This window comes from Aulonocara sp. 'chitande type north' Nkhata Bay, linkage group LG10, assembly GCF_057382095.1.
Source record: "Aulonocara sp. 'chitande type north' Nkhata Bay isolate Kocher_YH1m ecotype deep benthic linkage group LG10, A_spYH_male_GT1.1, whole genome shotgun sequence".
Taxonomy (NCBI): Eukaryota; Metazoa; Chordata; class Actinopteri; order Cichliformes; family Cichlidae; genus Aulonocara; species Aulonocara sp. 'chitande type north' Nkhata Bay.
The window spans coordinates 20087796-20231974 of NC_141353.1; the positions used below are offsets into that span (position 1 = coordinate 20087796).

Here is a 144179-nt window from a genome sequence, read left to right on the forward strand (position 1 = left end):
CGTAAATTGATTGCCTGATAGCAATTGGACTGTTCAGTATTACTGATTCCTCCTGTGCATTTCTAACTTCTTTTTCACCAATGTTTTTGATTTTATTAGTGAGAGAATAATAATTTTCTTATCTTATCATATTCATATAATGAATACTAATCAAAGCATCAACTTAAGGACTCAAAAATTCCAGGTGGGAAGTTGTTGAAAGTATGTATGTAATGTACAAAGAAGTAGAAAACCTTGCCTGCAAATAAAAACTGATAACAACAAACAGCAGGGACACAGAAGGGAAAACAACTCCCTATATTTAATTTGTTTCGCTCAGAGAACCAATGTTACAACATAACCACACAGCCTGTCACATTTAGTAGCTGTCTGTTCCTCTTCATTAAACCATGTGATCATAGAGTTATGAGTAGAATTTACTCAATCGGGTCACTACACAATGATTCAGTTTATTTGCCACAAAAAATAAAGTTTCTAGGTTTCTACCAGTTTAGTCAGTCCTTTACATAATATTTATATTTTGGTTGGACATTCTTTGAAACAGTAATCAAAGGTTCCTGATATCCACATAGAAGGTGGAAGAAAGAGAAGTTGGAATACTTCCTGACATATTCTCAGAGCAGACAATGTTTAAATATGTTTAAACAGTCATTAAAGTGTATTTATTTAGTTATATAGGGGCTTTAATAAATTCCCTTTAAACAAAAAACAAACAAATAAACAAGCATATGTCATGTTGCAATGCATACATCTCAGAAAGGCAACCCTTACATTTGGCTAAAGATAAATGTGATTACTTATCACTATCACCTCACAGCATCGAGGTCCCTGCTTTGAACCTAATCTTTCACCTTTCCATACATGACTTGTCATCTCCTTTTTATTTTATTTATTTTGTATATGTAATGATAAATGGTTCATAAACTGGCCATAGTTGTGAATAAGTATCTATATGTCTCTCTGTGTTGGTCCTAACAGTAACTATTACAATTGCTTAAAAAATTACAAATCACAAATCTTGCTACATGTGCTTTAAACTCAAACGCACATTCCCCCGTGAAGTGTGACATTTGTAATTTGGGTTCTGTTTGGAAGTACTTAACCATAATTCAACACAGTTTTTATTTTATAAGCATTCCTTAAATAAACAAAGGGGTAAAAATACTTATGCCAAATTTATTCTTACTTTTTAAATTTGACTTTACTAATTTTGTAGTGTGTTGTGATTCTTAAGAACCTCTTCAGAGATTCTTTGATTTCTTGTGTCTGAAGAACATATATGATAGGGTTCAGCATTGGAGGAAAGACTGATGTCAGAGACAGGTTTATGATTCTGGCATTTGGCTCTATGTTTGCGCCTAGAGTAAATGTGATTAATATTGGGAGGAAATAGATTGCCACTAATGAAAGATGAGCTGTACAGGTTTTAAAACCTTTCATTCTTTCTCGAACTGTGGCTACCTTAGCTAAAGCATAGCAGATACACAAATAACTCAACAAAACAATTGTAAGAGGAAGCCAAAGAATAAGAGCTGGCAAAATCCAAGCAGTTATATCGCTGGGTGTATAATCATTGCATGCAAGCCGGTATATCTGACCATGGTCACAAAAAAAGCTTTTAATAACAACTGATTCACAGAAAGAAAGCCTTGTAAGAAGGCCAGTTGCAATGAGTACAACAATAATGACAAACACCCAGAAAGAGGCAATTAAACAGAACATGAACTTGTGAGTCACCTTCAGTTGATAATGCAGTGGGTAAACGATCGCCATAACTCTGTCATATGAAAGTGCAACCAGATTTAGAGCTTGCATTGAAAGGAATACATAGCAGAAAAACAGGAATGTCAAGCAGTCATTATAGGAAATGTGAGGGTGATTAAACAAAAAGATATCGAGAATCTTTGGCACCATGGCAGAGTTACCTAACAGATCAACCAATGCAAGATTGAAAACTGCAATATATTTCGGTGTTCTTAGATTGTGATCCAAATATATTGCGGCCATGACAGCTGTGTTTGCCAGGACAGAAATAATATAAACAAAAAACAGAAAGGCATAATAATATTTTATATTAGGAATGCCAATAAATCCACTTATAATGAAAAATGCAGGGCGCAAAAAAGTAACATTTTTTCCAAGTGCAGAGTTGAAAAGATCCATTGGCAAAAAATCTTACAATCTTATATTGCCTAAGCTCTGATAATGCAGACAGCAGTACTGCACATTATGATTCTCTTATGCAAACTGGAGTACCCCAGATGAAGTTCTAACTATCTGCAGATCCCCTCAGTGTCTCCCTTAAGTGTATTGTACACCTATTCCAAAAAGGCCTATGCTTTTAAACCCATAACTACTAACACACATAGGTGTGTGTGTGTGTGTGTGTGTGTGTGTGTGTGTGTGTGTGTGTGTATTTTCACACACTATAGTTTCCAAATGTAAATGTTTTATTTTCTTTTCTTTGTTTGATATAGGATTTTAACTTTTCAAGCTGTAGGCTCTGTTTCTCAGTTCTACTTTTAAATACTCTAGGAACCACAAGTAAGCCACAGACTGAGAGCAAAGATCTCTAATGGGGTGATACGGCACTATAAGGTCAATAAGATAAGATGGAGTCTGATTATTCAAGACTATATGTAAGGAGCAGAATTTTAAATTTGATTTTAGATTTAACGGGGAGCCGGTGAAGAGAAACCCATATAGAATAAATATGCTCTTGGGTGCCGGTTTAGCTTTAGTGGGCTGAGCAGGTGACCATATGCCGTATGGCTAAGAGTGGCTGGCCTGGGTTCGAATAGGACCTTTGGCCCTTTGCTTCATGTCTTCCCAGCTCTCCCTCCGATTTCTTGTCAGTCTCTACTGTCCCTATCAAAAAAAGAAAAAAAAATACTAAAAAGGATAAATGTGTTCTCTCTTTCTAGAGATAAATGTGAAGTCATGCCGGCTTGTTGCCCGGATCAACAAGGTCCGTGTCAGGTGTTGAGGAACCAGGGCACCCTGATGAGAAGTGGGCTACTGGAACAAGAAGGCATTGGTAGGCAAGAGACGAAAATGGGGCGTTGTTGGAATGCTACTATGCAAGTAACCCCGGCGAAAGGCGCTACACGAATAGGATGGAATCTTCAATATACAACATCCACATTGAGCTACTAGTTGTTTCACAGTCGGAGTTTCAACATTCAGAAGAAGGGATTGTACTCACAGCTAGAGATTGACAAGGCACAACACACATGCTACAGCAAGGGTGAGCCAGGAAGACATCCGAGATTGGGTACAGGTCAGGCATCATAGCAGCTAAGATGAACAGGCACATGGGTCAATACATGACTGGGACACAGAAAGGGATTGGCAAGAATACCAGATGTGCAAAACACCAACTACTGGTAGACTAGGACCCTCAAGCTCCCACGCCTCTGGTAGAGGACCCGAGCTTGAAGCATATTAAGGGGGAGTTATCTAATTGTGTGTGTGTGTGTGTGTGTGTGTGTGTATTTCACAGTTCGGGTCAGTTCGATACTTTGGTTACATGGTTATATATTTTTTCAATACAAAAAAAAATGTTCATGCCTTTTTTCATTTGTAATTTATTAAAATTATAAATATTTCTTTTAACTCAAAATTACAGTTTTTAAATTAAATGTTGCTGAAACATCAAAATAATAAAATAAAAAAATTCTGATGGAGAGTTTATTACAGAGAAATGGCTCTTTCCAAAACAAAAGCTATACTATACGCTTCTTCTGGGGTATTCTCAGAAGCATATTAAACATATCAGGTCCCCATAAGGAGAATCATGTGCTAACGGCTGTCTAAATGACTCGGGTAAAGTTTGTAGCATGCGTGCTTGTTTTTGTCTGCTTCCACTTGTCTTTGCACTAGGATGCTGTCGGAGTAAATGTGCAGTCATATTCGTTGTGTTCCCACTAGTGCTGTCAGCGTTAATCTCGTTGAAACGGCGTTAACGCCACAATACGGCAAATCTCCGTTAATGAGCTACCGCGGTTCGCCCCGTGCATGGGGCTGGACGGCCAACATGTTAACGAGCAAACTGCGCTAACACACTAGTTCCCACCCATGTAATTGAGCATTGCATGGCACATCCAACATACTGTTTTACTTTAGTCCATGACGCGCTTACCTTCAGGGTCATACGTCACATGAAAACCAAAATAGTTCCAAACGCCAGATCTGAATGAGGGTGGGGGAGGTTCAATTTGCCATGTTGCAAGGAGAGCTTAACTTCTGTCTCGCTAGCTTGCCCTGCGCTCAGTGAATCTGCATTCGACTACTCCGCCTAGGCTGCACTGTCGAGCGCAGATCCACTGAGCGCTCAACACAGACAGCATCGTCAGAAGGAATGTTGATAAAATAAATTAAAAATTTTGTATTGTTTGATACATATGCGTACCGAACTGAAAGCACTGTATCGAACGGTTCAATATCGATACGAGTATCGTTGCACCCCTAATATATATGTATATATGTATATGTGTATATATATATATATGTATATGTGTATATTTATATATATATGTATATATATATATGTATATGTATATATATATATATATATGTATATGTATGTATATGTATATGTGTATATATGTATATGTGTATATATATATATATATATATATATATATATATATATATATATATATGTATGTGTATATATGTGTATATATATGTATATGTATATGTATATATATGTATGTGTATATATGTATATGTGTATATATATATATATGTATATGTGTATATATATATGTATATGTGTATATATATATGTATATGTGTATATATATATACAACCACGATTACCGACACTAACAAGCTGATCTACAATACGGCAGCAGTGATCAGTGAGATGCTTGGCTACAAGTTGAACAGCGACAAGGGGCAGTACCCTCCATGGAGAAGGAGGCTAGAGGACAAGATCAAAGTAGCACGGAGGGAGGTTAGCCAACTAACAGAGTTGCAGAAAGGTGCGACAAATAAGGTGCCTAAGAAATACAGCAAGCTGTCCATACCTGAGGCCTTGGAAACTGCCAAGCAAAGACTCACAGCCTTGGCCAGCCGCTTGAGGAGGTACACCAGAGAGATAGAAGGCAGGAGAATAAACCAGCTGTTCTCCACAGAACCAGCAAAGGTGTACTCTCAGTGGCAAGGGAACAATAAGAGAACAGCACCACCAAGGCTGGAGACGGAGCAATACTGGAAGAGCATATGGGAGAAGGATGCAACCCATAACGGCAATGCTCAGTGGCTAGTGGATCTGAGGGCAGACCACAGCGACCTCCCTGAACAGGGTCCAGTAACCATCACAGTGGCAGATATCCAAGAAAGGGTCTCCAGTATGAAGAGTTGGACAGCACCAGGGCCCGACATGGTTCACGCCTACTGGCTGAAGAAGCTGACTGCACTCCACGAGCATCTGGCAGCACAAATGAACCAGCTGCTAGTTAACGAGAGACACCCGGAATGGCTAACCGAAGGTCGGACGGTCCTGATCCCCAAGGACCCCAAGAAGGGACCGGTCCCCTCCAACTACCGACCAATAACCTGCCTCAGTACTACATGGAAGCTCCTGTCAGGCATCATATCGGCTAAGATGAACAGGCACATGGGTCAATACATGAGCGGGACACAGAAAGGAATTGGCAAGAATACCAGAGGCTCAAAACACCAGCTACTGGTAGACAGAACAGTCAGCCGAGACTGCAAGACCAGACTGACCAACCTGTGCACTGCCTGGATTGATTACAAGAAGGCCTATGACTCAATGCCCCACAGCTGGATACTGGAATGCCTAGAATTGTACAAGATCAATGGGACCCTAAGAGCCTTCATCAGGAACTCAATGGGGATGTGGTGTACAACACTAGAGGCCAACTCCAAGCCCATAGCACAAGTCACCATCAAGTGCAGGATCTACCAAGGAGATGCTCTGTCCCCACTGCTGTTCTGCATAGGCCTGAACCCCCTCAGTGAGATCATTAACAAGACTGGCTACGGATACCGACTACGGAACGGAGCAGTTGTCAGCCACCTCCTGTACATGGATGACATCAAGCTGTATGCCAAGAGTGAACGAGACATCGATTCACTGATCCACACTACCAGGCTATACAGCAATGACATTGGAATGTCGTTCGGACTGGAGAAGTGTAGTCGGATGGTAACAAAGAGAGGGAAGGTAGTCAGAACTGAGGGCATTGAACTACCAGAAGGCAACATTGCAGACATAGAGGACAGTTACAAGTACCTGGGGATCCCGCAGGCAAATGGGAACCATGAAGAGGCCGCTAGAAAAGCTGCAACCACCAAGTACCTGCAGAGGGTCAGGCAAGTCCTGAGGAGTCAGCTGAATGGTAAGAACAAGATCCGGGCCATCAACACGTACGCCCTGCCCGTGATCAGGTACCCTGCTGGGGTAATAGGCTGGCCAAAGGAGGAGATAGAAGCCACTGACATAAAGACAAGAAAGCTCCTTACCATGCATGGAGGATTTCACCCCAAGTCCAGCACCCTGAGGCTGTACGCTAAGCGGAAGGAAGGGGGCCGGGGACTGGTGAGTGTCAGCACCACAGTCCAGGATGAGACAACGAACATCCAAGAATACATTGGGAAGATGGCCCCAACTGACCGAGTGCTCAGTGAATACCTCAGGCAGCAGAAACCCAAGAAAGAGGAGGGAGACGAGGAACCATCATGGAAGGACAGGCCCCTGCACGGTATGTACCACAGGCAGATAGAGGAGGTGGCTGATATCCAGAAATCCTACCAGTGGCTGGACAAAGCTGGACTGAAAGACAGCACAGAGGCACTAATCATGGAAGCACAAGAACAAGCTCTGAGCACAAGATCCATAGAGGCTGGGGTCTATCACACCAGGCAAGACCCCAGGTGCAGGCTGTGTAAAGATGCCCCAGAGACAATCCAGCAAATAACAGCAGGGTGCAAGATGCTAGCAGGCAAGGCATACATGGAACGCCATAACCAAGTGACCGGCATAGTGTACAGGAACATCTGTGCCGGTCACTTGGTTATGGCGTTCCATGTATGTGTATGTGTATGTATGTATGTATATATGTATATATACGTATATATATGTATATACATATACTGTATATATGTATATACATATATATATGTACATATACAGTAACAAAAGTGTTGTTTTAAAATGTGCTAATGCAGCGGTCCCCAACCTTTTTTGCGCCATGGACCGGTTTATGCCCGACAATATTTTCATGGACCGGCCTTTAAGGTGTCGCGGATAAATACAACAAAATTAATCTAGTACCGGTACCGAAAAAAAGAAAATTTATTCATAAAACACGTGAAAAGATCAAGGAAAACCGAGTAAACGATAAAAACGATAACAAAATAACGCTGAAAACCGATAAAAACCCTGAAAACTATACATTTCACACCTGAGCCTCAACTCTCGCGGCCTGGTACCAAACGACTCAGGGACCGGTACCGATCCGAGACCCGGGGGTTGGGGACCGCTGTGCTAATGAATAAATTCGACTTGCCTTTAAATTCTGCACTGGTCCCGTTTCAAGTCAAAAGGCAATTACATTGAAGTAGCCTATTATTGAAAATCACATGTAAATTTGCCTTGTTAGGCCTAAAGATTTCAGTGGAATATGACACCCTTTTTTCTTTAACACCCATGTCATGAAATGTATTTAATTTTATGAGGCAATGTAATTCTTGTTTTCTTTCTGCGTACCTACCAACTTCCCTAATCCTTCTCCCTTGGCTGTTAAAGTGTTTACCTAACCTTTCAGGACATTACATCATCCCGCGAGAGCAGTGGCAACAAACAGCTCATTAACAGTCTCATTAAACAGAGATTTTCCAACCTAGGGAGTTAAGATTGTTGTGAAGTCAAGTTCATTCAGACTTTACTTTATTACAGTATTTCTGAGGTAAGCTGTGTGATTATATATGTATACAATCTGTATACTCAATCAAGCTATTGTTTGTAGAAACACATATCAGATTTATTATATTTGGATTCCATACACACCCCTTAATGTTTTATACCAAATTTATAATGAAAAATATGCTGGATAATACATTGCCATGTTTTTTTCAATTTAAGTATCTCTGCAATTTATGCCACAGATAAAGATGGATGTATTTAACTGAAATGTGTCCCTCGTATCTGAGCTCGGTTAGCATTTGTCAAAACAAACATATTGTTTCTGAGATCAACACCTTACATCTACGTGTGCCATAAGTGTGTGGTGAAAAGTTTATGCACTTCAGGATTCAATTAAATCTGAAGTTGATTCAGATCAAGTGTTAAATAACCAAGAAACACAACATAAAGCAACCCCAAGGTTTCAAGCTTTAACTACATGGAAAACCAGTGAAAAGTAACACTATTCTCCAGTACTTTGATGTTATACTGTAAGTGGCTGTATGCCATTTTTTTTTCAGAACCCAGCTATGAAGGGAGGTGTCATAAATCAGTGTAATCCTAGTGCTAATTCCTAGCCTAGACAAATGAGAGTTTCATCATGTAGGGGATCCTAGTGTAAAATCTTTGCTTAATAAAACGTATAGAATGACGTCAGAATGGTTTGAAGTTCAGGTCCAGCGCTGCTCGTCAACATGGTGCTGGTGGAAAGTTTGCTACTGCTGCTTCTAGCATCCACATGCATTAATACTCTGATGGATATACAGTGGTATGCAAAAGTTTGAGCACCTCTGATAATTTTCATGATTTTTCTTCATAAATCATTGGTTGTTTGGATCAGCAATTTCATTTAAATATATCATATAGTAGACAAACACAATAATATTTTAGAAGTGAAATGAAGTTTCTAGGATTTACAGAAAATGTGCAATAGTTACTTAAACTAAATTTGGGCGCCCTTATCATTTTATTGATTTAAATAGCTTTAGCACTAATTATTGGAACACAAAATTTGTTTGGTAAGCTCACTAACCCTTGACCTACATACACAGGTCAATCCAATAATGAGAAAGGGTATTTAAGGTGGCCAGTTGCAAGTTTTTCTCCTCTTTGCATCTTCTCTGAAGAGTGGCAACATGGGAGCCTCAAAACAACTCTCAAATGACCTGAAAACAAAGATTGTTCCATCATAGGGGAAGGATACCAAAAGCTATCTCAGAGATTTCAGCTGTCAGTTTCCACTGTGAGGAATGTAGTGAGGAAATGGAAGACCACAGGCACAGTTCTGTTTAAGGCCCAAAGTGGCAGGCCAGGGAAAATCTCAGACAAGCAAAGGCAAAGGATGGTGAGAACAGTCAGAGTCAACCCACATACCAGCTCCAAAGACCTACAACATCATTTTGCTGCAGATGGTGTCACTTTGCATTGTTCAAATATTCAGCGCACTTTGCACAAGGAGATGCTGTATGGGTGAGTGATGCAGAAGAAGCCCTTTCTGCGCACATGCCACAAACAGTGTCTCTTGAGATATGCTAAAGCACATTTGGACAAGCCAGCTTCATTTTGGAATAAGGTGCCGTGGACTGATGAAACTAAAATTGAGTTATTTGGACATAACAAGAGGCAGTATACATGGCAGAAACAGAACACAGCATCCCAAGAAAAACACCTGCTACCCACAGTAAAATTTGGTGGGGGTTCTATCGTGCTATGGGGCTGTGTGGCCAGTGCAGGTACTGGGAATCTTGTTAAAGTTGAGGGTCGCATGGATTCCAGTAAATATCAGCAGATTCTTGAGAACAATGTTCAAGAATCAGTCACAAAGTTGAAGTTGCGCCAGGGCTGGATATTTCAACAAGACAATGGCCCTAAACACTGCTCAAAATCTACTAAGGCATTCATGCAGAGAAACAAGTACAACGTTCTGGAGTGGCCATCTCAGTCCCCAGACCTGAATATTATTGAAAATCTATGGTGTCACTTAAAGCAGGCCATCCATGCTCGGAAACCACCAAACCTGACTGAACTGGAGATGTTTTGTAAGGAAGAGTGGTCCAAAATACCTTCAACCAGAATCCAAAGTCTCATTGGAAGCTATAGGAAACATTTAGAGGCTGTTATTTCTGCAAAAGGAGGATCTACTAAATATTGATGTAATTTTTCTGTTGGGGTGCCCAAATTTATGCACCTGCCTAATTTCATTTAGGTAACCATTGCACACTTTCTGTAAATCCTATAAACTTCATTTGACTTCTCAAATATCATTGTGTTCGAAATTGCTGATCCAAACAACCAATGATTTATGAAGAAAAATCGTGAAAATTTTCAGGGGTGCCCAAACTTCTGCATACCACTGTATCAGAGAGCAACTTGGGGTTAGTGCCTCAAGGACATTTGGCATGCAGACTGTAGCAGATGGGGATCAAAACACCAACCTTCCAATTATTAGCAGACCTGCTCTACCTCCTGAGCCAAAGCCACCCATTTGAAATTGTTGTACCAAAAGTATATGAATATTGTTGAAGAGCACAAAGAAGTCTTATATGGAACTGTGAGTTTGCAGCTGGAAATCAAAGGGATAATGTTGAAATGTGAATGTGTATGCCTCACATGCCAGAAGACAAAGAGGAATTCTGGTGTTAAGTCGATGCAGTGGTAGAGTTATCTAGGTGTGCCTTAAAATGCACTCCTAGATAGATTGATAAACCCTGGGATAAATAGGATAAGTAGTTTTGTGTTACTTGTGTTGAAGTTGTTGTTTGTGTAGCTACTAAGGCTGGTAGGTCTAAATATCCCACCTGAAAGTTCTTTCACGTACAAGGACGAGGGGAGCAAGTAAATCAGTTCTCAGGGTGCAGAGACTGAGCAGGTCTTAAATACACCATTTATTCCCAAGAATGAAGAAATTCAGAATTACAAACACAATTTTAAAAGGACCTTTATGCAATAAAAACATTTTCAGTATGCTAAAATCCCTGCCGACAGGAATAAATATACACTATGCAAAAAAAAAAAAAAAATACCACTGTCTGGCCACGCTCGGGCAAATGTTTCTTATCTTTAAAACCAGGATAGAAATTCCTCTTCTGAGGGACAGACCACGCCAGCCAGAAAACCAAGGAGGAACCTCCTGTCTCAGCCCTGTTTCTTCCTAATGGGCGCGTCGCCACACAGCCCAGCTGCACTCCACACTTGGGCTCTCGATTACTGCAAACACGGCTGCCTCAGGGCACGCCCACACTTCAACAATTGCCTGCTATTGTCCGCCCAGTCAACAGTGGATTAAAATAATATCATGCAACAACACTAAAACATGCAACATAAATATCAGGGTAAAACCATGCAAATAAAATCAGTACTGTATGCACGAATATATTACAATCAAAACAACAAAAACCCTAAAACGAACACAAATTTCCACTGTGTGACATCTGCACTGTGTTCAATGCCAGAGGAGGAGCCAGACATTTGAAACACCCGGGGCTTAGCCCTAAAGGGTAGTATGCATGTGGGATTTTTTTTTTTTTTGAGGGGGGGGGGGGGGGGGTGTATAGAAATGACTGAAAGATTAATAGGCTCTGTTTTGAGTTTTGTTCAAAAAAGAATGACTTCATATAGGGAAATATATATATCACACATGCAGGACACCTTAAACTAGTTTTTTAATTGAGCAGCAAGACAGAACGAAGTCGGGGCTGTATCAAGACACAGGGACTAAACCCCAATTCAACCAGACCCAGAACTGATCCAGAATTAAAACAGGACTACAACAGTTCAAAAGCAGGATTGCTGAGGACTTAACCAAGACATAACCACAATCAGAACTAGATGATAGTAGCACTAAAAATCATCATAGACCTGCACTACACTTATTTATTTAATTCTACCAAAGTACAATATTTAGATTGAGAAAAGTTTATATAATTATTTAGCCTTGTTGTGCAAACAAGCCTGCAGAACTTAATAAATATAGAATTTGAAAAATAGCAAACCTAAAAAGAAACACTAGGTACGAGATACATGAGTACCTATGATACAGTGATACTTTTAGTAAGCAACCATTTGACTAACATGTGTGTCTCACCTGCTCTTGTTCATCTCTGTTCTGTCCTCATTCTCCATCTCAATCTCTGCTCCTCTCTCTCCCTCTTTGTGCTGACAATCATCAAATATACAGTTGAAACCAGATATTTACAAACTCTTCAGATCAAAACACTTTTTTAATTGTAACATCAAATCAGACTAAATGTTTATTTTTTTAGATTGATAAATATAAAAACATATTTGTTAACTTTAAGAGTAAAGAGAGAAACTGTCTGTGTTTTTTAATTGCAAATGGCACCAAATTGTATTCAAATTGAGCCACACTTATGGAGCTCCACGATTCTTTTCCTGGTGTTTTGGTTGACATCTCTTGATTTTCCCATGTCAAAGAAACAGGCTCTGTGTTTTGCCTTATATGCATCCACAGCTGTGCCACCAATTTACTCACATGGACTCTACTAACCTATCAGAAGCTTCTTCAGCTCAGAATGGAATCGTCTGGAGTTTTCTTATTAATTAACAAACTTAGTGTACATGTACTCCTAAATTTAATGAAAGTGATAAAAAATAGACAGCTCTGTCTCTCTTTATTCTGACATTTAACTAATTCAAAATATATTTCAATATTTATCTAAAACAAAAGTTTACTCTAAATTGATGTTGTACAGTAAAAATGTTTTATGTTTTCTCCCTAAAGTGTATGTAAATATCTGGTTACAAATGTGAATATCCTGCTGTGTACTGAAATCCCTCTTGTTTTGCATAGAAATATACTGAACAACATAGTAAGCATAATATATAAAATAACATTTACCTGAGTTTTTTCTTTGAAAGAACCCTCTAATGTCCATTCTTATATTTCAGTACATAACTGAAACCGAATTAGTCGGGGAGGGTAAGAACTGAAAATATGAAATAAACACACGTAAGCTAAGACTCTCTAAAAAATAGCATTTGTTCGGCTTTTCATTTCGCCATTTGTTGATTCACTTGAAGAGCAAGTAAAATAATATTGGTCAAGTGATCAGTTTCATATCAATCTTTCGTGATGCACCGTCATATTTACATTATTTGTACGGTACGAATGATTTGCTTTGGTACCTGGTCAAACTTAAGCTCTCCTTAGTATGGCTGGCTCCGTCTCTCCAACAGCGCACTCACGGGCAGCAGCTCCCCCGCCCCCTCGCTCAGTCGCTTAGTGCCTGAGCTTGGATCATACCAATATCAGGGGGGGATTCACGCACAGTCGTAAATTCCCACAGTGTGCACTATGTGCTTCGAATATTGTGTGTACTTTTTGTTTTATACAGTTGTCAGCCAGGCATCTAACTATGAAAAAATTACACTCCAAAATACCCCGGGCTTCTGACAAAACAACCCGGGCTTAAGCCCCGTAAGCCACCCCCACGCTCCGCCCCTGTTCAATGCCCTGAACACAAACAAAAAGTAGGCTTTATTATAAAGCCACTCCTCCACTATTTACCTACCATATTTTTTGGACCATAAGGCGCACTGGATTATAAGGCGCACTGTTGATGAATGGGTCTGTTTATAAGGTGCATTCAGTGAAACAAAGCAGTCAGATAAGTCAAACTTATCCGCTGAATTCAAAGGCAATGTATGATGTAGTTACCTGTCAATATCTACAGGGGAGATTAAAATATTAATGAAAGTAAAGGGAGAGTTTGGCAAAACAGCTGAGTTACATGTAATAAATTGAGATATTTCCATAGATCTCAAAGTGTTGCTGAGCCTGTACCTGTTCAACTTGCCTGTTTTATGGACCATTGGTTTATATACAATGTGCATGTGCCAGAAACAAGCTGCTGCCCTTAGAACCTACAGCTCCAGTCACTTTTAATGGGGTACGACACGCTGTCAGGGGCAGAAATGACACTTTGTTATGAGACTGAAGTAAGTGCAGCTTTCAGTGGCAATATCTGACAGTGGCCACAAGGCAGCAATAATAAAAATGTTTGATGCACATATTGATTCACAGGTGAGGAGCTTTATGACAGAGCAGTGTGAGATTAAAAGAGTAAGATCATTTTAATTTGAAACCTTTTAATTTATGGCAAGGCATGAAGTGTTTGCCTTGCTTGTCCTGATGTAACTGCCACTTGTATATATGAATAGCTGATTGGGAATTAGAAAAAGAAGGGAGCCAAGACATGTGAAAACAGTCAGGACAATCAGGGGGAGAGGACATGAAAGAAAAAAAAAACCTTTAATGTAAAACAGGGAGTAATCAAAATAGACTAATAGACTAATATGAATGCTAACACTTAGGATTTAAAGATAAGGAAATGCAAATGGACCGAGGTGTAAACACCAGTGTTGGGACTAACGCGTTATTAAGTAACGCGTTACAGTAACTACGTTATTATTGTGGTAACGAGCACGGTGGCTAGTTATTATGCCAAAACCAGGAACGCGTTACTCGTTACTGGGATTTAGATAGGTTCGTTATTCGTTACTTTGTGTGGTGGCTATCGCGGAGCTTCCACAGATTCAATAACATTAGCAAGTGGTGGAAGCCAGCAGGTGGATGAAGGAAAAGGGAGGCAAGAGAAGAGACCCGAAGCGGCCGCTGGTCCGCGAGTGTCAGGTGAACTGAACTTCAGGTAAGAAGTTATGACCTGCAGTCCATCTGGGTCAGATATAAACCAAGTTTAGGTGGAGTTTATTTTCATTATGCTGACTTTTTCGTACTGCGTGCTAGCTAGCATGACGGGGTTTCTATACAGCTGGGTGGGTGCTATGTTACTGATGTTGAACTTTATTTTGTTCATAAGGTTAAATATTAGAGTTGCCAACCGTCCCATAATCGTCTCGTATTCAGAGAAAATATTACGCGTTTCGTATTGAGGTGAAAAGGAACAGTTTGTCCCGGACTTCAGCTACAATGAAAAAGACACAAAGCTGAAGTTATTCTGTGTTTACGCTGCACAGCTGCCTCTTCTTCTCTCATTCTCTCCCCCTCCCTCTCCTGTTGCTACTTCAATCATGAAACTGATCAATGATCAGCTGATCGGCTTTTCTCTCTTGTTTATTTATCACCCACTTTGCGCCAGAAAGAGGAAACCAGCGGATGTCGCGCTAAACAACAGCAGCACGTTTAAGCTTGATCAGCTGTTGTTAGAATTTATTTAATATTAATTTCTAGTATCAGCTGATGTTTGCTGGAGCCACAGCTGTAAAGCTGCTGGTCATGATACGGTTTGGATATGTGGTGAGGGGGAAACATGAAGATGAAACCAGGAGATGTCCTTACTGAATCATCAGAGCTGTGATGGAGAAACAGGTTTACCTTTTAGGTGACATGAATGAGTTGAAGGGAAGTTATGAACTGTTTCTGAGAGATAAATAACACCAGGATCCTTTTCTAAGTAGCTGACAGCTGGTAACTGTGCAGGGGCGGGTCTAGCAAAGTGTTGCCAGGGGGCAGGTAGGGCATTAACAGGGAAAGGGGGGCACAAGGAAATACTTTCTTATTCTCATTTAAAATGTCTAGCTTTTAATAAATAATTATCTGAATCTTACAACAAATGATTGATAGACTGATACATATATACCATCAGAACAGTGAACATCACTGTCACAACAGTGTTTATTTTCATTCAAAGGCTTTATGATTTTTCCTATAATGGTGGGCCGGTCTCTAATCAAATTCTCCGGGCCAATTTTCTGTCCCAGTCCAGCCCTGTATGCAGCTCATCTGCAGTCTGGTGTTACCTACATCTTCCTATTCGGAAGGCAGAATTTCCGAGTTCTGAGTACAATCGAAAGCACCACGACTGCAGTTTTTGTGTTGGATGTAAAAAGCAGGCTAGGATAGAATCAGACGTGGGATTTCTCTCGTGGAAGTGTGCACATTATTTTTTCCTTTCTATTGGTAGGTGGCACAGTGCACTTGTGGCAAGTAAGCAAGTAGAAGACTGGCAATCTTGCTGGATATCCAGTTACGAAAGCAACACATTAACAAGAGGATTCTGAGTAAAACCAAAGTTACTTTCCCTAGTAACTAGTTACTCTGAAAGTAACGAGTAACTTGAAGTAACTGAGTTACTTTTGATAGAAGTAACTAGTAATGTAACTAAGTTACTAATTTAAAGTAACTTACCCAACACTGGTAAACACAAAACAAGAGTGAAGGATCCGCAAACAGACACACAGGGATGTTGACTGCAACTCTAATGCCAATCAAAAACTATTCACTAAAATAGCCAAAAACAGAAACCAGATTCAGCAATGCTACAATGCAATCAAATCAGTCAAACCATAGAACAATGAAAAAAATTAAAACAGGAATCCAAAATTTCAAACATTAGAACAGAAAAACTAAACAGAAAACTAAAACTTGAATATATTAATTAAGATATTAAAACAGGATAGAAGGAGCACTTTGAACCTTCACAGGTGATATTAAGATATACTGATAAACTGAATTTTACTGAAATATCAGAGAACAAAGGCTACCTAAGAAGATAGAGCACAGAGAATTATAGAAGATTAACAGAGGGTTATCTAATGGAATTTTTGAACTCAGCTGTTGAGAAAAACACCACCTTTGTGCAATCTGCATATTTTATAATAAGTGGTTTCATTGGCATACCTAATATTAGATATTATTTCGTCTTTCTATGTTTTATTTACATTTTTTCAGTGGTGGGGAACACTTTAGTGATGATTGTAATAATTTTGGATCGTATGTTGAGAAGTCCTAAATATATCACAGTTTTTAATCTTGCATTTACAGACCTGTTAAGTAGCTCTGCTTTGGTGCCAAAGGTTCTTGACATTTCTCTGTTTAACCATTATTATATCTCTTACAACATCTGCTTGACTTTCATGTTTTTCTGCTTTACTTTAATTTCAATGCAGGCTTTTAATCTGGTTGTATTGTCCTTTGACAGAGTCATGGCTATCATGTACCCGCTGCACTATCAAATGAGAGTGACCCAAAAGCTCATTTTGTCTTTGATTGCTTTTGGCCATCACTCTTACACTCGTTGCAGTTGGCCTTCTCACCAGACTTTCCTTCTGTCAGTCTGTGATTATTCAGAGCTACTATTGTGATCATGGTCCTATGTATCGTCTTGGCTGCAATGATGCTACCCCTAATTATATAATTGCGTTTTTGGCAATAGTTCTTGTTCTTGGGTTTCCACTGGCATTTATCGTGGGAAGTTACTGCTGTATCGGTTATTCTTTGTCAAATATTTCTACATTTAGGGAAAGAGTGAAAGCTTTTAAAGCCTGCACAGGTCACCTTTCATTAGTGGCAATTTATTTCCTTCCTATTATATTTGTGTATGTTTTTTGGCCTGTAATACATCCAAATGCAAGGATCATAAACCTTTCTATGACCAGTGTCATGCCTCCCATGTTAAACCCAATAATCTATGTTCTTCAGACACAGGAGATCAAAGAATCATTGAGAAGATTGTTGAAAGCTAGAGCGCAGGCTAAATTGGAAGTGTTTAGACTTAAACCTTTGTAGTTCCCGATTTCTATTCTTTCATTCTATTTTTTTTTTCTTTTTAAGTTGAATATGTAGGCGAAGTATTTCATACACAGTATTGCAGTCTTTTATGCATCAAGATTTCATTTGGAACAATAAACAATATAACTACTTTATTCACCGAAAAGCAAAATGATCTAAAACGTTAGTGTGAGAATAAAAATTGACAAAAGACAACAACAGCCAAAAACTGTAATAATGGACATTTATTCTTGCAAGGAAGCAAAAGCACCAAATACAAGGTTTCATATTAGATTTTGTCAATTCCACCCTCCTTTGCCTTAAAACTCTCACAAAATAAAAATTTCTTTCTACGGGCTTCTCACAGGTACAGTTATGAGTGTGTGTACTGTAGTGAGTAGATATTGAGTAGATAATTGAGTAGTATAATGAGATCACGAGTAGACATTTTTTTGCAACTTGGGTGTACTTCCAGGCACCGAATGTACTGAGTTTATCCTTGACTATAATGTAGCTCACGCTAGTTAGAACATTGTATAACATTTGTTTTTACCCATCAGTTAAGCACAAAAATCTAAAATGTAACTAAATAAATAAATAAATAAATAAATAAAATAAAAAATTTGGGACTGTATAAAACTGATGATATAAAATGGGAAACTTCCCCTGAGTGTAAATACAAATGAAAATCCAAAAAGTTTAATGTTCTTTGGCTATATTTTTGTGGGTGTTCTATATCATATAAATGCTTCAAATTCAGTTTTCAAAGTCATAGCATTCAATTCCCTATATTTATTTATTTATTTTTTAAATAAAACATTCAAACACTCACACACACCCTCATACATCATACTTCTGACATTCAAGAAGTATGAAGTTTAATGTTGGTATCGGCACGACACAATTCTTGCTGGCTGCCTCTCAAAATGTTTGTGAAATGATTTGTTTTCTTTCTGACTTTATGGATATTGGGTATTTGTTATGGAAACAAACATGATTAAGCAAGTAAGTCTGTGTGAGAGGATTTGAGAATTATTTTCATCATACTAAAATAATTATAAAAAACATACTTGAGGATATGTCATCTTATTTACTCCTTAAAATTGTACATTTTCAAACTGGCTTACGTGTGCATACGTGTGCATATATATATATACTTGCAATTTTAAGAAAAAGGATGCTATGGCTTAATCGCATATTGTAAATATCAAATTAATAGTGAATAATATATACCGGTTTTGGAGCAAAATATGTAGCCATAAAGAAAGAATCTTTTTCAAGAGAGGCCTTGCCAAATTGAGCATTTAGCAAGATGATGCCAAATCACATTCTACCAGTATTGTAACAGCATCGCTACAGAGAACTACAAGTCCAGTTATTAAACGCTCCTTAACTAATTAAAACATTTGGTACAGTATAAAATGTAAGATATGACAAAAGAAGCCCTGAACTCAAATCCATTTTTGAAATTTCTGAAAAAATAAATAAATAAATAAATAAATAAATATATATATATATATATATATATATATATATATATATATATATATATATATATATATATATATATATATATATATATGGGAATTTCTGTTGTCTTCTTATTATTAGTAGTTATTGGTTTGAATAATCAGGTCACTGAACTGAATTTAATGTACATTTTACACACCATGCAAATATTGTGGGAAAAACAGGTTGCAGAATACACTCATGGGATCATGCCTGAAGATAAACATTGAGGGGATCTGCAAACAGTTAAAGCATGCAAGAGCTTCATCATCTGGTGTACTGCATGTGCATAACAAAACCCAGTCAGCCAGTGCTGCCACCTGTCTCATCAGCACTTGGGCAATATAAGCTTGGCAGAAATCTTACAATGGACTTTTTTAACTCTGCGGGGATGAGGGAGGCGAGACCTCCACTCCAGGAGCTACCTCTGAGGACAAGAAAAACAGGTAAGTCGTCACACGGGTTCTGGACAAAGCAATCACACTCCACTTGACTAACATGGGGATAGCAGATACTCAGACGATGAACGGTTGAGTGCGCAGGTCTTATATGCTGCCAGAATAATTGCCCACAGGTGGTCAGCCAGGGAGGAGCAACCAATCTCTGCCTAAAGGAGGAGGAGCCGCTGTTGGAGACCTGCAGGTACCTACCCAGACCATGACAAATCTGAACCCATCTTATCTTAAAGGCCTCATGGTACCATATCATAGAATGGGAGTGGGTGACCTTGACATCCACCCTTAAAAGGCCTGGGCTGCTGGGGGGTTCCTGAGATGCACTATTTCTTTTCCTCATCTTTTTTTGACTGACTGTTTATACACAACTTTGCATTTAATCATTGGTTATTATTAGTCTCTGGCTTGCTTCTACAGTCTGGTTTTGTCTATTGTTCCTCTGCTCACCTCCAGCCAGTCGCAGCAGATGGCTGACCTTCCCTTCTGTCTGAGGATTTTTTCCTGTTAAAAGGGAGTTTTTCCTTCCCACTTCCCACTAATGGTGTATCACTTCAGCCTAGTGAAAGAACTACTGCTTCGAAGATGCCTACCTGTTCATCAGAGGTTTCACGCTTGAGCTTGTTGGAGGCATTTGCTGTCTCTGCACATCTCACCGCCTGCAGAGACTGCTCCCCAACTGCAGCAATCGATACTGTCTCTCCACATTCCTCCACAAATGTGAATGAAATTGGTGTTCGCTTGCTCTGTGGTAGAGTATCACTTCCTGTTCCTGCTCAAACACAGTGGTGTTTCTGAGTAGCTTATTTGCTTAGCAATTTAATTAACAACTTTTAAATACATTCTTCTTTCATAGTATAATCTTCATGTGCTTTATCCGAAGCACACTTTCTGTGTACTCACTACCTAATTTATAGCCAAAGTATTCACTCACTGTCTCTGTACTGTTTCGCTAGCTTAGCTTAGCTCGTAGCCGTCTCATTAGCACCATGGCTACTTCACCTGTCCCTCCTGCACTTTCTTGCTCATTGTGTCAGATGTTTAGTTACTCCTCGGCCTCCTTTAGCAGTAATGATATCTGTAACAAATGTAGCATATTTGCAGCTCTAGAGGCCAGGATTACTCAATTGGATACTCGGCTTCGCACCCTTCATTCACCCGTAGCTAGCCAGGCCCCTGTAGCTGGTGCAGCCGAAGATAGCGTAGGCCCCGCTAGCTATTCCCCGGCAGACCCCAAGCAGCTGGGGAAAGAGGGCGGCTGGGTGACGGTGAGGAGGAAGCATAGTCCTAAACAGAAGCCCCAGGTACACCACCAACCCGTTCATGTGTCTAACCGTTTTTCCCCACTCGGCGAGGGTCAAACTCTGGTAATTGGTGATTCTGTTCTCAGACATGTGAAGCTAGAGACACCGGCAACCATAGTCAATTGTCTTCCAGGGGCCAGAGCAGGCGACATTGAAGGAAATTTAAAACTGCTGGCTAAGGGTAAACGTAAATTCAGTAAAATTATAATTCACGTCGGCAGTGACACCCGGTTACGCCAATCGGAGGTCACTAAAATCAATATTGAATCGGTGTACAACTTTGCTAAAACAATGTCGGACTCTGTAGTTTTCTCTGGTCCCCTCCCCAATCAGACCAGGAGTGACATGTTTAGCCGCATGTTCTCCTTAAATTGCTGGCTGTCTGAGTGGTGTCCCAGAAACGATGTGGGCTTCATAGATAATTGGCAAACCTTCTGGAGGAAACCTGGTCTTGTTAGGAGAGACAGCATCCATCCCACTTTGGATGGAGCAGCTCTCATTTCTAGAAATATGGACAAATTTATTAAACCCCCCAAAATATGACTATCCAGAGTTGGGACCAGGAAGCAGAGTTGCAGTCTTACACGCCTCTCTGCAGCTTCTCTCCTCCTGCTACCCCCCCAAAAACCCATCTCCATAGAGACTGTGTCAGCTTCCAAAAAGACAAAAAACAAACTAAAAACCAGCAACAAACAACTTAAACATAAACAATTACAAAGAAAGAACAATACAGTATCCACACCTGAACCAAAGAGTAAAACAGTGAAATTGTGGATTATTAAATATTAGGTCTCTCTCCTCCAAGTCTCTGTTGGTACATGACTTAATAATTGATCAACAAATTGATTTACTCTGCCTTACAGAAACCTGGTTGCAGCAGGATGATTATGTTAGTTTAAATGAATCAACACCCCCGAGTCATTCTAACTACCAGAAATCTCGAAGCACAGGCCGAGGGGGCGGTGTGGCAGCAATTTTTCACACCAGCCTATTAATTAATGAAAGACCAAGACAGACTTTTAATTCATTTGAAAGCCTGATGCTTAACATTGTCCACCCCAGCTGTGAAACTCAGAAACCAGTATTACTTGTTATCATCTATCGTCCACCTGGGCCTTACACAGAGTTTCTGTCTGATTTCTCAGACTTTATATCTAATTTAGTTCTGAGCTCAGATAAAATAATTATTGTGGGTGATTTTAACATCCATGTAGATGCTAAAAATGACAGCCTCAACATGGCATTTAGTCTGTTATTAGACTCAATTGGTTTCTCTCAAAATGTAAAAGAACCCACCCACCACTTTAATCACACTCTAGATCTTGTTTTAACATATGGCATAGAAACTGAACATTTAACAGTGTTTCCTGAAAATCCTCTCCTGTCTGATCATTTCCTGATAACATTTACATTTACAATAATTGATTACACAGCGGTGGAGAGTAGACTTTATCAAAGTAGATGTCTTTCTGAAAGCGCTGTAACTAAGTTTAAGAATATAATCCACCCACTGTTATCATCTTCAATGCCCTGTACCAACACAGAGCAGAGCAGCTATCTGAACGCTACCCCAACAGAGGTCGATTATCTTGTTAATAATTTCACCTCCTCACTACGTACGACTCTGGATACTGTAGCTCCAGTGAAAACTAAGGTCTCTAATCAGAAGTACCTGACTCCGTGGTATAATTCTCAAACACGTACCCTAAAGCAGATGACTCGTAATCTGGAGAGGAAATGGCGTGTTACAAATTTAGAGGATCATCATTTAGCCTGGAGAAATAGTTTGCTGCTTTATAAGAAAGCCCTCCGCAAAGCCAGAACATCTTACTATTCATCACTGATTGAAGAAAATAAGAACAACCCCAGGTTTCTCTTCAGCACTGTAGCCAGGCTGACAAAAAGTCAGAGCTCTTTTGAGCCAACCATCCCTTTAACGTTAACTAGTAATGACTTTATGAACTTCTTCACAAATAAAATTTTTATCATTAGAGAAAAAATTACCAGTAATCATCCCACAGATGTAATATTATCTACAGCTACTCTTAGTACCATTGATGTTAAGTTAGACTCTTTTTCTCCAATTTATCTTTCTGAGTTAACTTCAATAATTACTTCCTCCAAACCATCAACGTGTCTTTTAGACCCCATTCCTACAAAACTGCTCAAAGAAGTCCTGCCATTAATTAATTCTTCGATCTTAGGTTGATCATTTGATCATCATTTATCTCTAATAATCGGCTATGTACCACAGGCCTTCAAGCTAGCTGTAGTTAAACCTTTACTCAAAAAGCCATCTCTAGACCCAGCAGTCTTAGCTAATTATAGGCCAATCTCCAACCTTCCTTTCGTATCAAAAATCCTTGAAAGAGTAGTTGTCAAACAGCTAACAGATCATCTGCAGAGCAATGGTTTATTTGAAGAGTTTCAGTCAGGTTTCAGAGCTCATCACAGCACAGAAACAGCTTTAGTGAAGGTTACAAATGATCTTCTTATGGCCTCTGACAGTGGTCTCATCTCTGTGCTTGTCCTGCTAGACCTTACTGCAGCATTCGATACTGTTGACCATAATATCCTATTCATTTCATTTTTCATTCATTTCATTTATTTGTTCATTTTCAGGCACAACAAATACCTATATTGAACATAAAATGCACAAAACAAAAAACAAAAATTGCCTGAAAAAGAAGTGGGACGAAGAAAACTTATTAAATCCCACCCCTATATTCACTCATCAACAAAAAAAACAATAAACTTCCCGCAGCTACGCCCATCATTGCATACAGACCCATCAACAGCCCCGGGCACATACAAGCATCTAAACGGCAGCTCGCAAACAACAATTAGAGCCTTCATAACTGAATACAGAATATGTAAATTATAAATTGCATTACCACAGGTAACTACAAGTAACAAGCACACATACATATACATACATATATATCTACACACACATGTACATATATGTACATACATACGCACACTTTTTTTTTTTTTTTGAATCCATACCAGCAATGGTAAGAGAACAGACATTACAGAGCACACTAAAAACCATCATTGAGTATACTGTGACCAGACCAACTGTTTGTAGAGGAATTTAAATCTATGAATATTTTTGCATTGTGTCAATTGTAAACTCAGACTGTTCCAGATTTTCACACCACATACAGACACACAAAAACCTTTACGGGTTGTTCGAGTTCTGGGTAATTTGAATTCTCCAAAGCCTCTCACATTATAAACCTTTTCTCGAATTTCAAATCTAGTTTGTAAATTTGCCGGTAAAAGTTTAGTAAAAGCTTTATACAAAATTATGGATGTATTGTAATTAACCAGATCCTGGAATTTAAGTAACTTTGCCTGAAGAAAGAATTTGTGAGTATGATCTAGATAACCAGCCTTGTGAATAATACGCAGTGCTCGTTTCTGTACTGTGACTAATGGATTAGTTGTATTTTTATATGTATTTCCCCACACTTCCACACAATATGTAAGATATGGAAGAACCAGGGTACAGTACAGAGTACAAAGTGCATCTTTATCAAGGAATTGTTTCACTTTGTTCAAAACTGCGAGGCTTCTGGAAATTTTGGTTTTTATGTGTCTGACGTTATTAGAGCGATTAGAACATGCTGTAGGTATTACAGGTACTGCACTGCAGTAGTTTGTATCATATCTATCTAATAGACTCCAATTTGTGCATGTAAATGGAGAGTCCTCTTCACACACTGAGGTTAATTATGGAGTTCCACAGGGTTCAGTGCTAGGACCAATTCTGTTTACATTATACATGCTTCCCTTAGGCAGCATCATTAGAAGACATAGCATACATTTTCACTGCTATGCTGATGACACCCAGCTCTATCTGTCCATGTAGCCAGATAACACACACCAATTAGTTAAACTGCATGAATGTCTTAAAGACATAAAGACCTGGATGGCCGCTAACTTTCTGCTTCTTAATTCAGATAAAACTGAGGTTATTGTACTCGGCCCTGAAAATCTTAGAAATATGGTATCTAACCAGATTCTTACCCTGGATGGCATTACCTTGGCCTCCAGTAACGCTGTGAGGAACCTTGGAGTCATTTTTGACCAGGACATGTCCTTCAACGCACATATTAAACAAATATGTAAGACTGCTTTCTTCCATTTGCGCAACATCTCTAAAATTAGAAATATCCTGTCTCAGAGTGACGCTGAAAAACTAGTTCATGCATTTATTATTTCCAGGCTGGACTACTGTAATTCATTATTATCAGGATGTCCAAAAAACTCACTGAAAAGCCTTCAGCTAATCCAAAATGCTGCAGCAAGAGTACTGACAGGGACTAGAAAGAGAGAGCATATTTCTCCTGTTTTGGCTTCCCTTCATTGGCTTCCTGTTAAGTCCAGAATTGAATTCAAAATCCTGCTCCTCACATACAAGGTCTTAAATAATCAGGCCCCATCTTATCTTAATGACCTTGTAGTACCATATCACCCTATTAGAGCACTTCGCTCTCGCACTGCAGGCCTGCTTGTTGTTCCTAGAGTATTTAAAAGTAGAATGGGAGGGAGAGCCTTCAGTTTTCAGGCCCCTCTTCTGTGGAACCAGCTTCCAGTTTGGATTCGGGAGACAGACACTATCTCTACTTTTAAGATTAGACTTAAAACTTTCCTTTTTGCTAAAGCATATAGTTAGGGCTGGACCAGGTGACCCTGAATCCTCCCTTAGTTATGCTGCAATAGACGTAGGCTGCCGGGGGATTCCCATGATGCATTGAGTTTTTCCTTTCCAGTCACCTTTCTCACTCACTATGTATTAACAGACCTCTCTGCATTGAATCATATCTGTTATTAACCTCTGTCTCTCTTCCACAGCATGTCTTTTATCCTGTCTTCCTTCTCTCACCCCAACCGGTCGCAGCAGATGGCCGCCCCTCCCTGAGCCTGGTTCTGCCGGAGGTTTCTTCCTGTTAAAAGGGAGTTTTTCCTTCCCACTGTCGCCAAAGTGCTTGCTCATAGAGGGTCATATGATTGTTGGGTTTTTCTCTGTATCTATGAAGCGCCTTGAGGCGACTTTTGTTGTGATTTGGCGCTATATAAATACAATTGAATTGAATTGAATTGAACTTGGGCCCAACTTCAACTTTAACCCAGCTTTACTTTGTTTATTGAAAGGTTCCAGCAATAAAGATGACTTTTGAGTTTAGTTCTGCATCCAAGTCCTGCATTAGGGCCCATACACTGCCTGCCACACAGAGTCATTGTGACAAGTAGTGCAACAGCATTGCTACATAGAGCAAGAGTCCAGGTTTTAAACTGTTCTGGCAGTTCAGACCTCTCACTTTGTAACATATTGGCACAGTATAAATTTTGAATTATTGAAAAATGCTGAACATTTAAAAACCTATATCAAACAACAAAGGAAAAAAGCAACATGTGAAACTACCTCCCACCACCCACCCAGCTCACCCCCACTGATAACACACACACACACACACACACACACACACACACACACACACACACACACACACACACACACACACACACACACACACCAGCTATCAAACCAGAGTAGCTATTGGTTTGATAAATATAAACGCTGAGGGAGTCAGCTAGAACTTCATCATCTGGGGTACTCCAGTTTGCATAACAGAATCATGATGTGCAGTACTGCTGTCTGCATTATCACAGCTTAGGCAATATAAGATTGTAAGATTTTTTGCCAATGGATCTTTTCAACTCTGCACTTGGAAAAAATATCACTTTTTTGCGTCCTGCATTTTTCATTATAAGTGGATTTATTGGCATTCCTAATATAAAATATTATTATGCCTTTCTGTTTTTTGTTTATATTATTTCTGTCCTGGCAAACACAGCTGTCATGGCCACAATATATTTGGATCACAATCTAAGAACACCGAAATATATTGCAGTTTTCAATCTTGCATTGGTTGATCTATTAGGTAACTCTGCCATGGTGCCAAAGGTTCTCGATATCTTTTTGTTTAATCACCCCCACATTTCCTATAATGACTGCTTGACATTTCTGTTTTTCTGCTATATATTCCTTTCATTGCAAGCTCTAAATCTGGTTGCACTGTCATATGACAGAGTTATGGCGATCGTTTACCCACTGCATTATCAACTGAAGGTGACTCACAAGCTCATGTTCTGTTTAATTGCCTCTTTCTGGGTATCGGCCATTACCTTTATACTAATTGCAATTGGCCTTCTTACAAGGCTTTCCTTCTGTGAATCAGTTGTTATTAAAAGCTATTTCTGTGACCATGGTCAGATGTACCGACTTGCATGCAATGATTATACACCCAGCTATGTAATTGCTAAGATTTTGCCAGCTCTTATTCTTTGGCTTCCTCTTACAATTGTTTTGTTGAGTTATTTGTGTATCTGCTATGCTTTAGCTAAAGTAGCCACAGTTCGAGAAAGAACGAAGGGCTTTAAAACCTGCACAGCTCATCTTTCATTAGTGGCAATCTATTTCCTTCCAATATTAATCACATTTACTCTAGGTGCAAACATAGAGCCAAATGCCAGAATCATAAACCTGTCTCTGACCTCAGTCTTTCCTCCAATGCTGAACCCTATCATATATGTTCTTCAGACACGAGAAATCAAAGAATCTCTGAGAAAGTTGTTAAGAATCATAAAACATTACAAAATTAGAAAGGTCAAATGAAAAAAGTGTAAACTTCCTTTTTTTCATTTTAGTCTTTTGAGTTAGTGTTTTTATTATTTAAGGAATGACTATGAAATTAAAAAAGGCTCATATGTTGCAGTACTTTGAAACAGAACAGAAGTGGTACATTCAATATTCACAGTGCAAATTGTGGTTGATTTTAAAACACATCACCTAGCAAAGAGGTAGATTTTTTTTTTTTTTTGAGCATTTGGAAGGTATGTTTCTGTGCATCACATATCTCTGTCTTCAAAAATGTTGTATTTGTGTTTTGCCCTATAATAGAAGAAAATGACAATACATATGTTGCAAATAATCAGGGATACATCATATTTCCATTTTAAAAGGAGTGTTTTCAAATTCAGTTCCTGTGCATCAAGTTATGTTAATGTCTCCTGTCAGGGACAACTTGAACTCTTCTGAATTTAATGATGAGCAATTTTTTGTGTACTTGACATTATCTTTTTGAGCCTATATAGTTTTTGAATTTCGGACTTTGCTTAATATTGTGTGAACGCAATATTAGCGTGGGCCTTGAGCCAGCTGTATACCTCTAATACTTTATTAGGGCCAGCATAGAGAAACAGGCAGCTACACATCACTCATTCACAACTATGGCCAGTTTATACAGACAGTTTATACACATACACACAGTTTATACAGTGCTAGTTACTTTTAAATGTACGAAAAAAAAAAAAACCCTGGAAAGAACTCATGCACATAGAAACCCCACATTGAAAGGTCCCATCTGAGGCTCAAACCATCACCTGGTGACAGTGTCAGTGACGACTTTGGTCAAATGTAGGAGTTGCTTTTTAAAAATGTAACTGCAGTATATATTTATTGTTTGAAATATATTTATTGTTGTTCAAACAGGTATGCATAAAAGCACTTTTTTCTGTGTTACACTTTGTTGTTGTACTTTGTTCTGTCAGCTGTCCTTAAAATTGTAACTGTAAAAATACACTGCCTGTTTTATTGTCTGCTCTGAGAATGTCAGTACATTTTTGTTTCTTTGTCTTCCAGCTTGTAAATAATTATGTATGTTAATCAAAAAGTTAATAGTGATTAGAAGATTTTTGATCAATTTTATAGCCAGGATTGATCAGGTGACCCTAGGCCGTTCCTTCGTTGTGCTGCAAAAGGCCTTAGCAACTGGGGGCCTTCTCATGATGCACTGAATGTTATTCTTCACTCACCTCTCCTACTCTGTACACCACCCATATCATTTATTATGATTAATTTCTGGCTCCTCTACACAGTATGTATTTTGTAGTCTCTCTCTCCCCTCAACACTAACTGGTCGCGACAAATGGCTGCCCCTCCCTGAGCCTGGAGGTTTCTGCCCGTTAAAAAGGAGTTTTTCCTTACCACTGGTGCTGAGTGCTTGTTCACAGGGGCTCGTCTGATTCTTGGGGCTTCTCTGTCTTAATGTATAGTATACAGTATTAATAATAATAATAATAATAATAATAATAATAATAATAATAATAATAATAATAATGGATTGCATTTATATAGCACTTCTCGAGACTCTCAAAGCACTTTACAATTCCACTATCAGAATCAGAATCAGAAAGGGTTTATTGCCAAATGTTGAGCAGGTTTACAACATTAGGAAATTGCTGCAGTACTTAGTGCAAAACATACTGTCAGATAACGCTTAAATAAACATTAAAAATAAAAATTAAAAGTGCTAAGTAGATAGATATATACATGAGTGCAGGTGGTGATCAGTGCCAAACACGGAATGATGCAGTAAACACAGTGTAGGGTCATGTGTTAGTGGTGGGAACAGTCATATGGTTATTGTTCATGGGTCCAACAGCAGAGGGGAAGAAACTGTTCTTATGGCGAGAGGTTCTAGTGTGAATGGATCGGAGCCTCCTGCCTGAAGGGAGCAGGTCAAACAGACTGTGTCCAGGGTGAGAAGGGTCAGCTGTGATCCGAGCTGCACGCCCCAGTGTCCTGGAGGTGTATAGGTCCTGCAGAGATGGGAGTCTGCAGCCAATCACCTTCTCAGAAGAGCGCACAACACGCTGCAGTCTCTGTTTGTCCCTGATAGTTGCTCCAGCGTACCACACGGTGATGGAGGAGGTGAGGATGGACTCGATGATTGCAGTGTAGAATTGCATCATCGTCCGTGTTGGCAGGTTGAATTTCTTCAGCTGCCTCAGGAAGTACATCCTCTGCTGGCCTTTCTTTATGACAGAGGTGATGGTGGGCTCCCACTTCAGGTCCTGGATGATGGTGGTACCCAGGAAGCGGAATGAATCCACAGAGGTGATGAGGGTGTCAGTTAGGATGATGGGAGGGAGTGGGGCTGTGTGCTTCCTGAAGTCCACAATAATCTCCACTGTCTTCTGGGCATTCAGCACCAGGTTGTTGTGGCTGCACCAGGACACCAGACGTTCAACCTCCCTCCTGTAGGCATACTCATCCCCGTCCGAGATGAGTCCAATAACGGTGGTGTCATCTGCAAACTTGATTAGCTTGACAGACTGGTGGGTGGAGGTGCAGCAGTTAGTATACAGGGAGAAGAGCAGAGGAGAAAGAACACAGCCCTGAGGGGAGCCGGTGCTGATGGTCTGGGAGTCCGAGACCTTCTTTCCCAGCCTCACATGCTGCTTCCTGTCCGTCAGGAAGTCAGTGATCCACCGGCAGATGGGATCAGGCACATTCATCTGGGAAAGCTTGCCTTGGAGATGGTCTGGAAGGATGGTGTTGAAGGCAGAGCTGAAGTCCACAAACAGGATCCTGGCGTAGGTTCCTGGGGAGTCCAGATGCTGCAGGATGAAGTGTAGAGCCATGTTGATTGCATCGTCTACAGACCTGTTGGCTCTGTATGCAAACTGCAGGAGGTCCAGGAGGGGGGCTGTGAGGGTCTTGAGGTAGGAGAGAACCAGGCGCTCAAATGACTTCATGACCACAGATGTCAGAGCCACAGGTCTATAGTCATTTAGTCCAGTGATCCTTGGTTTCTTGGGGACAGGGATTATGGTAGAGGACTTGAAGCAGGCAGGCACATGACATGCCTGCAGTGAGGAGTTGAAAATGCCAGAAAACACTGGGGCCAGCTCGTTTGCACAGTGTCTGAGGGTGGCAGGAGACACACCGTCTAGGCCAGGAGCTTTTCGAGCATTCAGACTCTTAAACTGCTTCCTCACATCTGCTTCATGAATATGAAGGGTTGTAGTGGGAGAAGGTGGTGTGAAATCCTCTTTGGTGTGGGGTGTGGAGGGGGGTGTTGTAGGTGAAGTGTTTGATGGTGGTGATGGCTCTATGGAGGGGGGAGAGGTGGGGGAATGAGTGTCCAAAGTGTCTCTATTGTTGGGGCTGTTGGAGGTGTGAAGGCTGCTTGATGGCTTGTTAAAACGGCAGTAACAGTCGTTAAGGGTGTTGGCCAAGAGCAAGTCATCAGTGGAGTGGGGGGTTTTAGGCTTGTAGTTGGTGATATTCCTAAAACTTTTCCACACAGAGGCTGAGTCATTCTCTGAGATCTGCTGCTGCATCTTCTCAGAGTACTGATGTTTAGCAATGTCCACTTCTTTAGTGAACCTGTACTTGGCCTCTCTGTAGCAGTCCCTGTCTCCACTTCTGAACGCCTTTCTCTTTTCCAGCCACAGCTTTTTGAGTTTAGCAGTAAACCAGGGTTTGTCATTGTTATAACTCACCCTGGTGCGTGATGGCACAATGCTGTCCTCACAGAAGTGGATATAGGAGGTGACAGTGTCCGTAAACTCATCCAAGCTGTTAGAAGCATCCTTCATTGTGTCCCAGTCTGTAGACTCCAAACACGTGCGAAGCTCCTCCACAGCCTCGTTGCTCCACAGTTTTTTAGTCCTCACGACAGGTTTGGAGAGATTCAGCCTCTGTCTGTACGCGGGGATCAGGTGAATCATGACGTGGTCAGAAAGTCCGAGTGAAGCACGGGGCACTGCGCTAGGCCACGCTGATCGTGCTGTAACAGTGGTCCAATATCCTCTCCTCTCTGGTTGGGCATTTAATATACTGCTTGTATTTGGGAAGCTCATGGCTCAGATTGGCTTTGTTAAAGTCCCCAAGAGCAATAATGAGAGAGTCTGGGAATGCCCACTCTATGTGCAGTATCTGCCCCGCGAGGGCCCACTGAGCTGCCTGCACATCCGCATCTAGCGGGATGTAAACAGCGGCCAAGAGGAATGAAGCAAACTCCCGCGGAGAATAAAATGGTTTGCAGTGTATAAAAAGGTATTCCAGAGAGGAAGAGCAGTGCTGAGCAATCACTGTTACATCTGTGACACTATTAATGTAGAAGCAGACGCCTCCACCTGCGGTCTTACCAGAGAGAGAGGCCTGCCGGTCCGTGCGCAGCAGATGAAAACCCTCCAACTTGAGTGGGCAGTCTGGGATGTCCTCACAGAGCCACGACTCCGTAAAACATAAGTCACAGGAGGAGGCAAAGTTTCTGTTCATACTTCTCATCAGGGCCAGCTCATCCATCTTGTTCCAAAGTGAGCGTTGGAAAGGAAGATCCCAGGAAGAGCAGTTCGCAGTCCGCGTCTCCTCAGATGCACGAGTGCGCCGGCTCGCTTTCCTCTCCTTCGGCGTCTCACTTTCCTGATCAAGGTCTGTAGTAAATCTGCCGCAGATGCGACAAATATTGGAATTAAATCCACAGGTGTTGTAGTCCTGTAGTTAAGAAGTTCTTCTCTGGTGTAAGAATATCCAGAGGAGTACCCAGACACACAAGTTATGCACAAAAACAAAACAGAAGTAACGCACTGAAGTACCAGGGCATCCATACGCGGCGCCATCTTGGTTTCAAAGGCCTATTCATTCACTCTCACATTCACACACTGATGGAGGCAAGCTACAGTTATAGCCACAGCTGCCGTCCCAGAAGCAAGGCTTCCATATCGCACCATCGGCCCCTCTGGCTATTACCAGTAGGCGGTAGGTGAAGTGTCTTGCCAAAGGACAAAACGACCAAGACGAACAGAGCTGAGCAAACTGTCCGGCAACCTTCCGGTTACAAGATGAGCTTCCCAACCCCCTGAACCACGATTACCCCCATGGTTCAGAGAAATATAATACACTCCTTCCCGTACCACTGTGCTGGAGCATGATGTCGATATAGGGGACCACCCTCCAATCAAACAGCACGACTACGGGGTGAATCCCACTAAACATGCTCTTTTCCAGACAGGAGTTTCTTATCTGCTGGAAAATGGTCTTGTTGTTCCTAGCTCTAGTGCATGGAGTTCCCCATGACTCCTAGTGCCTAAAGCGGATAAAACCCCGCCGTTTTGTATGGATTTTCTGAAGGTGAACAGCGGGACCAAACCTGACTCCTATTCTCTTCCCAGTATGGAAGATTGTGTCGATAGGGTTGGTTCGGCAAAGTTTGTTACTAAACTGAACTTGTTGAAGGGCTATTGGCAAGCTCCTCTAACAACACGTATTGCCGACATCTCTGTTGGCCCTGATTTTGCACATCCTTTCAAATTAGAGGTAGATGCCAGTGCCAACGAAGCAGGTGCTTGGGTGCTAACAATGAAAGTCAAGGTCAAATGGTTAGCCAACCTAGGTATTCATGTCCCCCAATGCCTGGTATATTGTTATGAAGTGAAGAAAATCCATAAAAATTCCTGGATAATATAGTGTTCACTGATTTTCACATTTGGTATGACGTTGACTGTGACCCAGTTTTCATCACAATGAAATCAGCTCAAGCTTTTATTGGTATCTACCATTACACAAAATGAAATCTTGCTCCATGCTAGACTACTAACAAACAGACAGAAAAACAAATAAACGGAACCAATTAAATACTCCCTCCTTCCAGGGGAGAACTAACAACGCTGTCAATGTGCATATGACGTAAACAGCAATTTACAAGGTCCAGTCGGGGGCATTAAACTTAAGACAGAACACCTGTAGGGTGGCTGTAGCTCAGGTGGCAGAGCAGGTCAGCCACTAATCAGAAGGTCGGTGGTTCGATCCCAGGCTGCACCCTGGCTGCATGCCAAATATCCTTGGGCAAGATACTAACCCCATGTTTGCCTACTGGTGGTGGTCAGAGGGCCCGGTGGCGCCTGTGTCCGGCAGCCTCCCCTCTGTCAGTGGCTACAATGTAGCTTGCCATCGCCAGTGTGTGAATGTGTGTGTGAATGGGTGGATGACTGAATGTAGTGTAAAGCGCTTTGGGGTCCTATGGACTAGAAAAGCACTATACAAATGCAGGCCATTTACCTGGTGAACAACTGCAAGAAACATCTTACAACTGTGTTTGCCCGCAGCAAACACAGATGTTCATCCATTTTTATCATGGTTCCCTTTGGCTTGTGGGATACCCAGGGACTTGTAGCTTCCCTGTATATTTGCCTTCTGGCAACTCCACCCTTTTAGTGTGCATCACCTTCCCTCTCTTTGCAACCATTTAGCCACTCTTTTCTTGTCCAAATGACATCCCAACATTTTCTCTGTAGATCCTGGTGAGATGGATGATATCTTGCTCACTCCTGGCATACAACTCAATCTCATCCATATCCAGGAAGTGGTTGATAGTCACTGAATCTACACTCAACAAAAATATAAACGCAACACCTTTGTTACTGCTCCCATTCCCCATGGGATGGACGTAGAGACCTAAAATTCATTCCAGATACACAATATAACCATCCCTCCCAAACAGTGGTCACAAATCAGTCCAAATGTGTGGTAGTGGGCACATCTGCCATATTGAGATAATCCATCCCACCTCACAGGTGTGCCACATCAGGATGCTGATCTGACATCATGAGTAGTGCACAGGTGTACCTCAGACTGCCCACAACAAAAGGCCACCCTGGAATGTGCAGTTTTTTGCACTATTGGGGGTCTGGGGACCCAGAACCGGTCAGTATCTGGTGTGACCACCATTTGCCTCATGCAGTGCAACACATCGTCGCATGGAGTCTATCAGATTGTCAATTGTGGCCTGTGGAATGTTGGTCCACTCCACTTCAATGGCTGTGCGAGGTTGTTGGATATTCGTGGGAACTGGTACACGCTGTCGTATACACCGGTCAAGCACATCCCGAACATGCTCAATGGGTGACATGTCCGGTGAGTATGCTGGCCATGCAAGAACTGGGACATTCTCAGCTGCCATCTGCCCTGAACAATGTGAACCATGATTCATCCGTGAAGCGCACACCTCTCCAACGTGCCAGACGCCATCGAATGTGAGCATTTGCCCACACAAGTCTGTTACGGCGACGAGCTGGAGTCAGGTCAAGACCCGGATGAGGACGACGGGCATGCAGTTGAGCGTCCCTGAGACGGTTTCTGACAGTTTGTGCAGAAATTGTTTGGTTGTGCAAACCAATTGTTCCAGCAGCTGTCTGGGTGGCTGGTCTCAGACGATCTTGGAGGTGAACCTGCTGGATGTGGAGGTCCTGGGCTGGTGTGGTTACACGAGGTCTGCGGTTGTGAGGCCGGTTGGATGTGCTGCCATATTCTCTGAAACGCCTGTGGAGACGGCTTATGGTTGAGAAATGAACATTCAATGCACGGGCGACAGATCTGGTTGACATTCCTGCTGTCAGCATGCCAATTGCACGCTCCCTCATTGCTTGTGGCATCTGTGGCATTTTGCTGTGAGACAAAACTGCACATTCCAGGGTGGCCTTTTGTTGTGGGCAGTCTGAGGTACACCTGTGCACTACTCATGATGTCAGATCAGCATCCTGATGTGGCACACCTGTGAGGTGGGATGGATTATCTCAATATAGCAGATGTGCCCACTACCACACATTTGGACTGATTTTGTGACCACTGTTTGGGAGGGATGGTTATATTGTGTATCTGGAATGAATTTTAGGTCTCTACGTCCATCCCATGGGGAATGGGAGCAGTAACAAAGGTGTTGCGTTTATATTTTTGTTGAGTATATCCATAAACACCCTTAGCAATGAGCGGGCTTTGGGGTTGATGCCTAATCAGAATAGCATAGGGACATATTGCGCATGTTGGCATATTCCACATTTGATGGTGACTTGTGCAGTAGCCTTGGAGTTAGCCTCTAGTTTTGTCTTCTACAATCCCGTTTAGTTGTTGATGAATATTATCAATGCACATACTTAATCATATTTCTCCCATACTGGTTTCTCTTCATTGGCTCACATTACATCAAGAACTAAAATTCAAAATCTTTCTGATCACATATAAGATCTTTAATAATCTTGTCACGGCCCAGCGGCACGAGATAACAGAGATGGACACAAGTGCAGAAACCAAACCGGAAGTGAGACTGTAAGTGAACAGAAGGCTTATTCACCCCCCCCCCCCACAGTTAAACACCAGCAAAACAACACGACGCCACCACACTAGAGGCGCGCAGAAAAACTAAGTTAACTAAGGGTGACCTAGACAACTCTAGGGTGCAGCTGAACAACTGAGGCAGTGGAGAGGTGGAAACTGGGCTATGAAGTGGCCGGGGCACTGTAATGAGAGGAGAGCACAGTCAACGGGATCCAGCAGACAATCGGCGATCCTCCACAGTCAAACTGAGTTGCCTTACTTGGTTTCAGGTGAAGGGGACAGGTGGGGCGGAAGGCCCGGATGCGGTCGAGGCGTGGAGAGGCATTCAAGTGAGTGGCGGGCCAGTTGGCAACGTCGTACCAGCAGCAGGTGGCCCAGGTCCAGGAAGGCGGGGATGAGGAAGCGAGACCTCCACTCCAGGAGCTACCTCTGAGGACAAGAAAAACAGGTAAGTCGTCACACGGGTTCTGGACAAAGCAATCACACTCCACTTGACTAACATGGGGATAGCAGATACTCAGACGATGAACGGTTGAGTGCGCAGGTCTTATATGCTGCCAGAATAATTGCCCACAGGTGGTCAGCCAGGGAGGAGCAACCAATCTCTGCCTAAAGGAGGAGGAGACCTGCGGGTAACCACCCAGACCATGACAAATCTGAACCCATCTTATCTTAAAGGCCTCATGGTACCATATCATAGAATGGGAGTGGGTGACCTTGATATCCACCCTTAAAAGTCCTGGGCTTCTGGGGGGGTTCCTGAGATGCACTATTTCTTTTTCCTCATCTTTTTTGACTGACTGTTTATACACAACTTTGCATTTAATCATTGGTTATTATTAATCTCTGGCTTGCTTCTACAGTCTGGTTTTGTCTACTGTTCCTCTGCTCACCTCCAGCCAGTCGCAGCAGATGGCTGACCTTCCCTTCTGTCTGAGGATTTTTTCCTGTTAAAAGGGAGTTTTTCCTTCCCACTTCCCAATAATGGTGTATCACTTCAGCCTAGTGAAAGAACTACTTCTTCGAAGATGCCTACCTGTTCATCAGAGGTTTCACGCTTGAGCTTGTTGGAGGCATTTGCTGTCCCAGAATATCCAGGGTGTGGCTCACCCTGGATATTCTGTCTCTGCACATCTCACCGCCTGCAGAGACTGCTCCCCAACTGCAGCAATTGATACTGTCTCTCCACATTCCTCCACAAATGTGAGTGAAATTGACTTGGGCCCAACTTTAACCCAGCTTTACTTTGTTTTTTGAAAGGTTCCAGCAATAAAGATGACTTTTGAGTTTAGTTCTGCATCCAAGTCCTGCATTAGGGCCCATACACTGCCTGCCACACAGAGTCATTGTGACAAGTAGTGCAACAGCATTGCTACATAGAGCAAGAGTCCAGGTTTTAAACTGTTCTGGCAGTTCAGACCTCTCACTTTGTAACATATTGGCACAGTATAAATTTTGAATTATTGAAAAATGCTGAACATTTAAAAACCTATATCAAACAACAAAGGAAAAAAGCAACATGTGAAACTACCTCCCACCACACACCCACCTCACCCCCACTGATAACACACACACACACACACACACACACACACACACACACACACACCAGCTATCAAACCAGAGTAGCTATTGGTTTGATAAATATAAACACTGAGGGGACCAGCTAGAACTTCATCATCTGGGGTACTCCAGTTTGCATAACAGAATCATGATGTGCAGTACTGCTGTCTGCATTATCACAGCTTAGGCAATATAAGACTCTAAGATTTTTTGCCAATGGATCTTTTCAACTCTGCACTTGGAAAAAATATCACTTTTTTGCGTCCTGCATTTTTCATTATAAGTGGATTTATTGGCATTCCTAATATAAAATATTATTATGCCTTTCTGTTTTTTGTTTATATTATTTCTGTCCTGGCAAACACAGCTGTCATGGCCGCAATATATTTGGATCACAATCTAAGAACACCGAAATATATTGCAGTTTTCAATCTTGCATTGGTTGATCTGTTAGGTAACTCTGCCATGGTGCCAAAGGTTCTCGATATCTTTTTGTTTAATCACCCCCACATTTCCTATAATGACTGCTTGACATTTCTGTTTTTCTGCTATGTATTCCTTTCGATGCAAGCTCTAAATCTGGTTGCACTGTCATATGACAGAGTTATGGCGATCGTTTACCCACTGCATTATCAACTGAAGGTGACTCAAAAGTTCATGTTCTGTTTAATTGCCTCCTTCTGGGTGTTTGTCATTATTGTTGTACTTATTGCAACTGGCCTTCTTACAAGGCTTTCCCTCTGTGAGTCAGTCGTTATTAAAAGCTTTTTTTGTGACCATGGTCAGATATACCGGCTTGCATGCAATGATTATACACCCAGCGATATAACTGCTTGGATTTTGCCAGCTCTTATTCTTTGGATTCCTCTTTTGTTTGTTTTGTTGAGTTATCTGAGTATAAGCTATGCTTTAGCTAAGGTAGCCACAGTTCGAGAAAGAACGAAGGGCTTTAAAACCTGCACAGCTCATCTTTCATTAGTGGCAATCTATTTCCTCCCAATATTAATCACTCTACGTTTAAACATAGAGCCAAATGCCAGAATCATAAACCTGTCTCTGACATCAGTCTTTCCTCCAATGCTGAACCCTATCATATATGTTCTTCAGACACAAGAAATCAAAGAATCTCTAAAAAAGTTAAAGGGAAGAATCACAACACACTACAAAAATAGAAAAGTCAAATTTAAAAAGTAAGAATAAATTTGGCATAAATATTTTTACCCCTTTGTTTATTTAAGGAATGCATATAAAATAAAATAAAAATGTTCAAGTATGTTTAAGTACTTCCAAATAGAACCCAAATTACAAATGTCACACTTCACGGGGCAGTGTGTGATTGATTTGAAAACACATCCTGTAGCAAAGATTTGTGATTTGTAATTTCTTAAGCAACTGTAATTGTTACTGTTAAGACCAACACAGAGAGACATACAGATACTTATTCACAACTATGGTCAGTTTATGAACGTGAAAGCTTAGGAGTTTATCATAAATAAAATAAAATAAAATAAAATAAAGCCTGTTGACAAGTCATGCACAAACAGGGAAAGCATGGAAAGGTGAAAGATTAGATTCAAAGTAGGGACCTTTATGCTGTGAGGTGATAGTGATAACTAATCACATTTATCTTTAGCCAAATGTAAGGGTTGCCTTTCTGAGAAATATGCATTGCAGCATGACATATGCTTGTTTTTGTTTTTTTTTCAAAGTGAGATTCAGTAAAGCTACTATATAACTACAGAAATACATTTTAATGACTGTTTAAATAGATAATTTTCTGCTATGAGAATATGTCAGGAAGCCTTCCAACGTCTCTTCTTCCAGCTTCTATGTGGATATGGGCCGCCTTTGATTAGTGTTTCAAAGAATGTCCAACCAAAATGTAAATATAATGTAAAGGACTGACTAAACTGGTAGAAACCCAGAAATGTTATTTTTTGTGGCAAATAAACTGAATCATTGTGTAGTGACCCGATTGAGTAAATTCTACTTATAGCAATATAATCACATGGTTTGATTACAGAGGGAACACAGGGCTAATAAAAGTGAAAGACCATGTGGTTACACTTTAACATTGGTTCTCTGAGTGAAGACATTAACATGCCACCTTTTGAGCTGCTCCTCGTGGTCATGTGCTGGTGTTTTATAAGCAGGAATTCTTTGAGTCCTTAAGTTGAGACTACGAGTCGTATTCTTTATATTGATGAGAAAATTTGTATTCTCTCACTAATAAATTAAAAAACATTGGTGAAAAAAAGTTTAAAAAGCACAGGAGGAATCAGGAGTACTGAACAGGCCAATTGCTATCTGGTAATCAGATTACACAGTAGGGTTTCTGAGTGATTTGCAGTTAGTAGTAGCTATGATGTTAGTTTTCCTGCTAAAGCATAAATCCCCAGTAACAACCACCCAAAGTGTAAACTCAAAGTGTAGACTCTACATACTGGGTACTCTTCAAGGGGTGGAAAAGAAACTCTCGCCAGTCTGTACAAGAGCGAGGTCTAACCAAGTGTGTTAGCTCACATACTGTAATATGTAATTTGCTGGTAATAGAATCACAGTCAGTCTTCCAGTAACAAAGGACAAAGAAACATATGCAAAGGAAACAATAATCCTGGGAGACTACTTACAGAAAAATGCCTAAACATATCAGGTCAATGGACAGAAGGTTGTAACTCATACAAAACACTTGCACTAAGAACACTTGAGTACAACACATGCTGTACTCACTAATTGTACTCACTCTACCTGCTGAATTGAATCATGTTATATGTACTAGTGTCCTTAAAGCTGGATGTGAGTGATAGTGAGCAGGCTCAGGGTCGCTATTGCGGGGACCCAGTATTCTTGGAGTTCTTGGTAAGCTGGTGAAAGTCACCCCACTTCGGGGCTCCATTATTATACTGGGGGACTTTTCTTGGTCAATAACAGTGGGGTGATTGGGAGGAATGTCCTACACCCAGTCTGAACATGAACATACTGTCCATGACAAACAACATGGTTAAATATAAATGTGTTTATACCTGTAAGTGCACATATGCAAGGGTGCCCTAACTAAAAAATAAATAAAAATAAATAAGTAAATGGAAGCGTACAATTATTCATTTTCTGTGCTGCTGTCACTCTCACCTGGATGATACTGGTGGCATAGCGAGAAACATGTTTAAAAAAAAAAAATAATAATAATTTCAGTACCCTATATACCACCCAGCCATTTCTGCTAAGTGTCATGGTCCGACTCATGGTCCGACTCAGTGTTTTATGCTTTTGTTGTATGTATTCTGTTGTGAATTGCCATTTGTTAGGTTTCTGTTCTTTGCCTGCCTGCTCCCACTTCTCTGTGTTCCCTCCGTCTGTCCATGGTGCCACACTGTCTGCTTGTGAATCTGCCTGTTTAGTTCTGTGTCTTGTCTGGTTCTGTGTCTGTGAGTTTCCTGTTTTATTGTGAAGGTCTCCGTCTCATGTGAGTGTGTTCAGTTTACGTTTCCCCTGTCCCGTCAGCTCTGATTTCTCCTAGCTGTGTTGCCCTCCTGTCTCTCATCCCCCGATTACTGGTGTGTGTATTTAAGCCCTGTGTGTTCTCCTGCCTGTTGCCGGTTCGTCTATGTTACTCTGTGTCCCTCGGTGTCCTGCTCTTCGTCTGCCTCTCTCTGCCTCTCATCCCTTTGTCGTATGCTCCCAGGTCTGTTATTTTAGTTCTCCCACTTTAGGTGTCTTCAGTTATTTTGTCATGCCCCACTGCTCGTTTGCCACTACACCACCTTGTAAATAAACTTCACTAGCATTTTCATCCACTGCTTGCATCTTGGGTCCTCCTTCCTCCACACCACACGGCTCGCCTCCTCAGCCATGACACTAAGTGAGATTTCCAGTACAACAGTGGAATATGCCACTTGCAGAAATCTTCTGATGACAATAGTGGTTGGGCGCATTAGGGGTGGGAAGGAGTTTGAGTACAGGGATCTGGTGAGCAAGTTTGTAGAATGGTCCGAAAGAAACACTTATTTCTGAATTTCTGCAAGACAAAAGAGATGGTGGTTGACTTCTGGAGGAAAAAAAACTGTGAGTTGGCCCATCACAACATCTGCTCCACTCCAAACTTCCAAGGCAGTGCACAACATCTATCTATCTTTCCATTCCATTCCAGCCATCCATCCTCTTCTGTTTCATGAAAAAATACATTACCTTTGATGAGTCTTTTAACACATGTTAGCGTTTACCATAAAGGACATTAACTTTAACGTTCAACATTAACAAAAAAATTATTCAGAAGTTATTAAAGTTAAAATGCAATTTTAAATTTCTGCAAAGAAATAAACAGCATTCAGATTTGAACCTTGGCAGTACCCAATCATCCTTTGTGGGGGGTTTTAAAAAGCTGAAAACATAGAAAATTTCATGTAAAATAATCCAAAATATGGCAAACAAAACAATGTTTCATGTCTCATAATAATAATATAACATTTTATAATTGGTGTTGAAAAGTGAGACTATTTAAAATGTAATGTATAAAAATCCTAAAAACAATATGTGAACATGTTATTGTGAACACAATTGTGCTGGAGTAATATATTTACAAGTAGAAAGTATTTAAAATCTAATTTCCAGTGTTTAGGTCATTATATTCAGTGGTACAATGTCACAATTTATGCTATAATTTTTTGCTCTTAAAACATCACGTATACGGTTATTGTGTGTGTTTTTGTGAAAGACTGTAATGTAATAGTGTATTTGATGCTGGTCAATGAACATTACAAAGCATAATTATTAATTTTAATCATTTCTTTACATTCTCATTTGACATTCTATGTGAAAACAGATTTAAGAGATCAAATTAGTTTCCAATATGTCTAGGGATGGGAATTGCTACAAATTTACTGATTTGAATCCCATTTTCAAAGTCAATTATCAATTTGATTTCTTACGGTGTGTTCACACCGAACGCGGTAGACGCGACCAGAGTGTCAGGTTTACATGTAAAGTCAATGGAGAAGCGCGATGCCGCGCGACTGGGGGTCCCGCGAAAATTCGGAAGCAGATTTGCGTCACGAAAACGCATCAGTTGCGCGTCCAAGTAGCGCGAGTGACGCGCGAATAAAAATATGCACGTCAGTTTGTGTGGTGCATTTTGTGCATTCGCGCGTATCGCGTCAACCGCTCGAGTTGGAAAAATCTGAACTCCAGCGTCAAGTCGCGCCGCAACAACCAATCAGGAGCCTGGTGACGTGATGCTCTGACCTAGTTCAGAGGGGCAGATCCAGCCAAAGCCCTTCATTCTTCATTCAATATGGAGGAAAGGCTAATCAACGCCATAGCAAACCACCCGGAGCTGTACGACACCAGCTGCTTTCTGTACCGAGACAGGAATAAAAAGGACCGAGCTTGGTGGAAGATATGTGAAGAGATCGGGCAACCTGGTAAGTTCATTCATTTCTCTTTTGAAATTTTTGACTGACCCAGGGAAGCCGCACAAAAGCTAGCAAGCCCACCTACTGTCCTGCTATTTTCCCACTGATGTACAAATACCTTTCCGGTAACAAGATAATGTGTTTAATTAGAGGAAACCCGCAGGAGAAAGAAGAGGAGTGGGTCTGCAGCAGGATCGGGGAGGAGATGGAAGTTTTTTGCGGTCATGGGGTTTCTGGACTCCTTCCTCACCCCGCGGGAGACTAGCAGCAATATGGTGGGGACCGCGGAGAACTTCCCCCCCGAGGATCAGGGACAGCCCGAAGAGGCAGCAGGGGAGACCCAGTCAGAAGGTATGTTTACAATGAATTAATGTAGGCAGTTAATTTATGCATGTTGTCATATAGAAATATATGTTATTGTTTATTAATAAACAGTATACAGTGGTCCCACTGTTCATCCTTCACTGCCTCGCTTTTTCGCAGATTTTGTTATTGTACTGTACAACTTTCAACAATGCGTATTGCATCCTGCAGTAGGGATGGGTATCGAAAACTGGTTCTTGTTGAGAACCAGTTCCCACTGTTTCAGTTCCTTGGAATTGTTTGCCATTTTTGCAAACAATTCCCTTATCGATTCCAGTTTCCCCGAATGACGTCACCACGTTGCGGAGCGTCATTTACCTGGCAGGAAACATGGCGGCTCAAACGCTCAAAAGTTTGGTTATACTTTACCAGAACGGATGACAACAGGGCAACTTGCAATACTTGCAAAGTAGATATTTCATTTAAGGGAGGAAACACTACGAATATGCAAAAGCATTTGCTCACAAAACACACGATGACCTTAAATGAATGTCATGTTTTTAATTCCGCTCCAGACTCGTGAATCTCAACCCAGCAGCAGCGGTAACGTTTGCACGTCTTCTCCCGTTAATTCGGCAGGTAAATAATCAACTAACAGTGCATATTATGTTAGCGCGATCTGCCTTATTACAAAACCTGCCATTACTGTGCATTTAGGTGACCATGATGAGAGAGACAGACAGAGTCTGGCTGGCTCAGATGCTGCCAGTTCTCGCTGCAGTCTACTAGAGCTGGGCGATAAAACGATAACGATATGTATCGCGATATAACTTTTACTCGATAGAGAAATTAAGCTATCGCGATAGACCTCGCTGCTCTTGTCCTCTTAAAAAAAAAAAAAAAAAAAAAAAAGGTCAGCCAATCCAAATTAAGTAGCGCAGAGCCGAACCAATCACAGCCGCAGCGTCACGTCGCGTGACTTGTTACGTACAGCACAAGTGCCAAGCCGCACGTGTGTTTGTTTGGGAAGCAGCCAGCGGGTAATGGAGCCAGCGCGTAATGGAGGAAATGAGTGTGCCGACTAGAAAAATCAACCGAGCGTGACCGAAGAGAAAACAGATGATGGTTCCAATGCCGGAGAGATTGTCGAACGGAAGAGCCATAGAGGTTCCGTAGTTTGAAGGTATTTCGGCTATTTCAAGTCTGACAAAAAACAGAGTAGCGTGCACTGTAAATTGTGCCGAAAGCAATTCTGGAAATACAATAAACTGGTGCATGCGTCACACTGTGCGCCACGTTATTGTTTCGGTGAAATGAATTTCTACAATACTGTTACTGTTAATTCTACTCTCTGCAGTGTTTAAATGCTTACATATACACACAGTTACTGTCCGTCCACACACACGACTCGGTTCTGCTTCTATGCCCCAGCTTTGTTTACTTTTTCCCACGAGGCTTCTAGACTTCTGATTGGCCAACATTTCTGCACGGTTAGGAATCTAGCTCCACCTGCTGCTTTGGCATGTTCATAGCAGCGTTTTCCTTCATTTCTGCCTTTATGTGTGGACGGGATTATTTTTTAAAACGAAAACGGAAAATCTCCGTTTTCAAAAATACCCGTGTCTGTGTGGACGTAGCCTCAGTCTCTGACTGGAAGCGCTAATTCGTCATTCGGCTTTTGTCAGACTAAAGTAACTGTTAAAACTGTTTGAAAAGCTCAGCTATACAACAAGGAGAGATTGAGAATTTCCTTTTAGTTCTCAGTTTATTTGATATTGACAAAAGTTAGTCAGTTTTGTCTGTTCTTCTGTAAAACAAACTAAGATTTATTTTTAGAATTAATATTTTGTTTCTAAGTGGAATTGACAATTTAGTAGTCTGTTTCGTTTGTTCTATTTTGAAACTTAAACGCTTTAGCGGCTGCCTTTTGTGTAGTTTGCAATATTTGCCTTTATTTATCTGAAAAAGTCTCATGTTCCTTAAGTACATCTCCCCTGTTGAACTTATTATGGGAAATAAATATTTAAATAAAAACAAGCTGCTGATTATTTCACATTTTACTTGTGAGCAACGGCACATTTAAATCTTACAAATATAGTTATTTGGCTTATATCGTGATATATATCGTTATCGCCTGAAATGAAAAAAACATATCGTGATATGAAAAAATCTCATATCGCCCAGCTCTACAGTCTACCGGTAGCGTCTCCTTTCAGGCCAGGATAGACGAATGTCACCGAGCAGTCACTAAGTTTGTGGTAAAAGGCTTGCACCCATTTGCCACAGCAGATGCCCCCAATTTTCGGTAAGTGAATGTGTTTAATTGTAGGCAGGGACATTATTGGATATTCCTGTGTAATTGCTACAGAATAATTTATGTTATACTTTGTTATTGCTACAGAAGAATATTTATTTTATTATTTTACATTTACAATTTTTTTTCAGAATCAGAATCAGAAAGGGTTTTATTGCCAAATGTTGAGCAGGTTTACAACATTAGGAAATTGCTGGAAAAATTAGGAAATTTTTCCTGGGGACCCTCTGACACCCCATTGAAGAGCCGTAGGCTGGATCTCTTAAGATCTCACTGCTGGGTTTGTAAGGCCATGTTACTCCTAAATTTCTATCTTGTTCAAGGAGAACATATAAAACAAAGTTCTAAGCTAATCGACCTTAGTGTTCTCCTTTTTAAAAAAAGAATCGATAAGAGAATCGATAAAGAATCGAATCGTTAAACAGAATCGAAAATGGAATCAGGATCGTGAAAATCTTATCAATACCCATCCCTATTCTCCAGCCTGATTGACAAATCTCCTCCCTGTCGTTTCTCCTGTGCTTGCCAAATTTATCATGTTTGGTTTTGATAACCATCAAGTCCAATAGAAAAAACAGCACAAAAACACCCATAACTCATAACCCTCATTTGGAAATAGACACCTGCACTGGGAGGGGAAAAGGCGCACAAAAGTGGCACGCAGACGAAGATAAAATGCGGCGATCGTGGCTCAAGAGTTAGGAGTTTGCCTCGTAATCGGAAGGTTGCCAGTTCGAGCCCTGGTGGTGGCGCCAGTGTCTGACAGCCTCGCCTCTGTCAGTGCGCCCCAGGGTGGCTGTGGCTACAATGTAGCTTGCCATCACTGAAGGAAAAAAATGTCCATCCCGGTTTTCCCTCCAAGGCACGAGCGATAAGCAGAGTTCTGTCCTTTCCTTCTAAGATTCCTAATTATTTAAAGTAACACTCAGGTATGCCATTCAGCGTGTTAGTACGAGCTCGGGAGCAGCTTGGGAGAACAAGAAAACAGAGACTGCTTTAGGTTGCCTTCCCAATCGACTCAAAGGTTTATTTAGTACATAACAGCTTATATAGAGGAAAAAAAGGTTCGTGTGTCAGCAAGTTCTCAGTTCAAACCGGTACAGACCAAATAAGGAAACGTCTTCCTGCCTTGTGAGCAAAGAAGTATCCTGTGTGTAGTTTATCAGTTCAGCTACAATTTATGATCATCCCAGCAAAATACACTCCTAGACATAGAATACAGAGTTCTTTCATTAGTGAATTCTGAAACAAACCACCTGGCCTTTAACGAGCCTTTTTCTAAGAGATAAAGAAGGGAGGATGGGAGTAAGGAAGTGGTCTCGTCTCTGTGGTGTTTTCGACCTTGGGGTACCAGCCTGTGAGTCTTACACATCAATTCTTGGGTCAGAGAGAAAGAGAAAAACAACTATTAAATGGGCCTTATTGAGTAACTCTTTTCTGTATAATATCACAATAAAACAATATCCTGTAAATGCTACCGTGGTATCAAAATATCACAACAGTTCTCTCCTTTTATCATGAAATGATAACATAGTATAAAGACAGAATGTAATAACATAATATAAAGACAAATCATAAACATAAAACAAATCATAAATGTAACTGGTCCTTCGAGCAAGCCTAATATCAAAAATTCCGAGAGCGTATACATGGTATCACACAACAGACAATAATCAACAACAAATAATACATGCTACAACGGTTACAAAGGCTACAATTAGTTCCTTCCATCTTCCAAACGTGTCCTGTAGCCACTTATGTAGCCACTGACCGTGACCTGCATTGGCAATTAGTTCTATCTTCAATGCTTCAAGTCTATTCATAGCTTGTGTGAATGAACCGTTAGGAGCGGTATTATTGGGAATGAAAGTACAGCATACATCAACGGTTACTAGACCACAGGTACCGGTCCAATTAACAGGTAAAGCTAATCTAAGGGTATTATTGCACAACCAATAAGCATGTGGGATTGGTCTGGTCAGGCGCGTGACCATGTGTGATTTAACTAACTCCCCCCAGTCAGTATCATTTAATACACCGTCTGGGGGAACAATGATCGAGTCTCTGCTCGAACTTGAACTGTGTGTGTGTTCCTCCAGATAGGATAAAACTTCAGCCATAGAGACAGCTAGCCATGTCTCATTACAGCGTGCACCTGGGGAGTCAGAGAAGAATGTATAGTTATCCTTTGTATAATCTATGTGTGTGTCTGGGCCAGTTAACTTTAGTCTGCGCAGACATATCATACTAGTATTAAAATGGAAAGGGATCTGTCCTAAGGGCAGTGAGGGCTTTAACCTATTCTTAGGGCGTTTCATTGGGGCGCAGGTCCCTGCGGTGTCATTAGATAACTTCAATAATTCGCCTAATGGAGTCTCAGGGTTAGTTGGTGTGTGTGTGTGTCTAAGTAAGCAGTTGAGAGGGCTCAGAGTCAACTGTAAAGTGTCTTTAAGGAGAGCGTTATCTCCGCCGATTTTCTCTAGTCCCTCAGTGAGGGGGAAACCGGATATGGGGTATCCTACTATTACCTGTTCTGGATTAGCCTTTGAACAGACATAACAGTTACTGTTTCCTAAATCACGAGCGGCTGTTCTGGCATTTTCATACCAGGCGTTAGCTCCTGCTCTAGAGGGCGCATAAGATGGTTTATTAGTGGCATCTATGTTGTCATTTACTGATTTTAGGGAACGTGAGGAGTGCATTAAGTAGGTGTCTTGCAAAATGGAGCATGAGGTATCGTCAGCAAAATATGACCTGCAGAAATGTGAACATGGTTGCAGTTTACAATACAAAATAGCAAAGAGAAATCCTAAGGTTAATGCGATAGATATGATAAATAACCTAAATATATAAGAAAAACAGTTCTTCAGTCGTCTCCTGGCCTGGTCCCAGGTTCGAGAGACACAGAATAAGCGTCGTGTGATGACAATGGGCATTTCATTTTCTCCATTATCAGGATGGAATGAGTCTAGCTTTATCAGGTTAGACATCATGTGGTACTTCCGGCTTTCTGTTCCTGCTGGATGTTTGAGTACCTTGTTGTTGTTCAGGTGAAGCATCAAAGAGCTCTGAGTCTTGACTCTTTCAGGCGTTGTGTGTTAATCAGTGATTGTGTGTGTATGTGGATTGGATCCTGGCGCTGGCTCGCCGGAGATGTCGTCTACCCGTGTGTTTATTTGCTCTGGTTCCGGGCGTTGGCCCGCCGGAGATGTCATCTGCTTGATCCGACGCCTGAGATGGTCCGATTGGGCTGGTCTTAACCCTGCTGGCATGAATCCACTGAGGTTGTCCGTCCGTAAGGATGCTGGTTCTCGTCACTGCCAGTAAAGCCTGGGGGCTGGAAAATGCGCGGCCTCCCAGAGTGTCCTTGGTTTTAGTGGCTTCTCCAACACGCATCTCCTTGTCTCCACTGGTGGAACTGTGGACGGGAAAGGCTGAGAGAGACAAACTTTCTGATAGTTATTATTCAGTTTTTCTACCAGGTTGTGAACATCAGTGGACAATGCAATATACATCACCTTCTACTAGCGGTGCCCCTCTGGAAGCTGACCATGGTGTTGGAAATAATCTTATTTCAAATGGAGATAATTTGGTTACTGCAGATGGAGTCATTCTAATCTCACAGAGGACTTGAGGAAGTAATTTGACCCAGGTCATTAAAGTTTTAGCACACTTTTGAATTACTTCTAATGTGAATGAAGATCCTCTATCACTGTTAATCTGGTGAGGTATTCCGAATCTGGGTATTATTTCATTGCTCAACTTTTGACAGACTACTTCTGCAGTTTCTTTTGAGGTTGGATAAGCTTCTACCCATTTACTAAATTGATCCACTATTACCAGTAAGTACTTGATGCTTCCTTGTGCTGGCATATGTGTGAAATCAATTTGTAATGTATGAAATGGAAAATCTGGTTGTGGTAAATGCTGATGTTTCGCTTTTGGTTTTCCTACATTAGTTCGTGCACATGTTAGACAGGTTGCTAATATGCTTTTTACTGCATGTGATGTTTTCTCAATTACAAATCTTAATTTTATTGCCCCTATTACCCCTCTTTGTCCGACATGACTCACACAGTGAAAATGTCGGGCAAGGACTGGCATCAGGGAATATGGGAGGGCAATCAAACCCTTAAGATTTTTGTATAGGCCATCTCTGTCATCTAAGGTACAGTCATTATTCTCCCAATAGGTGTAATCACATGCAGAGGCTTGCTCTTGTATGAATTTTAAATCAACATTTGTTTCTAAATAGTCTGGGAGTGTAACAAGTGGCAGCTGTAGGGGCACAGATAATACTTCCTGCGGAGGTGGGAGCTGCAGCCTTGGCTGTCACGTCTGCTAAGGCATTACCTGTTGCTTCGTCTGTGTCAGCTGTACTGTGTCCTTTCGTTTTTACAACTGCAACGGCCGATGGTAGCTGTATAGCCTGAAAAAGTCTTTGAACAAAATCAGAATTTAGCAATTTATTTTCCATCAGCAGATCTAAATCCTCTCTGTCTCCACAATGTGCCAAAGTCATGCACAACGCCAAATGCATAGCGGCTGTCTGTGTAAATCGTCACATGCTTATCCACATGGAGCTCACAGGCGCGTATTAAAGCCATGAGCTCTGCTTTTTGTGCTGAGTGAAATGGTAATGAGTGAGCCTCTAGTATGATGTCAGGCACTGTTACCACTGAATAGCCACAAAGAAATGAGTTGTCACTCGGCCTTGAACAGGACCCGTCCACATAAACCGTGGCTGAGTCTGGGATAGGTGTTTGCTCTAAATCTGGACGTGGTGCTGTGGATTCCTGTATACGTGTCATGCAGTCATGATCGTCAAGCCTGTCTGAGCCATCCTGTCGGTCAGAAGAACACAGCATAGGATCAATAAATGTGCTGGCGAATCAGGTGTGCTGCTCGCTTTTATAGTGAGATTTGCATATGTTGTGTAGTTATGTTTGCTAGAATGGTCGTGACCTGGTGATTGGTGTGTAGAATAGTGTCATGTGAGAGTGTGAGCTTCTCGCAGTCCCTTATCATGATAGAGCAAGCTGCTACTGCCCTCAGGCAGGCCGGCATTCCCTGAACAATTCAGGCAGCACCTTTGAGTGGCGGAGGTCAGCACTCCCTTTAATGCATTGAAAGAGGCAGTCATTTCTGTGGATCACAGTATTCGAGGAGGCTTCTCTTTTTTTACAACAGTCACGCAGAATGTGGTCATGAAAAGAACAGTCTGGTATCCACTGTCTGCAATAGTTCACCATGCCCAGGAAGGACAACATTTCCTTCTGTGTAGTGGGCCGAGGGACAGAGGTCACAGCTTTGACCCTGTCTGCAGTCATGGAACGTTTTCCGTGAGACAGTGTGAATCCGAAATATTGAACAGAAGTCTGACAGTACTGCATTTTCTTTGCTGATGCTTTGTGGCCAGTCTTTTGGAGGTGCTGGAGAAGCATGTGTGTAGCAGTTTGACATAGTTTTTCACTTTCAGCACAGAGGAGGAGGTCATCCACATGTGGATCAGGGTGCAGCCCTGGAGGAGTGAAGCACCATTGAGAAAGCAGCAGAGCTGTCTATCATGCCTTGGGGCAAACGAGTCCAAGTGTACTGCTTATTTCTATGTGTGAATGCAAATAACGGCTGTGTGTCTTCATGCACAGGTACTGAGAAAAAGGAGCGGAGCATAAATCCACCACGGTAAAATGTATATGCAATGCATGTCAATATGCTGTGAACATCTGAAACGAGAGGTGGCAGAGGAATGTTGACTGCATTAATTTGCCTTAAGTCTTGTATGAAACGCCATACGCCAGGTTTGTTAGGCTTTGGCACAGGATTGACAGGAGTGTGGGCTTTATTACTCCTGTAGTCAATAAATCTCCTATCATGACATCTAGGGCTGCGGCTTTTTCGGCAGAAATGGGATGTTGCTTGACATATACTGGCTTGTTGTGTTTTAATAGGTGTACGTGATAAAGTGTACAGTCAATAAATCCTATATCATTCTCACTTTTTGACCATAATGTCATATTCTGGTATTCAGCTGGCAATGTAACTGCAGAAATAGTACAGTGGATAGGGTAGGTTAGATCTATGTGTCGACATGGTGTAGTTATGTCATAAACTATGTCTGAGTTATGTGACAAAATCACTGTTTGACCTTAGAGAAACAAAAGTGTGGCTCCCAGTCATGGGATTACCTGGTAGTGGCGTCTGTACACGTTTTTTTGGCACAGTGTGTGACATAGAGTACCGGACAAAAAGGATGTTGAGTTCATTCTCTGCTGAGGGTCCAGCTGACACAGAGGATGTTCCTTCTCCATCATGTCGGTACATAGGGCAGAGAAAACATAAGCTGTTATCAGTGTCAGCAAACATTTCACCCTTTATGTTAAATGAAATACACAAATTCATTTTTGCTCTGGGTGTCTGCGGCTGCTGGAAAACTGAGCTAAATTTGCACCTCTAGCTTGTCCAACAGTGCATAAAGCGTTTTATGAATACTAGGATAGATTCATCAGGCTTCTGTTTACACATAGTTACTGCATTTAAGTCAATTTTGTCTCTGGACATTGTTAGCAGGAATTTCTTTAGATTCTTAAAGAAATCGGTGATTTTGTCATTATTTACCCACAAAAACTCTGCAGTTGTGGATGCTTTATCATGCTTTGGGTCTAATTCACCTATCTCTCTTATGAGTTGTGACTCGGTTACTCCGGGAATGCATTGACACAATATGTACCTGTAATCCGGACCACCCAAATGGTGATATCTGGTACTTCTCTGTAGTGCAGAGACAAAGGCTGTAGGATTTTTAAGAGGATCGGGAAGCTCTTTAATAGTTGTCACTAATTCTGAGATTTTAGGGGGCTGAATACAACACTGATCTCCTATTATCATAAAGGGGTAAGTGTCATTGACGTCACTAGATTTTGGTTCTGTTTGTTTACTACCGCGAGTGTTGGCGTGAGGACCTTTGTCATTCCGGCTTTGTTTTTCCTTTTTTCCTTTTAGATAAGTCTTTATTAAAGTTCGGGTAACAGGTATTTCTTTAGCTACCTCTAAACCTCTAGCTACGATATCGTGGCGTTTCATGTGGGTGTCTATCGTGGACACTGCCTGATGCAAAAGTTTTTCTTCATAGTTCCTCACATTCTTCTTTCAAAAGTTTTTCTCTTTTTTTATGTTCTGCTAATTCTTCCTTGCGGCGTATATATTGTTTTTCCTGATCTTGTTCAAAGAGATGGCTAAGATCCGTTGCATATGATTCAGGTTTTTCGTCGCTTTCTTTTGAGCTGGTTGGATCAGAATGCTGACATTGTTTACGTGCAGCTGCTACAGCGACTATTAATTCGGTCTCATCGTAAGGGTGTGGGGCTGTAGGCTGAACGGCTGAACACGCAAGACTAGCTTTTCCTGCGGTAGGTTTATGTTCTTTGCTAGAGCCTGCACTAGTTTTATTTGATGTTAAAGCATCTACACCTGGTTCCGGTCCCTTTTTCCATAGTGGTAACATTTGATGCATCACGTCGCGGCATTCTATCATATATTTTCTACAGGACTTTTTAAGCAGACTACTTTTCTTATCACAAATGATATTCAACATTTCTACTGACCTGGTTTCTGGCGATAATCGTTCGGGATAAGGCTCCGAAAAGAAATTAGAATGCATTGTACTTACAGTCCGTAAGTTGTAAACAAAGTCAGTCACATAAGCACTTCCGCATGTTCTGGATACGTGATCATGGACGTCTTCACCGATTCGCGGACGTAGGTTACACGTAACCGGAAATGGGAGTTGTACTGAGCCGTTATTTGAGACTTTATTTTGTATTTTATTAATTTTTGGTTTTACAGGTACTTTAGATTTTTTTATCGGACCTGTCTGTGGTCTTTGAATAATTCTGACCCATGTTCAGTGATTTCCAGAGGGGTTTACACGCTAGGAGGATTTAGGTTAGTATTTTCGCTGCGGCACAGCTGAGGTCACTTTAAATTTATTGCTAGCAATTTTTGTTTGGGTGAGCAACTCTCACTTAACGAGCAACTTCTCGCTTAACAACAGGCAACTTCCTGTGTCACTTTTTGGTGAGCAACTTCTCACTTAACGAGCAACTTCTCGCAAAACAACAGGCAACTTCCTGTGTCTTTCTGCTTTTAATTTACTGCTTTTAACCCTTGAGACCCGTTTTTTTTTTTTTTTTTTTTTTTTTTTTTAACAAAATTAAAATATTCAAGACAACAGGCAACTTCCTGTGTCACTTTTTGGTGAGCAACTTCTCACTTAACTCTGAGTGAGCAACTTCTCACTTTTTAACGTACGTTTCAAGACAACAGGCAACTTCCTGTGTCTTTCTGAGCGGGTCCACCAACACCACACAAGGGTTAATTTACTTTATTCGGGGACTGAGGAAGTCGTCAGTGTATCTCTCTGGATCACTAAGTGAAACTTCGTCAGCATATCCCGTTTTTTTTATGGATCGATCACTGAGAGAGGTATAATACGGTCTTTATATAAATATGAAAGACGCATATTTACCTTCTGTCAGTCCATCCCACTTCTGACACCAAATTGAAGGAAAAAAATGTCCATCCCGGTTTTCCCTCCAAGGCACGAGCGATAAGCAGAGTTCTGTCCTTTCCTTCTAAGATTCCTAATTATTTAAAGTAACACTCAGGTATGCCATTCAGCGTGTTAGTACGAGCTCGGGAGCAGCTTGGGAGAACAAGAAAACAGAGACTGCTTTAGGTTGCCTTCCCAATCGACTCAAAGGTTTATTTAGTACATAACAGCTTATATAGAGGAAAAAAAGGTTCGTGTGTCAGCAAGTTCTCAGTTCAAACCGGTACAGACCAAATAAGGAAACGTCTTCCTGCCTTGTGAGCAAAGAAGTATCCTGTGTGTAGTTTATCAGTTCAGCTACAATTTATGATCATCCCAGCAAAATACACTCCTAGACATAGAATACAGAGTTCTTTCATTAGTGAATTCTGAAACAAACCACCTGGCCTTTAACGAGCCTTTTTCTAAGAGATAAAGAAGGGAGGATGGGAGTAAGGAAGTGGTCTCGTCTCTGTGGTGTTTTCGACCTTGGGGTACCAGCCTGTGAGTCTTACACATCAATTCTTGGGTCAGAGAGAAAGAGAAAAACAACTATTAAATGGGCCTTATTGAGTAACTCTTTTCTGTATAATATCACAATAAAACAATATCCTGTAAATGCTACCGTGGTATCAAAATATCACAACAATCACCAGTGTGTGAATGGGTGGATGACTGGATATGTAAAGCGCTTTGGGGTCCTTAGGGACTAGTAAAGTGCTATACAAATACAGGCCATTTACCATTTTACTTTTACATTTTGAAATCTACAAAGGTTTGTACTTTGAGAATCAACTTGTGAGAACTGTGAGTAATGTTCATGTGTGTGAAAAAAAGTATATAAAGTGAGTGGCGAGGGGCTAGTTATTCTGAGAACCCCTGCTGCAATAAATGAGGGACCACTGTATATATTTTCTCTATTTCTCTATCTATTATTTTCAACCTGTTAACATTTAATATTGTCTTGACAGAGCCAACGGATTCTGCAACAGAGCCATCCCCTGTTGCTTCTCCTGGCTCCCCAGTCCCTGGTCCCTCTGCTCCTGCTGCTGCACTCACAGGTATGTAATTGTAGCAACAGATGTACAGCACTGATAGCTTTTTACTCAGTTGGATTCCCTTTTGATTACCTTTACTAAATATCTACAACCAATCTGATTATATCCTGTTTTTTTTTTCAATGTTGAAAATGAAAATCTAGTAGCAGCCTTCTCATTTCTTTGTGTTGTTTTGTGCTTTGTTTTACAGGCCCACAGAGGAGGACAGCTCCGAGGTGGACAAGGGACGGATCCCAGGACGGTCCATCGGTGGTGGAGCTGGCCATCCTGGAGTCCCTGAAGAGGCCACGCCAGTCTCCAACAGAGTATTTCCTCCTCAACCTTGTTCCTGCTCTGGAGAGCAATGCCGCCTCAGACGAGAGTATTAGTGAAATTTCAAATTTATAAATTAGTTTTTGAAAACAGCACAGCTGTGTTAAAATTTGGAAACATTGGACCCTAGCAATCAGTAGTTTTCTGATGAGGCAGCAGGCTCTCCAGGGCAGAAACAATGTTCTTATTTTTCTCATCCTTCTCCCTGAGGCTCTTCCACTTTAATCTAGGTCCTTTTTATTCCTGTCTCTCTGTAAATAGTTATATTTTATATATTTATGTTTAATCTTTTTCTGTTTGAGAATTTTAATATTATTTCAAATAAATTTTTCTAATGACTAATGTCTCGGTTCTACTACACAGCAAATATTGGCACACAACTTGACACATGTAGAATTTATTTCATATTATACTAATGAAAAAATATACTACTATATAGGAACATAGTGAAGACCAATTATTTAAGAGAATAAAGAGAGGTTAGTTTATTTTGGAGGCAAGCTCCATTTATTAAGAAAACTTTTTAAAAGGCAGGAACGCTCTTTAGAGGTTTGTGGGTGGCTCAGAGCTGTTGTGTGTGTCTCTTTATAAGATAGACCTTCTGAATATCACTTCAAAGATTACCAACAGTGGTCCTCATACCACAGTTTGATATCAGCAAACACTGAGAAAATACATTGATATGACACCAGAGCCATTCTATCATTGCAAACACTGATAACATAGCATAAATTGAATTAAATCAGGACTTGGTGAGACCTTTTGAGTATAACTACAAATATTATAAACAGTCGTCTCCATACCACAGTATGCTATCAATAAACAGTCTCGGTCGTTGTGTCCTTGGGCAAGACACTTCACTTACAGCCAACTGGTGATGGCCAGAGGGGCCGATGGCGCGATATGGCAGCCTCGCTTCTGTCAGTCTTCCCCAGGGCAGCTGTGGCTACAACTGTAGCTTGCCTCCATCAGTGTATGAATGTGAGAGTGAATGAATAGTGGAAATGTAAAGCACTTTGAGGGCATATCAGCATATCAAAGACATTACATTCAAGTACATGCAAGTTAATTATGTGCTGCGTAGCCAAATGTTTGGGCATGTTGGAGGTCTTTCCCCTCTTTGTTGTGATCAGTGTTACTAAGGGTCATTACTCAAAAAAGTAATTATTGCAAATATTACACAGAACACTTTTCTTAAAAGCAATGAAGTACGCTACTTAATTACACCCAGAAGAAAGAGATTCATTATATTTCTTGTTACATTGCTCTCATGTTACTCTGTTAAATGATCTGAAACACACTGTCTCGTAATTACTATTTAACAATATAAACCTACAGGCTACAGCCCCACACACCAGCAAAAAATATCTATCCTAATTAGGACAGACGTGATCTTTCTCTTAGTATTCTAACATTAGGGGTGATCGTGGCTCAACAGTTGGCAGTTTGTCTTGTAATCGGAAGGTTGCCGGTTCGAGCACCGGCTCCAACAGTCTCGGTCGTTGTGTCCTTGGGCAAGACCCTTGACCCGTTGCGTACTGGTGGTGGTCAGAGGGCCCGGTGGCGCCAGTGTCCGGCAGCCTCGCCACTGTCAGTGCGCCCCAGGGTGGCTGAGGCTACAATGTAGCTTGCCATCACTAGTGTGTGAATGTGTGTGTGGATGGGTGGATGACTGGATGTGTAAAGCGCTTTGGGGTCCTTAGGGACTAGTAAAGCGCTATACAAATACAGGCCATTTACCATTTACCATTCACATATGCTCTCAAGCACCAGAGGTTTTGATCTCACCACGATTTATTGTATAGGTAAAGGAAAACAAGCCATTAACCCCGAGGAGCGTCCTCACTCTCCAGCTCCAAACAATAACAACAGCAAGAACCCCGTCCCCTTCCTGCACACAGTCACTCACTTTTTCTGCAGCACAACCACCGCAGAGTCATCAGAAAACTTCTGAAGATGGCAGGTCTCTGTGCAGTGGCTGAAGTCTGTGGTGTAGAGGGTGAAGAGGAAGGGGGAGAGGACAGTCCCCTGTGGTGCCCCTGTGTTGCTGATCACCTTGTCAGACACACACTGTGGGAGACGTACATATTGTGGTCTTCCTGTCAGGTAATCAACAATCCAGGACACCAGAGAAGCATCCACCTGCATCACTGCTAACTTATCACCCAGGAGGGTTGGCCTGATGGTGTTGAAAGCACTGGAAAAGTCAAAAAACATGACCCTCACAGTGCTTGCCGGCTGGTCCAGATGGGTGTAGACACGATTGAGCAGGTAGATGATGGCGTCCTCAGTTCCGAGACGAGGCTGATAAGCGAACTGAAGGGGATCCAGATGTGGTCTTACTATGGGTCGCAGCTGGTCCAGGATGAGCCTTTCCAGGGTCTTCATGATGTGGGAGGTCAGTGCCACGGGCCTGTAATCCTGGGGGCCACTGGGACGTGGCGTCTTTGGTACAGGGACGAGGCATGATGTCTTCCACATCACCGGGACCCTCTGCAGACTCAGACTCAGCATAAACAGTTTATGAAAGACTCCACATAGCTGGGGGGCACAGGTCTTGGTTTGGGCACCGTTTTGCATGTTTCCCTACTGTAGGGGTCTCTGCAAGCATACAGAGGGGGTACTCTGAGAGGGTCCAAGATGACAACTTTGGAATTCTAGAAACAGTCGATCATATTTGTTTGTCAAAGCTGAATTCAGGGCAAACTACGCTAAATTAGCGTTTTGAGCTAGCAGCTACAATAAGCATAAAAGTTACCTTACGGCTATCATTTGTTAACATGACGCTTGTTCTTATACATGTAATACATTTATTACCAACCTGAGAATTTATCCGCTGGTCATTCGACATGACGAATGACTTCTGAAGTCTTAATTCAGCTCAAGACGCTGTAGATTCCCGTCAGTAACACTTTCGGTCCGCTAGTAAAACGTAGTTCTATTAATCTGCGCTTGAACCGGAACCGGATGTAAGTTCCAAAAAACTGAATTTTGGAACTGAAATTGAATTGTAGAACTGAAACTGAATGGTGAGAAGTGAAACTGAAATTATTCGAGAGCTGACTTTTTAAAGGATAAAATGCCGTTTCAAAGCAAATCAATTCATTTTCAAAATATAAAATGCAATTTCAATTTAGTGATGATCATTTTCAAACCAGAAATTCAATTTCAAATTAGACTAATTCAAATTCAGTTTTCAAAAGCATTTATTCAAGTTACAATTCAGATTCAATCTGAGCAATTCAAATTCAAATTTAACTTATTCAAATTCAGTTTCTGATGGCACAGATTTCTGCCCATACCACCCACCCCCAGCCAGTGGTGAACTACACAATAGATAATGAGACACTTGTGTTGATAGCTGACACAGGGACAGCCATTTCTCCATCAACTCAATGAAACGACTGACCCACAACAGCTTCACTGAAAGTTGGATACTCAGGGGAACCACAATATCAGTATTTCACAAAACCATTTGATGTGACTTGTGGAGATCAAAATTTGAACATCAGTTTCTGTATGCACCAGATTGCCCACTCAACCTACTGGGCTGTGACCTGCTGACTAAATTGGGTCTGACTATCTACTGCAATTAACGAGGACTCTGAATTTTCTTGCAACTAAAAGAGCAACTTGTCCGCAATAATTGAGTCCTATATGTGGCACTAAAGCAGAATCAGAAGGAAATCTGACTAAAATCTTTTGGTCATGACTAGTACGCAGAACCCAACACACCACACATTCACTACCAATTCATGGCCGTGTGGCCAGCTGCAGAGATGAAAAAGTTCAGGGGGTTGAACGGGAGGCCAGTGACAAAGATGGAGCACATCAGGAGGCTCACCGGGAGGCCGACTGAGAGGCCAGTGATGAAGACGGAGCAGATCTGGAGGCTGACAATGATGGCGAAGATCCTCAGCTCACGGGACCGGAGGCTGACAATGGAGAAGACAGAGACGGAAACTATAAGGTGGCTTGGAAGATGGCCTGCACTGTTGTGGCCTGGCAGATGGCCATTGACAGAGACCCTTAGGTGGCTTTGCTGGAGGCTGACATCGATGAGGATGGAGACCCTTGATTGAGCAGGACTGGGTTTTGGCGAAGCAGGACTTGGCAGTGCATTGGCTACCGACTCGGGTGGAGCCCAGACCTCTGGGTCAGGACTAGGGATGGGTACCAGTATCCGGTGCCATTATGACATAAACGGTAGTAACTAGACCGAAAAGCAGCGCACATTTCGATTCTTTGGATTGTTTGGATTCTAGCCAATCATTTTACCTTTCCAAGGATAGTAGGCGGGCCCAGGTATGTACGTTCTTTTAGAGCAGCAAAACAGATTAAAAATGCCCAAGGCGAAGCGGTCAAAAGTCTGGCTGTACTTCACAGCAAAAGATGCAAACTCAGCAGCCTGCAACAAGTGCTTTAAGGTGATTCTGTGCAAATGAGGTAACACCTCGAATCTGATGAAACACCTGGCGATGCATAGCGTTTTTTAAAAGCCGAGAAATGCACTGCATTTGATAGCTTGCTGCAAGACCGAGCACCAGGCACATCTACTGCGGGAGTGGTGCCTGTTATCGGACCCGGAGTTAGCAACATCGCCCAAGAATCCGAAGAAGAGAGTCCTGGCCCAAGCCCTGCCAGTGTAGCAGAAATGATGACGGATGATAAAGGCAGCAGCAGACGGTCTTCTCTGGATGAGTAGCTTAATGTTGTTCGTGTGTAATTTATGTTGAGTAGGCTAACCATGTTATTAAATTAATGCATGTAAGGTGAACTAGCAAACATCGTCATAGTTACATGCGGATGTCTTCTTGTTTGATAGAGTGATACCATATGTGCCCTATAGCTGCAGAAAAGGCTAACTTTATCTTTTTACAACCCCCCCCCCCCCCCAGCTAAACATAAGAGGTTTTAGGACAAAGTTTATGTTTTCCATTCTTTAAGCACCGGTTCGAGCACCGTTTAAGCACCGGCACCATTTCAAAAGTACCGGTTTGGCACCGGTATCGGATAAAACCTAAACGATACCCATCCCTACTCAGGACCTGGTAATGCAGTGAGCACCGGGCAGAGTACAGACCTCTGGCTCTGGTGGAGCAGGACAGTATGGTGTAGAGACCTTTTGTGGAAACAGTACCAATTGTTGTGGAGACTTAGCTGGCTGGGGCAGTGCAGGGGCACAGGGGGCTGCGCGTGGCACACAGCCTCTTCCAGATGCTTCCCAGATTCGGGCAAACAGGGACCCTAGAGTTTAAATTTGTGAACAGATGATGGGTGTTCCTCAGGCTCAGGCAGATGGAAACCTGCAGGCTCAGGCGACAGTGTGGAGTCTGCAATAGGCTGGGTCGGCTCAGCTGAGCTCCCAGCTGACACAGAAGTCTGAGACGGCTCGGCTGAGCTCCCAGTAGATGCAGGAAAGGATACCTTCGGTGGTCCAGAGTAATTTAACCTGCCGCAGATGAGGGTTCTTCCAGAAGATGCCAACTGACAGTCCATGAATGCCCCGAGGTGTGGGCAATGTGCCTCACAAGACTCTAGAAGTGGACCAGATCTCTGTCCCTCCCGGGGTGATTTGAGTCCGCTGAGTTCATGTTGTGGTCGTGTCGTTCTGTCATGGATAGCTGTGTGGCAGGCAGGAGTAGGAGCCGAATGCAAGACTCAAAAATCGAAGGGATAAAGTACAAGAGGCAGCTTTATTGCTGTACAAAAAACTTGAACGCTACAAACAAGAAAACAAAACCTAAACTAGAAACATGGAATTAAGAAATGAGAACAGAGGACTAGGAGCAGCCAGGAACATGAGGAGCACAGGGAAACACACAGCAACACGGACAACAAGCAGAGCAAGACAAAGGGCTAAAATAAGCACAGGGTAATGAGAGTATGGGAAACAGGAGGGAACACAGCTGGAACTAATCAGACATAACAAGACGGGGTCGAAGCAAAGCTGAACATACTAAACAGTGGATGAGAGACTGTCAAAATAAAACAGGACGTACGATAACCATGGAGACAAAGATTAAGACATGCAGGCTTGACACTGGGACTGGGGGAGAAACAGACATGGGAACACAACTGATTGGGCCACAGAAAGGGAACACTGAATGAGAAGACGAGACTTAAACACACAAGGCTGGCAAACATGGAACGTGGAACACAGGGGAGTCATGGAAACAACCTAAAGACCAGAAAGTGCAAATATATCATAAAACAGAAAACCACAAAGAATATTACTTAAACCAGATTCAAACTGTCTGAATACATAAACACTGGGTCACGGACCCAGGACTGTGATACCATGAAAGATCTGTAAGGGAACTATATTTGCTTTATTTGCTTTGGACGGCAAACAGGAAGTTCTTTTGTTCTGCTCAGTCAGACCAAGCAGGGGGCCACACAAGGCATTTGGAATAAGCCAGTGATTTTAGGTAGAATACTATGATGTACGCTTCTATGTGCCTCCAAATGAAGATGTATTTGTATATGTTTCATGTGAATGGGTTGTCAAGCTTTATAGTTTACAATGAGTTAAAAATCATTAGGTTATTTCTTGTTCAGTTCTCACTTTGACTAAACATGGTGCAGTTTCTGGTTTCTTTTTTTCTTTGATATAGGACTGTTTGGACCATCTGAACTATGCATTTGCGAGTGGGACCTAAACAATGCACTAGAAGTTACAGTTTTTCTCAAATGCTAAAACACATTTCACAAACGTTTCCACCATGTTCCCCTATGTCTAAACACAACACCCTTTTATAAAGCTACATAAACACAACCACACCTTCCCACTGCAAAACTCAAACTTTCACACCAAAAGAGCAGCTCGAAGCTTTCAAAAATGTAAACACTATACACATCATTAAACACTACAGCAAAACAATTGAAAACACAATGCTCAATTTGTGAGAAAGTTCTTTGTTTCATAACTGTGAATGCATATTTTTAGAAACCATACAGTAACGGATCGTCGTAGATCTTTTTGTGAGTTTCATATGAAGAGTATAAATCTATAGAAAATCCTGCATGTATGTACCCAATGCAAAAACAGAATCTATTGCACACAACAGCACTCGTGAAAACATGATCAGGGTGTGAAGTTTTTTTTATTTACGTTATTCACACCACACACACACCACAATCACTGTGTGGCATCATGTCGCTGAGCTGCATCGGGCCACATCGCAGGCTATATTGTCTCTTGCCAGGCACCGCGGGAAAAACGCCCTGGAATGGCGAATCCATCCTTGGAAGGCCTCCGCTGGGATGTCAACACAGGCCAGCTCCCTTGTCCTTAGGAGGTTCTCTCTTGTGTATGGTTGTCTGTCATAAACCTTCCATCTCCACGATGAGAAGAACTCCTCTATAGGGTTCAGGAAAGGGGAGTAGGGTGGCAGACAGACGTTTAAAAAGTGGTCACTGTTGGTGGTGAACCTCTCTGATTTGGTTTGTTCTGTGGAAGCGGACATTGTCCCAAATGATCACATAAATGTGATGTGCGGGCCCAGGATGGTGTTGTTGGCAGTCCAGGAGGATGCCTTTTAGCTCCTCTAGGAAGGTAAGGAGACGTTTGATGTTGTAAGACCCAAGGACAGCATACCGGTGGACAAGCCCCTCAGAACCCATGGCCGCACAAAGGGTAATATTACCCCCCCATTGGCCAGGGACCTCAGTGATGGCTCTTTGGCCAATGATGTTATGGCCTCTTTGCCTTCGTTTCTGCAGGTTGAAGCCAGCCTCATCCAGGAAGAGGTACTCATGAGGTCTGGTCATCGCATCCAACTGTAATATCCTCTGTGAAAATGTGAAAGGGCACAGGTGTTCAGAACAACAGTCAATCAGGTAGCACAGTATTGTCCAGAAGTAATGTAGGCCACTGAGCAACACAGTATGTCCACTAACTGCACTGTGACCATGGATGTATACTTACTTGCACATACTCGTAACATAGGTCTTTGTGTCGCGCAGTGTTGCCCTTAAAGGGAACCCTATAGACCTGTTTCATCTGCGTCTTTTTGCACCGGAGAACTCGGTCTATTGTGGCCAAGCTGACATCGTCAATGCTCTCAAAGTTGACATTATCGGCAATGACTTTGTCTCTGATGTCAGGGAGTCTGATGAGGTTGTTCCCACAAACCATATCCACAATGAGGGTTTCTTGTGCTGCTGTAAATATGGCAACCCTCCCACCTCTATGTGGCATTCTTTCAACTCTAAAGAAAAAAACATGTGTTGTCAATTGACATGTGTTACAATACAGTCACAACTGATTTGAAACCAATAGACTACTTTCACAGGTTTGTAAAACTGTTTTGTGACAAAGAAAGCAATCGAGTACAATACCTGTTGTGTTGTCTGAATGCCCTGATAATGGTGGCCACGGTGAACCTACTCAGGTTTGGACGGACTCTTAGTCCTGCTTCAGCCATTGTCATGCCATGGACAATGACATGGTCAATGACTGTTGCTCGCATCTCGTCCGTAATGATGGTGCGAGGTTGTCTTGCTCTCCCTCCTGGACCTTCTCCTCTCCCATGTTGGCCTCCTCTTCCTCGTTGGCCTGCTCCTCTTCCTCCTCTCATTTGAACTCCTCTTCCTCATTGAATAGAATAGAATAGAATAGAATTCAACTTTATTGTCATTGCACATGCACAGGTACAGGGCAACGAAATGCAGTTTGCATCCATCCAGAAGTGCTTTAGTGATATAGATATTGTTGGGGGAAAACTCTGTAAAAAACCCAGGAGAAATAAAGACACAATGAGACAAGGTTACTTTTTATGCTTTAACGTGAACACGGGTGAGCTGCTGAGAACAACTCACACCATGAACAGAGGCTTGGCACTTTTTATAGGAGAGACAGTGAGAACAGGATAAGAAAATAATAAACAGATAAAATAAACAACTCCCAGCTCTCGTCAGCAGAGAGCTGGGAGAAAGCTGTGAGAGATAAAACAATCTAAAACAATATGTCCCAAAACAATATGTCTGCTGGGAAAGTCTAAAAGGATAATTCTAAACTAATCTAACCATAGACAAAGGGCATCTTTGTACATTTAAAAGAAGGTAAAGAAAGATAGAATCATTTTTCCTGTAACATATTCCCTCCTGTTTTAACTTATTTTAAATGTATACAACAATTGTCTGTAAAGGTTATTTATTAAGTATCTTTAGCAATTTTTTAATTGTCAAAATGTCAGCATAGCAGAAATGTAAATCATGTGGGCTAAAGAATGAAACAAATAAAAGAATAAAAGAATTAAGGAAAATACAGTAAAAGAAAGTATAAAAGTAATAATGAAGAAAAATAATAAAACTAAAACTACAAAAAATAAAAGAAAATAAAAGAATAAGAAAACCTTATGTTGTACCTGTATAAACTACTAATGTGTTAATCAGTGCATGATCACTTGACAAGTCATTTTTAATCACCACGTCATTTATTAGCAGCTATTACAAGTTCTCCTCTAACAGAATTGCAACGGGATGCTGTTCTTCTTGAGGCACGGCAACATAAGCAGTCATTGTAGTTGTTATCATCTTTGAAATCATTACTCTTAGACATGGCAACACACACAACACTAATATGAGCAGTGCTATCATGATGAGACCTAGAAGGACAAACTGTTTTGCTACAGCAGCCAGCCATGAACCGCCGAACAGCCAGTCCAGCCAGCCTTGTGCTGTAGCTGCTCCAGGTGTGTGGTCAGTGAGATATTGTTGCAGAACGGTCAAATTCTGCAAAGCTTCATAAATGTCTCCTCCAGCTTCGTATCCATCAGGGATAAAAGTGCAACATGTCTCCCCGATCAGCTTGCAAACTCCTCCTTGTGATGCTGTTAGCAGGTCTAGTGTCAGTCTGTTCTGCAGCACCATCGTTCTGATGGCCTTCTGTTCTCCTGCTAAGGCCGTTCCCAGGGTTTTAGTTAAGTTGATGTGTCGTAGCAGAGCATAGCGGTTGATTTCCACGTGATCCCGCACCTCGGCAACTCCAATGCCGGGGATCAAGCTCTGTAAGAATTTCACTCCTCCTCCCCAGATGCGAAACTCTCCCGGCACTCCAGTGTCCACTGTAATGCCGAAAGAATTGGGTGAGGCGATGTCCACTTCACGTCTCTGTCGGCTGCTTGGGTGATGTGCAACACTTTGCATGAAGAAGACGTGATCTGATAATTGCACCAGGGCGCACAGACCCCCCCAACCTTCAGGGAGTGACAGATAAGCCTTATTGCCACATAGGAAGTACCAGTCAGCCAAAACTCTGGTTCCTCTACTGCTGGGTGCCGTCCGTGCACATCCTGTCTGGTACTGAGTCTTTGTTTGTAGTGGCATTCGGTAGCTGTAGTCGGAGCGACAGTTGAGGCTCATCAGCGTCGTGTTACTGGCACAGGTGTCGTTGATTGAACAGGTCATACACTTCCTCTCGTTCCTTGGTGGGCAGAAAGTGTATATGTACTTACATAGGTGTGTAGGCAGCTCCCCCACTGCCCGCGATCCATTGTTCATCACACATACTGGCAGTTGTGATGCGTTCAGTTTGTTCAGTAGAATTACATCAGGCAGTGGGTCTGAGACTTGGGGCCAGGTCAGTAGGTAGGTCTGTCCGGAACAGTTCACATTTGTGGGTGATGATGACCTCCAGGTTGCTTTTGCTGGGATGCTGTAGTTGGCCTTGGACCAAAGAGTACCGTAGCCTGGATGTGTTGCCAGGCCCAACAGGCACCAACTGCGATCTTCAGGTATGCTGTATGGCCACAGGCCAGATGTCTGTGAGGATAGGGGCATATGGGTACATGCATAGCAGTCAGTTTTATTATTCAAGTGAGCTGTAGTGTTCATAAACTGCCACCAGAAGTTAGTGGCGTAGCCATGGGGAAACTTGGTGTACTTTCCTTTGTCATACAGTGTCTGCCTTTTCTTCATATAGCGTGACTTGTTGTCCCTCACGGAAGCAAAGATGAGGAGCCCGGCCAGGGTCAGGGCCGCTGCAGTTATTAGGAGCCACCACCTCATGACAACAGGACACACCCTCCTGTCGTGAGTAGACCCCCCGGCCAGAAAGGCTGTTCCCTCCACCGGGCGAGATCACAACAGTTGGGCGAGCCTGTGTCGACTGAGTTTAGATGGCTTCACTTACTCGCCTGCAGTGACTCTGATGGATCCAGGATGGTCGTTCCGCAATTTTGCAAGCGGTGGGCGTGGTGAGGAGAACCTGATGTGGTCCCTCCCACCTGGGTGCGCTCCAGTTTTTCCTTTGGAGCACCTTGATCAGAACCCAGTCACCGGGCTGTAATCTGCAAGACACTGGAGAAACATCATCAGGTTGTTGATTATGTACAATGATCTCCTTGTTTTCTAACAGCTTAGACATCCATTCTGCTAATGTGTTTTCTCTGATTGATTTGTCTATTGGTTGACTGGTGCTGGGCAGTGGGAACGGCCTACCATGAATAATTTCAAATGGAGTTAGTTTATGGGAGCCTTGCGTTAAGCGCATCCACATTTTCACTAAACCCAAACATTCAGGCCACGGCCTTCCTGTTTCTGCGATGCATTTCCTGAGCCTTTGTTTTATAGTGCCGTTAGTTCTCTCTACAAGGCCTGCGCTCTGAGGGTGATATGCACAATGGTGTTTTATGCTGAAACCGAGTGCTTCAGAGACCTTAGTGATGACATCATTTACAAAATGAGTGCCGTTGTCTGATCGTATCAAAGCTGGGATGCCATATGTGGGTATGAAGTGATTGCACAGGCACTTTGCTACTGAAATTGCATCTGCCTTTTTCACTGGGTAAATTTCTGGCCACTTTGAGAACACGTCTATGACCACTAGGGCATATTTCGACCCTTGACATTCGCTTAGCTCAATAAAATCCATATGAATTGTGTGAAAAGGGTGAGGTGGAGTGGGAAAGCGGCCTCTTTTTACTCGCAGGTTACCCTGAGCATTATATTTTTGACACGTCATGCATGTTCTGACAAATTGTTTTGCTGAAGTTTCAAAATTTACAGTGTAGAAATGAGAGTTGACAATACAGGTCATTCCCCCCGATGACAAATGCGTACAGCCATGAGTCACTAACGCCGCCATTTTGTGGAGAGATTTTGGCAACACTGGCTTGCCATAACACATCATTAAGTCGTTTGTCAGAACTGCACCGTGTTTTAGCCAGTTTGTAAAGAAACATAGAATCATTTTTCCTGTAACAGATATATTACAATATATATTAGCAATAATATAGATATGTAAGTATATTACAGAAATGGGTCTATTATGGTATGTTATAATGTACATGGTATGAAGTATGTTGTGAATATTCTATAACTATACGTATGTACAGGCTGTAGTGAGTACAAGCTATGCACAGGATATGAACAGGATATAAATATGAAAAACTATACAGAATATGAAATAAATAACTTTACAGAAATCTGAGATATACAGTTATACAGAAATGGGAACTATGCAAGTTGTAAACAGTTGTAGGGTGTTAGAGTTTGTATTGTTGATTGTTATTTATGCTTAGAAATATTTAACCATAGATGCTTAGAGGTGTATAATCAATTGTGTAGTGATAAGTTGTGTGATCTTTAACAGGCTACAGAGGCTTGGTGTGTATTCCATAAATAGAATGCACACCTACATCCTGGGAGCATGGGAAGAGGTTGCATCTTGTCTTAATTGTTTTATGGTAGGATTAACGTAGCTACGTCTGTTCTAGTCTAAGTGCTTTTCTGTTTAGATGAACTGCTGGACTTCCTCACCGGGGGGGGGGGTCTAGTCTACCCTCTTCCTGACCAAGGATGTTTGACCCTTTGATCAGCAACACACACACACACACACACACCCACCACACACACACACACACACCCACCACACACACACACACCCACCACACACACAAACACATCCACCACACACACACACAGGCAAGGTACTCTTTGTTTGTATGTAGATGTCATATGTTAATGAACCTATGCATATTCATGTAACCTCAATAAAAGGACAGTGGTACGGGAGGACGGACGAGAGCAACTGGGGTCAGACGAAGGAACGGCGTTTGTCCGGTTCTCTCCCGTGCACGAGTAACATGAAGAACTTTGCCTACTTGTGTCTTGCTTTGCAGTGTAATTGTATTGTCTTTAACGTTCCAGCGGATAGGTACAAGCTACAAACCTATCATAGGGTTAAAAATTATCGTATGTACAGAATGATTATTTACACAGAGCTATACAGTAGTGCAGTTAAGATAAGTGAGGGTGTGGATAATTTCTACAGAGGCTATATAAAGTGCTAGTGGTTGTGAGTGGTGGTTCAGTCCATGTTATTATTGTGTGTTTGAGGGTACAGTTGTCCATTGTGGGTGTGTGTATGTTCAGTCCATGAGTTTAACGTGGGTCAGATGTCAGGAGGCAGAGTTCAGGAGTCTGACAGCTGTGGGGAAGAAGCTGTTCCAGTACCTGGTGGTCTTAGTCCGGTGGCTCCTGTAGCGCCTCCCAGAGGGCAGGAGGGTGAAGAGTCCATGTGATGGGTGACTGGGGTCTCTGATGATTTTCCCAGCCCTTTTCAGACACCGCTTCCTGTAGATGTCTTTTGTGGCAGGAAGTGGTGCTCCGGCGATGCGCTGGGCAGTTTTCACGACCCTCTGTAACGCCTTCCGGTCCGAGGCAGAGCAGTTCCCGTACCAGACTGTTATACAGTTGGTCAGGATGCTCTCGATGGTGCAGCGATAGAAGTTCACCAGGATGTCTGAGGACAGGTGATTCTTCCTCAGAGTCCTCAAGAAGAAGAGGCGCTGGTGAGCCTTCTTGACCAGCTTGGAGCAGTTGGTCGTCCAGGTGAGATCCTCGGAGATGTGGACTCCCAGGAACTTGAAGCTGCTCACATGCGCCACAGCCGTCCCCTTAATGTGGATGGGTGGATGTGGGTCAGCATTCCTCCTGTAGTCCACAATAAGCTCATTGGTCTTCTCGGTGTTAAGCAGCAGGTTGTTTGTGTCGCACCACTCAGCCAGACGATCCACCTCCTCCCTGTAGGCGGCCTCATCGTTGTCACTGATGAGGCCAATCACCGTGGTGTCATCTGCAAACTTAATGATGGTGTTGGAACCATCAGCAGGTCTGCAGTCGTGGGTGAAGAGGGAGTAGAGGAAAGGGCTCATCACACAGCCTTGTGGTACACCGGTGTTCATTGTGATGGTAGATGAGCAGTGGTTATCCAGCCGGACATGTTGGGGGCGGTTGGTCAGGAAGTCCAGTAACCATTTGCAGATGAGGGAACTGATGCCCAGGTCTGTCAGTTTCCTGATCAGTTGTGAGGGGTGGATTGTATTGAACGCTGAACTGAAGTCTATAAACAGCATTCTGGCGTAGGTATTGTTGTTGTCCAGGTGTGAGAGGACAGAGTGCCGTGCGATGGAGACTGCATCCTCTGTGCTCCTGTTCTGGCGGTATGCGAATTGGTGGGGGTCCAGGGTGGGGGGGAGACAGGATTTGAAGTGTGCTAGGACCAGCTGCTCTAAGCACTTAGTGATGATGGGAGTGAGTGCTACTGGCCTGCTTCTCTTCCTACTCTCATTTGAACTCCTCTTCCTCGTTGGCCTGCTCCTCTTCTTCCAGGACCAGCTCTTCTCCCTCCTCTGCATCGAATTCCTCTTCCCCTGACTCTACCTACATCCATTGTGTTTGTCTGGAATCTTCAGCATACTGTGCACTCTGAACTTGCTTTTATACATGTGGTCACAGCATTAGCAACAGGTGTCTTCAATTTTGAGTCGTTGTGTGTAATGAATGACGCCAGGTGTGTTCATTGTGTTCAAATATTGCTGTAACACGTACGTAATCCAATTCCACAACACAGTGTGATGGGAAAATCAGCTGTGTTTTTCTGCCCATTTTATTTCGAATCTGGCGCGAATCGGTGAACCAGTCCCTGAATCAGTCACGTGGTACGGACTGCCCGCGAGGCCTCGAACGTCACTGCATACGTAATCAAAGCAAGCCTCGATACGCGCTTCACAAAAACGCCCCCGAGATTACCCGACACACGGGTCGTGTCCAAATTCATGGGCTGCATCCTCCTGAGGACCCAGCCTTCGTGGTCTACGTGGGCCGGGTCCTCAGAAGGTCGGGTACGGCGGGAGTAAACGGCTGTGAAATTGGACGGTCTAGTCTTCTGATTAGCGTCACCGCTGTCTCGGTGGAGTTTAATAAACTCAGCCGTCTGCTCCTTGCTATCTAAAATATAACAGGACACTGGCGTAAATTCTCGACCGTCTCATACTTCTGTTTAATCAGTTTTCTGTTTGATGTTTATTCAGCTGTGTAAAAACCAAGGAGGAACCCACCCGGGGGATTAATAAACTTTTATTTTATCTAATCTAATCTAATAACTTTAATCTCAGCCAAACCGATTTACTCACGAACAAATAAAACACTGAAAAAAGCCAAACAATAACATTTTTAGGTTGTCTAAGTGACTTATATATTATGTTTAACCCGAGTAGCGAAAGTCCGTGGTGATCTGAAAATGATGTACCGGGAGTTGTGCCGTTCTCGGCGGCCTCAGTGACCCTCGAGCTCCCGACTAGCTATCGAGCTGGTTGGTAGCAGACGTCTCCGAAAACGTCGAAGCACTTTTGCAAATATGCGATATCTTGATAAACCGAGCAGATATTTGATGTTTACACAGGTACTTTCTCGCCTGAAAATATGTTAAAGGTTTATTTTGTGACCCAGAAAGATTAGTAAGAGTAATTTTAAAACTTAGTAGCGGCCGCCATTGTTGGAAACTGGAGTTTGGCTGGGCCGCGCTATGAATTCTGGGATATGGTAGGCCACGAAGGACACACCCGACCCATCCTTCAAATTCGGGGAAAAGGAGGACGCATTTGTCAGCTGCATTCGGAGGAGTCTACGAATTTGGACAGCCTTCGGCGCGTCGCTGTGACGTAATCGGTCTACAAATGCGACCTCAGGAGGATGCAGCCCATGAATTTGGACACGACCAATATTCGATGTTTCGACACACAGGACACATCACTAAAGGAAAGATGTGTTTAGATTTATGACAACGGAGGATTGTGTTCTGTGAATTGTGTCTTCATGTGACATGTGTTTATGATATTGGTAAATGATGGCTAGATTTACTAAATGTGTTTAGACAACTGGTCATTTGGTTTAGAGGATTGGCTTTTGTGTTTTAGCATTTGAGAAAAACTGTAATATTGTGTTTTTAATCATAACTGTTGTGGACTTTTTAGCAGTTATATATGAGTTTTTTTTCTGTAAGGAAATTGAGAAACTTTCTGCTATAGTCAGACAAGCTTGACCCTTATTAAGTTACCCCTATTGCCTAGCCTTTCTGTATTCAGCCTTAATCACCCTGTTACTTCCACAAGGGAACAGATAGCTGCTATAAGGAACAAAACACAAAGCTGTTCTCCTTCTATTCAGAGGCAGGCTTCACTAAAGAAAGCTTGGCTGAATTGGAAAAAAAAGAAGACGACAAAAACGTCTTGAAATGGATTTTTTAAACTCAGCTGCTGAGAAAAACACCACTTTTGTGCAACCAGCAAATTTTATAATAAGTGGATTTGTTGGCATACCTAATATTAGGTATTACTTTGTCTTTCTGTGTTTCATTTACATTTTTTCAGTGGTGGGAAACACAGCTGTGATGCTTATAATCATTTTTGACCATACATTAAGAAGTCCTAAATATATTGCAGTTTTTAATCTTGCATTTACAGACCTGTTAAGTAACTCTGCTTTGGTGCCAAAGGTTCTTGACATTTCTCTGTTTAACCATCATTATATTTCTTACAACAACTGCTTGACATTCATGTTTTTCTGCTTCACTTTAATTTCAATGCAAGCTTTTAATCTGGTCGTTCTGTCCTTTGACAGAATCATGGCTATCATGTACCCGTTGCACTATCAAATGAGAGCGAGCCACAAAATCATTCTGTCTTTGATTGCTTTTTTCTGGCTTCTTGCTATTGCTCTAACAGGAACTGCAGTTGGCCTTCTCACAAGACTATATTTTTGTGAATCTGTGGTTATTAATAGCTATTATTGTGACCATGGCCCTATATATCGGCTTAGCTGCAATGATGTTACCCCTAACAAAACAATTTCTGCTTGGTCAAGAGCTTTTGTTCTATGGCTTCCTCTGATATTTATCCTGGGAAGTTACTGCTGTATAGGTTATTCTTTGTCAAGAATTTCTACATGTAAGGAAAGAGTGAAGGCTTTGAAAACCTGTACAGGTCACCTTTCATTAGTGGCAATATATTTCATTCCTATTTTAGTTGTTTATAGTTTTGGGAGTACAATGCATCCAAATGCAAGGATTGTAAACCTATCTTTAGCCAGTGTCACGCCTCCCATGTTAAACCCAATAATCTATGTCTTTCAAACTGCAGAAATAAAAAAATCTTTGAAAAAGTTGTTAAAAGCTAAAATACAAATATCACACAGAGTGCTGTAGTTTAATGAAACGCATGTAGCAAAACATTTATAATTCAGTGTGTAATTTGTAAAATGTAACATATAACCATGACACTAAAAAGGACAACCATTTGAAAATTAAAGTGGGAAATCCTAAAATAAGTAAATTAATATTTTATTTGAATGTTTCTTAATTGAATTCTGCAGGGGTAATTCCTTCCCTTAACATGTAGAAATTATTGCAACTGTATCCAATGAAAAAAGTAGCAGCAGGACTAACCTTTCTTCATTATACCTTTCCACAATCAAAAGCTAGCTGCTGTGCATATGAAGTTTGTTTGGGGTTTTTTTTAATGTTTTTCATTAAAGAAATTAAAAGGGAAAAATGAATTTTGTTTTTCTAGAAAGAATACTAAAGGCTTGATATTTGGGGCATCTTTCTAATATCAATGCATTATACGTACATCAGGAAAAATTATTAGAGTTTTATGTTGTGATTTATGAACTTTTTGTAATAATCTTGGGTTAAATGTAAGTGTCGCCATTTTAGAACATAATGAACCATTATTTAAAGCAGACCTTCCCAAAGTGTGGGGCCCACCCCCTAGGAGGGGGGGGGGGGGGGCGCAGAGCCATTGCGGGGGGGGGACAAAACGGTTGGACACTGCTAGCACGGGGCGCCCACAGAAACGCAAAGCAGGAGATGAAGCATAGCTGAATATGTTTCCAAACCAACTTCATTCTAAGCCAAAGACTAGAAAATATGGTGAAGCATATCTTCTTTTTGGTTTCACCTGCACAAGTGCCGAGGTAGGTCTCCCCTGCAGAATTGGTTTTCCTTGTGTCGGGAGCACGCGCTGGGCTGTTCAAATCACAGACAAACAGTATCCTACAGTTGTTTATGTTTTTAAACCCATTTTGCACAGAGAGGCGTTTTTTGAAAAATGAATTAATAGCAATGTTGAATATTATTACACATGAAAAAAACCAACTACAGTAAAATAATCACACCGTGACGCCTCTGCCTTTCTAAATGGAGGGACAGTAACTGCGTGTGTATATGTAAGCGTGTAAAACCAGAAGATAGTAAGATTAACAGTAACAGTATTTTGTCTTTATCTCCCATTCTGCAATTTATCTCATGTAAACGTGGCGCACACCGTGACGTGAAAAAAGGCACATACCTTTGACGTTGCGTGACACTCTGTATTCCTCGTCCACACATAAACGGAAAAAAATGAGTTTTAAAAAATCTCCATTTTCGGTGTGGGGCCTAGCAAAAAAAGTTTGGGAACCACTGGTTTAAAGTATACTTTTTTGAAACAGGTATGTAGAGAAACATATTTTCTCTTCTATACTTTGTTTTATCGGAGTTCACACTGAAACTAAAAGTAACTTGCTAAAGACATTTATTTATTGTTTGATCTAAGAATATTTCAGCATGTACTCCTGCCTTTGTCTGTCATGAAAATGTATATATATTACTGCAAATACCATTTTAACAAAAGTCTGACCGATTTTTTAATAAAATGTGAAGATCTGACCAAACTGAAAGAAAGCTAGAAATGTCAAGCAAGCTCAGCCATTACTTAGTGACCACTAGGGGTGGGTTCTTATAATCGATTTATCGATTAAAATCGATTCTGGCTTGGATAACGTAAAATCGATTCATTAAAATCCTGAATCCATCCATCCATCCATCCATTCACTTCCGCTTATCCTTTTCAGGGTCGCGGGGGGCGCTGGAGCCTATCCCAGCTGTCATAGGGCGAGAGGCAGGGTACACCCTGGACAGGTCGCCAGTCTGTCGCAAGGCTAACACACAGGGACAAACAACCATTCACACTCACATTCATTTGGACATTTACACCTAGTGACAATTTGGGTAAAATCCTGAATCGATTTTTTAATATAAATTTATTTTGCCCGAAATGCCAGAATCTCTGGTGAAATCTCACAAACTTTCAACAACCACCAAACAGCTAAGACAGTAAATGAGAGCAGGAACACGGATTCTGCACAAAGACTTAGACACACAGCGCAACCCGCGGATCAGAATCAGTTAGATGTCGCATTTCTCACAGTCGGGGCTGAAAGCCGACAGTTCGCTGATTCTGATCTGTCGGCAGGTCCGCGCTTTGTGTTCACGCCCTTTACGCGCTGATTCTAAAGCTGTTAGTTTGATGTCTCTCCAAAACAATATTGACCGAACCAGCAGCAAAAGAAGATCCAAACTACGCTTCACATAAACATCGTCATGAATTCACTCTGACTTTTACTGTTTTGCTCTCTCTCTCTCTCTCTCTCTCTCTCTCCCTCCCACCCCTTTCTCTCTCTCTGTACTTCATTATTCACTTGCTTGTTAGGCACAAGTCTACCGTTGTTTACAGCGCTGTCGGCCTACGTTTTTTTTCGTTTTATATACTTCCGAAAAGAAAACCTAATTTCTGCTGTTCAATACTGAACAAATGTAAACTTTTTAAAATTATGCAAAATGCAAAACGCCGTGTCTCTAATAAAACCCCTGTAACTTCAGAGGTAATGTTCATATGCTGATTAATGGTTTTCTTTCGTTTTTGATGTACTGCAGAATATTTTTATAAAATCCCAGGCCAGGAAAATCGCCTTCATGTTTTTCTGTGTTTTATCCTCAGCTACTTTGACACAAAGGCATCTGCTGTGACGCTTACACCTTTGATAAAGTCTTGCGTGTGTCAGCTTCCTTTTTATAGATACAAAAATATGTAAATGTACTGATCTGAATTATAATATTTCTGACTGTCAAAATTTCCCAGATTCAAATCGAATCGAATCGAATCGAATTAAATCGAATCGTGGATCGAATCGATTCGGGACCTTGTGAATCGGAATTGAATCGATTCTAGAAATCAGTGACGATACCCAGCCCTAGTGACCACTATTCACTAAATTCTCTGCATAAAGCTTAGATTACCTGATTTGAAGATGCCGGGGAACAGGCAGCTGCTGTAAGTGACAGAACAGTGTTGCATCTATGTGGATCCAGTCTTCACTAAACAAAGCTTGCCTGAACAAAGAATACAGGGCTTTGATTTTATAGAAGATTAACACAAAAAAAGTTTTTATGTTTTCTTTTTTTTAAACTCAGCTGTTCAGAAAAATATATCCTTTGTGCATCTTACATAGTTTAAGTACTGGCCATTCTTTCTTAATAATTTATACATATAGAGAAGAATGAAGGCTTTAAAACCTGCACAGGTCATCTTTAATTAAAATAAATCGATTTCCTCCTTAGTATATGTATATTTATTTATATATAGTACCTTCAAATGCTAGGATTATAAATACCTCTTTAACCTCTGTTATGTTGTATGAGCGTCATTGGGACTGGAGAAGCATGGTTGGATGGTAACAAACCATAACCATGGGGCCATTGGGACAACGGTCGCTAAATTGCACAACCAGAAGGCAACATTGGAGACATCGAGAATAGTTATGAGTGTCTTGGAATCCCACAGGCAAATGGGAACCGAAACAAGATCACCAGGAAAGCTGCAACTGGCAAATACCTGCATAGTGACGGGCAAGTCCTGAAGAGTCAGCTGAATGAGAAGAGCAAGAATGGGACAATCAACATCTATGCCCTGCCAGTTAATAGATACCCTGCTGGGATAATAAGCTAGCCAGAAGAGGAAATGGAATCCACTGACATCAAGAAAAGAAATCTCCTTGCGACAAATGGAGGGTTTCACGCCAGGTCCAGCACCATGAGATTGCACGCTAAGTGGAAGGAAGGAGGCCGAGGACTAATGAATGTCAGAACCACTATCCAGCTATCTTTGTTATTTGAAACAACAAAGATTCAACTGACTATGTGCTTAGTGAATATCTCAGGCAGCAGAAACCTGAGAAAGAAAAGGAGATCCTAGGAGGAGATCCATCCAATTGCAACATGAAATATAAAAAATGCATTGACGGTTCTGTGTATAATAACCGTATGACTGTTCCCACCACTAACACATGACCCTACGCTGTGTTCACTGCATCATTCCATGTTTGGCACTGATCACCACCTGCACTCATGTATATATCTATCTACTTAGCACTTTTAATTCTTATTCTTATTTTTATTTTCATGTCTAAGCGTAATTTATGACAGTATGTTTGCACTGAAGCACCGCAGCAATTTCCTAATGTTGTAAACCTGCTCAACATTTGTCAATAAAACCCTTTCTGATTCTGATTCTGATTCTGAAATGACATCTGAGATCTCTGTCCAGAAGAATACAGTCCTAGGGACAGCAAAGACCCTCAACCTCCAAGGCCTCTGGTAGAGAACCTGAGATTGAAGGCTAAAAGTCTGCCCACATGGGCGAGTGGGGAAATTAAAAAAAAAAAAATATTAGTGTTCATCACAATATTTCTATCAAAACTTCAAAGTCGTAGTTGTGCCACGTTATAGACTGATGTGATAATAAAGTGTATCTTTTCACACTTTCCTGACTGCTGTTTATTTCTTACACTAATTGCTCATATAAAAACAGTAAACTAGTTGAAACATCATCCATCCAATTGCAACATGAAATATAAAAAATGCATTGACGGTTCTGTGTATATTTTTAACATGATTGCATTCAGATGTACTGAAATAAACTTCACATTTAATGATTTAAATGCATTTAAACACATTATTTACCAGATATCCAGAAGAAGACAGCTTCTCTTTAGCATCCTCTTTGAAAACAGGTAAACATAAACAGAGCTCTTCCCCCTGAGAGTAAGGTGCTTTCCTCCATCTACATAAGAGTATAGAGTCATGATACTAGCGCAAAGGAGAGGCATCTGTGTGGACACCACTGTGCTGTAGGCATCTTTGCAATGGAGTTATCCAACTCAGCTCTTGGAAAAAATATAACTTTTGTACATCCTGCATTTTTCATTATAGGTGGTTTAACTGGAATCCCAAACATAACATTATATTATGTCTTTCTATTTTTTGTTTATATTGTTTCTGTGGTGGGAAACACAGTTGTGATGGCTGTAATATACTTGGATCATAATCTGAGAACTCCAAAGTATATTGCAGTTTTTAACCTTGCATTTGTGGACCTGTTTGGTAACACTGCCCTGGTGCCAAAGGTTCTTGACATCTTTCTGTTTGGGCACTACTATATCCCCTACAACGATTGTTTAACATTCCTGTTTTTTTGCTACACTTGTCTGTCACTGCAGTCATTTAATCTGGTGGCACTCTCGTATGACAGAATGGTGGCCATCATCTTTCCACTCCACTATCAAGTAAAGGTGACCCACAGGTTCATGTTTTCTTTGATTGCCTCACTTTGGGTTTTTACTATTATTGCTGTATTAATTTCAGTTGGACTACTTACAAGACTTTCTTTCTGTAAATCTGTGGTTATTAATAGTTATTTTTGTGACCATGGTCAGATATACCGACTCGCTTGCAATGACCATTTCCCCAGCTATGTCATTGCTTGCTTGTACCCAGTGATTATATTTTGGCTTCCTCTAGCTTTTATCCTGTTAAGTTACCTTTATATTGGCTATACGCTGGTTAAAGTGGCCACACTTCAAGAAGGACTCAAGGCTTTTAAAACATGCATTGGCCATCTTTCATTAGTGGCAATCTATTTTATTCCACTGTTAACTACGTTTACTTTGATGGAAAAAATACAACCAAATGCTAGGATCATAAACCTGTCTTTGACTTCGGTCTTCCCTCCCATGTTGAACCCAATAATTTATGTTCTGCAAACACAAGAAATAAAAGAATCTTTAAAAAGGTTATTAAAAAGGCGAGGAAAATCCAAAATAACAATTTAATACTAGCAGTGATGTGAGCATTTGTTTGCACTATATATTGTGTATGTTTGTGTTTCTTTGAAATCTGTCCTTTGAAATAGAATTTAAAGTAGAATTGTCTAATGTCATTATGAGTTAAGACTGTTTGCAATAAAAGAACAAGTAATTTCATAGGAATGGAGATTATTTCTTAAACAAAATGTAATCAACGATAACACAAAAAGTCTGTTAGGATGCACGTATTATTTGTGATCAAGGTGATTATGGGGTGTTTAAAAAGCAATAGTATCTAAAAAATCATTGAATGTCTCACCTATTTTTTTGTCTCTGTGTTGATAATCATTTCAAAACAGAATGCAATTATTTTATCTTGGTCTAATTTTCTTCTAGGAGGTTTTTTTTTAGTGAAGAAAGCAAAACATATATGCTTTTTTTTTTTACTTTTTCATATCCACGATTTCTAATAAATTCGCTGTGCCAGCTTGTCTCTCTGTGAGGCAGCACAAAGGCAAACACTGCTTTGACTGAAAGCCAAATATCAGCATGTAAAATGCTTGCAATGGTAGTGCTGGTGTTTATAAGGTGGAAAGTTAAGTGATGTGATTACTTTTGTAGAATCAAAACATTGGAGAAGAGTTGAAATTTTTACTTGATAGTGACATTAGAACCCTCTACTGCATAGCGTTGCCCTGAGGCAACAAACCACATTTTCATGCCTTACAGTGGCCCTTCAAAAAAAAACAACTTTTTTTTTTCCAAACAAAAACTTTTTATGCAAGGAAACCAAGGGAATGTGCACTTTCTGTCCTCAGAAAGTGAGGACAGTGAGCTTTCAGGGAGTAACAGTGAAGTAGAGGAGTGGATCCCTGAATGAGGTTTGAGAGACACTTAGGAGCTCAGGGGTCAGTTGGTAAAGTAACTGTGTCTGTGTGTGTGTTAGTGCCCACATAGCAAGCAGGTCTGGCCAGGATCTGGTATCAAACCGGCACTTTGAGTAATCTGGGAGAGTAGAAAAGCGCTACATAAAAATCAGTCCATTCACTGTCTGAACAGAGTTTCGGCATGTTACTTTTGCACTGTTTTGCATGTTCTGGCACAGGCTGTTATTGCATGGCTTGATTAAGGTACACATTATGCTGACATCTAGGGCCAGAGCTGAAACCGTTCTGGGCCAGCACAGGGCCAGCAGTGTGTCTACAACTGGCCCGTGGCTGCACACCACCTACAGATGGCCCACATACCGCAATGAATAATGGCCCTTTGGTGGCCCAGATCAGGTTTGCCAGAGGTAATCCACACATGGGCCAGCACAGGACGACCAGGGTGTCTGAAACTGGCCTTGTGCTGGTCAATGCGTGGGCCACCTCTGGCAAACAAGGTCTAGGCCACCAAAGGGCCGTTATTCATTGCAGTATATGGGCCATGTGTAAGCACATTGTGTGGGCCAGATCCCTGCCATACCAATATTGCTGTGTGGGTATCAGTGTGTGTGGTCATGTATTACTTATTGTTGTGGGGACACAAATTTGTTTACATACTCATATTGTGAGGTCTCGCCTACTTTATGACAAATTGCAAGGTAAATCATTCAATTTTAGGGTGAAGGCTTGAGTCAGGGTTAGGGTAAGGTTCAGGCAGGGACTTGTGATGGGTAGAGTTAGGATAAGTCTCCAGGAAATTAATGTAAGTTAATGTAATGTCCCCAAAAGTGATGGGAACACAACGCGCGTGTGTGTGTGCATGTGTGTGTGTGTGTGCGCACGTGCATGGGGTTAGGGTCAAATGTTGGATGTATTTTGGTGTTTTATTGTTTTGTGAAATGTTTACATTGTTTATTTGTTGTTTATTTATTTGTTCATCCTTGTTGTACTAATACAACTTATTATAGAATAACTTGGCATTTTACTACCCTTGTTGCACAGTGTTGCCTTGAAGCAACAAACCAATATCTGGCAGGGTGTCAAATTTTATGATTGATATATTATTAGGGACCCTAAAGCTCCCCCAAAATAGGGAGAAATATTTTTTTTCCCCAAAATTAAAAAGTCATGCAGTAGAGGGTTAGATCAGGGGATTATTTTTTATTTTTTTGTTGTTCAGTTTGGATCTTTAGCCATCAGAATTGTTGTCTTAAGGCCAAGAAAGATGCCAAGCGGATTTATTTTACCAAGTGGATCATCATAGCCTTGCCATATTGGTCCATTTGATTGACCTTTATTATAATTACAGTGGGGCAAAAAAGTATTTAGTCAGCCACTGATTGTGCAAGTTCCCCCACCTAAAATGATGACAGAGGTCAGTAATTTGCACCAGAGGTACACTTCAACTGTGAGAGACAGAATGTGAAAAAAAAATCCATGAATCCACATGTGTCAGCCGGTGATCGGCTGTGATCAGCTGATCACGGGGCCGGGGTTAAAAGAGAGACGCCACCCACCTGTTCGCCGCTCAGACATCAGTATCTTCTTGTCAGGAGCTCCGAAACTCTGCCGACGTCAGTCTCCGCCTGATTCAGCAATTGTGAGTGACAATCCCTTTCAATCCTTTTTCTCTTCCCGGCTCCGCTCGCTCTCTGTCTGTAACGACAGTTCCGAAGCCACGCTTCGTGCACTGGTCATTACTAGAATAACTACGTGTCTGCTCCAAACCCACCGCTAGCCTTCGCCGCGCTTGGGTCTAGCCAGCACGCCACACGGGCACGCCGAATTACTGTGTGTGATCCGCCCGGCCGTGACAACATGGTAGGATTTGTAAAGAATTTATTCGTAAATCAGGGTGGAAAATAAGTATTTGGTCAATAACAAAAATACAACTCAATACTTTGTAACATAACCTTTGTTGGCAATAACAGAGGTCAAACGTTTACTATAGGTCTTTACCAGGTTTGCACACACAATACTTTTTTGCCCCACTGTATGTACTTATTTTATTTTATTTTTGGTTGCTACAAACGGGACAGACATGACTGGGGGATAGGACAGGGAGAAAGAATGAAAGAAAGAGAGGGAGAGAAATAAAAACAGAGGGGAGAAGAGACGGTGAGAAAGTGGGGAAGAAAGAAAGAAAAACAAACAAAGCACCTGGATCACCTGTATGGAGAAAAAAAAACAGAAGAGAAAGCAAACAAAAAAAGAGCAACATAATAAATACAGCACCATCACAATAAACTAGCTAACAGTAGATACGAAATATTAAACGCTATTGTGCAGCACGCAAGATAGACAGCGCACAATGTGCTTTGAGGCAGCAGCCAAGAAAGGTGTAGTCCGCGTCTGTGAACACCCGTGTGTACACCTGTGTGCACACCTGTGTGGATCAGCATGCTTGTATTCCAAAGGTTTCTCCATGTAACGATCTGCTAGGGAGTGTGGGGAGCCATAGCCCCGTCCCCCAGGGTATGAAGCAGGTATGGAGGAGATCCAGGCCCCAGACATCCAGAGGCCCCAGAGTACGAGGACTCGAGGAGGACCACCAAAGGGGGGGAACCGTGCCACCCTCCTGGGAAGAGCTGAGTAGAGCTCCAAACGAGAGGTCACCCAGCAGCTACGGAGCAGAGGCCAGAGGGGGTTTCAGTGGCGTGCCCACGGGCTCTGCCGGCAGCCAGCTGTGCCAGAGAGGACCGAGCTTCAGGCCCAGAGGCCTGAGGGCACCCCACCCCCCAGAAGGGGCCCAACCGGGCCACAGGCGCCCGGCCCTGCCAATCGGCCACCAGGAGTGAGCCGGTACATACATGAGCGCCCAGCCCCAGTCGACAAGAACCACCAACACACCAACGTCTGAGGGCATCAGCCACCGGCAGGGAGTGTGGTGAGGGGAGATAGGCCTCCGTACTTTGGAGGGCCTGAGATGTACCCAGAGAGGTGGAGTCTAAGACCCAACCTGACATATAGACACAGACGAACAGGCGCACGCGGACACAAACGTGCATTCCCACCCCCATATACACAACCAAATACTCGGCACTCACCCAACGTGTAGACAGACACAAATAGACACTGCACAGACAGTCACACTCCCCAAACATACTCTATAACCTAGGTCCAGGTACCCCCGCCCCCAGAGGGCCAAGCCGCACCTAGACCCAGGAGATGTAACCCTTCTCTCTGGGATGGAGGCAAGCGGACCACCTCCTTCTCTGCAGTAGCAGGGAGGCCCCGCATCCCAAAACCCAATCTGACGGCCAGCACCTCCTCCCAGCCCCCCAGCCCTGACGGCTAACAGAACCAGGGTGAGTGAAGACCCCAAACCTCCCTCCGCCCACTCATATGTAGTGTTGCTGTGTGCTGTTCTAAAGTGCATTTAAAACACAGGAGAGCGTGGTTCCTGCTTCCTATCAGAGAGCAGCACGGCTCCTCCCGAAAACCCTCAGTGTCTATATGCATTTAAAATTGAGGGTAGGGCACCAGCGCCAGAGGTGGGTTGGAATACACCGACCATCCTCTGGATGCTGTAAAACATGCCCACCTCCAAGGCCCTATATGTATGTGTTATGTGAGAGTGTGCGTAATGTGGATGTCTAAGTTGCAGAATAAAATTGAGGCAAGAGGTCAAAAATGAATCAGCGACAAAACTAATTTTGAGAGCTTCACTTTTACACTCAGCTCCCTCTTCACCACACCAGACCGGTGCAACATCTGCATCACTGCAGCCGCAGCACCAATCCGTCTGTCAATCTTCCACTACCTTCTCCCATCACTCGCGAACAGGACCCTGGGGCTACGTCCACACTAGATAGATAGTGATAGATTTGAAATCAGTTACAAAGGGCAGCATTGTCATTGTTCATTCGTGCACAATGTCCCCAGTCTCCCTTGGAATGCTGTTGAAGCTCTGCTGGAGGTGTGCATTAAAGATCTCACGGACTGGGGCCTCTGCTAGGCATTCCCAGCTAGGGCTGCCACGATTAGTCGACTAGTCACGATTAGGGCTGGGACAACGCGTCGACGTAATCGATTACGTCGACGCGTAAAATACGTCGACGTAAAACAATTTACGTCGATGCGTCGTCACTTTCAAAAAAATACATGGCGGCAGTGAGTAGCGGTAACATGAGTGAGGTAGTCGCAGTCGACTTAAACCACTGCACCCGAACACGCAGTTCTACAGTATGGGGATATTTTAACCGAAAAGGAAGTGATTCAGTCGTTTGCCGGCTTTGTAAGGTGGAAATGGCCTATCATAAAAGCACGACGGCTATGCACCAGCACCTCAAACGACGACATCCAGGAGCAGCTTCTGAAAAGGACAAACCACCGTAAGTTTTCAACTTTTTTACTAACGCTGGTTTTTACCCGTTAATTCATCCGACCCCCCCCCCCCCCCTCCCCTAGACATACACTCACTCATAGACAGAGATAAACACCCAACCTCCATAAATACAAAACTAATTTAAGCTGCTTAGCAGTAACATATAGCAGCTGCTGTTTAGTTGTTTTTTTAATTTGTGGCCCATGCTGGCAAAATGAGTCGGAATGCGCGCAGGCTGATTATCAGAATCGGCGAAAGATGAAAATGTGAGACATAGAATTGGCCGCAGGAGAAATGTTAACAAGGATAATTCACCACCACCTAAACGTAGCCGTCGTGGACAATGTTACAACATCGTTAAAGTGCTTGCAAAAGCAAAATGACAACGAACTCTTGATTTGTCAAGTTTAATGTCTTTCATCCTATTTGAATGCTGTTTTTATACATAATGCTTCTTCAGCTTGATCTTATAGGTCAAAGTTATGCCATCTAATGGCTAGAAAGCAGTGCACCAGTAAATGTGCCATCAGCTATGGCTGTTTAAACGCTATTTTTTGCAGTTATTTTTTGCAGCCATATCATATGTTCAACATTGGTGATTATCATTAATCTCTTACTGTTATGCTATGAAAGCACATGGCATAACAGTATTAGATTATTCTGTTATTATATGTTACCTTATATATGTAATCAAAGTAGTTGAATTAGAATACTGCTGTAGATCATATTATACCCTTTAATATAGAGTGTGTGAGCTGTATGTAGTTTAGTTCTCATTATACTTTTGAGTTAAAAGAACATATTCACTTATTAGTTTATTAGATAAGTGTGCATCACTCTGTATCCTTGATCTGCTGGGAATGTGTTACACTGTTTTCTTGACATGTTCTATTGTTGAATCATAAAGAGAAGGTTGTAAGCAGGAGACTCTGTGTCTAAGACAGGGGAGATAGACAGACCACATTCCACACCCCCACCTTACAGAAAGCAGAGAAACAACTGCCGAGGTCATAACTGAGGCGCCGTAAGAGAGAAAGAATGTTAATGTTTGGTCTTTTACGACTAGGTGGGGGCCACTAGAGACTATAAAAAGCTGAGCAACCCGTCACCATTTTGAGACTTGCTGTGACCCTCTGCAGGCAGGTCTCCCCATCATGATGGTCCTTATGCTCTTAAGTGTTGAATTGTATGGAAATAAATGATTGTTGATTGAGCATAAATACACCGAGTATTGTCCTTCCTTCAGCCCAAAGATTCAAAGAATTGGGAGATTTCAACAACAGTAAGGCACATACATGGTTTATATTTATTTATTATAACAACCAGATCCTTATCTAATTATTTTGATATTATGCTTTCCATATAATTATTTTGTAATTATTCGAATTCATCTGTGTGCTGTGTGTGATTTATGATTTCAGGAACAAACAGAAAAGTCTGGAGAACTACTGTCAGAGAAGAAGTACACCATGCACCCCCCAGGAGGCGGCTGTACTTACCGAGAGCGTCTTAACTATGATTTTAAAAGACATGAGACCACTTGCTGTGGTTGAGGGTGAGGGATTCAAAGAAATGCTGACCACTTTCCAACCGGGATACACTCTGCCGTCTAGGCGTCATTTTACAAGCATGATGGAGAGAAAGTATGAAACTTCAGTTGAGAAACTAAGGAATGAACTAAAAAAGGCCACATCCAAAATCTCCCTTACCACTGATGCTTGGACAAGTCTGGTCACAGAGTCCTACTTAGGGGTAACTTGTCATTTCATTAATGACAATTGGCATATTCTCTCCTTCAATTTAGCAACACTGCCAGTTGAAGAGCGCCACACTGCAGAAAACCTTGCCTCCTGGGTGGAGAAGGTGGCAGAGAAATTCCACATTTCCTTGCATAATGTCCTTGCCGTTGTGCATGATAATGCAAGTAACATAGTTGCAGCTCTCCACATCCTGAAAGAGAAGTTTGGAGTGGTGTCCTATCGGTGTGCCGGGCATACACTGCAACTGGTTGTAAACCATGCACTGAAAGACCCCAAGATTGATAAGGCACTATCAGCTGCACGGGGCCTTGTAAAGCACATCAGGAAAAGTGAGCCAGCTTGCACCAAACTTAAGCAGAAGCAAAAGCAGATGGGTACAGCTGAGCATAAACTAATCCAGGATGTCGCTGTCAGATGGAACAGTTCATACTACATGATTGAACGTCTGTTGGAACAGAGATGGCCAGTGGTTGCGACGCTTTCAGATCCAAAAGTCACACAGCGTGGGAAACAGTACCTAGATCTGAAAAGTGATCAGTGGATTCTTCTGGATGAATTGAAGGAGGTGCTCAAGCCTTATGAGCAAGCCACTAATGTTCTTAGTGGACAGTCTTATGTCACAGTCTCTGTTCTTCCCCCCCTGCTGAAAGGTCTCCTGAAATCCACCAAAAACAAATCATTTGATTCTGCTGCAGTGAACTCTTTCCAGAACTGTACAGAAGAGGAAATCTTGTATAGGTGGCAGCCAGAGGTATCTGCATTTCAAGCAGATGGAAAAAATGTGTCACTCATTGCTGCTGCCCTTGATCCACGTTTTCGTAAACTGAAATTCCTTTCTCCAGAAGATGCTCTGAAACTGCAAGTAACAGTACAGAGGGAGGCACTTGATCTCAAAAGGGAGCAGAGATCACAGTTACAGCAGGAACATGTGGGACAGGAAGCCTCAGCAAGTCCCCCAACAAAGAAGAGGTCTGTGTTGGACACTTTGTTGGGTGGGGATGGAGAAAATGAGGCGGTGAGGAAAGAAGCACTGCTGTATTTTGGGGAAGCCCCTATTCCAAGGGATAATGACCCCCTTACATGGTGGAAGAATAATGCAACAAGATTCCCCACACTGGCTAATTTAGCCAAATCATATTTGGCTGTACCTGCCACATCAACACCATCTGAAAGGCTTTTTTCAGTTGCTGGAAACATTGTCACCAAAAAAAGGGCAAGCCTGACTGCTGAGCATGTAGAAATGCTAACATTTCTCCACTCCAATGCATAACTACTTCATGTGATGAACATGATTGAACACACACACACACAAACACACACACAAATAGGAGAGAAGGCAGCAAAATGGATATTTTGTTAACAAAGAGCACTTTTTTTGCAGAGAGCAAAGTGAATGTTACGTTGTATTTGTTCAAAGATGCCATTGCTGCTGTTTATATTTTATTAATTTTTTGCTATGATTTCCTTTGTTCATATTTGTTCTGCACAACATTTAATTTTTTGTTAAAAACAGAAGATTGTACTACAATGTTATTGTGGATTTTGTTTTGTGAATGAAGAGCACTTTTTGGGAGAAAGCAAAGTGAATGTTACATTTTGTTTGTTTAAAGACACCATTGTTGCTATTTATTTGAAATGTTTTGTTAACTTTTCCTTAATTTTATATGTTTGCACATTTCATTTCTTGTTAAATGCTATTGATTGTATGACCTCTACAATTTTATTTTGCAATTTTTTTTATTAAAAGGTCTTCAAATGAAGAAATTTGTGTTTTTCATTGATATACATAAATTAGTAAATGTGAAATTGCTATACAAGTCAAAAAATATGGAAATAATCGATAATCGAATCAAATCAAAATCGAATCGGATTGAAAAATTAATCATTAGATTAATCGATGCATCGAAAAATTAATCGCTAGATTCATCGATTAGGAAAATAATCGTTTTGCCCAGCCCTAGTCACGATTACGTCGACTATTAAAATTGTCGACAACTAATTTAATAGTTGACGTGTCGTTTGAAGCTTTGTAAGATCCCAAAAGACGCAGGAATAAGTAGTAGGATTTAAGAGTGTAATAACGGACTGAAACAGAAGATGGCAGCACTGCATGTACAAGGATGCCAGCTGCCATTAAACCCCGAAGAAGAAGAAGCTGTGTCCCAGAATTCGTAGCGCAGCCCAGCGCAGTAGTCAATAATGGTGGCAGCTAGTTAGTGTTAATATTACTCTTATTATTCTTTTTGGGTCACAAAATAAACGTTTAACATATTTTCAGGTGAACATATGTTAAAATATGATAAAAATGTGTCAGCTGTGTAAACTTCAAATATCTGCTAGGGTTTATCAAGACACCACATATTTTCAAAAGCGCTCCGACGTTTTGCGCTCCGACGTGGGTAACAGACGTCTCACCAGCTCGATAGCGAGTGGGGGTTCAAGGCTCACTAGAGCCAGTGAGAACACCGGACTCCTGGCTAATCCTTTTCAAACCCACCGCTGTCTTTCGCTACTCAGGTTAAACATGATATATAAGTCCCTTTGATAACTTAAAAATGTTGTTTGGCTTTTTCAGTGTTTTATTTGTTCGTGGGTCAATCGGTTTGGCTGAGATTAAAGTTATTAGATTAGATTAAATTAAATGTAACTTTTTTAATCCCTTGGGTGGGTTCCTTCGGGGTTTTCACACAAACAGAAAACTGATTAAACAGAAGTGTGAGACGGTCGAGAGTTTACGTCAGCGCCCGGTTATATTTTAGATAGCAAGGAGCAGACGGCAGCATTTCACTCCAAGGAGGGAGCTCGTGCCGTACTACCCGGCTTTCTTTAGACCGCGAAGGCCGGGTCCTCAGGTGGAAGCAGCCTCTGAATTTGAATGTAGACAATCCGAATGTTATAGTTTCTTTCCACTGTGTTCCTGTTAATGATAAACTACAAATTTACCCTAAATTACTAAAATATCGATATTTTAATGTAAGAATTGATTCTAGAACATAAATGATTGGTATCAGAGGAATCGATATTTCAGGATTGATCCACACATCACTAGCAGGTGCTGTTTTTCTCTCATTTGCACTGAGGAGCAACTGTGAAGGTGAAGAGCCTGAGATGATTGAGTAGCCATTCACACACACTGTGGTTATGTCCTTACAGCAGAGACTCAAGAAGTGATTTTAGAAGACCTCAAGCAAGTTGTGCAGCAAACATAGTAGTCAGCTGGAGGACGGACTGCACATGGTTGTGTCACAGTTTTAGAGTAGAGCCGCCTTTTAAAACTGATGTTTTTTTAAATTCTGGGTTTGTTTTTTATCTCTACTGGTCTGGTGTAATATTAGTCGGGCAATGTGCACACTGGGTGCTCTTTAAGGGGTGGAAAAGAAAATCTCCCCAGTCTCCACAAGAGCAAGTGTGTTAGCTGACATACTGTAATATGTAATTTGCTGGTAATAGAATCATAGTCAGTCTTCCAGTAACAAACGACAAGGAAACAAAAGCAAAGTAAATAACAATCCAGCCATTTCTGCTAAGTGAGAAGCTTCTCGGGATGGATATCACAACTTCTACTGTCTCCTGATTTGCTGACTATCTGTCAGAGAGGCCTCAGTTTGTAACTCTGGGGGGCACCCTTTCTGATGTGCTGGTTAGTAATATTGGGGCACCACATGACACGGTCTACATCTCCATTCCTCTTTACCTTGTACACTTCTGATGACACTGCAGTGGTTGGGTGCATTAAGGGGGGGCAGGAGTCTGAGTACAGGGATCTGGTGAGGGCAACTGTAGAATGGTCCGAAAGAAACACCTCTTTCTGAATGTCAGCAAGACAAAATAGATGGTGAGTTGGCCCATCACAACATCATGGGTGAAGACCAATTACACCTGCTTTAACACAACATTACCTACGAGCTTATTGACACAGGTAACAGTGCCCAACAGCAAGCTTGGCAGGACAGCAAAGCCGGTATTTGGTAAGCTTAGATTAATAAAAGAGATGGTGGTTGACTTCTGGAGGAAAAAAAACTGTGTTGGCCCATCACAACATCTGCTCCACTCCAAACTTCCAAGGCAGTGCACAACATCTATCTATCTTTCCATTCCATTCCATTCCAGCCATCCATCCTCTTCTGTTTCATGAAAAAATACATTACCTTTGATGAGTCTTAACACATGTTAGCGTTTACCATTATTGACTGACTTCTATTAACTAAATTTGCTACTTACGAGCTTATTGACACAAAATAACAGTGCCCAACAGCAAGCTTGGCAGGACAGCAAAGCCGGTATTTGATAATCTTAGATTAATATCAGGAGTAGAAAAAGGGCACACATTTTCACAAAGTACCCTTTCCAGCTTTTTAATTAATCCAAAACAACATGATTTTGAGTTGTATTGTCAGTCTGAGGTTGACCAGCATTCGGAAAAAAATTCGGGATAGTAAGATGGCAGTCAGAAAATATTAACCATTATGTAATATTCCTATTAGTTAAATTGTCTGCACAAAGCTGTAACCATATGGTTTGATGTCATAGGGGAATGCAAAGTGACTATAAGGGACAGAACACAAACGTGCTCTGCTTCCATTTGGAGCCAGTCTTAACTAAAGAAGGTTTGCTGAAACATAAAATAAAGGACATTAACTTTAACCTTCAACATTAAAAAAAAAATTATTCAAATGGAATTTTTTAATTCAGCTGTTGGGAAAAACATCACATTTGTGAAACCTGCATATTTCATAATAAGTGCATTTAATGGCATAGCTAATATTAGGTATTACTTTGTCTTTCTGTGCTTTATCTACATTTTTTCAGTGGTGGGAAACACACTACTGATGATTGGCATAATTTTGGATCATACATTGAGAGGTCCAAAACATATTGGAGTTGTGAACTTTGCATTTACAGACCTGTTAAGTAGCTCTGCTTTGATGCCAAAGCTTGTTGACATTTTTCTGTTTAACCATCACCATATCTCCTACAATGACTGCTTGGCATTCATGTTTTTCTGCTTGACCTTTTTTGCAGCTCAGGCTTTTAATCTGGTTGTGTTGTCCTTTGACAGAGTCATGGCTATCATGTACCCGCTGCACTACCAAATGAGAATCAGCCACAAACTCATTTTATCTTTGATCGCTTTTTTCTGGCTTCTTGCAATTACTATCATACTCACTGCAGTTGGTCTTCTCACAAGACTTTCTTTCTGTGACTCTGTGGTTATTCAGAGCTATTTCTGTGATCATGGACCTGTGTATCGGCTTGGCTGCAATGATCTTACTCCAAATCGTGTAATTGCTCATTTGGCACCAGTTCTTGTTCTTTGGGTTCCACTGGCATTTATCGTGGGAAGTTACTGCTGTATTGGTTATTCTTTGTCAAAAACTGCTACATGTAGGGAAAGACTAAAGGCTTTAAAAACCTGCACAAGTCACCTTTCATTAGTGGCAATTTATTTCCTCCCTGCACTATTTATCTTTACCTTTGGGAGTACAATACTTCCAAATGCAAGGACTGTAAGTCTGTCTTTGGCCACTGTCATGCCTTTGACTTTAAATCCAATAATCTATGGTCTTCAGACACAGGAAATCAAAGAATCGTTGAAGAAGTTATTAAAAGTTAAAATGCAATTTAAAATTTCTGCAAACAAATAAAAAGCATTCAGATTTGAACCTTAGCAGTACCCAATCATCCTTTGCGGAGGGGTTTAAAAAGCTGAAAACATAGAAAATTTCATATAAAATAATCCAAAATATGGCAAACAAAACAATGTTTCATGTCTCATAATAACAATATAACATTTTATAATTGTTATTGAAAATTGAGACTATTTTAAATGTAAAAGAGTCTGTGAAAGAGTCTAATGTAATAGTGTATTTGATGCTGGTCAATGAACATTACAAAGTGTAAATATGCATTTGACTTTAAACCTCAAGGCAGTTAATAAAAGCCCTACTGTGACTTTCAAGATATCTAGACTTGTTAGTGGAAGTTTCTGTTTTGTGTATGGTCTTGGTCTCTAAGTTTTGTGTAGTTATTTAATTGTCACTTTTTATGGTGGAAACTTATGTCCAGAGTATGATTTAGCTGTGACACCTTAGCATTAAATGCACTTTAAACCAGTTTAAGGTAAATCATTTTAAAAGTAAAATAAAAACTGTAAATCTAATTTCGGCCTTTCTCATTGGAAAACACAACTGTATGATATATTACAGTTATTTTATTGCAAAAATCTCCTTTCTTGGTACTTTAGTGTAGTACTACTGGTACCTGTGCTCACCAGAACATTCCAGTTCAACACATAAGAAATTATACTTGACTGGCATTTACAATCATCCACTGCTTATGGTTAATTAAAAAGGTAATAGCAGATGAAGTCTACTCCAAACAAAGACACACTCTTAACTTTAAAAAGCTTGTGACATTTACACATTCTATGTGAAAACAGATTTAGGAGGTCAAATTAGCTTTTCAGTGTGTGTAGGGATAGGAATTGCTACGAATGTAGTGATTTCAATCCCATGTTCAAAGTCAATTATCAATTTAATTTCTTATAGATTCTCTTCATGGGGTTTCAACACAATCTCCAAGTAGGATATCACCGACATTACAGTCATGCAAATTGCTTGACATTCATGTTTTTCTGCTCTACTTTAATTTCAATCCAGGCGCCATCTCGTAAAGGTCACAGTATGACACACTGGAGCCACTGTTTACCAATAATAGACAAAATAAAACCTTCCCATTGCCCAAACATAGATATCATGCATTCCTCCAATGGGTTGTGTATTCTTCATTGTTCATGTATTGTTTTGGATAATGTTCTGAGGCCTTCCAGGCTCTGGTTACAGAACTGTCTGGAGCAGTGTTCTTGGGGATGAAAGTGCAACACATATCTCTAAACATTGCACATACACCCCCTTAGGACCTTAGGACATTGTAATGTATATAATTAATGCGATCTATGCGATTAATGTGACTCCCCTAGGGACCCCTATGGTGTCCATATATGTTAGAAACCCCACAAATAAGTCAAACAAGTAAGTGGACCTTTAGAACAGCACCTGGCATCTACGCTGGGCTGTGAGCTGCCCTGCCCTGTTTCCTGAGACCCTTACCCCCTTTTCACCCAGCATAATAGTACAAAGCCGCTCTTGCCCATGGGCCAATTTATGTCATGTTTTCCCTGGAGGCATTCCCTTGGGCTGGATACACCACCGTACACCAGTCCACTGGGATCTCTCCTGCATCATACATCTGACTTCCCTAGTTGCTCACTGTAAAATCAAAACAGGTATAGTTAGCTTTTCTTGGGGTAAAATGTCCTAGATTAGTTTTATTGTCAATTGGTGGAAACAGGCTGGAGAGAGTTTAGCAGTTTCCTATATAAACAGCACTTCTTGTTATTTTAAGCATACAACCAAATCCCCACGTGTCATTTGAATAGAAAGGGCCAGGTTCAGTGAAGAGGTGTGGGCAAGTGTAGGGATGGGTACCGGTATCCGGGTTCTGACATAAACGGTAGTAACCAGACCGAAAAGCAGCGCACATTTCGGTGCTTTATTTCGGTGCTTTTTTTCCTAAGCTGTGATACACTTTAGATTCTAGCCAATCATTTTACGTTTCCGAGGATAGTAGGCCGGTCTAGGTACGTACGTTCTTTTATGCAGAGCTACAGATTAAAATGCCCAAGGCGAAGCGGTCAAAAGTCTGGCTGTACTTCACAGCAAAAGATGCAAACTCAGCGGCCTGCAACAAGTGCTTTAAGGTGATATTGTCAAAGGAGGTAACACCTCAAATCCGATGAAACACCTGGTGACGCATAGCGTTTTTTTTAAAAGCCAAGAAATGCGCCGTATTTGATAGCTTGCTGCAAGACCTCACACCGTGAACATCTACTGCGGGTGGGTTGCCAGTTATCGGACCCAGAGCAACATCCCCCAAAAACCCGAAGAATAGAGTCCTGGCCCCTAGCCCTGCCAGTGTAGCAGAAATGATGACGGATGATAATGGCAGCAACAGCCGTTCTTCTCTGCGTGAGTAGCTTAATGTTGTTCGTGTGTAATTTACGTTGAGTAGGCTAACCACGTTATTACATTAATGCATGTAAGGTGAACTAGCAAACATCATCATAGCTACATGCAGCTGTCTTCTTGTTTGATGGCAGATACTCCCTTCACCCTGGCCAAAAAGGCTAAAATGACCAAAGAAAAAGTGGAAAACAGCTAAACATGAGAGGTTTTTGGACAAAGTTTGTGTTTTTTCCATTGATTAAGCACTGCTTCCAGCCAAGAGTGACACCATATATGCCCCATAGCTGCAGAAAAGGCTAACATTGTTATCTTTTTACAAAAAAACAGCTGAACATGAGAGGTTTTTGGACCAATTTTGTGTTCTCCATTCTTTAAGCACTGGTTTGAGCACCGTTTAAGCACCGGCACTGTTTCAAAAGTACCGGTTTGGCACCGGTATCGGATAAAACCTAAACGATACCCATCCCTAGGCAAGTGGCTACGCCCGCCGCACAGTCTGACACCTTTTGTTCCTTTATATTTTGAATTAGCCAATCTAACCCCAGGTTGCTATTTCTATACCCATTACATGTCAGTTCTCTTAGTTGCCGCGCTTTTTTCCCTCTCTGGACAGTCTGTCCCCCTTTAACGAGTGGACCAGATGTGGGATGACCACTGTGTTCGGGCAATTAACATAACATAAAAATCACACAGACTATTAGTAAAGCTAATACTCTCAGACCTCCCATTACTTTCCAGCTTCTACTTTTTTTTCTACTACCCTGAGGTCTTTTCCACAGACCGGGGGATTATTCTGCCCCCTTTTGTTGAGGTCTGCGTGTTTCTCTTACTCAACTGACTCAGCGTGCTGGTCCTTCTTGGTCTGGTCCTTCTGGATTTCCGCCAACCCCCTCGTGGTTATTGCTGCACCCCAAATGACACGACCCTTGACCTCAATCACTGATTGTGCCGTCTGCTATGCCTGGAATGATTTGTGATTCTCGCTGGTTCTCTAGGAAAAAATCCGGAGTTGTGGGAACTCATGGTTCATTATAATCTTACGTTTTATCTGTACCTGAATTGGTAATCACACAAATCACCATAAAATCATAGAAAAATGATCATAGAAACCATTGTTTGCAGCATTCTGGACTAACTGCAGCCTTGCCAGGCAGGTCTGGCTAACTCCAGCATATAAGGAGTTACAATAGTCCAGCTGGGATATAATAAAAGCATGAATCACCCGTTGAATGTTTTTAAAAGATAAAAATGATCTCACCTTAGATAAAAGCCCCAGTTTGAAGAAAGACTGCTGTACGACTGAGCTCATCTGTTTTTCAAAGATGAAATTGCTGTCAAATATTAACCCCTAAATTTTTGGCATGCGATTTGACAAAAGACTCAAGACTGTGCAGGTTAAAATTAGAGGTGCTGGGATTGCCACTTGGTCCAAAAATTATCACTTCGGTTTTGTTCTCATTGAAGTTAAGGAAGTTAGAGGCCATCCAAGATTTAACTTCACCGATACACTGCCTCCAGTTCTGCCTCTAGTGAGGCAGAACTATTTCCCTTCAGTTGAAGATAGATCTGAGTATCATCAGCATATGAATGAAAACAAATGTTATATTTTGTAAAAATTAGACCTAGAGCTATTAAATTAGACCTATAAATGGAGAATCCAGAAGCAGAAGCACAGCTGAGTCACCTGAGTCAGTGGCTAATAAAAGATCATTAAGAACTCTTAAACGTGCAGTTTCTATACTATGAAGAGTTTTAAAACCAGACTGAAACCTCTCAAGAACATTGCGTCCATTTACAAAAGATTGCAGCTGATCATAGATCAGCGATCATAGATTGAAGACGTTTTATCTTATTGATAAAAAACTGCAGGAACCTTTCACAGGTGTCTGAGGAACCTGTTGTCGTAAGCCCGACAACAGGTGTCAGGGTGAAGTATTTTTCAAAATCGTGTCCAGGTAGCCTTCATTCTCACCAATAAGCCACTGCGTTTCCCACGACGCCCTCTAGGTTGAGGTAGCACCGGAACACAGCGGAGGCAAGCTGGAACTCCTGACAGGAGCGGTGGGGAGAAGGTTCCCTGATATCCACAATTGCAATAAAGAGTTTTTTAACTGAGAGGATCTTATAGCCAGCACCATTTGGCAATCATATACAAGCAGAGAGTTAGCATGTTTTAAAACAAAGTAAAAATAAAACACTAGTACAAACAGAGTCCGACGGCAGGCCGTAAACACTGGCGCCATCTTGACCAATGATGGGTCTAAGTGCACTGTTACATATAAAATATTAGACCTATTTCAGAACCCGTCCAAAATGAACTGTTTTCTCTTAAAAAGGGAAAACAAACCAGAAAAGCTCTTGCTCCCAATAAAACAATATGATGTAGGCATTAGAACTTCCGGTAACACGAGATTCAGTGCTGTCGTCACTGCTTCTAGCTTTAATTAAATGCTGATGCTTATCTGGTCTGAACTCAGACTTAAGTGTCACCCCCTCTGTTCATTTTCCCTACATCATATTTGCCGGTTGCCCACAAGTGCTCCACAATTCTGGAGAGTCTGGGATCAACTGGCATAGTTCCACCTGCTAAATACACAGAGAATTTTGTTAGCAACTGCAAAATTCACACAACACTAATGTTCTCCATTAACCACTTCCTAAACACTTCATGCCAATGTTTCATCACTAGATTGTAAATTTCTTCTCCAGGTCTGCACTGCTGCACTCATTTTAGTCACAGACCCAATCACTTTACTCAATTATATTGTAACATGCTGTCATGTATTTTACAAAGCAAGTTTATTTTCATATAGTCAGAGGTGTATATCAACCTCACCCATGCATCAGAAACAGGAAACTCGGTTTTTTTAGTCTCTACTCTAACAGACTCTGCTACATCCTGTTAACTTGTGAGATCAAACCATCTATTCCTAATCTAACAATGATCACCTAATTTTCATATCAGTTCATAACCCACATAACCCACTGTCCTGTCAACCCAAGTTGACAGGACAACAGAAATGCATATTTGAAATATTACCACAAAAAAGAATCTCCTTCATACAGTAAATCACTTGTATTGCTCAATCAGCAGAAGACATCTCACAATTTACTATTTTAAAACTACATTTATTGTCTCATCACTGGTTGGTCATACCAGTCTATTTTCCTTTTCACAGAAGTCAACCTGTTGTCCTGCAGCTTGGAGAGTTATTTCTCAGCGATGGATAACCTCAGCATTTGATAGCAAGTGTCTGTTAAATCTACACTATTTTGGCAATCAGAGGACCAATGAGCTGTTTCTTCTTATCTGTTCATTCTTTTCTTTTCGGTCTCTTCTTTTGCTGCTTAACTCCCAGCATGGCAAATGCAAAACAGATGGTCCTCTCAAGTCCATTCACACACAAGGATGTCACTGGTGAACTTCCCAGCTTGTGATTAAGAGCGCATGCTTCCATCCACGATAGTATTTGTACATGCTGCTGAACCTTTCAGAGTTTTAAGTCAGTGCTGCTGTCTGTTCACCAGCTGTTGATTCTTGAAGTTGACGCTGTTGGTCTGGAGCTGCCTTTTATCTTCAGGAAGAGATTGACCATCCTTAAAGCTTCTTTCCAGGATAAGATGTACATCGAGATGAAGCTGTGAAATTTCAGCCAAAACCTGGCCTGGGTATCATGCCAATTATGTTAATCTATCATTTTGACCCGGCCGCTGTGCTCGTGAAGGAAGTTGATCCAGGTCCGTGGGCACCTGTACTAACAAACTAAGACATTTATTTAATATCCTTCTCATCACTACTTATTGACACTTTCATTCTGTGATTCTTCTATCCACATTTTAAAATGTCTCTTTCTCGTCATTCGTTGCACTCACATCAGCCAATTTCCTTCAGACTGCATGCAGACACTTTCACTTCCTGTCACATACACACACACTCTCCACGTTACTGCATTTCCTCAGTTTCTACACCCTTTTTTCTTCGCAGTAGCCCAATTGACACAATTCTTTAGCAGAATTTAACACAATCCTTTAGCACAATTAGCACACTTCTTTAGCCAAGCAGCAATATACAAGCATTATCTCAAAATTACTTGTTGTCGACCATGTTTTCCTGCTCAACTCCAATTCTCTGTCCTAGGCAAAGTAGTGGACTCTAACCACTACCATTAAATATTTTCATCGCAGCGAAACAGTCTGTCAGAATGTTCGCCACCTCACATAGAAGCCACGTATTTACAATTTTAACAACAAGAATCACACAATTCCTATACACTCGTTGAATTCAACTATATTTCCGGCCGTGCGCCCAGCGCTTCTTTTTAAGATTATAAGCACCAAAGCTCAGTTCTGCTGTCCAAAAAAGGCAAAAAGGGGGTGGACTCTAACCACTCCCAGTGGTCTCTTAACCACTAGCGTTTAACGGGGTCCCAAGTCCCTGAGGTACGCCAACCTGGATCTCCGGTCCAACCGGTCACGCTAGGCGTCCGTAGTCAGGTGGGGATACCAATCCCTGAACTTTGCATTTATAGGGAGCCCGGCTTCCAAAATACTTTAAATTCTGTGTTTTTTAAAAGCGTCCAACGCTTCTCGGAACATTTATACGTCAACCTGTAGATCTTTGCAAAAGTCTCTTGCTCTAGTGTCCATACTCGACTTGCCCTGAAACACTTAGACATCAACCTGTAGTTCTTAAGAAACGTCTCTTGGTCTAATGTTTCAGCATTACTGAGCCAATTTAACAGTGAAGATCGTTAACTCAGCGAACAGATAATTTAGAATTCATCCAACTTTGGTTTAACAGATGGTGCTTACCTTTAAATTCTATTGGACCGGTCCTCTGTTCGCCTCATTTCATGATCCACCTTACTATTGCAGAATCAAAACATTGGAGATGTTAGATTTATGTTGGCACAAGCATATGTGAGTATATGTTTCTAAGCTTAAATGTACGGTGGCTGGGAAGTGCAAATCACATTTACAACATCAACAACAAAATAACATTTCCGAAAACACTTTTACATTAAAAAAACAAAAACAAATAAAAAAATTGACAACAAAATAACATTTAAGAAAACACTTTAACAAGTCCGCAACAAATTAACAAGTGGCTCTTGACGGAAAGGGATTGTCTGAAATGCCGGAAGTGACTCAACGATAGGGCTTTGGAGTTGACGTAACGCTGCAATGTATTGTGGGAGACCATTGTCAATCAATCTAGTGCCGTGTCTCCTGTACAGCAACGGTCCCCAACAGGACCGGTACCGGTCCGTGAGTCGTTTGGTACCAGGCCGCGAGAGTTGAGGCTCAGGTGTGAAGTGTATGGTTTTCAGGGTTTTTAATCATTAAGTCGGTTTCCCTGGGTCTTTTCCCGTTTTGTAGTTGTGTGTCTTATTTTGAAAGCATTATTTACGCGTTACCATAGCGACCAGAGAGCATTAAGGGGCAGAGAGGAGGATGTTATTCTCAATGTTGTTGGCGCATTTCAGGAGTATACTGCTAATAAAGTTACACAATTACACAGCTGAATTCGCGTTTATTATTATATTTACAAAATACCACAGTTTTTGTCTTTGTCTGTATCATTTTATTTTGTTGTATTCATCCGCAACACCTTAAAGGCCGGTCCGTGAAAATATTGTCTGACATTAAACTGGACCGTGGTGCACAAAAGGTTGGGGACCGCTGCTGTGCAGTATATAGTGCGTTTAGCTTGTCAAATTTACATAAATCTTTGATCGCCAGTTGTGTGACTCTGAAGTGATGTACTGTATGTTTGTAAGTTTTCTCCTCAACAAACACAACAATGCCAACGAAACGTTTTGCACGGTTTCATTCCATGTCCCAATTGGTAGTTTTGGTAGTCAGGGATCAGTCCCCCAGGGCCTCCATTCCTGGCCACTGCCCGGCACATAATGCACCCGACCCCTACGATGCCTCCTGCAGGTGGTCTCTTTTTCGGGCTAAGGCCTGGCCACCAGATACTCCCTCTCGGGCACCCTCCCCAGGCCTGGCTCCAGGGCAGGGCCCTGGTAACCCTATCCCGTGCAGGGTGAACTGTTCCCAAGGGGTTCTTCTCATAGGGGTCATCTGAATCACCCTTTGTCTGGTCCCTCACCCAGGACCAGTTTGCTATGGGAGAGCCTACCAGGGGGCAGAAGCCCCCGGACAACATAGCCCCTGGGATTCCTGGGACACACAAACCCTTCCACTTCACAGGAAAGGTAGCCATATGGTAGAGATTTGCAGAGGGGAGTAGCGAGTTCCAATGCATTTATTTTATTAAGGATGCAAAAGCATACACAGTGAACATCTATGCAATTTCTTGTTTAGGGTATTCCTGTGAGTTTTATTCATACACGTTTTCCAGCTTTATCCTTGGAACAGATGAGACTGGCAAAGGAAGAACGTCAGACAGAGTAGTCAGACCCTGTTCATCGAGTGCTGGTTCAGAAAGGCTAGCAGCCGGCTCTCTGTCCTCAGTTAGAACAGATCCAAGAACATGTCTGTGAAGGTTCTCAGTCATCCAGGTCATCGTAGTCAAAGGAGCTGTACAGTGCAGCGAGGAATGCCCAGACCTCTACATTGGAGAGACCAAACAGCCACTTCACAAGCGCATGGCACAACACAGAAGAGCCACCTCCACAGGACAAGACTCAGCAGTCCATCTGCAGCTTAAGGATAAAGGACACTCTTTCGAGGATGCCAATGTTCACATTTTGGACAGAGAGAACAGATGGTTTGAAAGAGGAGTGAAAGAAGCCATCTATGTCCACTGTGAGCGACCATCTTTGAACAGAGGCGGGGGTTTACGACACCAACTCTCTGCCATCTATAATCCAGTTTTGAGTTCCCTTCCCAGACGCCTTGACGCCCACTCACATCCTGGGCCATCTGACCTCAGGAATTCGCATGATAAGGTGGGGCCAGGTTTCACAATGAACATACCCGAAACTCTGGCTGATTGGGACCCACACCCAGTTTCACACCTTGGCTCAGGCGATTAGAGGATCATCAGGGGGTCCTTTTGTCCCTCTGTGGGGGGTTACTCCCACTAGGTTTATATCTGGGACTCTCCACCATTTGACCTTAGAACTGAAGAAGCTTCTCGGATGAGAGGTGAAACGTCTTCAAGCAACTTAAAGAAGTCCAGACGCTTTTCTTTGCAAGATCCAAGAACAGTCTCACTCAAGTTCACTTCCTCCAGCTTATGAGCTTGCAACCTGGTAAGAACACTGACAGAAAACACATCAGGGTGGGATTTCAACAGCTCATCCTCTCCTAGGATACAGCTGGGCTTATCCACCACTTCAGGAACAGGGAGTACCTTGACCCCAGCAATATCATTTCCCATTATAAACTCAACACCCTGAATAGGAAATAAGTTTCTCACTGCAACCTTGAAAAAACCAGAGGCTAACCTCAACTGTTTATGTTTAAGAGCCAAACACTCAGAAACTATATGCCCCACTTTGTGACAGTAAAAACATTGTCTATCAGACTTGGAACCCGAGGAACCCCTAGGTTGTTGAGGGTGCGGCTTTGTGTCCTCTTTCATTTGTTCATGATAGGGTGATTCAGATTTACAAACACGCTTTTGTGCGTCAAAGCAAATTCTTCTGCCAGGACAGCTGCCTCTTGCAAAGTGGCAACTTTTTGTTCATTCAGGTACAGCACCGTATGCTCAGGAACACAGTTTTTGAATTCCTCCAACAATAACAGTTCACGCAGTGCGTTAAACTCTGAAACTTTGCTTGCTTGACACCACCTATCAAATAGAAGCCTGTAAGCTTCAGGGACCAACTCATAGGCTGAGTATAGCACTTTTGACATTGTCATACACAAGACTGTCCTCAATAGTGAGAGCTGCGCATACTTCCTGTGCTTTACCAATTAATTTGCACTGAAGCAAAAGGGACCAAACCTCCTTGGGCCAATGTAAAGCAATGCGCTCAAACACATTAAAATAGGCCTCCACCTCAGTCTCCCTGAATGGTGGAACCAGGGCAATGTTTTTGCCTACATCAAATGTTGGAGGTGCAGGAGCAGGGGGAGAATTATCTGAGGGATTACTAACGTTATCTTCATACTTCACTGAAGGTGGAGCAGAAGGCTCAGGAGACAATTTGTTAGCTTGCAACTCCAGCTGGCGCAACCTAATAGATGTCTCAGCTTCTAGCTGCCGACACTTTAGCTTGAATTCAAGCTCATCCTTACGTTCCCTTTCTTTGGTTCAAGTTCAAGACGAGCCAAACGTACCTTTAAGCGTGCACCAACACTGGGATTACTGGATTCAACAGAGAAGGGCTCAAACCGTGGAAGAGAGGCTGGGGGTTTTCCCCCACCTGGTTTGACCACAGTAGGTGTCACTGTCCCATCCCCAGTACAAACCTCAGGCTGATCAGAGGTTTCAAAGACCGACGCTGCATCCTAGTGTCCGCGTCTAAAGGGAACACACCTTTCCCAACCAACCCACTGACCACAAGAGACTTTAACTCGTTCTTCTTCATGGTCTTAGCCACAGTGTGTGTGTGTATATATATATATATATATATATATATATATATATATATATATATATATATATATATATATATATATATATATATATCTCCACTCAGTCTCCAGTGTCAGCTGCTCACTCGCTCTCCACTCAATCTCCAGCGCCTCCGGTGTCACTTTCAGCTCAGTCTCCAGTGCCACCTGTAGTTCAGTCTCCTGTGTCACCTGTAGTTCAGTCTCCTGTGTCACCTGTAGTTCAGTCTCCTGTGTCACCCGTAGCTCAGGCTCCGGTATTACCAGTTTCACTCATTCACTCTATGCAGGGAGAAAGTCTTGTTTCTACTCAGGGTGCTTTTCATGGTTTAGCCGCCATTGGCACAGTTTGCCACTCCAGGGCTTCCCCAGAGGCTAGGTCTCAGTCCCCAGCTGATTCTGGACCCCTGAAGTTTAGTGAGAACTGCACCATGTCAGCGTTGCCTGGGCAGAGCCAGTGCTCAGTGCAGTGCCAGTTGCCTTTATGTCAGCTAGTGGACTCCATGCCTGCTGGGTTTGTGATGGCTTCTGCTGGAGGGTCCGAGGGACCACTCCGGCCTTTGTCTCGTGTCTCCGCTGGAGGGTCCGAGGAACCGCTCCGGCCTTTTTCTCCTGTCTCCGCTGGAGGGTCCGAGGGACCGCTCCGGCCTTCGTCTTCTGTCATCGCAGGAGGATCCAAGGGATCCGCCCAGCCTGCAGCGCCACCGTCTCCGGCTTCCACGCCGCCGCCGGCAGCGCCACCGGCAGCGCCACTGTCTTCCACGCCGCCGCCGGCAGCGCCACCGTCTCCGGCTTCCACGCCGACGCCTGCAGCGCCATTCTCAGCTGGTCTAGCCTCAGTGCTTTCAGCCTCGCCTGCAGCAGCGGCTTCGTCCATGCCTTCGCCTGGCCCAGCTTCAGTTTCGACTTCGCCTGGTCCAGCTTCAGCGTCGCCTGGCCCTGCCTCCGTGTCTTCGCCTTCAGCGTCGCCTGGTCCTGCCTCCGTGTCTTTGCCTTCAGCATCGTCTGGTCCTGCCTCGTCTGGGTCTGTGGTTAATCGGCCACCTTCCAGGCTACTGGTCGTGGGCGGCCCCCAGACCCCCTTCGCCTGAGTCGCCGCCGTTGCCTTCCGCACGGCCAGCCTCCGGAACAGTGCTGTCGTCGCCGCCGCCGTTGCCTTCCTCGCGGCCAGTCTCCGGACCAGTGCCGTCGTCACCGCCATTGCCTTCCGCACGGCCGGCCCCCGGACCAGTGCCGTCGTCGCCGCCGTTGCCGTCCGCAAGGTCAGCCTCCTGAACGGTTCAGGCTCCTGTGTTGTCGGCTCCCGGGCCGGCCCCCTGAACTGTTCTGTTTTGGACTTTGTTTTCTTGAGCTCCGGTGTGTTTCTTTTTTTGTCTTCTTTTGGTTTTGGACTCGTGTTTTGTTTTATGGCCTTCTAGTGCTCTTGTTTTTCTTTAGCTCTGCCCAGTTTAGGTTCCAGTTTCATGTTCCCCCGCCATTGCTGTTTGTATCCACTCCTGTTAATAAATGCTCACCTGCACCAGAGCTGCTGCATTTTGGGTCCTTTCTACTAACTCCACACGTCTGCCACAACGGACGTGACAGAAAAGCTTTTTCTGTGATCATGGACCTGTGTTTTATCTGGCATGCAATGATACATCTTTAAACCGCATAATGGCATATGTTTCCTTAGTTAGTTTAATCTGTATTCCTCTAATATTAATAGCGTTTACTTATGTTTGCATTTCCATAGCACTGAGCAGAATTGCGTCGGGAGAGGAATGACTCAAAGCACTGGAGACACATAGGAAACACACCCGAAGTAAATCGGGAATATTGAGGAATAACAAGACAAGGGAAGTAAACTCTACACAAGACACACAAGACAAAAGACTTTCACAATAAAACAGGAAAGAAGAAGCAGAATATAAACAGAGACTGCAAAGGATAAAATTAATTATAAAGGAAACTATAGTATATTATTTATACACGAGAAGAGTCAAACAGCATAAGAGATTCTCAATAAACAAGGAATCACAAAACCCAAAAGAACTGTAAATACAAAACCCTGGGTCTAAAAACCCAGGGATCCTAACAAATAATTTTAATGAATTTGTTGGCACTAGTCTACTTTTACTGGGGCACATACGCTTATGTTGCTAAGGATGTTTCTAACAGTTAGATTCATAGCGACACATTTTACTTTGCGATTGATTACATTTTTTTTTTCAATGAAAACTGTGTCAAAGCTTTGATTGAAACTATAGAGCCAGGTATAAAATATGCATATTAATTAACTATATTTTTCAAAGAACAATGGTAATTGAATTTATTATGTAAAGAAAACAGACTACTAAATGAAAGATGTAGGTTTTAACCTGTTTAACTTGAACATCTTCAAGTATGCCTTACCTTGCCTTCCTTTGTCATGACTTAGATTCTAGTTTCTTGGCGCTATTCCTTGGATGCATGAAATATCAGTATAAATGCAAAAATTAAAGAGAGCGCATTAACATATTTAATGCAAAATAACATGAAAAATCTGTTAGTACAGTTGTTAAATTTACGATTTAATGTGATTTAAAGCTAAAACATCTGTATTTTAATTTATCATGCTGATCTAAAATAATCTTCCCAATGTTACCTCCTGAAAAGCTAAGTATTTTTATGTGATGTTAAATTTATATAATTTTATTATATTACACTGAAACCTGAGCTGCTGGAATTTTACCTTCTTTTTTTTTTGCCACCCAGTGAGTAGAAAATAAGATGGCCATGTGACAAAGTTACTTGCTTCTGCTGCATCACAGTCTTAGAGGTAAAATACAAATACCAGGTTGGTCATGAGACGCCTCACTGTAGTGCACTGCTTATGTAGTTTGGGCAAAATTTTATTACAGCAACTTTGGATCAGATGCTTCACTTTGTGTTATATGCTTTTATCTGTGATTTTTATGACTAAGGAAACCTATTTGTAATGGACTCAGAAGAAAAAGCCACTACTAAGTCTAATTCCACATTTGTTCGCCCTGCAATATTTTATCTCAGTGGATTTTCCAACATCCCTCATGTTAAATATTTCTATGTTTTCCTGTGTTTTGTCTACATCATGACTGTTTTGGGGAATGGCTTTCTTCTCTCACTTATTTGGCTGGTGAAGACACTTCATACTCCTAAATACATGATTGTGTTCAACATGGCTTTGACAGATTTGTGTGGGAGCACAGCTCTCATCCCAAAACTATTAGACACATTTCTGTTTGACAGGAGATACATTGTTTATGAGGCCTGTTTAAGTTATATGTTCTTTGTTTTTTTTTTTGGAGGTGTGCAGTCATGGACGCTTGTCACGATGGCATATGACAGACTTATAGCAATTTGTTTCCCTTTAAGGTATCATAGCATTGTGACTAAAACATCTATTACATCAATGTTGCTGTTTATATGGCTTGTTATGTTGAGTCTAACAACATTAGTTGTTGGGCTTATTAATCGTCTTTCCTTCTGTGACTCTGTTGTAGTGAAAAGCTTTTTCTGTGATCATGGACCAATATATCGTCTGGCATGTAATGATCCATCTTTAAATATCATTATGGCAAATGTTGTTGTAAGTATAGGAGTCTTTATTCCGCTAATATTCATATCCTGCACTTATGTTTGCATTTCCATAGCGCTGAGCAAAATTGCATCAGGAGAGGAACGACTTAAAGCACTGAAAACTTGTACTTCTCATCTGATCCTTGTTGCTATTTTGTTCCTACCATTTGTAGGTACAAACATTGCTGTATGGACCTCCTACATTCATCCTAATGCCAGAATTATAAACTCAACTTTGACACACACCCTACCAGCTTTGATCAATCCTATTGTATATGCTTTAAAGACAGAAGAAGTAATGAATGCAGTCAAGAAGCTTTGGAAAATAAATAATATTAGAAGTCCAGTCACAAAATGGTGAACCAAATGTTTCTATTATATTGACCCATTTGGGACTATTACAGTATACTTAAAAAAAAAGAAAAAACAAGTTCTAGCTATTTGTGCTATAATATTACATTTAGAAATAGTGTATTATGTTATGTTCTTCACTGTATATCATGTTTACATAAAATGTTTTGAATACTGTATATTGTATGGAAAATAATTTTAACACCCACAACCCTTGAAAAAAAGTTTTAAAAAAGCAATGAATGAATGAAAGTTGAATTTATGTACCTGATTTTTTTAAAGTTATATATTTAAATATAAAAACCAGGAGGACAGTTGGAACTGTGCATTCACCTTTATTTGATCAGGAAGTAAAAAAAAAAATTTCTTTAGTAATAATGTCCCTAAACATATGAATATGTGACTATGGGTTCTTCTATATGACATATGTAAAATCTGAAAGAAAGCCTACATATAAACACAATGAACAAAACTTATCATTCAGACCTCAGGCAATGAATTCCACTAAGAAAATATGAACCATTTCCTATTTGAAAAGAAGTAAGAGGAAGTGAGTGCTTATCATATTTCATCAAATGTATTTGTTCTTGTATATGCACATATATACACTATCTATATATCTATAGATAATTTATCTATTTATATTAACTCATTCACTGCCAGCCATTTTCAAACGTATGCTTTCAATTGACGTCTATAGACGTCAATGGCAGTGAATGAGTTAATATAAAGATGCCCATATATTGATGTATAATTATGTAATTATGCCAATCCAAAATATTCCTTTATCTATTCCTACTTCTTGGTTCATTTTGAATCGCAAATTAAGTTTAAAGCAGCCAGCCCTGTTACGTTTGTGGACAGTGTTAGAGCAGCATACACAGGGCTGTACTGCGCATGTGATGAAAAAAAAAACTGTCTGTGCGATAAATTATTTTGCATAAGTAGCACTTGTGGCCTCTCTTCCCTGTGCCATGGCTTCTAACCTCTCCTCTTTGAGGAGAAATTGAGAAATAAAGGGTAGAATGCTGCAACCCGGGCTGCTCATCACTGTCTTTGTTACCTGTTGACGGTGTTGGACTGAATGATGTGCTGGGGTCAACATTCTGATTTCTTAGCTAGCTTTGCATTAAGTTGCTGTCTGTGCAGATTCTTGAATAGAGTAGAAGTTGTTTTAGCATCATAATACAGTTGTTTTTGTCCCGGAAGTGGTCACCATTTTGATCATCACACTCTTGTGCTATCTTGATATAATAAAAGTCAATTTGTCTTTTAAGGTATCATAGTATTGTTACTGAAACATCAATTGCTGCTATTCTGCTGTTTGTATGGATTTTTTTGGTGAGTGCAATTGCAACCATGGTTGGGCTTCTTAATCGTCTTTCATTCTGTAGATCTTTAGTAATAAACAGCTTTTATTGTGATCATGGACCAATTTATCATCTAGTTTGTAATGATACATCTTTAAATTTCAAGTTAGCATTTTCCCTAGTCATTATAATTCTCATCATTCCCCTAGCATTCATAGTAGTCACATATATCTGTATTTCCATAGCACTGAGGAGGACTACTTCAAGAGAGGAACGAGTCAGAGCGTTAAAAACTTGTACTTCTCACCTGATCCTTGTGGTCATTTTCTTCTTGCCATCACTAACATAGTAGCAATGGCCTTCTACATTGATCCTAATGCTAGAATGATAAATTACACGTTGACACACACCATACCACCTTTGCTCAATCCTATTGTATATGCTTTAAAGACAGAAGCGGATATTCCCGGACTCTCTCATCATTGCTCTTGGGGACTTTAACAAAGCCAATCTGAGCCATGAGCTTCCCAAATACAAGCAGTATATTAAATGCCCAACCAGAGAGGTGAGGACATTAGACCACTGTTACAGCACGATCAGCGGGGCCTATCGTGCGGTGCCCCCCGCTTCACTCGGACTTTCTGACCACGTCATGATTCACCTGATCCCCGCGTACAGACAGAGGCTGAAGCTCTCCAAACCTGTCGTGAGGACCAAAAAACTGTGGAGCAACGAGTCTGTGGAGGAGCTTCGCACGTGTTTGGAGTCTACAGACTGGGACACAATGAAGGCTGCTTCTAACAGCTTGGACGAGTTTACGGACACTGTCACCTCCTATATCCACTTCTGTGAGGACAGCATTGTGCCATCACGCACCAGGGTGAGTTATAACAATGACAAACCCTGGTTTACTCCTAAACTCAAAAAGCTGTGGCTGGAAAAGAGAAAGGCGTTCAGAAGCAGAGACAGGGACTGCTACAGAGAGGCCAAGTACAAGTTCACTAAAGAAGTGGACATTGCTAAACATCAGCACTCTGAGAAGATGCAGCAGCAGATCTCAGAGAATGACTCGGCCTCTGTGTGGAAAGGTTTTAGGAATATCACCAACTACAAGCCTAAAACCCCCCACTCCACTGATGACTCGCTCTTGGCCAACACCCTTAACGACTTTTACTGCCGTTTTGACGAGCCATCAGGCAGCCTTCACACCTCCAACGGCCCCAACAATAGAGACACTTTGGACACTCATTCCCCCACCTCTCCCCCCTCCATAGAGCCATCACCACCTTCAAACACTTCACCTACAACACCCCCCTCCTCACCCCGCACAAAAGAGGATTTCACACCACCTCCTCCCACCACAACTCTTCATATTCATGAAGCAGATGTGAGGAAGCAGTTTAAGAGTCTGAATGCTCAGAAAGCTCCCGGCCCAGACGGTGTGTCTCCTGCCACCCTCAGACACTGTGCAAACGAGCTGGCCCCAGTGTTTTCTGGCATTTTCAACTCCTCACTGCAGGCATGTCATGTGCCTGCCTGCTTCAAGTCCTCTACCATAATCCCTGTCCCCAAGAAACCTAGGATCACTGGACTAAATGACTACAGACCCGTGGCTCTGACATCTGTGGTCATGAAGTCATTTGAGCGCCTGGTTCTCCCCTATCTCCAGACCCTCACGGCCCCCCTCCTGGACCCCCTGCAGTTTGCATACAGAGCCAACAGGTCTGTAGATGACGCCATCAACATGGCCCTACACTTCATCCTGCAGCATCTGGACTCCCCAGGAACCTACGCCAGGATCCTGTTTGTGGACTTCAGCTCTGCCTTCAACACCATCCTTCCAGACCATCTCCAAGGCAAGCTTTCCCAGATGAATGTGCCTGATCCCATCTGCCGGTGGATCACTGACTTCCTGACGGACAGGAAGCAGCACGTGAGGCTGGGAAAGAATGTCTCGGACTCCCGGACCATCAGCACCGGCTCCCCTCAGGGCTGTGTTCTTTCTCCTCTGCTCTTCTCCCTGTACACCAACTGCTGCACCTCCACCCACCAGTCTGTCAAGCTAATCAAGTTTGCAGATGACACCACCGTTATTGGACTCATCTCGGACGGGGATGAGTCTGCCTACAGGAGGGAGGTTGAACGTCTGGTGTCCTGGTGCAGCCACAACAACCTGGTGCTGAATGCCCAGAAGACAGTGGAGATTATTGTGGACTTCAGGAAGCACACAGCCCCACTCCCCCCCATCATCCTGACTGACACCCCCATCACCTCTGTGGACTCATTCCGCTTCCTGGGTACCACCATCACCCAGGACCTGAAGTGGGAGCCCACCATCACCTCCGTCATTAAGAAAGCCCAGCAGAGGATGTACTTCCTGAGGCAGCTGAAGAAATTCAACCTGCCAACACGGACGATGATGCAATTCTACACTGCAATCATCGAGTCCATCCTCACCTCCTCCATCACCGTGTGGTACGCTGGAGCAACTATCAGGGACAAACAGAGACTGCAGCGTGTTGTGCGCTCTGCTGAGAAGGTGATTGGCTGCAGACTCCCATCTCTGCAGGACCTGTACACCTCCAGGACACTGGGGCGTGCAGCTCGGATCTCAGCTGACCCTTCTCACCCTGGACACAGTCTGTTTGACCTGCTCCCCTCAGGCAGGAGGCTCCGGTCCATTCGCACCAGAACCTCTCGCCATAAGAACAGTTTCTTCCCCTCTGCTGTCGGACACATGAACAATAACTATAAGACTGTTCCCACCACTAACACATGACCCTACACTGTGTTCACTGCATCATTCAATGTTTGGCATTGATCACCACCTGCACTCATGTATATATCCATCTACTTAGCACTTTTAATTCCTATTCTTATTTTTATTTTAATGTCTATTTTAGTGTAATTTATGAAAGTATGTTTGCACTGAAGCACCGCAGCAATTTCCTAATGTTGTAAACCTGCTCAACATTTGGCAATAAAACCCTTTCTGATTCTGATGAAGTGAAAAATGCAATAAAACAGCTTTGTAAAAGAAATAATGTTAACAATACAGTCACAAAATGGTGAATCATATGCCTCTACTTAGACTATTACAGTAGACTTTCTTTTAGCAAATAAACAACTATTGACCTGCTCACTTTAATGTGCTATAATATTTAGAAATAATAATAATGTGTTATGTGTTCATTACTGTATATCATGTTTACATAAAATGTTGAATATCATATAAAATAATAGTATATTTTAGATAAATTATTTTACAAGCTTAACACATATAATTTAAACAAAACAAAACAAATTACGTGTGTATGTACTTTATGTTTTCGTCATGCACACACATGCATTCCTCTCATCTTAGGCCCTCAAAAAGAAAATAAATGTGTGCAAACTGAGCTGCTTTTCACAAAATGTCTGAAAACTAATTTGTACAAAATTAAACTGAAAGTGTTTTTTTTATTACAATTAATCCCCAATCAGTTATAAAAAAAATTGTAGTGATGCTTTTACTACAGTACATTTATTATAGTCTAATTTAATGGTTACATGAGAAAATATTAATATATTTAATGAATAAAAACTTAGGTCCCGATTCTCTTTTTTAAAAGACATTCAGTTGTGAAAATCTTTTTAAACTTGTGCATGTCAGTATGTTTTGCTAACCAAGAAGTTGCATGGCTGGCACCATGTATTCACTTTCATTTCAGCAAGAAATAAAACCATGTAAAGAATTTCATTTGCAAGAATGTCCTTACACGTATGAGTCACCATACATCACCATGGGTTGTTGTTTAACAGGTTCTTTTAACAGGTGTAGTCCTATTGTGAAACTTTTTTAATACATGTTGTTTACATGAGAGAGTTCTTTCTTCTCTACATATAAATCATGTGTGAGTGTATCTTGATTCCTCTGCCTTTTCAGAAAAAGATATTATTGTTTTTTATTTCTTGATTACTTAAGTTTTGTCTTTTTGTTTCCACAGTGCAGTACCATCCAGCAGTACTGCATTTTCTCAAAGAAAGGATGTTTGGTGACTTCATTTTCTTGTGTTCTGAGTGAACACTATTTCAGCATTTGTCCACTGTTTTAGAAAATGTTTAATTTAAGAAATTTTTCATCACTCATCTAAGTGACTGAAAACAGACTGAAAAAAGTATGCTATTGTTTAGTAAACAATTAAGCAAATACAAGTAATCTGTAGGTAGTAAGAAAATAAACTAAAATAAACGGCGTTTGGAATCACCGTAAACAGAGATTTTTTAAAACTCCTTCTTTGGGTTTATGTGTGGACGAGGAATACAGAGTTCGTCACGCAACGTTAAAGGTATGTGCCTTTTTCCACATCACGCTGTGCGCCACGTTATTGTTTACAGGAGATGAATTGCAGAATGGCAGATAGTCAGATTAACGGTATTTTGTCTCTATCTTCAGGTTTTACACGCTTACATACACACGCAGTTACTGTCCCTCTATTTAGAAAGGCAGAGGTGTCATGGTGTGATTATTTTACATGTAGTTCTTTTTTTACCTGTGTAATAATATTCAACATTGCTATCAATACATTTTTCAAAAAATGCCTCTCTGTGCAAAATGGGTTTAAAAACATAAACAACTGTGGGATACTGTTTGTCCATGATTTAGACAGGGGGAACAAATCGTGGCAGGATCAGCCTGATATTATTTGTATCCCACTGTAACTTTACTGTATAAAGAGCTAATATCTCCAAAATGTCAGGAGTAGTTATTTATTACAAGTGTTTGTGAACTAAAAATCAAGAATGTGGGATACTGTTTGTCCGTGATTTGAAGAGCCCAGCGCGTGCTCTCGACGCAGGGAAAACCAATTCTGCTGACGAGACCTACCTTGGCACTTGTGCAGGTGAAACCAAAATATGCTTCACCATATTTTCTAGTCTTTGGCTTAGAATGAAGTTGGTTTGGAAACGTATTCAGCGATGCTTCATCTCCTGCCTTGCGTTTGTGTGGGCGCCCCGTGCTAGCAGTGTCCAAGCATTGTTTTGTTTTTTCCCTTTTCATGCCGCGCCCCCCCTGCAATGGCTCTGCGATCCCACACTTTGGGAAGGTCTGCTTTAATTAATTTATCATCAACAAAAATATAAAATTATGCACAAAATGAATTACTAATGTAAAAAAAAAACCCATGTTTTTTATTTATATATGTTTATATATAAATATGCTTTTATTTATCCCTTTAATGACATCTATTCCAATGTGGAAGTGTTATGAGCAGTTGATCAGATCGGCAAAGCCTGTTTCTGGAGTATTATGTTTTTGTTGCTGCAAATGCTTTTTACGAAATTTTTGCAAGGCCATATGTGGAAGGAAACTGCGACTTAGGACATCCTGATGGCATAAAATGTAAGTACAACTCCTCCGGTTTCATATGAAAATTTTTTTATTGCGCTACCTTATGTGTTCTACAGGGATTTAAAAATAGTTATGCAAAATGGAGCATGCCGCTCCGACCAGTTACTCCACAAATATGTAAAAAATAAATTATAAAATACAAAAAGCAAGTATTTACATTTCAACTTTTAACTATCTAAATGTTCAGCGTTGTCCTTTTAAACAAATTTAAAGTGAAACAACACAAAACACTGCAAACCAGAACACAATGAAATATAAATTAAACTATGCAAAACAAAAAGAAAATGCACATTCTTTGTCATATAGGCCTGGGATGATTTTTTGGGAGAGTGTTTTCCTGCTTGGAATTGCATACACAGGATTCACTGCATGAATAAACTTTTCTGAATCCTTTATCATTCGCAACTGAAAATAGTTGTGGATGATTACTATACCTTTCTAATGTGACGATGTTGTCTGTTGTTGCTGCCCCTGGCTCTCTTTCTTTCTCTCTTGTGCTCTGTTCCTGTGCTATTGGGAGTGTAACTACCGCCCCTCCCCCCTCAGCACAAACACAAGGGTCACGTGCTGCGTGAAGCGGAAAAAAAGTGAGAGAGAGAGAGGGTGAGAGAACGAAAAAAAAAATGTCTCTCCCTTCGTACACTTCAAAGAGCCGACTGTTAAGCTACGTTCACACTGCAGGCAAAAGCGCATCAAATCTGACTTTTTTGACCCTATGCGACCCATATCCGATCATGGTATGTGTTAGGGAAAATATTCTAAAACACTTCTTCAGTAAAGACTCAGAGAAGAGAAACACACAGAGTTCTTGCTAGCAAGGGCAGCTCCCTACTGAGAGACTCGCACTAAGAAACTGCCCCGGTCTTTATTTATACTTCAGTGTGTGTGTGTGTGTGTGTGTGTGTGTGTGTGTGTGTTACTGCTGATCAAAGGGTCAAACATCCTTGGTCAGGAAGAGGGTAGCCTCCCCCTCACCCTAGATGGTTCACCCTAGATAACACGGTGAGGAAGTCCTGCAGTTCATCTAAACAAAGAGCACTTAGACTAAAACAAACGTAACTACGTTAATCCTGCCATAAAACAATAAAACCAGGTACAAGCTCTCTCGTGCTCCCAGGACGTGGGGGTGCATTCCTGGGGTGCACCCCAAGCCTGCAGCCTGTTAGTGATCACACACAATTAATTATATGCCTCTAAGTATACATGGTTTAATATTTCCTAATACAAATAACTACATGCAGTATTCTACCATATGCAAACTTATATCACTAAAAGATTATACTGACTACTAAATACAATTTTCCATTGACATTCCCTCCTGTTGTCAGTAAAACTTAAAGTGAGATACCAGTTTGTAACATCTTGTTGTACATTTTCTGTCACATCGTCATTAATCACACAAAGTCTTCGTGTTCCAACAGGTCGGGGTCATTATCATCATCATCACTTGTCATGGCTATTTATGCAGCAACAGTAGAAAATATTATGCGGTTAATCATGAGTTTTATACATGGCAATATACACGTTACAAAGACACAAAATAAAAGTAAAAATATCCCAACTCCGATGAGTAGTCTTTTTAGCACCTGTAACCAGGAGCCAGTGTAAAGCCAAGAAAACCAGTCACTTGTATCACTTACATAGTCCTGATTTTGGGCCTGCTGGATCTGTCTTAAAACATTCAGGGCGTCAGTCATGTTTGATGAATGTGCGTCTTCTTTATGTAAACGCAGAATGTGTTGTTGAAGAGGACACAAAGTCCCCTTTCTCTGCTAGTATCATAGAGTAGTTCTTCCCTGAGAGTTAGTCCAGGAACATATATATTGTGGGGTATGTTGCCGTGCTGGGTAGATGGGAACAGACATAACAGTCTGTATTTGCCGATTCTGCTTTTGTTCTTTCGTGGATATAACGGTACCTGGCATTGTTCATCCACGGATGAATGTGGTCTTGCGTCATATCCCTTAGGTGAGAGTTGTCGTGTGTCCATCTTCTCTGCCTTCCTCCTGGTTCAGCTGTTTCCGGCACCAGCTGGGGTCCTGTAAAAGTGAGCGTCGTAGTCAAGGTAACCAAGAGGGTCCACCTTCCCATGGTTGCACACAGGTCCGTCACGCCTCGCACTTGGTTGGCCTAGAGTTGATCAGAGGCTGGAGGTTGAAGTGCGAGTTTACCCTACGGGGGCTCAATCAGCACTCCCCCCTCACCACTGAAACAACCAAGTGTGAGATTTCTCTATTGTGCTGTCTTGAGGGTGCCGGGGTTTCTTGGGACCTCGACCTCTTTGCAGTGGCTCTGATAAATCCAGGAGGATCTCTCCGCTATTTTGCAGGCAGTTGAAAAGGTCAGAAGCACTTGAATTGGCCTCTATCAACCCCCATCACCTCACTTCAGGCCTTCATCCTGCGGTAGGAATACTTATGACTCTTCTACTGTCCATCCTCTGCAGAAAAACACCTCTGTGGAAAGGGTGCTGGGTTCAGTTATCTTACTGCTGTTGTGATCCCAGCAGTCTTCAGTGTGCCATCGTATGCACAGTATAGTGGCACAGCATTAGGTGTTGTTCATAGGAAACTGCTGTCATCACCACCATGGCTTCTGGTTCCTGGGCTTTCACAGAATCATGATGCCATCCTTAGATTCCCTCTGCGCTGTCGATGGAGCTTGGCACGCTCTCTCCATCCCTCAAGTTTTCATATTCCAACGCTGTGTGGGAAGTCTCCTCTTGATCTCCCGGAAGCTCAGTAGCACAGCTCTCTGTGTGATGTCCGCTGTGCTGAAGATGATCTCTGATCCTCCTGAAGCCTCTCTCCTGGCCTCAGCTCCCATCTTGTGGACGATCCTCTCAGCCACTCCTTCTCGTCATGCATAGTCCTGATTTCTCAGGAGATTACTGCTGCACCTGTATTTCCTTGCTAGGAAGACAAACTATTTGGAGAGTATGTCAACAATCATCAAACCACATTCTTTAGTTCAGTGAACTTCACTTATAGGCCATCAAAGCCTCATCTGAACATGGGTGCACCACTTGCATAGGTTTAATATTTGTAAATAAAACGGCTAATCACACAAATCGCTGCAAAAATTATATAAAACAAAATTTAATGTTAATTCCAAAATTTAATGTTAATTCATTGTTTCATATTAGTCCTGGATCCCTTCTCTTGACACATGGACACTCCCATGAGTCAACTCATCAAAATCAGATTCCTGTCTTAAAGAAAAAGATTAGCTAGATCATATCCCAGGCAACATCAGGGCATCTCCTCCCCTGGAGCAGCACCACCCTGGACCTATAATCCTGCAATAAAAATATTAGTGTGTTTTGCATAACACCTGGCTCTGCCAGGAGCCTGCATACACACCATCATGGCCTGGAAAGCAAAATCTGGAAGTGAAATCAAACTTCACACCTATAAACACCTATAAAGTAATAAAGCATTCAGCACTAGCAGGACAAGTGTCATGTGCAGGTTTTCTCAAATCAGTAAACTACAATTATTACCATAATTTGCCTCAGACATGGATCATCCCATGTACTCAGTCAACAGTAATGTAATCAGTGACTTCTCGTAAGCAAAGTCACTCCACTCATATATTATTTATGGGCTCAAGAGTGGCCAGCAAATGAGCCCATATTAACTATTCCATAACACCGCATCTCTTATTTGTTTGTCTCATGTCACTTGTCCGCTTCTGCCGAATCTTTTACATGTAGTCTCAAAAAACAAACATTAGCAACACACATTGATCATCCTGGTGGGCAGGCGCCAGCCATCCACATTCCAGAGGTGCCATAAAAACACCATAAAGTTAGCCATCCCTAGCTGTAGAAAGAATGTCAGTCACATATAAACCCAGAAATCCTATAGTAAAAAAAAACATTAACTAATCCTCTTATAAATCACATGATCAAACACATGAAAAACTGCAATGCTGTAGAAAAGAAAATGCAAATGTTAGCGCTGCGCAGGCATATGCATACTTTGTCACCGTTACCTCTGTAAGCAACACAAGGTAGTGAATAACACCCCTGGTAGATGCACAGACACAGAAAATGGCATTTCAAAGGTTAAACCATCATGCAACCTCGAATGTTGCTGTCATCTTTCTGCTCCTGTAACAAAAACACATAAATTCATCCACCCTTGTGTCCTGTCTAGGTGGGGGTTAACCTTGAGTCGTGGTCAAGTCCTGTCAGCTTTTACCAGTCAGTCAGTTTGTTTTTTATTTCCATTCATTCATTCTTTCTTTGCTGATAGTGGAAACCATCGTCGCATTTAGTTTCCACTTTCAGCAAAATGACGTCATTTCAAAAGAAAAAGAAAAAGAAGAACTTCTAGATCGGATTACCTCGCTGAATCCTTTTTAGGCAGGGACGCTCATCTAATATTGTCCCAAATAAGTAGCTTTCTCCAGAGCCCATTTTAATGTGGAGAAAACTCACTTGTAACGGCTTTCTCGACAGGTCGTATAGCACTTTCAATTCCCGACGTGCAGATCTGCTTAAAGAAAAGAAATAGACAAACAAAATCAGTGCCTGTTCAAAAGATAAAAATGAAAAATAACCGAGGTTATCAAACCAAACTTTCAGTGCACTGTGAAAGTATCAAAATAAAAAGGCCTTGTTATAGTCATGACACAAGCTCCTCATCTCAGGAGGGTAAATCACCATTAGCATGGTTCATCATACCATCATACTAATTGGCAGGCTCAACTTCACAACAAAAGAAAAATCATCAGCTAGATTAACTCCAAACCAACCATCAGCTGCACAACACACACATAAGCCTAATGTCTTATTAGCTATGAGTTTAAACACCAGGTCTGTGCTCTTCACTCATTTAAACCACAGATCTATTTTATTCAATTTTTCCTTTTTCCCTTCATCATAAAACATGTGACATGCTGTCATGCACTTCACAAAAGAAGTTTGTTCTGACATATTCAGAGTTGTGTATCTAAATACAGGATTCACTCGCACATCAAAACAGGAAACTCAGTGTTTTAGAGTCTCCACTCAACACACAACAAACATCCCATTCACTCGTGCTAGAATTCAATCACCTTTCATTAATCTAAAACCGATCAACTAATTTGCATATCAGCTATTAACCCACTAAGTTGACAGGACGACAGAAAAGCATGTTCAAAATAGTATCACAAAAGACAATTTCCCTCATACAGTAAATTACTTGCGCTGCATCAATCAAGCAGGAAGCTTCTCCCAATTTACTATATTAACAACAAAATTTATTGTCTGATCACTGGTTGGTCAAACCAGGATCTTTTTTCCCACAAAAGTTAAACTGTTGTCCTGCAACCTAGAGAGTCAATTTTTTGCATTGGATAAATTCAGTATTTGATAACGAGTGTCTGCTAAATTGACACTATTTTAACACTGATGAAAGATAACAAGCTAATTTTCATTGCATGGGTGTTTGTGTTATTAGGCAGGTCTAATGCATGTCTGTGGAGCTGCATATCCAGCAGAGCATGTTCTTAAAAGCTGCCTTTTCTACACACTTCTCTGCTATTATTTAATCATTTCTTAACTAATGTGCTATGAGTCTTCATGAGTCATTTTGTGTTTGGAATTGTTAGTAGGGTTAATTCATGTTCTGCTTGTTTGTGTGATTTTGTATGTTTCTATTTTCACAATGTTTCAGACTCCTTCACAATTTTCCAACTTAAGCAGTCAGTTTTCTTTTCCCCAGGTTTACTAACCCAAATTTTGATTTCCCACATTAAATAACAGCATTCCTCTGTGTTCTCACCTAGTCTTCTCACTCTGTGTTCCTCTCCCACTTTCAACAGTCCAACAGCCGGCAGTTCTCCTTCAGCTTTGTCCTGTGTTCCACTGTCTCTTCTTGGCATTTTACTCCACAGGTGGCAAATGTCAAACTCCAACAGTTCAGTTCTCCTCAAACGTTTTCTTCACATGCACAGTGAAGTTTCAGCTTGTTGTAGACACAGTGCCATTCATCTGATCAGTCAGGATGATGGGTTTGCTCTTTTTCTCTGATGCTGTTTGTCCACATTGCTGCTGCTTTGCTGGGACTCTTTGCTCAGGACTTGCTGCTGTCTTTATCTGCCATGTTATTGCTCTTTGGAGCTGCATTCTTCAGGGAGGAGTGAGCACTTGCTTGTGAGGTTGAGAGACACATGGCGCTTTAAATAAGTCAGCCAGAAACTTGGCCTGCATGTTTCCAATGATGTTAAACTATAACTTTCTTTCGACCGCTGCATGTGGAAAATTGATTCAGGTCTGCTTTTCACCTGAAAGTAACAAACTAAGACATGTTCATTATTATCATCGCTGCTTAATCAACACACATCTCTCTCTCTCTCTCTCTCTCTCTGTGTTTTTGTGAACAGTCCTTTCTTAAAAGCAGAAAATAAGATTGTAGTTGTTCTTGGCTGATCAACACAAAACCTTTTTCCTATAATTATTTTTCATCTACAATGTAAATTTTGTCTCTTTTTCACTCTTTTTTTTATATATATATATTTTTTTTAAATAGCTGGTGACCTGCAGAATCACCGCTCTCACAATCAAAGGCAATTACTTTTACACAGCGCACAAAAACACTGTGACGTCAGACACATTCACACTCACTTTTTCATCTGCGTAAATAAATCACATGGCTGATGATATGTGCCATGGTGATCCATAAATATGATCACCAGTTTATTTAACTATTTTTCAACCCAACAAAACAAATAAACAAAAACATGATGCTGATGTTATGAACACTCTACACACAAGTCAAGATGCAGGAAAACTGCTCACGGAAACGCTGCACACTCCAGTTATCACAGTTATCACAGTTCTGTTTGTGTGAATTATCTGCTTTCATTATTAATACCAGTTTATAGGTTGTTATCCTTTTTATTATTAGTTTGAATGCATTAAAATTAAGTTGTAATTTAGCTTTTTGTTTATTTTACTTTATTCCTCTTGCATTTATATCTATTCAGTCAGGTCTGTTTCCAACCCTTTTTTAAACTACTTCAAACTACTGTGATCTCTAATTTTTGCTGGGTGAGGGATTATTATGTTCTTCCTAGTCTGAACTGCTCTCTTTACCTGAGCTGCTATCCTATTCTGAGTTACTGTCTTCTTTGTTTCTTACAGTCACGTACAAAATGTCCCTCTTTTCCACACCTCCAGCATGTAGTGTTAAAGCCACTGTTTGGTGTGTGTGTGTAGCCTCTACCTCTTGCTCTTCCACTATGCATTCCTCTCTCTTTCTTTTGCATTAGTCCTGCTCCGGCTTGCTGTTTTTCTAGACATTTCTCATCAGGTGTTAATTTTTCTTGTTTATCACCCATTTTCAAAGATTTTGCTGGGCCGTCGCTGGCACGCTTGACTTCAGAGTGGTTTACTGATACGGCCTTCGACTTCACCCTAACGGTGAAGCGGTATCAGTTTTATGAGATGAAACTCAACCGTTCTCCTGTCACCAGCACGTGAGCCTCAGCAAAGAAAACAAAAATGGAAGTAGTTCAGCAGCATATTGTGCTGTAAAATCAACTTACTTCCAGACACATACACACACATAGACAGTTGCGCGCTAATTTGTCACGAGATAATTTCAGCTACCTCTAAAACTGGTCGAAACACAGTTCCTTTTGGCGAACTTAGACCTTTTTTTACCACATTTCTTTAAACTTTTGCGGCCGTCTTATATACCAAAATAGTGTTTCTCACCCCTGACGTCCCACTGGTGATTCAGATCATTGGACTGAATCCCACCGCCGTGGACCAGATTATAACACCGGCCCAGACCCGAATTTAACGTCCTGGGGCTCTCTCCTCGTCCAAGAGGGCTGTGCACAGGCTTCGGTGCTGGCTCCCCACGGCGTCAGGAATCAGTGCTGGATCCTGGAACAGAGTCACAGATAACAATTCTGATATTTTCTGCTCCGGCTACGAAGGACCAAATAATGTTAGGGAAAATATTCTAAAACACTTCTTCAGTAAAGACTCAGAGAAGAGAAACACACAGAGTTCTTGCTAGCAAGGGCAGCTCCCTACTGAGAGACTCGCACTAAGAAACTGCCCCGGTCTTTATTTATACTTCAGTGTGTGTGTGTGTGTGTGTATGTGTGTGTGTTACTGCTGATCAAAGGGTCAAACATCCTTGGTCAGGAAGAGGGTAGCCTCCCCCTCACCCTAGATGGTTCACCCTAGATAACACGGTGAGGAAGTCCTGCAGTTCATCTAAACAAAGAGCACTTAGACTAAAACAAACGTAACTACGTTAATCCTGCCATAAAACAATAAAACCAGGTACAAGCTCTCTCGTGCTCCCAGGACGTGGGGGTGCATTCCTGGGGTGCACCCCAAGCCTGCAGCCTGTTAGTGATCACACACAATTAATTATATGCCTCTAAGTATACATGGTTTAATATTTCCTAATACAAATAACTACATGCAGTATTCTACCATATGCAAACTTATATCACTAAAAGATTATACTGACTACTAAATACAATTTTCCATTGACAGTATGACAGTGTGAACGGCACAAAACCGATATTTTCAAATCGATCTGGGTCACTTTCATATGTGGTACTGAATCCGATACATATCTGATGTTTTAGAAAGCGACTGCTGTTTGAATGGTCTTGTCGCATTAAATCTGTCTTTTACGTCACTGACACAAGACAGACGCCAATTATCAGCGCCGGAGAAGCGCCCGAGAAAACATCGTGAACGCTTCCTGGCCATCCGGTGAAACTGCTGGGAAGACAACGTTGGAGAAACGTGAACATTTTATTTATACTGTATAATCTGCAGATTCTGACAGAAATCTGCAACTATCCTTTGAAGCACCGCTCCTCTCTAAAACAGCATTAAGGATAATTATTAGGCCATTTGTAAATAACAAAATAACTTTATAACTTAAAGCAAAATTGGGAAACGTAAAGTCCGAAACAAGTCTTTATATTAACGGCCATCAGTCAAACAATGCTGTTTGCTCTGGGTCTAAACAGAGCGCGTTGTGTGTGACGTCTTCTTTTGCACATGCGGGCCGCTTTGAGAGTTCACACTAGAGTGCGTTTGCTGTCACATTTTATTTGTAGTGTGAACAAGCAGACAAAAAAATCGGATTTGATCAAAAAATCGGAATTGAGCATTAAGACCTGCAGTGTGAACCGTGAGCCGTTTTGTTCACGACCGACACATCACTAGTGAAGAGGCCTCTCCATTTACATGAACAAATTGGAGCCTATTAGACAGATATGATTTTAACCACTGCAGCGCAGTACCCTTAATACCTATGGCATGTTCTCATCTCTTTAGTAAAATATTGTGGTCAACGGTATTGAATGCTGTACTCAGGACAAGCACCTAGATGCATCCACTGTCAGAGTTCATAAGAAGATCATTTGTAACCTTCACTAAAACTGTTTCTGTACAGTGATGAGCTCTAAAACCTGACTGCAATTTTTCAAATGAACCTTTCCTCTGTAGATGATCAGTTAGCTGTTTTACAACTTTTATCAAAAAATTGTTTCAAGATTTTTTAGATAAAAGGATGGGCTGAAATTGGCCTATAATCACCTCAGACAGCTGTGTCAAGTGATGGGTTTTTTAAGGGTTTAACTATTGCCAGCTTAAAGGCCTGTGCTACATAGCTGATTATTAGAGATAGGTTGATCATATTTAAGTTTGAAACATTAATTAATGGAAGGACTCCCTTGATGAGTCTTGTAGGAATGGAGTCTAAAAGACGCATTGATGGTTTGAAGAAAGTGATTACTGAAATTAACTCAGAAAGATCAATTGGAGAAAAACAGTCTAAATAAATTAGAGATGGACCGATCCGATATTACGTATCGGTATGGGTGGAATACTGATCTAAATTACTGGATCGGATATCGGAGAGAAATAAAAACTGTAATCCGATCCATTAAATATCACGAAAGCTCCTCACAAAACTTGCGACACGCCGTAACTCGCCTCATAACGTTAGCACGTTGGAGCAGTATGCGTCACGTGATAGAGCGGCTGTGGCGTGCGAGAACTGTCTGCGGTCTGGTTGAGTATTTGGAGCCTTGCTAACAACCCGGCATTTCATCTCTGACAAAGTTATCCCAGAGAAGTAAAGCAAGTGTGTAAGCTCATCTCTGAATGTTTGTAAAGCATTCCAGCTTTAAGCTTAACAACCGATATATTGAGCGACTGCCTCTCTCTCTCCCTCTCGCTCTCCTGTTGCTACTTCAATCGTGAAACTGATCAATGATCAGCTGATCGGCTTTTCTCCCTAGTTTGTTTTTGGCCCACTTCGCACCAGAAAGAGGAAACCAGCGGCTGAACAACAGCAGCACGTTTAACTTTGATAATCTGTTGTTAGAATTTATTTAATATTACTTTCTACACCAGGATCCTTTTCTACGCAGCTGATGGCTGGTAACTGTGCAGGGGCGGCTCTAGCAAAGTTTAGCCAGGGGGCACAAAGACGTACTTTTCTTTCTTATTCTCATTTAAAATGTCTAGCTTTTAATAAATAATTATCCGAATCTTACACCCAAAGTTTTAATCTGATGTAAAATGTATAGAAGTCCATTACTGTATATAGTAACTATTAAGTCTAATATACCCTAGTAAGCTATAGTACTTTTTCCTTTGGGAAGGTACGATCTGTGCAGTCTGCAATTCTGTTGAAGAAAGATGTTGAATCTATTTAATTATTCTTGAAAAATAATTTATTTCTGTGCATTTTTTTTCCACACTGCATCAAATTAAGATTGATTATGTCGATTAAGCATCATGAGGTGGAGCGTGAGGAATGGTTCCCTATTTTTTATTTTTTTTTATTTTTGTTGCTGGGAGTTGGAACCCTATTAGTTAGGTTGCTTACTCTTTAAAATACCAGAATAGGGAGGATGGTGTAGGTTTAAGTTTATTAGATTGATCAGTATTGCGAAACTGAACAATTTTTTTTGCATACAGGTATAACAGAATAGCTTTATTGTTGATGTTGTTTTTTAAACTTGAGTATGAACTTATACAAAATGCAGCAAGATATAAAAAAAACTGTTTTATTGATTAAAAACACTATCGGATTCATATCGGTATCAGCAGATATCCAAATTTATGATATCGGTATCGGACATAAAAAAGTGGTATCGTGCCATCTCTAAAATAAATATCAATGGTACTGAAATTACCATTGTACTGCCATATTTTAAGTCTACTCCCTTATCGCCCGGCCAAGATCGCCATTACATGGCTCCCACGCACTGGCAAACGAAAGCAAGGCCGACCAAAGATCACATGGCGTCGATCATTTATGGATGATCTGAGAACCGTCGACATTGCCTGGGACGAAGCGTAAGCCGCTCGTTAGCTGCCTGAATGGCGTAGGAGGACCTAAGTGCTAAATGCTAAAGTATTAATCAGTATTAGTGTGAATAGCTCTTACAGGTTACTCTAGCCCTTTAAAACTAACAGACCCCTGGGGCCTACTGTTCAGGCCACTAAACTGTATGCAATTATATTCCAAGTGCACCTATCTAGAGGGGATCTGCAGTAACAGGTATAGTGTAGCAGATTTCAAACGGTTGAATGCGTTGTGTCACACAGCAACAGCAGGCCTCTCCTCATCCCAGAGTCCATACAGCAATCCCCACTAAGATGGATCAGTTACAAAATATTCAAACAAATGTAACTTTTCCCAACATGGCTGAAAATACTATTCAATGTGCAGACTCAGATCATTATACTCATTATACACATAAAACAAAACCTGTACATTTACACATACCTAAAAGACAAAGTGGTTCAGCAAAATCAGTGTCACACAGCAACAGCAGGCCTCTCCTCATCCCTGTTTAGCACAAGTGAGGAACACATAAACGGATGGTGTAACAGATAAAAGGCAGTTCCAATTACTATTTTCCTCGTTCAAAGTGATCAAAAACACTTTGGGGGCCTTTAGCCATAAGAACTAATACTTAGTAAAGAAAAATACACCAAATTTAAACGTATAATTTAGTACAGGCAGAGGAGCTACAGAAAGTGTGCCTTACCAGTGTGGAGTCCATGCAGCTCTGGCTGGGAACCCCCACACATGCAGCATGTTTACAAGTGGTGTCATACTGATTAATGCCCCACTTCAACAGTGACATGTGGAACCTTAGTTTTACAAAAATTAAATTTATACAACAAAAAATAAACTATATACAATACAGTTTTGAGAATGTTCACACTCAGTATATTATATCTTAGCTACAATAGTTTATAGGTACCAGGCCCAGCAGCAAGGCTGCTAAGGCTCATGTTCAAGATGGGCTTTACGTCTACCAACAACTGCTCACACTGCCAAACCAATTCACCGGACAATTATATCCACGTTCTTTGGTTCTGTCCACCAGTTCAGAAGTTTTGGCGCGCGATATGTGAAGACTTATCAAAGTGTCTGAAATGTAACATTCCAACTTCCCCCTCTGTCCCCTCCTGGCTGCCTCTGCCTCAATTTTATCCCACAACTTAGACATTCACATTACTCACACTCTCATTACACATACATATAGGATCTTGGGGGTGGGCACGCTACACGGATTCCAAAAGACCATCAGGGTGTACACCTCACCCCTGTTGCCCACCTCTCAATTTTAAATACACGTAGACATTGAGGGCTAGCAGGAGGGACTATGCGCTTACCTGCTGCTCTCTGGCAGGTAGCTCCATGCCCTCCTGGGTTTTAAATGCACCTTAGAACACACATGCATCAACACTACAATGAGCGGGTGGAGGGAGGTTTGGAGTCTTCTCTCACCCCCGTTCTCTGCGGCCTGCTGGAGCGGGGGGGCTAGAAGGTGGAGTCGGCCGTCCGACTGCGGTCTGGAGTGTGGGGCCTCCCTGCTGCTGCGGAGTCGGGGCAGTCTGCCTCTCTCCCCACCGCAGGGAAAAGGGTAACACCACCTGGGTCTGGGTGCAGTTCCCCCCTCCAGGGGCAAGGCTGGGATGGTCAATTTGGTAAAGTAAATCCGTTGGGCATCTTTCTTTGCCTTTAGACAATAATTCTGATGGCAAAAGAGCCAAACGGGACAGGCGCAAGAAAAAAAAAAAAAGGCTGCTAAGGCCCCCAGCTTTTAGTAGTACAGGCAAGGTAGACACCTGGGAGAGAGAGGTAGTTAGAACTGGGCAAGTTCCCTCACCCATCAGCTCCATCTGAACTCTGAATTGCCTGCTGGAGATTACGAGAGATGTTTAAACAGAGAGCTAATATACACTTCCTGTATTGGGGTGCTTGTCCCCAAGACACAGGCCCTTTCTCAATTCTAAAGTACACGAGTACGTACTCGCCGAGAACGCACGGGAGTACGGACTCGCCGAGAACGCGAGCACGGACTCGCGATTTGTACAATTGGAACACCAGCGTACTAGATGATGTCACAGGTCAGGCTAACATCACCAGGCTGGATCGGCTGCTCCACTATCAATAAAGAATGAAATAAAATTACATATAAACGTTACTCTGTGTGTTTTCATTGAAAAAATAATACATGAAAAATATTTTCATTAACTACTTTACCTGCACTATAGCAAGATGTGCGGCTATATAAAGAGCCACCGGTGGGAAATAATCACGGGAATAGTTTGTGGTATCAGTGGTTGATCTGGTCAGTAAAAAGATAAGGAAAGGAAAAGAGAAAAAAGGAAAAATGGATCGGGTGGTTGTCGCAGTTGCTGCCGGCGTTCTGTACCTTCAGGCTGAAACCGAAGCAGCGCAACTGAGAAGACGGATCCGGGAGAGAAGAGCCAGGACGAAGATGAGGGAGAGGAGACGTGCCTTGATGGCGTGCCTTCTTGACTCGGTACATTTAAAAAAAAAAAATTAATAGCCTGGTTTTTCTATGCATGTACTCCCAAATCTAGAGAAAAGGTCACATTTGCTGTGTATAATATCATATGGTGGTAGATCAATACTAGATAAAGCTTATACAGTTTAACAAAGATATCACTGTGGAGTACTGAAACAAGCTCTCCAAAGACAAGTGAATTCTCAAGTAACTTAACAACATAAATAGGACATTTGTATGTCATGCAAATGGTCAGAAATACACACTTAAGAAAGCCATCGAAGTTCATATTGTGTTTTAATCACAAATTTAAGTAAACATGACATAACGTATACTAAAAATAACAATAAATATTTCAGTAACTGTTCAATAAATATATAAAAAACCTGAATCATATCTGTTTAAATACTGTAAGTATCTTTTTTTCTTTTTTAAAACAGGGGAAAAGCCCAGCAAAAAATATATACACAAAGTAATAACAGTATCCCCATCCTTTCAATCTTCTTTACTGGAGCTGACCTAAAACCAGCCTTCAGACTGTCAAGAGCAAGCATTAACATGCTGTTTCAAATGCTCCCCCGGGAAAAACAACACGGATGGAACCACGAAATTGAGGTGCTCGTGACCATTTACTGGCTGGCCTGTGGAGCCTCATACCAAGTGACAACAGACATCTTTAGCATGCCGGTGGCAACAGTGTGCAGGATTGTCCACAATGTCATAGAGGAAATGATGAAAATTCTGCATCGCGTCATTCATTTCCCAAAGGCAGAAGAAATGGAAGAGGTTGGGGCAGGCTTTGCACGCCTTGCTGGCAATGAGGCATTCCGTTGCACAGCTGGTGCAATTGATGGATGCCACATCTGCATTCTTCCACCTGGGGAACCACATAAGACAGGGCTCTAGACTAACTTTTTGCCATGGGCGTACCGGTACGCCTAACTTTAAAAAGTTAGGCGTACCGGTACGCCGGTACCGGTACCAGTACGCCTAACTTTAAAAAGTTAGGCGTACTGGCACAAAAGTTAGGCGCACACAAATTTTATAATAATTTATATAATATAATGTGTTTTTCTGGATACACTGTACTTTTTCAGCATTCAAAGATTGATGACACCGTGTCAGAGCACTGGCTATGAATTTCAGAAGGATCAGGCATTAACTTAACAGAAAAGTTAGCAATAGTTTTTTTCCTATTACAGCTACATCCACTTCTGTCATGCCTAGGCTGCTCACTAGGGCTGGGTATCATCACTGATTTCTATAATCCATTCGATTCCGGTTTTCAAAGTCCCGATTCGATTCAACTTAGCCTCAGACAGTCAGAAATATTATAATTCTGATCATTTATCAGTACTGACTTCATCAGAATTGTGAACATCACAGCAGATGCCTTTGTGTGAAAGTAACTGAGAATAAAACACAGAAAAACATGAAGGAGATTTTCCTGGTCTGGCTTTTTATAGTAGATAACCTTAAAAATATTCTACAATGTTCTGCATATAAAGTTAAAATTTCTTCAGTATTGAACAACAGAAAAAACAGGCTTTCTTGTCCGAGGTCATTTAAGTGAAAAAAAGAAAAGAAAAAGACAGCAGTCGACAGCGCTGTAACCAACGGTAGACTGGTGGGTAATAAGCGAATTAATAATACAGAAAACAGAGATTGGAGACGGGAAACTGTTCTTGAAGTACAGAGAGAGATAGAGAGAGAGCTAGCTGTGCATGAAGTGTGATTTTAATAGTCGTGGAAGCAAAACAGCAAAATTCATGACGACATTGATCAAATGTGAAGCGCAGTTTGCTGCTTCTTTTGCTGCTGGCTCGGTGAATTTTGGTTGGAGAGAGACAAAACCTGCAGCTCAGAATCAGCGCAAAAAGACGTAATCACAGCGCGTACCGGACGCAACAGAATCGCTAAGCTCCGACAGCGTGTCCGTCTACGGGCCGTCGGGTGAGAAAGCCGAGAAAGACAAAGTTGGTTCTGATGCGTCGGTCCGCTCTGTGTTTACGTCTTTGTGGGGAATCCGTGTACCTGCTCTCATTTGCTGTTTGGTTGTTGTTGAAATGGTTTTGTGAGCTTTAATCTGAGAATCTGGCGTTTCTGGCAAAACACAGTTATATTTAAAAGTCGATTCAGGATTTAATGAATTGATATCGCTTTATTCAAGCTACTCACCTCCCACTTCCACCTGGACTTTCAACTGGACCACGGCCAATCAGAGAGGTCCCGCCCCTTACTATCTCTGATTGGTTTAGTCCACGATAGGGGCAAAATGTGTGTCTACTGTTGACCACAGGGAAGGTTGCAGATTTTTTTTTTTTTTTTTTTTGCTACCCGAACATTTGGTCGCACAGGTGCAACCAAATGTTTTTTTTTTAGTCGCACCACTAAAAAATTTGGTCGCATTTGCGACCAAATTGGTCGCACTCTAGAGCCCTGTAAGAGGTCATACATCAATAGGAAACTGTTTCCCTCTATCGTGATGCAGGGCATCTGTGACTCCAGAAGTGCGTTCCTAGATGTGTACATTGGTAATTGCGGATCTGTGCATGATGCACTAGTATTACGAAGATCCCCAATGTACAAACAGGCCCTGTATCCACCAGCAGGCTACTTCCTCTTGGGAGATGGAGGATACCCTTGCCTTAAGCACCCAGTGGCAATAATGACCCCATATCGCCAGCCTGTGTCAAGTAAGAAAATAATTCCCCTTTTCTTTACACCTACAAACACGTGTAGTGCTACATCTGTTACTGTGAAGCATGCAGAGCTTTAAGAAAAGAAATGCAATATTATAATTCTACCTATTACACTAATTGAAAGTTTACTAAGCACTGAATAATAGTGTGTACTGTCTTTCTTTTAAAGCTCAAGTTGAAGAAAGGTTCAATCGGCACCACACCAAGGCCAGAAACATCATAGAGCGTACCTTTGGCATCCTCAAAACACGCTGGCGCTCCATTTTCTTGCGAGCCCTTGAGATCCGGCCTCTGTTTGCTCCCAAAGTTGCGGGAGCTTGCTGCATCCTCCACAACATCTGTGTGGCAACAGATGACGTCTGCCAAGAAGAAGGAGATGAGGAGGAGGCGGCACAAGCAGGACCAGAAGCCGAAACAGATTGCACGGGCGTGGACAGGGAGTTTTCTGGAGCTTGTATCCGAGCCAGGCTTGCTGCACGACTGTTTGCTCCTGAACAGCTGCCTGCATGTCTGTTTGAACATGACTACATCTAGGTAAAGGTTTCATTTGTAAGATGTAGTCATGCTCACACAAGATATGTAGGCAGCTAAGGCCAAAAGAAAAAGCCTGTTTTAAACTGTTGGTTAAAAAAAAAAGTAAATTCAAATCATTTTTTTTCCAAATTAGTGTTAGTTAGTTAAGTTAATTAGTTAAAATACATCTTTATTTGTTCAGCTTGTAAATAGTGTACATTAGTGTTCGTTTTTGTATATTTGCTTGTGCGCTCACGGTTGTATAGGTTGAATTCAATGTTAAAGGTTATTGTAACTGTTACACTTGTTGAAATGATGTTTTACTTTGACTAAAGAAATTCTCTGTTGCACATGCAGCAGAAACCTCACTTCATTATTGAGATTTAAATTGCTTTTTTTTTTTTTTTTTAAATGACATCAGAAACAGCAGTATGCGACATTACGTGATGGCAGAGCTTCAGTTCATCCTTTGTCATTTTTTTTTTTTTTTTTTTTTTAATAAATAGGACAGGGGGAATGAATGAGAGAAAGAGGGGGAGAGAAAGAAAGAAAACCAAAGGGGAGAAGAGACGGTGAGAAGGGGGGGGAAGAGAGAGAGAAAAAAAAAAAAGAACTCCTGGGTCACCTGTATGGAGAAAAAAAAAAAAAACAAACAAAAAAAACAAACAGAGGAGACAGCAAACAACAAAGAGCAACATAATAATAGAGAAAACAAAGCACCATCACAATAAACTAGCTAGTCATAGATATCAATATTTACTAAATAATAAACAATATTGTGCAGCACGCAAGATAGACAGCGCACAGTGTGCTTTGAGCGCATGCATGTCTTAAAGCCAAGAAAGCTTTAGTCCGCGTCTGTGAATACCCATGTGTGCATACCTGTGTGGATCAGCATGCTTGCATTCCAAATTGCTTTATTTAAAATTTTTCGACAAGTTTTTCAAACAGTGATAGATATCGGTCTGCCCTTTCAGTAGCTGCCCTCTCCCTCTCTTCCTCCCTAGTCAGCGCCTGTCTCTCTCTCTCTTCCTCTCTTTCCACCTGGTCTTTTAGAAACTGAAGTACAGCCTGGCTGTCCCTGGGCCTCTTCCTCTGGCTCTTCCTCAACACTTCGGTAGAAGGGGACGAGGCTGGAGTGTGTACAGCAGGTTTGGGCAATTCCAGGCCTCAAAGGCCGGTGTCCTGAAGGTTTTAGATATCACCCTGGGTCAACAAACCTGAATCAAATGATTAGTTCATTACCAGGCCTCTGGAGAACGAAGCATAGCCTAGAACAGGGGCACTAGTCAACTTTTCCTTAAGTAATTCAAAAGCTTGTAAGCACTGTGACATCCAGGCTGAAGCAAAAAGCTGTTTAGCCCTGCCATGACTGGTCTTCTTAACGCAGACATTCACTACATCATGGAGTGGCCCTGCAGTTTGGAAAAAGCCCTCAATAAATCTCTTATACTAACTGCAAAATTCCAAAAAACTTAGCTCTATCACAGTACTGCGGTTGGGCCATTTTGCCACAGCGCTTATCTTGTCAGGATCAGTGCTTATCCCCTGAGCCAACACTTCATGACCGAGAAACTTGAACTTGAGCCGGAGGAAATGGCATTTTTCAACCTTTACCTTGAGAAGAGACTCTCACAAGGTGATCCTGGAATATTGTTGAAAACACGAATAGATCATCCAAGTAGATCAACACAATCTGAAAGACCAAATCACTCATTGTGGCCTGCCTCAGACATTGAAACGTGGGGTCATTACATGACCTTGACTTTGAGGTCAAGGTCACTGAGATTCAAACTTATCTGAGATTTTAGTAGATGCACCTATGGTACGAATTATTGCATTTACAAACTTGAGTGTCCCCATCAGCCTTCCACACACAAACAAAGAGCATTAAAAGCTCTTAGTGGCTTCAATTCAAATTTTGCTTGTTTAAAAAAACTCAGACACAATTTAGTTTAACCTTCCTGCCTTCTTGGGACCTTTTTGTGCCACTGCTATGTGTTAAATGGCTGCCATTTCCACTGTGTTCAGTGGAATATAACCAAACTTGCCACAGGATAGTTTTTACCTGTCAATGTTAATATTCCAGTGTGAATTCCTTAAATCAGCCTAAAATGGCTGAGCAGCAGAAATCCCCACACCCATCACCCTGGGGACCATTTTCTGCCCATTGACTTCCATTATAAACGCTATTTTTCAACCCCAAATTATCATCATATGATTTTATTTTTTCTTCTTTTCTTGGATGTCAATGAAGACTCAAGGCCTTGAAGTTTTAATTTTTAAATTGCAAAAAAAATGCAAAAAAAATAATGGCAGGTCAAAATGTATGTTGGTGCCAATCTTTGGTCCATCTAAAGGCCTACTTATAATGACAATCACATATTACTTCAACTGGTTTTTTGTGGAAATATTTAGTTTCGTTTTTTGGTTTTTGGGGCTTATAACACAGGGCGCTCATGTAATAACACTGGGATTTGAAGGGTTAAAACAACGAAAATATAATTAAAACTTTACATGAATATTTCAGGGAGAAGTAGTTTTACAAGGTTGGCTAATTTAAAGTGGAATAAAATATGGATATATGGTCTTTTTATGGCGTGGCTGAGAATGGTCCCTAGGGTGATGGGTGTGAGTTTTTTAAAGGATGGCAGGAGGGTTAAGACACTTAAAACTTTTTACTTCTTCCAGTGCTGTTTTAAGCATTTTTCATTAATGATTCAGTGCTCTTAAACAGTTACGCCATCATATTGATGATATAAACTCTGATAGAAAGAGGCACACCTACCTGAATTTCCAACTGTCACACAGTGATAGAGGTAATATATAAGCGGCACATCTTTCACAGTATAACCCACTTGTGCAATGCTCTGTCTTCGCGGGTGAATTTAGTTTTTTTACACAGCAACAATCAAGTAACTCATTATGCTTTATTCTATTCTACTGTTATTATGTTTAGGGAAACAAATATTTGCAATGGGAACAGAAGATAAAACCACTACCATGTTTAATAACACATTTGTTCGCCCTGCAAAATTTTATCTCAGTGGGTTTTCCAACATCCCTCATATTAGGTATTTCTATGCCTTCCTGTGTTTTGTCTACATCATGACTGTTTTGGGTAATGGTTTTCTTCTCTCACTTATTTCACTGGTGAAGACTCTTCATACTCCTAAATACATGATTGTGTTCAACATGGCTTTGACAGATTTGTGTGGGAGCACAGCTCTCATCCCAAAAGTCTTAGATACGTTTCTGTTTGACAGGAGATACATCCTCTATGACGCCTGTTTAAGTTATATGTTCTTTGTTATTTTCTTTGCAAGTGTGCAGTCATGGACACTTGTCACTATGGCATATGACAGACTTATAGCCATTTGTTTCCCTTTAAGGTATCATAGTATTGTGACTGAACAATCAATTACTGCAATTCTGCTGTTTGTATGGATTTTTTTAGTGAGTGTAATAGCAACCATGGTTGGGCTTGTTAATCGTCTCTCATTCTGTAGATCTTTGGTGGTTAACAGCTTTTTCTGTGATCACGGACCAGTTTATCGTCTGGCTTGTAATGATACATCTTTAAATTACAACATGGCATCTGCACTTGTTGCTATACTTATCATCATTCCTCTTATATTCATAATAGCCACATATGTCTGTATTTTCATAGCATTGAGCAGGACTACGTCAAGAGAGGAGCGACTCAGAGCATTAAAAACTTGTACTTCTCACCTGATCCTTGTGGTCATTTTCTTCTTGCCAATTGGAATCACTAACATAGCTGCAAGGGCCTCCTACATTGATCCTAATGCCAGAATGATAAATTCCACATTGACACTCACAATACCAGCTTTGCTCGATCCGATTGTATATGCTTTGAAGACAGAAGAAGTGATGAATGCAGTTAAGAAGCTTTGCAAAAGAACTTATCTCAATCGCATGAAAGCAAAAACAAGACCTTGTAATCACTGCTGTATTAAATCGTAGAGGAGTGTTATAGAATAACATATTGAAATTAGCTTACTCATTTGTAATACAGTGCAATAGCCATAAATTATACCAGTAAAGCCAAGTGTTTCATAATATGTTGTGGACTGTTGTTAAGAGTGTTGAGAAGTAGAATTTAAATATGAAATTATGCATGACACAAATTGCAGTTCTGACTGAACTGTCTTTTGGTTTGAGAAAAAGCATCAAATTTTTCTTTTTCTCAAAAATTTCTGATGGGGAAATTTTCTCTGAATTTCTCCATCAGATTATCTGCTTATGTTTTTATTATTATTGTAAATTGAAATGCAAAGCAAATGAAAGAAAAAAATATTTTCTATATTTACTTTAAGTGAAGTATTGATTCCAGTGTCTGTAAAATAAAAATGTTAAGTAAGTTTACAACCATAATTATAATAATTAAATTGAAAATGTTTTCATCTAAATAAAAATGTTTGGAACAATTGCTCTATCGGCAAAGGTGCAACAGTTTTTAATCATGATTATGTGAGGGGGCACTTATATTGCATCACTGTATTAATTTACCTTTTAAAGGGCTGAGTCAAGGGATAGAGATGAAAGATTTTTATGTAGTGGAAAGAAGATACAAGTCAACCATCTCAACACTGAAAGGAAGTAATAAGTGTATAATCAGAGGTGGGTCGAGTATCCAAAATTGTACTCAAGTAAGAGTAGCATTACTTTAAAATATTATTACTCAAGTAAAGGTGAAAAGTAGTCGTCAAAAAAGTTACTCAAGTAAGAGTAAAAAAGTACTTGGCGAAAAGACTACTCAAGTAGCGAGTAACTGTTTGAAAAGTCTGATTTATTTTTTAAATAAATGTTATCAGACAAACAAAAATAAATAAATATACAAATTTTACCATTTTCAAAAGGAATATATGTAAAAACATCAACAAAATAAGGCACAACAATTCTAACTTCCAGATTTCAGTTTTTCACAACATAAAGCTTTTTTCACCAATACCTATAGTAAATAATATAAATATATAAACAATACAATACAACTTTATTTGTATAGCACATTTAAAAGACCAGTGGTACACCAAAGTGCTTTACAATAAAAACAGGAAAATTAAGACAATAAATAAAAGACTATTAACAAAGTACCACATGTCATCAGGTTAAGGGTACTAATTATACAACAATAAAAGGGAATATAAGAACAAAGTTACTAAGAACAGATATAGCTAAAAGATAAAGTACATAAATAAGAAATTGAACCAAGTATAAAACAGGGACGCTAACTAGATGAAAAGCTATGTTGAATAAATGAGTTTTTAAACGGGATTTAAAAGATAAAACGGAGTCTGACGCACGGATAGCGATAGGAAGGTTGTTCCACAGATTCGGTGCAACCAGGGCAAAAGCACGGTCACCCCTCGATTTAAGTCTAGATCTAGGCTGAGCCAGGAGTAATTGGGCTGAAGACCTGAGGGCTCGCCCCGGGACATATAAACTAAGAAGATCGACAAGATAACGAGGGGCTAAATCATTTATAATTCTAAAAGTGAGCAACAATATTTTAAATTCAATGCGATATTTTATGGGTAGCCAATGCAACTCAATAAGAACTGGGGTGATAGAGGCATGCTTTCTAGTGCCAGTCAGAAGGCGAGCCGCAGCATTCTGGACAAGCTGAAGTCTGTGAAGGAGAGCGGAGTGAAAACCAAAGTAGAGGTAATTACAGTAATCCAATCTAGAAGTCACAAAAGCATGAATGAGCTTTTCAAGATCTTCATGAGGGACATAGTGCTTAGCCTTAGCAATAAGGCGCAGTTGGTAGAAGCTAGATTTGATTACTGAAGACACTTGTTTGTTAAATTTGAAAGAGCTGTCCAGCAGAACCCCTAGGTCACTAACTGAGTCAGAGAAAGAAGTGGCAAAGGAACCAAAGGTATCAGCTGATAGGCCCCTAGGGATATGGTTGCCAAACACCACAATCTCCGTTTTCTTTTCGTTCAGGATAAGGGAATTGTCTGAAAGCCATTCTCTGACTTCTCTCATGCACTCGAGGAAGCAGTGCAACGAAGAAGCAATGTCGTCATCATCTAATTGAAAATAAATCTGTATATCATCGGCATAGAGGTGATAAGAAATGTTATATTTTTCAAAGATTAAGCCTAGGGGGAGCATATATAATGAGAATAACATAGGGCCAAGCACAGAGCCTTGGGGCACACCACAGCATAAGGATGCAGTTGAGGAAGAATAAGTACCCAAGGTAACGGAGAAAGACCTGTTCAAAAGGTATGATTTGAACCAATTAAGGGCTTCGCCCCGAATGCCCACAGTGCATTCTAACCTTGTTAATAAAATAATATGGTCAACCATGTCAAAGGCTGAGGACAAATCCAATAAGACTAATACAGCAGAATGCCCTGAATCAGTAATTAAGAGAAGATCATTAAGGACTCTCAGCAAAGCTGTTTCAGTGCTGCGGCGTGGTTTAAAACCAGATTGAAATTTATCACAGATGTCATGTGCATCCAGGTAAGCCTGGAGTTGTGAGAGAACTATCTTCTCTAGGATTTTAGAGAGGAACGGAAGTTTGGATATCGGCCTATAATTAACGAAATCACAATGATCAAGACATCTTTTTTTAAGAACAGGTTGCACTATAGCATGTTTAAAAACAGAGGGAACATAGCCAGAAGACAATGATGAGTTCATTAAAAATAGAATACTGGGCCCAATTACATCAAAGCCGTCCTTCACAATGCGAGACGGAAGAGGTTCATATGCAGAACTAGTAATTTTCAGTTGCTTGACAATTTGCTTAAGTGTACAAAGTGACACTGGCTCAAACTGATGAAAAGTTGAAGTACATTCTCCAGTGAGAGCAGGGCTCACCACTAGGGGGAGTGAGGATTTGAGAGATAGGATTTTATCAGTAAAGTAAAATGTATGTATCAGTGCAAACAATTTCCAGTGACAAGATATGCTGTAAACTTTATATTCATCTTTGCTCCAAATGGCACAGCAGCCTCAGAGAAAACGTTAGAACGAGGCATCTTCAACATATCTTCATACAAGGCAGCTCAGTTTACCATAAATTATATGGGTGTGCATTCTCCATATTTAGCAAAAATGTGCCATTTCTTCACTCAGTGAGGTGATGGTTAAGCTTCAGCAGCAGTTTGCTCTCAAGGTTCTTTCTGTGAAGCTCTAACTGTTTAGCAGTGAACAGGCGTCCTGCATGACTAAGAAGTCCTTCACAAGCTCCAGATGCAGGAAGAGCAGTATTGACTTTGATCGACAGCTTCTTGATGTCAGGAAAGCCATGCAATAGATCCATACCTCCAGTGAATGGACATGAAAGGTACCTCTCCAGCTCCCCTGCTTCTGGCTTTCCCGACCCCATGGATGCATCATCTTCGTCGAATAGGCCGCTGTTTGTGCTGGCCTTATCCAGCTCTGAGTCTAGGTGATGTCTGATGAAGTTGAGACCTGTGGAAAGATGTATGGTTTTCAAAAGAATTAGGTCTGGTCATTATAGTGCTGTATACACTGCCAAGCTGTGGATGTTTGTTTGGAGCTAGCCTCCAAAAGCTGGCCATACACTGTGCGATTTTTGGCCCATTTTGAGCCGATTTTTCAGTCGCGCAACCGTTTTGGGGATCGGCCCGAGTTTTGCCTTAATCGTGTGTGCACCGTGTACATGGGATAACGAAAAGCAGTTAACACCTCACGACCAGCTCCCAATCATCAATCGTATGGTCGCATGATAATCAAACCTGTTTGAAATCCTGTCGCCCCTCAACGCAGCCTCTCAAACTGCGCACGCACAAACACAGAAATGAAAGTGAAAAGGTGGAGCAGCACGGCAGCGCAGCGTGTGATCTGGACACAAGAGAGGCACAACTTGTAGGATGAGGCTAGCTCATCCGAGTACGTAAGCGTAGAGCTGCCACCCAGGCAAAAGAAAAATAGAGCTATATCACGTTATAACATTAAAAGTTTATTGTTCTAACAATATACTTTTCATGTTCGTGCAATATACCTTTCACATTTGAAGAATATAATATCACGTTCGTACAATATAATATTTATATTGTAATAACGTGATATTATATTGTTCAAATGTGAAAGGTATATTGTTAGAACAATATACTTTTCACGTTATAACGTGATATAGCTCTGTTTTTCTTTTGCCTGGGTGGCAGCTCTACGCTTCCGTATCCGAGGCTTTTCAATGTGGCCTCACAAAATTATCACGACTACAACAACCACGAAAAGAGTTGGATGGACATTGCTGCTCAATCACAGCTGCCTGGTCAATGTTTTTCATTAATAATTTAGCAAAGTTGATGGTGTGTGTGTGTCTGTGTGAGTAAAAGACAGAGAGGGAGAGCGAGGGACAGATTTTGTATGATAAGCTTCATGTTATGGACGCACAGTTTGAGCACTCAGGTCGCATCAGAGCATCAGGCCGTGTGAGACCCTGCATCGTGACCTATGAACTTCTAACCTTTGTGATTTAATTGTACAGTTTGAGGAGCTGAATAACGTGACTGAAAAAAAATTGCACAGTGTTTGCCCAGCTTAATGCAGACTGCTAAGTTGGCAACACTGGCTGCAGGAGATGTTCACACCTGTGCGTCCAAACTGCAAATGAACCGCGCATGAGCGAAGCCGCTGCTCCCACACTGACTGTAACGCAGTCAGTTCTTCTTTTACTGTTATGCTGTTTTGTGGATCACAAGGTTTAAAACTACTTATAAATACACACACACACACACACATAAAGTAACTCCACCAGAGTGCCTATTTGTCATTTTTGCCGGTCGAAGCCCGGATAAAGGAGCAGAGTTGGAATTGTGACATTAAAAACAATAGTTGTGACATTAAAAACAATAATTGCAAAAAGAAATTTAATTTGTAGTTCTAAATAAATTCTAAATGCATTTAGGACGTTTTTTGCTCACTTTATGTCTCTTCTCTCTCCAACAGCGTAGGTTACAATTACATTAGCATGATCAATTATGCAAATTAGGTGATGACGTCATTTAGCGACTTCTAGCGACTTTTAGGACAACCAATAGCGATTTTCCTTACTGAGGAGTTGGCAACACTGCCTGCAGCTGAGGGAGGACTATCCTCCGCCCGTGAGCGCTTTAGCACGGGCGAGGTGCCCACGGCAGCACCGCTGCTTGTTGAGAGTAAGAGCAACATGCCCTTTCACGTCAAAAAGTCGTCATAAATAAGTCTCCAATAACACCAGAAAAAGTCGCCAGATTTGTCGCTAGTCGCTTTTTAGGAAAAAAAAAAGTCGCTAAGGGGTCTGAAAATCAGAATCAGAATCAGAAAGGGTTTATTGCCAAATGTTGAGCAGGTTTACAACATTAGGAAATTGCTGCGGTGCTTCAGTGCAAACATACTGTCATAAAAATATAAAATAAGAACAAGAATTAAAAGTGCTAAGTAGATAGATATATACATGATATATACATGAGTGCAGGTGGTGATGATGATGATGATCAGTGCTAAACATGGAATGATGCAGTGAACACAGCGTAGGGTCATGTGTTAGTGGTGGGAACAGTCATACGGTTATTGTTCATGTGTCCAACAGCAGAGGGGAAGAAACTGTTCTTATGGCGAGAGGTTCTGGTGCGAATGGACCGGAGCCTCCTGCCTGAGGGGAGCAGGTCAAACAGACTGTGTCCAGGGTGAGAAGGGTCAGCTGAGATCCGAGCTGCACGCCCCAGTGTCCTGGAGGTGTACAGGTCCTGCAGAGATGGGAGTCTGCAGCCAATCACCTTCTCAGCAGAGCGCAAAACACGCTGCAGTCTCTGTTTGTCCCTGATAGTTGCTCCAGCGTACCACACGGTGATGGAGGAGGTGAGGATGGACTCGATGATTGCAGTGTAGAATTGCATCATCGTCCGTGTTGGCAGGTTGAATTTCTTCAGCTGCCTCAGGAAGTACATCCTCTGCTGGGCTTTCTTGATGACGGAGGTGATGGTGGGCTCCCACTTCAGGTCCTGGGTGATGGTGGTACCCAGGAAGCGGAATGAGTCCACAGAGGTGATGGGGGTGTCAGACAGGATGATGGGGGGGAGTGGAGCTGTGTGCTTCCTGAAGTCCACAATAATCTCCACTGTCTTCTGGGCATTCAGCACCAGGTTGTTGTGGCTGCACCAGGACACCAAACGTTCAACCTCCCTCCTGTAGGCAGACTCATCCCTGTCCGAGATGAGTCCAATAACGGTGGTGTCATCTGCAAACTTGATTAGCTTGACAGACTGGTGGGTGGAGGTGCAGCAGTTGGTGTACAGGGAGAAGAGCAGAGGAGAAAGAACACAGCCCTGAGGGGAGCCGGTGCTGATGGTCCGGGAGTCCGAGACATTCTTTCCCAGCCTCACATGCTGCTTCCTGTCCGTCAGGAAGTCAGTGATCCACCGGCAGATGGGATCAGGCACATTCATCTGGGAAAGCTTGCCTCGGAGATGGTCTGGAAGGATGGTGTTGAAGGCAGAGCTGAAGTCCACAAACAGGATCCTGGCGTAGGTTCCTGGAGAGTCCAGATGCTGCAGGATGAAGTGTAGGGCCATGTTGATTGCGTCATCTACAGACCTGTTGGCTCTGTATGCAAACTGCAGGGGATCCAGGAGGGGGGCCGTGAGGGTCTTGAGATAGGAGAGAACCAGGCGCTCAAATGACTTCATGACCACAGATGTCAGAGCCACGGGTCTGTAGTCATTTAGTCCAGTGATCCTAGGTTTCTTGGGGACAGGGATTATGGTGGAGGACTTGAAGCAGGCAGGCACATGACATGCCTGCAGAGAGGAGTTGAAAATGCCAGAAAACACTGGGGCCAACTCGTTTGCACAGTGTCTGAGGGTGGCAGGAGACACACCGTCTGGGCCGTGAGCTTTTTCATTCAGACTCACATCTGCTTCCTCACATCTGCTTCATGAATATGAAGAGTTGTGGTGGGAGGAGGTGGTGTGAAATCCTCTTTTGTGTGGGGTGAGGAGGGGGGTGTTGTAGGTGAAGTGATTGAAGGTGGTGATGGCTCTATGGAGGGGGGAGAGGTGGGGGAATGAGTGTCCAAAGTGTCTCTATTGTTGGGGCCGTTGGAGGTGTGAAGGCTGCCTGATGGCTCGTCAAAACGGCAGTAAAAGTCGTTGAGGGTGTTGGCTAAGAGCAAGTCATCAGTGGAGTGGGGGGTTTTAGGCTTGTAGTTGGTGATATTCCTAAAACCTTTCCACACAGAGGCCGAGTCATTCTCTGAGATCTGCTGCTGCATCTTCTCAGAGTGCTGGTGTTTAGCAATGTCCACTTCTTTAGTGAACCTGTACTTGGCCTCTCTGTAGCAGTCCCTGTCTCCGCTTGTGAACGCCTTTCTCTTTTCCAGCCACAGCTTTTGAGTTTAGGAGTAAACCAGGGTTTGTCATTGTTATAACTCACCCTGGTGCGTGATGGCACAATGCTGTCCTCACAGAAGTGGATATAGGAGGTGACAGTGTCCGTAAACTCGTCCAAGCTGTTAGAAGCAGCCTTCATTGAGTCCCAGTCCGTAGATTCCAAACACGTGCGAAGCTCCTCCACAGCCTCGTTGCTCCACAGTTTTTTGGTCCACACGACAGGTTTGGAGAGCTTCAGCCTCTGTCTGTACGCGGGGATCAGGTGGATCATGACGTGGTCAGAAAGTCAGAGTGAAGCGCGGGGCACCGCACGATAGGCCCCGCTGATCGTGCTGTAACAGTGGTCTAATGTCCTCTCCTCTCTGGTCGGGCATTTAATATACTGCTTGTATTTGGGAAGCTCATGGCTCAGATCGGCTTTGTTAAAGTCCCCAAGAGCAATAATGAGAGAGTCCGGGAATGTCTGCTCCATGTGCAGTATCTGCTCCGCGAGTGCGCACTGAGCTGCCTGCGCGTCCGCATCTGGCGGGATGTAAACAGCGGCCAGGATGAATGAAGCAAACTCCCGCGGACAATAAAACGGTTTGCAGTGAATAAAAAGGTATTCCAGAGAGGAAGAGCAGTGCTGAGCAATCACTGTTACGTCTGTGCACCAGCCACTATTAATGTAGAAGCACACACCTCCACCTTTGGTCTTACCAGAGAGAGAGGCCTGCCGGTCCGCGCGCAGCAGATGAAAGCCCTCCAGCTTTAGCGCGCTGTCCGGGATGTCCTCACAGAGCCACGTCTCTGTAAAACATAAAACACAGGAGGAGGCAGGAGAAAACTTGCTAAATATAGCGACAAAGTCGCTAAGTTGGCAACACTGTTTCCGTGTGTCCGCTACTTTGAAATGCTTGGGCTGCTCTGCCCGCCACAGTTTCAAACTGGTCATGTGACTGCATGGCCACATCTCATTGGTAAAAAAGTACCGGAAACTCCACTGTCCTAGCTAATGTGTTAAACTAATTTTTTTTTTTTAAGTAACGAGTCGAATTTTGCAAATGTAGCGGAGTAAAAGTACCGTTTCTTCTTCATAAATGTACTCAAGTAAAAGTAAAAAGTATCGTGCAAAAAAGGTACTTTAAAAGTACATTTTTTTCAAAAACTTACACAAGTAAATGTAACGGAGTAAATTTAACTCGTTACTATCCACCTCTGATAATAATATCAGGGTTAAAATCAAAATGATTTGAGATTTAGGCATTATTTTGTCTGCCTCTGTTTTGCCTATATCATAACTGTTTTTGGTAATGGCTTTCTTCTCTCAATTATTTGTCTGGTGAAGACCCTTCATACTCCTAAATACTTGATTGTCATTGTGAAGCTTAGCAGTGACTCCTTGTGGAAAAGAAATTACTTACAATCCTGACAGGCTGCCTTATTCTACTGTACCAGCACAACAGAAAGCTTAACAAGATTTCAACAAGCAATTAAGGATGTTTAACGTGCATCACATATTTTAATCTGAATATTTATGAAGCAATTGTGAGTACTAATATGTTTATTTACTTGTTAATCTCTTTTATATTTATTACCTTATTTGTAAGACTTATTAACTGGTGTTATGGTAATAGACAATTTCAGCAACTAATTGTGTCTTTCCAATTTTCTTAACACTGCTTGTGTGTTTGTTTTCTTTTTATATTTACTACATTTACCACTTCTCTTTGAATTGTTCAGTTCAATATACACAAATGTAAATACATACTTCTGTTTTAAGATTTCAATTCAATTTTATCTATACAGTGCCAAATCACAACAACAGCCGCCTCAAGGTGCTTTACATTGTACAGTAGATTCTACAATAATACATACAGAGAAGAATTCAACAGTCATGTGACACCCCCCCCCCCCCCCCCCCCCTATGAGCAAGCACTTTGGCGACAATGTGAAGAAAAAACTCAGTTTTAACAGGAAAAAGCCTGCGGCAGAACCAGGCCCAGTGAGGGGCGGCCATCTGCCAAGACCGGTTGGGGTGAGAGAAGGAAGACATGATAAAAGACATGCTGTGGAAGAGAGCCAGAGATTTCTATGAGAGTTCTATGGGTGAGAAAGGTGACTGAAGAAGAAATACTCATCATGGGAATCCCCCAGGAATATACACCTATTGCAGCATAACTAAGGGAGGATTCAGGGTTACCTGATCAAGCTCTAACTATGTACTTTAGCAAAAAGGAACGTTTTTATATCTAATCTTAAAAGTAGAGATAGTGTCTGTCTCCCGAATCCAAACTGGTTCTATAGAAAAGGGACTTGAAAACTGAAGGCTCTGCCTCCCATTCAACAAGTAAGCCTGCAGTGCAATAGCGAAGTGGTCTAATGGGGTGATATGGTACTACAAGGTCATTAAGATAAGATGGGGCCTGATTATTTGAAACCTTCACTAAAGCTGTTTCTGTGCTGTAATGAGCTCTGAAACCTGACTGAAACTCTTGACTGAAACAGCTAACTCTGTTAGCTGATTGACAACTACTCTTTCAAGGATTTTTGATATGAAAGGAAGGTTAGAGTTTGGCCTATAATTAGCTAAGACTGCTGGGTAAAGACATGGCTTTTTAAGCAACATTTAAATTACTGCCAGCTTGAAGGCATGTGGTACATAGCCGATTATTAGCGATAGGTTGATCATATTTAAGATTGAAGCATTAATTAATGCCAGGACTTCTTTAAGCAGTTTTGTAGGAATGGGGTCTAAAAGACACGTTGATGGTTTGGAGAAAATAACTATCAATCGTACTGAAAGAAGCTACAGATAATGTTATATCTATGAGATGATTATCAGTAATTTTTTTCTGTAATGGTTAAAATTTTATTTGTGAAGAAGTTCATGAAGTCATTACTAGTTAATGTTAAAAGAATGGTTTGCTCAACAGAACTCTGACCTTTTGTCAGCCTGGCTACAGTGCTGAAGAGAAAACTAGGGTTCTGATTTTCTTCAATTAGTGATGAGTAGTAAGATGTTCTAGCTTCATGGAAGGCTTTTTTCATAAATCAGTAGTTTATTTCTCCAGGCTAAATGATGA

At 41.6% G+C, this 144179-nt stretch overlaps 12 protein-coding genes and 2 pseudogenes across 12 annotated transcripts; 11 read left to right on the forward strand and 3 right to left on the reverse strand.

The window, feature by feature from the left end:
• Positions 1-1182: 1182 nt before the first annotated feature.
• Positions 1183-2163, reverse strand: LOC147320744 (olfactory receptor 1500-like). The gene has a single exon (XM_086307493.1). It carries the CDS (start codon positions 2161-2163, stop codon positions 1183-1185), a length of 981 nt encoding a protein of 326 aa, XP_086163619.1.
• Positions 2164-16513: 14350 nt separating this feature from the next.
• LOC147320745 (olfactory receptor 1468-like) lies at positions 16514-19638 on the forward strand (annotated as a pseudogene).
• Positions 19639-26449: 6811 nt separating this feature from the next.
• LOC147320746 (olfactory receptor 1E16-like) lies at positions 26450-27421 on the forward strand. Its single transcript, XM_086307494.1, has one exon. The coding sequence runs from the start codon at positions 26450-26452 to the stop codon at positions 27419-27421; it is 972 nt and encodes a 323-aa protein (XP_086163620.1).
• A 9991-nt stretch (positions 27422-37412) lies between these two features.
• On the forward strand, positions 37413-38464 carry LOC147320747 (olfactory receptor 1500-like). The gene has a single exon (XM_086307495.1). It carries the CDS (start codon positions 37487-37489, stop codon positions 38462-38464), a length of 978 nt encoding a protein of 325 aa, XP_086163621.1. The 5' UTR covers positions 37413-37486.
• A 20536-nt stretch (positions 38465-59000) lies between these two features.
• Positions 59001-63768, reverse strand: LOC147320748 (uncharacterized). Its single transcript, XM_086307355.1, has 4 exons — positions 63599-63768; positions 63186-63468; positions 62856-63049; positions 59001-59418 (listed from the first exon to the last, which is right to left on the reverse strand). The coding sequence occupies exons 1-4, from the start codon at positions 63727-63729 to the stop codon at positions 59001-59003; spliced, it is 1026 nt and encodes a 341-aa protein (XP_086163481.1). The 5' UTR covers positions 63730-63768.
• A 263-nt stretch (positions 63769-64031) lies between these two features.
• LOC147320749 (uncharacterized) lies at positions 64032-66374 on the reverse strand. Its single transcript, XM_086307496.1, has one exon. It carries the CDS (start codon positions 66266-66268, stop codon positions 64709-64711), a length of 1560 nt encoding a protein of 519 aa, XP_086163622.1. The 5' UTR covers positions 66269-66374; the 3' UTR covers positions 64032-64708.
• Positions 66375-71777: 5403 nt separating this feature from the next.
• Positions 71778-72746, forward strand: LOC147320750 (olfactory receptor 1C1-like). The gene has a single exon (XM_086307497.1). It carries the CDS (start codon positions 71778-71780, stop codon positions 72744-72746), a length of 969 nt encoding a protein of 322 aa, XP_086163623.1.
• A 4784-nt stretch (positions 72747-77530) lies between these two features.
• LOC147320751 (olfactory receptor 1E16-like) lies at positions 77531-78529 on the forward strand. The gene has a single exon (XM_086307498.1). The coding sequence runs from the start codon at positions 77564-77566 to the stop codon at positions 78527-78529; it is 966 nt and encodes a 321-aa protein (XP_086163624.1). The 5' UTR covers positions 77531-77563.
• A 6669-nt stretch (positions 78530-85198) lies between these two features.
• Positions 85199-86785, forward strand: LOC147320752 (E3 SUMO-protein ligase ZBED1-like). The gene has a single exon (XM_086307499.1). The coding sequence runs from the start codon at positions 85271-85273 to the stop codon at positions 86783-86785; it is 1515 nt and encodes a 504-aa protein (XP_086163625.1). The 5' UTR covers positions 85199-85270.
• A 3403-nt stretch (positions 86786-90188) lies between these two features.
• On the forward strand, positions 90189-91160 carry LOC147320753 (olfactory receptor 1500-like). Its single transcript, XM_086307356.1, has one exon. The coding sequence runs from the start codon at positions 90189-90191 to the stop codon at positions 91158-91160; it is 972 nt and encodes a 323-aa protein (XP_086163482.1).
• An 11342-nt stretch (positions 91161-102502) lies between these two features.
• On the forward strand, positions 102503-103162 carry LOC147320754 (uncharacterized). The gene has a single exon (XM_086307357.1). The coding sequence runs from the start codon at positions 102503-102505 to the stop codon at positions 103160-103162; it is 660 nt and encodes a 219-aa protein (XP_086163483.1).
• A 1865-nt stretch (positions 103163-105027) lies between these two features.
• LOC147320755 (olfactory receptor 1-like) lies at positions 105028-106072 on the forward strand. The gene has a single exon (XM_086307501.1). The coding sequence runs from the start codon at positions 105028-105030 to the stop codon at positions 106006-106008; it is 981 nt and encodes a 326-aa protein (XP_086163627.1). The 3' UTR covers positions 106009-106072.
• A 632-nt stretch (positions 106073-106704) lies between these two features.
• Positions 106705-107809, forward strand: LOC147320756 (olfactory receptor 52B2-like; annotated as a pseudogene).
• Positions 107810-132709: 24900 nt separating this feature from the next.
• On the forward strand, positions 132710-133720 carry LOC147320757 (olfactory receptor 8G17-like). The gene has a single exon (XM_086307502.1). It carries the CDS (start codon positions 132710-132712, stop codon positions 133718-133720), a length of 1011 nt encoding a protein of 336 aa, XP_086163628.1.
• Positions 133721-144179: the final 10459 nt, after the last annotated feature.

Bases quoted from the DNA above. Each gene is read 5' to 3' on its own strand.
- LOC147320744 (XM_086307493.1), bottom strand. From the start codon at position 2,163: ATGGATCTTTTCAACTCTGCACTTGGAAAAAATGTTACTTTTTTGCGC.
- LOC147320746 (XM_086307494.1), top strand. From the start codon at position 26,450: ATGGATCTTTTCAACTCTGCACTTGGAAAAAATATCACTTTTTTGCGT.
- LOC147320747 (XM_086307495.1), top strand. From the start codon at position 37,487: ATGGATCTTTTCAACTCTGCACTTGGAAAAAATATCACTTTTTTGCGT.
- LOC147320748 (XM_086307355.1), bottom strand. From the start codon at position 63,729: ATGCGAGCAACAGTCATTGACCATGTCATTGTCCATGGCATGACAATG. The intron at 63,469-63,598 runs GTATTGTACTCG...TTTTTTCTTTAG, and splicing joins GCATTCAGACAACACAACAG to AGTTGAAAGAATGCCACATA. The intron at 59,419-62,855 runs GTATGCTGTCCT...ACCCATCCCTAG, and splicing joins TCTGAGGGGCTTGTCCACCG to TCCTGACCCAGAGGTCTGGG.
- LOC147320749 (XM_086307496.1), bottom strand. From the start codon at position 66,268: ATGAGGTGGTGGCTCCTAATAACTGCAGCGGCCCTGACCCTGGCCGGG.
- LOC147320750 (XM_086307497.1), top strand. From the start codon at position 71,778: ATGGATTTTTTAAACTCAGCTGCTGAGAAAAACACCACTTTTGTGCAA.
- LOC147320751 (XM_086307498.1), top strand. From the start codon at position 77,564: ATGGAGTTATCCAACTCAGCTCTTGGAAAAAATATAACTTTTGTACAT.
- LOC147320752 (XM_086307499.1), top strand. From the start codon at position 85,271: ATGATTTTAAAAGACATGAGACCACTTGCTGTGGTTGAGGGTGAGGGA.
- LOC147320753 (XM_086307356.1), top strand. From the start codon at position 90,189: ATGGAATTTTTTAATTCAGCTGTTGGGAAAAACATCACATTTGTGAAA.
- LOC147320754 (XM_086307357.1), top strand. From the start codon at position 102,503: ATGTCAGCGTTGCCTGGGCAGAGCCAGTGCTCAGTGCAGTGCCAGTTG.
- LOC147320755 (XM_086307501.1), top strand. From the start codon at position 105,028: ATGGACTCAGAAGAAAAAGCCACTACTAAGTCTAATTCCACATTTGTT.
- LOC147320757 (XM_086307502.1), top strand. From the start codon at position 132,710: ATGGGAACAGAAGATAAAACCACTACCATGTTTAATAACACATTTGTT.